A 122433-nucleotide genomic window follows, 5' to 3' on the forward strand; every position below is an offset into this window, starting at 1 on the left:
TGGTAAACAGCTGACAGTATTTCCTCCTGTTCACATTTGGGTATCTTGACTTGGATTTCTTGCTTGTATCATAAACTGAGGTCACAGGAATACATGCTAGCAAAGTAAAAGTTTCACGTCAATTGCTATTTGGAATATTTCAGATTTTAAATGTCCTTCTTTTGTGTGTAAAACTACTGTCAAATAATGTGATAAATTGCCAGTGCTTAAGAATCATCTCAGAGGTACTGAGCTGTCACTGTCTCAGCTTTCAGAAAGATTCTTAAAAACCTTAATAATCCATGATTCTTTTACCAAGATTTGTGTTCCCCTGGAAAATTTCAAGCTTTTCTTGAATTAATGTAGCCCACTTCTAAAGAGAACAATTTTTGCAAGATCTATCTGATCCATTTGTGAAGGGTCTGATTAATGTTTATAAATACCTAATGGGAGGTGAGAGGCAAATGGATGAGGCCAGGCTTTTAGCAGTATGTAGTGAGAGGACAAGGAGCAATGGCCTAAAATTTGAACAAAGGAAGTTCCATACAAACATGCAGAAGAACTTCTTTACAATAAGAGTGACGCAGCACAGGAACAGGTTTCCCAGAGAGGTTGTGGAGTCTTCTTCTATGGAGATATTCATGACATGTCTGGACACCTACCTGTGCGACCTATTGTAGGTTACCTGCTTTAGCAGGGCAGTTGGACTTGATGATCTCTTGAGGTCCCTTCCAACCCCTGTGATGCTGTGATTCTGTGGTTCTGCATTTTGAAGGAAATGTTGTGCAGCAGCAAAAAAATCAGTGGGAACTGAAAAGCTGCAGGTTGTGGAGGACAGATGGTCATTTTACTGAGCAGCAAACTGCTGAGTGGCTGCAAGTCAGAGGGCTTCTGAGGAATGCTGGGAGGCAAAATCACATGTATCTTGAGACATTTACGAAGAGTTGTGTTATTTTTGCAGTCCCAGTAAGCACCATTCAGTAAACTGAAAGATCAACATCCCACAGCAATAATGGCAAGCAAATCTGGAAAAGTATTGCTTGGGAGCCTCCCCCAACAACTGAAAATATATGTTTGTTTCATTTTTACCAATTCATGGCAGTAATAGTGCTGGTATAACGTGACAGAAGAAAAATTCACAGCCAAAGTAATGAAAATTCTATCAATTAAACTTGGCAACTTGATGGATAAAAAAAATCATAGCCATACACCCTTCAACATCTGTCACAGATGCTAGGAAGATTTCAAGACTCTAGACCAGTTAGTACCAAAAAAGTTCTTGAATAGTGATCTGAAACATCAAAATGAATGTAGTCTTTAAAAATATCTTCAGAAGATGTTATAACAATATCAAAGTTCAAAATTTATTTTCAAGACAACCACAAAGCTATATCCCTCATTCAAGAGAGCTCCTAAAAGCACATGCTTATGAAATAAAATTCTAATAATCACTTCCACACTAAGTGAAAGTGGAAGCAATTGATTCCACTAAGTGTGGAAGTGCCTAAGTTCTCCAGAAATTTCAAATGACTATGCTGGTTTTCATGACAGAAAACAGTACAAATAAATAATAGGCAAGTCAACACTAAATATTAGCCTATTCTGCTTTATAGCTGATTTCTATACAGCTAGAATATTAATGGTTACTAAAAATTATACACTTGCACCATTTCAGAAAAGTTTCTAAACATTTTTGTCATTTTTATACTCTTTACTCAAAGTAAAAACACTTTACTATGTTCTTCTAAGGAGAAAAATATATATATGAAGACATTTAGCTTCTTTCTAAAACATTTCAAGATCTCAGCATGAAATTACATTTCTAACACAAGACGTAGCCATTGCTCAAGTGAAACAGTGCAATGAAGAATTCAGACAAGAAGCATCTGAAATCGTAAAGCATCTCAGGAAATACCTAAGATTATTCACTGTGCCAGCTTGAAAACCCTAATGAGAAGGAACCGCCGGAGGAGTTATTCGGTCCTTTCAAGGATACTCCCCAGACATGATCCTCCTCAGGAAGCTATCTCCAGCAGTTATGTAAAACATGCAAAAAAATAAAAATAAAAATAAAATAAAAAATAGACGCAGTGATAGCTGTTTGAGAGAGTCACAACCAAGGAAACAGAAAATCATCTATGAGAAGTGGAAGTCCTTGACCTTGTTTGCAATTTCCAAGAAGCAAGGCACAGTACAAAAAGGGTATTCAAGTTATTGAGGAAATTTATTGTTAAAAAAGATTATTAAGCATTCCTGAAAAAATAGATGGATGTCAGCCATGGATGAATGCCTATGTATTCCAGCCATAGCCATGACTGTAGCCACTATAGCCAAGACTACATTACTCAGTCCTACTAAAATCCAGTTAAGTTTTAAAAAAATGGGGGAAGGGTGCATTCTGGTTTTGAGAAATGTGCAGTGGTGTGGTATATCAGTAACAGCGAAGAGAGAGCAAAGTAGGACAAGTAGGTCATGGATTGCCAGTTGTCCATTGCTGCTGAGAAAGGGAAAGAGACCCATCTACCAGAATTATTGTAGAAGTCCCCAAAAAACTCCAAGGAAAACCAAGTACAAGAGGGAGGTCCACTGTACTGGAATGAAATATGAATCTTCTGACCATTTCTGTGTACCAACTATTCTAGTCAGAAGTGTGTTTCTGTTTATTGGAGTTTGTTAATCAACACTGGGACACTTTATCTCCATGAACCCTTATACCCCTTTCTCATAATATACATTAATCTTAAATTCGAGAGTTTGAACCTGAAGGCCAGAAGTTGCAGAGCATTTGCATAGCCAAGAAAGAAGAGTCGTCTTTACATTTTTGAAGATAATCGCTGACAAGCTGTGTAGCAGGAACAGGTTCTAGACAGGGACTCCACGGTACTAAATGTACCAAATAAAGCACAGTGGTTTGCAGTTTTTATAGAAACACCTGGTAAGTTTCCCAACAGGAAACTCTCATCAGATTGGACTAATACCAATAAACATGTTATTAATTTAGAGCTTGGTAAGTTAGCTCACACAGCACTTTGCCATACCAGAAATTGATCGAAATAAACAAAAGATAGTTTGAGTACTTGCACACAGTCATTTCTGTCAGTACTGTTCTGAGAAACTAGATTCTCTTATTTTTTAACTGGGAAAGTTAGCAATTGCAGGTAAGGTACACAATAATATCAACTTGCTCCTAGAGATAATTGATGTAGCTACAGCAATGCAGGCAGTTACTTTGGAAAGCAGGTCTAGAAAAAAAAAAAAAAAAAGCCGTCCTGTTCCCCATCCCTTTCTTATCATACAGGAGCCTTGCAAAGATGATTTATCATTCTGTGGTGAGTGGACTGGCTCGAAGAACTGCAGGGAGGAGGAAGAGTAGTTCCTCCCATCTGGGCACCATCCTTATTTCCGTATCTCCAAGCAGCAGCAGAAACAGACAGACCAGATTGACACGTTTTTCCACCAGCTGCCTCTTCCTTTCTTGTACAGAGATTTTCTCAGCTTCAGCCAACCTCCCCCACACCTCCCAGGTCTATTTCTTGGAGTAGTAAAATTCATTGTTTCCTTCAAGGCTTAAGCTGTCTCTATTGCATATATTCAAGGTGGAGAATTGCTGTATGGGGTGAGTCTAGGTTCTAGGATGTCACTGTGAGATAACCCTAAGGAAAATATTTGTGTCCCCAGAACAAAGATAATCATCCTTCTTATGAAACTTAGAAAGTGTGGGATAGATGAGTGGACGGTGAGGTGGACTGAGAACTGGCTGACTGGCAGAACTCAGAGGGTTGTGATCAGCGGCACAGATTCTGGTTGGAGGCCTGTAACTAGCGGTGTTCTCCAGGAGTCAGTGATGGATCTGGTCTTGTTCAACATCTTCATCGGTGACCTGGATGAGGAAGATACAGTCCACTCTCAGCAAATTTGCTGATGATACAAAGCTGGGAGGAGTGGTTGACACACTGAAAGGCTGTGCTACCATTCAATAAGACCAAGACAGACTGGAGAGTTGGGCAAGGAAGAATCTGATGAGATTTAATAAGAGCAAGTGTAGTCTTGCATCTGGGGAGGAATAACCGCATGCATCAGTACAGGTTAGGGGATGACCTGCTAGAGAGGAGCTCTGAGAAGGACCTGGGTGTTCTGGTGGACAGCAGGTTGGCCATGAGCCAGCAGTGTGCCCTTGTGGCCAAGAAGGCTAATGGTATCCTGGGGTGCATTAAAAAGAGCATGGCCATAAGGTGCAGGGAGGTGATTCTCCCCCTGTACTCTGCCCTGGTGAGGACACATCTGGAGCACTGTGTCCACTTCTGGGCTCCTCAGTTCAAAAAAGACAGCAATCTCCAAGAAGGAATTCAGTGGAGGGACACAAAGATGATTAAGGGCCTGGAGCATCTTCCATACAAGGAAAGGCTGAGTAACCTGGGTCTGCTCAGCCTGGGGAAAAGACTGGGAGGGGATCTGATTAATGTTTATAAATATCTAAAGGGAGGTGGAAGGCAAATGGATGAGGCCAGGCTCTTCTCAGTGGTGTGTAGTGATAGAACAGGGAGCAATGGCCTAAAACTTGAACACAGGAAGTTCCATACAGCTATGCGGAAGAACTTCTTTACGGAAGGGGTGACAGAGCTCTGGAACAGGTTTCCCAGAGAGATTGTGGAGTCTCCTATGGAGATATTCAAGACCCATCTGGATGCCTAGCTGTGAGACCCAGTGTAGGATACCTGCTTTAGTGGGGGGGTTGGTCTCAATGATCTCTTGAGGTCCCTTCCAACCCCTGTCTGTGAATCTTGTGTTTTGAAGTTTAAAATCAGTGTTCTTGCTATTATATCTAGCATGTAAAAGTGATGATGCAGCATAGTCTAACATGGGAGACAGTATAATATGCCCTTCTCTAAAATCTCAGCTCACATTGTCCCAGTCTGCCTAAGAATATGTTCAAACTTTCCATTTAGTTTCACATTTCTACTTGAAGACATAGCTTTTATGTTCTTTTCAATATTTGTCAACGGTTTACGGGCGTTAGGCCCGATTCCGTGACAAAGGGGACGGGGGACCCAAGGGCCCACATCCCGGGAAAAGGGGAAAGGGGAAAAGGGTAGGGAGATGGCCCTGAGAGCAAAGAACAGCGGCAACAATCTGAGGAGAAACAAACTAATTTACTAAATAAAATATCGGAATGCAAAACAACACACTATAATACAATATAATTACAATTTAAGATGATAAATCCAATACAGAGAGAGAGAATGTCCCAAAATCAAGGTAGGCCTTACTCTACTACCAACGATAAGACGGCTGGAGAGCGAGGTGCTGCCAAGACGAGAGACGGAGGAAAAAGGGACGAGGTCTCGTGATCTGCAAGTTTTTATACTGTGAGCTTCTATCTTTTCCCTCCGGCTGGAAAATGGTAACAAAGGAGCAAAGTACCGTGGGGACTGTAGTAGTCCTTCTCTTCTGAGAACTAGGTATGTCCACTACATGATGTTATGATGTGGAATACCAATAACCAAAAATCACAAAACCATGACAATATTGCTTCTAAAACTTACCCTAACCATCAACTTTATTTGTAAATGTATTTAATACAGATGTTCTTGTGTGCCTGTTTTCAGTACTTCTCCTAACATGTGAAACAATTAGGCTTGGGGATTTTAGAACTGCCTTTTCAGACTACATACTGAAATTGCTTATCCATTCTATTCTTTCTTTGTGTATTTTTAGTTTAACAGTATTTTTATTTTGTAGCAATGAATATTTAACTTTTTCCTTTGAAGTGTTAGTAAGCTTCAGACTGCTCTGTTTTGAAGTCTGGTAAAACATTCTGATTTCAGCTGTCAAAAAAATCCTTTTTTTGTTTTTGACATCAGACATCCTTGGTTTTAACCTTCACTGCACTGGAGAGACAGAGATCCATCAACTTAAAAAAGGCCAAAAATTGTGAACACTGAACTAAAGCCCCAGAGGCAAATTGGGTGAAGGAGAATGTTTTGCAGCCTCCAGAGAGGAAGAGGGAGAGAGTTTTTATCAGTTTGGGGTTGGGGGAAGGGTGGTGACTGTGGCTTGAAGTATGGATGTAGTTGTACATACTCTTCATATCATTAGACTGTAAACTCTGTGATGTAAACTCAGGAGGACCTACACAATGCATCCTCCCAAGAATTTACTAGTAAATAAACTTTATCTTCATCATTGTCCCTGACAGGGAGAGGCCCCATGCTGAGTTCATCTAAGCAAGCCACCAAGGAGGATGTGGAGAGCCCAAAACCAAGATGATGATAGCATCTTAAATGCTACTGCTGCTGCTGCATTGGAGATCTCTAGTGGAATACATGCTGCAAAACAGCCTCCTAACTTCCCTCAGTTTCCAGAACACAATTACATTCTGGTATTCTCAAGCTGTGACTAACCACCAGGGCTAAGACTATAATTTTACATTGTGCTCTTAAGAGATAGAAGTAGAGGAAAAGAGGCAGTACGCCAAACAACAACAACAACAAAGGTGACATGCATTTTGACTGCATGTATACACTTAGGAAGAAACAAGATAACAAAAGATTCCTGCTTATCCAATCCTTTGTGGAGGCAAAAAAACCTGTCAGAGTCAATGACATCTAATTCTAAATACCTTGTAATGTTTCAATTGTCTAACAATAGACACCAAAATATTAGGCTTGCTTGTCATTCTGAGAAGATAAGTGATGTACAGGAAAGTTGGCATGTCTCACAGCATCCTCTTTTACAAAGTTTATTATGCTTTTGACCTAACTCCAGTGAAGCCCTTAACATTGTAAGGCAGCAGAGAAATAAGGTGCAAAGACAGCTAGGCTTCAGCTATGTTAGCAGATAGGCAAGTTGGATGGCCAGCGTGTAATTTAATTTTACTTATCATAGAATCATAGAATGACTTGGGTTGGAAGGGACCTCAAAGATCATCAGGTTCCAACCTTCCTGCTACAAGCAGTGCTGCCAGCTGCTAGATCAAGTGCTAGATCACATACTAGATCAGATTGCCCAGGGCCCACCGAACCTGGCCTTAAACATCTCCAAGGATGGGGCATCCACAACCTGTTCCAGCACCTCACTGCTCTCTCAGTAAAAAACCTCCCCCTGACATCTAATCTAAATCTCCCTTCCTTTAGTTTAAAACCATTCCCCTTTGTCCTATCACTATCTACCCAAGTATAAAGTTGACTTCCCTCATGTTCATAAGCTTCCTTTAAACACTGGAAGGCTGCAATGAGGGCTCCCTGCAGCCTTCTCTTTTCCAGTCTGAACAAGCCCCATTCCTTCATCCTGTCTTCATAGGAGAGGTGCTCCAGCCCTTGGCTCATCCTCGTGGCCCCCCTCTGGACCCTCTCCAAAAGCTCCACATCATTCCTATGTTGGCAATCCCAGACTTGGACACAGTACTCCATCTGGGGGCTCATGAGAGCAGAATAGAGAGGGACAATCACACCCCTCACCCTTCTGGCCACTCCTCTTCTGATGCAGCCCAGAATAATATTGGCCTTCCAGGCTGCAAGCGCACACTACTGGCTCATGTTAAGTTTTTCATTAGCCAGAACCTCGAAGTCCTCCTTAGCAGGGCTACTATCAAGGAGTTCTTCTCCCAGTTGTATACATATCTGGGATTACTTTGACACAAGTGCAAAACTTTGCGCTTTGCTTTGTTGAATTTCATTAGGTTCACAAGGGCCCACCTTTTAAGTTTATCAAGGTCCTTCTGGGTGGCATCCCTTCCTTCTGCTGTATTCAACTGCACCACTCAGCTTGGTGTCATCAGCAGACTTGCTGAGAGTACACTCAATCCCATCATCTATGTCATTGATAAAGATGTTAAAGAGTACCAGACCCAAGACGGACCCCTGGGGGACACTGCTCTTTACCGGCTTCCACCTGGACGTGGAGCCATTGACCACAGCCCTCTGGATGTGACCTTCCAACCAATTCCTTATCCACTAAACTTTCCACCCTTAAAATCCATATCTCTCCAATTTAGAGATAAGGATGTGGTGGAGGACCATGTCAAAGGCCTTGCAGAAGTCCAGGTAGATTATATCATTTGCCTTCCCTTTGTCCACATAAACAGGGCTTCTGAGGGAGCCAAAACTCATTCTCCATCTTCTTTCCTTTCTCACCGCTGTTTGGCCACAACAGAGGCTCTGAGATAGAACTACTGGCTGTCTAGAAGAATTACGTCCCTTATTTTAGGTTCAGTCCAGTTCTTGCTTGGCCTTGAATTGCTTCACTTCCTGGATGTCATGTCATTAAATTAGGGGACAAAATACATAGGAAAGGAGACAATACATAAAACAACAAGGTGTTATGTGCAATTATCGTACATCCGTATGCTTGTGAAGAAACAAGACAACAAAATGTTCTCGTTCATGAGACAAGCATGCAAAGCTGGGTAGAGGATACATACAACCATATGCTTTGTAAGTTGTGTCAACAGAATTTCTGGTTGCTTTTTTAAAGCAAAACATGTAATTATACGTTTGAGTAGGTTGCTAATCAATTAGATGTCGTCAGTGTAAGGAGCCAGCTTCTGTTTTCTGTGAGCCATTAGAGGCCCAACTATTCATCACAAATGACTATGTGCCTGGTGCTACCATTGAACTTAAAGGCACTGAGTGGATATTGGGTCTTTTGTTGTTTAAAGCTGAGCAGAAATATCGTATGAAACAGTGCATAAGGGACAAAGCCATTGCTGCACTGTGGTTATCTTTGCTTACTCTCTTCATAACGTGAGACAAGGAATTTCCCTGAATTCCTGTTTGAACAGTTTCATTCTTACATTACTCACTCTCCGGGTCTGTATACATTGTCATCAATTAATTAAATAATTGGAGAACAGAGGGAGGGAAGACAGAGAGTTATGAGTAAATTTTCATACAATAGAAGGAGGTTTCAGCCCACTACCTGTGTTTCATATCACTGCCTACACAATGTTCTATTTTTTTATTAAAGGCTTAACAAGAGAAGGAAAGCAGACAGAAATAAGCTAATAAATTCCCTTACCTTAATAACTGGTTTAAAGTCTCAGAGACAACCTTAAAAAGTAAAACAATGCAGGAATTTCTGAAGCAAAGTTCCATTCGCAGATAATAAGGCTCACCCAAATTCATTTGTTCCTATGGTGAAAAACATAGAATAATATTAAGATTGCCTAATTTGGTGCCATTGATAAACATGAGGAGCAGTTAAGAAGGCTGAGCTGAATAAAGAGAATCGTAATATTTGCTCTTCAGCATGATGTTACCCTGAACACAGCAACATTCAGATTAAATTTATATTTTGTATCATAAAGTCTTTCCAATTATCAGAGCAGTCACTAAAGTTATCTCCTAATTCTCATTAAAAACCAAACTTGAAAAGGAGATCTAAAAAGATGGGGCAAAGTCCTTCTGCTGTTTTTACCAGTTGGCTCATGCTAGATAAAAAAGATAAAAAGATAACAGACATTTATCTTCTTGAGTGCCTGTTTATTACCAAGTACAATACTGGCTTACAGAGCCATCTTACTTTATGATCACTTTCCTGTTCTGTGCTCCTGGTAGAGGAGTCTAAGCAAAATTTCATGCTCATGCCTCTATTTAGCATCTCTTTGGAAAACTCAGCACTTCTAAGGGAGGTGACAACCTCATGCTGTATCAGGAATCTCAGTGCCTAATTTCAGCACTAGGCAAGGCAAGCCCTCCTTGTGCCCTAGAGTGGCTAATTTAAGTGGTCAGAGCCTGCCTTTTGAATCTGGTTTAGATCAACAACAACATACTGAGGTAACGAGGCACTTCTCCATTATTCTCGATGAATTACACACACAATTTTATGTTTCCTTCATACTTCTTTTGTTCACATTGGACTCCCCTTTGAACCCTGTTGAAAGCAATTCATGACCACGTAATTTGAGGCTGTAGGAAAAATCTTAAGCCTAAAAAATGTTTTCTGAAATCTTTGTTACTTTCTTTAAAGCGGACATCTATGTTTTGATCTGACACACATCATTAAGGCATGACGTACAATATTTCAGGAAGGGAGGGGAAAGTTTTGCTAAAAGCCAAAAAGACTATCTGAGGAACAAGAGGTAACTGAGCAAGCTAAGTATACATAATGGCACAGTAGGATCGCATGAATGAGGAGATAAACCATGTTGTTCAAACAGAAGATCTTTAGATTTGTTTTTAGGTACCTTATTCTATAGGCAAGTAATAGAAATGCAGTAGTACATAGGATATCAAAAGGATCCCATTCTTTCTCTCTAGGTTAAATGTGTCTGGATATAGTATGCTATCACAGTTCCTGGTAGAAATTCATCCAACTTGTTGGGGTTTCCATAATGTTCATATCTACCACTGCAGTTATTTTTTTCAGAAGACCAAACAGAAACTTCCTCGATATAATTTATGACCATCCTTTATTTTCTGACAGTATTGGTTTTACACTCCCACACCTCATTTTCTTTTTACTAGATTTTCTGAACTAGGAAAGAAATCTGTTCGGGGGTTTTGTTTGTTTGTTTGTTTGTTTTTGTAACTGTGACCATTATGTATGTTCATTTTTTTCCTTAATGCTTAATATAACATTTTTTTTCTTTTTTAATTAAACACTGTAACCCTTCTGTATCATGGAACACTACATCTAATCTTTCAAAACTATTACAAGTAGCAATTTTCATGATCATACTTCAGATTGTATGTATTACCTAAGACAAAAACATTAGAATAATTTCAAAATATCAGATAAAAAGATAAATGTATTTATTGTAAATACTGAGGTGGATTTCTATATACTTGTTATATTTACTTGGTGTTTACTTATGAAGTGGTAAGATGAATGTATACAACTTTTTTTGGCTAGAATGTCCCTTGCATTTTCAATCATAAAATGTATAATAACGAGAAAGAAGGCTATTTCTCCACTTTTGCATCCAGAAGGAGCTTCTGTACCTGGCTCTAACAGGCTTTTCTAAGGAGACCACGGAACTAAGCACTGTCTCATACAAATTCTCCTCTTGTATTTCAGCAGTGTAATGCCATCTCCATGAAGAACTCTCCTTGACTATGTTGACTTGGATTTTACAGTTCCTTTCAGGTATGTCAGTTATGACATATCTTCTGTCTAAGACAGGCATCTTATTTAGAATACATCTCTATGTCCTCTTCCCTCTCCTTCTCTTAGTACATATGGAGAACTGAGTATATATGGAGAATTTTCCTACCCCCCGAGTTTTGCCTCTATTTTTTTCCCATCTAATTTCAATACATGCCCATAATGATTCAGAACTTGGCCTGCAGTAAAACAGATGTTTTTCTATAGTATAACATCTATGCAGTCAGACACAAAATAGGCAATTTTGTTTGCCTATGAATTTTATATATAGTTCCTTAGCTGCTAGACAAAACAGTTCAGCTTTGTTTTTGTTGTTTTGTTTGTTTGTTTGTAAGGTTGATTTTTATTTATTTATTATTTTTTTATTTTGAAAACTCTGACTTTTGAACTAACATTTTAACACTCAGCCCACTGGCCAATGAAGCAGGTAGGAATTAATTCAGAGGTGGATTTCACTCATAGCTGTTAATTAGATTAAACCTCTGACATAAAAATATCCTTTCAAAAGTGAGACTTAGATGGATGGTTGAACTATCCAATTAATCTTCTAAAGTGAAATTAAATGTGTTGTCTATGTAGACTAGAAAAAGACACACACAAAAGAGCACTTGTCAGAACAAAGATGCATGTAGTTATTTCCATAGGGGCTGTACCTGTCTTCCGTTGTTTTTGTTCATTATTTCCTCATTTTATGATCATAGATCAACCACTGATTTTTTTTAATGAAATATGTTTTTATTATTATTATCTTCCATCTTATCACTCCCATTCTTTATTGAAAATTATTACTAGTTTTGGACATTTTCCAAATTTTTTGTCAGTTCTGGAATCTTTATTGGACCTTTCATGAGATCATCATGTTCTTTTTGGCCAGCAGGCAAGTAGGCCATGAAGCTTATCAGGATCTCTCTGATTGCTGCTGATGTCTCTGACAGCCTGAGTGATTGCCACTAATCGCTGCAACCCACCACTAGTAATGAGTGAAAAGTATTCACTCACTGGAGTCTGACAAGGTTCCTAACATCAAATTCTTTACACAGTGTTTTCCTAAAATGAGAATATGACCTTTGGAGCTCTTGGAGTCTCTCTGGCCATTGATGACATCATTATTTGTTTAATTACTCTGAGAAAATCAGTTCATCCTTAGCTTATGCGGTAAACAAATCTTCATCTTTCATGAGAGAAGGACACTATCAAAATTCTCCCTGGAGAAATGCTGAATTTAGAGCAGTGAAAAAATAAAACAACTGGAAGTTTCTGATACAAAATATGCACTCCTGCTGAGAACCATGTACTGAAGAACCTTTGTGAGAATGACTGTCAGAGCACTGAAGGTGAGGATAAAGAAGATTTTACCATTCATGCTGATAATTTTCAGCAGTAAAAGATGAGGCCTCTATACTACTGCATATGTGAGCAGAAACTGAACTCTGAAGTGCCTATTATTTTTCACTGCCTATGAAAGGATAGAAAATGATTCATTCAGATGTAGACTGAACTAATGTCAACTGATACCAGGCAGACATTTGAAACTTCTGAAGGGGGGAGATACATGCAATGGAAATAACAATCTTCCCTTTCCTAAGAAGGAGATATTGTCTGTGTTTAATCAGCATGAATGTAGATTCCTTTGATCAAGCACTGTTTATACTAAAGCACAAAGTATGTTTAACTTTTAATCAAAACAGCATCCTGGCCATTCTTAGCCATTAATATTATATGATTAATCAAGGACAGTTGTTCTCCTTGGAAGGGATACCGGGAAGTTGGCAAGAGAAGAACTGTCCAGCTTTGGTGACCATCTATGGGTAAGAGGAGTAAGGGGAACACTATCCAAATGACAACCAACAGTCAAGCAAGACCCCCATACAACTCCATGCAAGCACAGACAGCTGGGGAAAGTAACCAAAAGGGGATGGAGTATCATACTTGCTTATCTTTTTTGAATATGTAGGTGGCAGGTGTTTCTTCTGTATTAGATAGGCAAAGTATATGTGAATTTAATTTATAAATACAGTGAAGAAACTTGCACTATTGAGCTTGATTGGTGGAAACTTTCACCAGCATCCAGGACTAAATAAAAAGCACTATCTGTCCTGATCATGTGGGAACTAGCTCATTGCTCACCAGATAATGAAACCACTTCACAGACAACAAAAAATATGTTAGAATATTTTAACAGCAATGGTAGCAAGTGGTTTTATTTAGCATTCATTATTCTAATGAATTATCTGTAAAAAACACATAACACTGAAGTAAAATAAATTCTTACTGAATACCTCTACACAAATGTGCTCTTTTAAAACAACAGAAAATAATCTACAAACATTTTGTTTTCACAGATTCAAAATTGTGCAAATGGGATGTTCAAAATAGCATCTTGGACTATCAGATTGTGATAAAGCAGAAGGATCTTCCAGTCCTTTCTTGCACAGTGTCACATAAACAGAAATGTCCCTGGAGAATGTGACAACCATTCCCAAAGCTCACACATGTCAGAGAAATATCCTCTTCTGTCTTTGGGTATGTCTCTTGAGAGTCTTTTAAAAGTTGCATCTCTTCCTCCTGCTTTTACTGTTCTCTCACAACTAATTACATTTCTAACTTCGGCCACTGTGACTTCTCTAATATACCAAAAGAAAAAAAAAGAAGGAAAAAGATAGAGCTGCCTACACTTTAGGTCTCTATTCACAATGATGCAGCATCTGATTGTTATTTGGTGTTCTCCCAAAAACTCTCTTCAGCCTAAGCTCATGAAAGCGAGAAGACATTTTCACCATTTTTCTTTACTACATGGGATCATATATTCGAGGAGGATGCCAAGTAAGTGGCTAATCAGAAACCTGAGCAAAAGAAATGCTAGGTGGAGATATGGATACAATCAAAGAGCAGAAGAAAATAAATAATTTCAACAGAGTAGCTGGGAGTAAAGACAGACCAGCAAGCTCATGATTGCTTGTTTGTATCTGAAGGCAGCACTTACTTTTCCAGGTGTTAACTTCTAGCATATCCTACAAATTACGGCATCTTATTGGTATGAAACTGGTAGGCAAATTGTGTGAAAGGGAAATTGACTGGTGGAGCTGTCATCCCTTCAAGAGAGGCACTGGGAGGACACTCAGCAAGTAGCAGCGGATCCTCTACCATCTTGCCATCAGGCAGAAGGAGGGAACCTAAGAGACAGGGAATATTAGAAATAGATCCCTGTTTGGGGTGGCAAGTGAACCCCCTCACACTTTATCTCACCTTCCCATGTGCCCTCACATAATAGGTGTGAGGCTCTGGGACCTGAAGGACAAGTAATTGAGGATGTTGAAGAAAGTCCATGCGGACGGTCCATGGTGAAGGTGTGCTGGCTGTCTCGGATCACCTCCATGTCTTGCATATGCCTTAACATAGATTCCAGGAGGATCTATTCCATGATCTTCCCAGGCACAGAGGTGAAGCTCACTGGTCTGTAGCTTCCCAGGTCTTCCTTTCTATCCTTCTTAGAAATGGAAGTGATGTTTCCCTCTTTCCAGTCACCAGAGAATTTGTCTGACAGCCATGAATTTTCAAATACAATGGACAGTGGCTTGGCAACCACATCAGGCAGTCTCCGTCTGGGAGGATAGAGGAAAAAACTCCCTGTGCTCCTGATCCCTTCAACAACTTTCTAAGGAATGTAAATGTTATTTTGACATTTCAGAGTATCCTTGTTGCGGACTCATTCAACCCTATATGAAAGAGTAGTAATGGGTAGTATTCCTCTAACTTTATCGGGCTTGGTAGCATCGTTGTGATATCGCAAATGAGGGCTCCTGGAAGGCAGCAAACCTCTCTAGGGAGATTTTCCATACAGAGAAGAATCTCCAGTTATTAACAATCTTCACACTTTTTTGGTAGCACTGGTTCTAGTACAGGTGGTTGTTTGGACCAGCTTTGCACAATTGCCCTTTTCTGGGTCTTGACTGTTGCCCATGCCCCCTCATTTTTCCAGCCCCAGAGCCTCATATCTGTTGCGTATAGTCACTTCGGTGGCAAAGGGAAGACTCCTCCTTCAGCAGGCATTAGGGTCCAGTCTCTCTTGTCTTATGAGTCAGTCAAGTCCATCAGCTCAGCACTGTAAGTTTTCTTATCTTCCCCTTGCAGGGAAGTTAAGGCAGTGTTGTCACTCAGACCATGTCAGCACATGATACCATGCATCAATCTCTCACTCAAATTTCTGAATACTACACTGCCTGGTGAACTCTTGGCAACTTGCTCCAGATGTTAATCTAGTTGAGCACACTTGCACTCATGACACCTACCTCTTCCTTCAGGCCCTAGAGGGACTTCCAGATTGTGGAGTTGCCTACAGCTGGGGATCTGCACTATTCTTTCAGTTCTCAGGAGGTCACTGTGTGTGTAGGCATCTGCCTGGGGAGGATGTGGTCCCTCTGTGTTCCTCGCACGTGAATATCCGCACAGATTGTGCTTTAAAATAAATAGGATTCAGCAGCCATCTGAAGAGAAATGCATTCTTGAAAGTGTTTGCCAGTTATTGACTAATTTGCTCTAACATTTGATCATACTAATGAAATCACAAGCCAAATAGTGCGTCTAATGTACTACTATTCTACAAGTAGTACTAATTCTAGGCATTTTAGCACATGGGGAGAGACAAAAGATGGCTATTGGAAAGATTAAAAAATGCAGGGAGATAAAGTGTCTTGGCAGCCAGCACCCTGACATAAAGGAGAAAACAATTCAATATTATTATGTTAGTATCACATGACATGTGCTAGAAAGTACATGTACTGATCCAAAATTTGCATCAGATCTCTAGTGTAAGTGGTTCTTCCCATTGTAAACAAAACTCCTATCTATCTCTGGTGTATGAGTTTTGTGCATGTTGTGGGCAAATAAACCATCTCGGTCTCACTCTAAGTTGGGAACACAGGAACTCTAACTCATGCTCTAACTTCGGAAGCATAGGAAGGTGTAATGCAGAATAAGGCTTTGAGAACTAAAATCTGGAAAGGCTGACCATGGGCTAGCTTGCAAACCTCTTGTCCAACTTAAGAACATTTGTCTTTTCATTGCCAAGCCAAATCCACAAATTTTTCAGGGAAAGTCATGAACAGACACAGTTCTTCACTAGAGCAGTTCTAATGGTCCCATTACAGTATAATTGCCAGGCATTCTTGAATGTACGAATATAGCTGTTGCCTATAAATTCAACACGTAACTGAGTGTAGGGGGCAAACACTGAGTAAGAAGACTTATTTCTTTCAATACCACAAGATGATCCAACAGAGCTGGTCATCTGAAAAGGCAAACGGCATTGCTAAGCCATTTGCAGGGAGTCGTTTAACTGCAGACTGAAAACCTGAACAGAATATAGGGCTGAACTGGTATGAGGAATCAGATTCCAGCTGCTGGAATCCAGCCCTGCAGTGTCTGCATGTCAGAGGGATTTAAAAACTGAGCAGGCGCAAATGAAATCTAAGACCCAAGAAGAGCACTACACTGAAGCATTAATCACGACTGCTCAGCTATCAGAACTGTGACAGCTATGTGACCCTCCACTTCCTTGGAACTGGAATCACAGAAGGCAGCACATGGCATCCATCCAAACCAGAGATGACTTTCCATCAAGGTGACTCTCGATCAGCAGAGAACATGCAGATAAGTAAACAGCCTGATGAATTTGTGTGAAGCATCAGTAAAACAGCTTACCAGCTGCACAACACTAACTTTAAAATAAGGGATGGGTGCTACAAAGACTTCTGGAGGGAATTTTATTCTGCATCACATGAAAGTACTTCCACAACAAATTTAATAATAAATGTAAAACCATAAAATTAATTGCAAAAGGAAGCAGAACATTTGGAACATGGGACTATAACATGGGATAACTCAAGTTATTCCACAGAATACAATAAACAGCTACAGCCTGTTCAGAATCTGTGGTGAGAAAAATGAGCAAATGAGAAAATACAGTCACTGTCCAAAGAACCTGCAGTTTCTGTTCTGCAGTTCAGTACAGATAGATTTAGTTAAAGTCAACTTTGAGACAGAATAAAGGCTGGCACGAGATGAAATTAAGGAGTCATTTGCACAAAGCATCTTTAGATGCCAAACGAACAAGTCCTCAGGAGACTAGGAAATAATTTTACTTAAAGTTACAACTTTCAGAATAAAACTGGAAGGATAATATTTAATTTCGGAAGTGAAACTGTGGTTTTGAGTAACAAAAATTTCACTCTTAAAGGCATAAACTAATGTGCTGCCTAATGGAGGCATTCCCCATCTGAATACGCTATTCTCTAATTAAAAGTGAGGTTTGCACTTTCTTTTGCTCATTTGATGTTGAATGCCCTAGAGGATGGAGATCCACTCCCAACTTTGATCTGTTACGGAACACGATTAGACAGTATTGGCATTCATAGAATGTCTGGCTAGTCTTGCAGGCTCTTCCATTTCCTTTGCACCTATGTCCTGACCTCATTTCTTATGAGACCTGAGGGATTTTTTTCCCATTGACTTATTGCATGTAGGTGGAGTTTTCAACATATTTGTTTAGGATCTCCTTTCCCAAATATCCAGGGAGGCTGAGCTGTACTCATTACATTCAGGAGAGTAGTAAAAACATTTTGTTTTTGTTTTTCCTTTCCTCTCTAAGAACAGAACATTTCTGGGGTGGAGGCCCAGCTCAGGAAGAAATGCTCAGCCCTTAAGTAATTCTTTAAGGGGAGTGGGAGCTGAGAAGAATGAGATAATTTCTATTTTCCCTTGAATTCTTCCCAGGACAATACACATTTTTCTAGGGGAAGTGTCATCTCGAGTTGCATTAATTAGAACACTGCTTTATAAGCAGCATAAAAGAATACAAAAACCAATTTTTACAGTCTCCAAAGAGAGAAGAAATCCAGTACTTCCTTTATGTGCTACATGTGTTGGGATGAGGCGCATAATGCTGCTATTAAACATTAGGTCAGGATATCATTATAACTTTGGGCAACTTGGCTGAAGATGTTTGAAAGTTAAGCTGATCTGACCACAGAAGAAAATGAGAATGTATAGGGCTCAATCGGGCTGAAATAGTTGCAAGCTACAAAGATAATGAGACACGGCTTATGTTGTCTGGAGAGGTAACATTTCTTACAGAAGTTATACTGAGCAGGAGGTAGAGCTTTTACAGAATAACTTCAGTATTATAGGCTGACTTTCCTAGGAAATCTCCCTGTCTCGCCTTACCACAGTTTGCTGCTACGCTCCGTTATTTGAATTCATCAGGTCTAATGCAAGGTTACAGTGAAATGCATCCAAAAAAAAATATTCCTCTGTATCACCATCCTCTCTAAAAGCCTGCCAACATAAGAATCTAATTTATTTAATATCATGGCCTGGGGGAAACAAATATCATTCAGATGTCAACTTCAGTAATGCTGTGCTTGATGCACTTCAGGATACAGCTGGCCTTCCTGGCTGCCTGGGCACACTGTTGACTCATGTTCAACTTACTGTCAACCAAGATCCCCAAATCTCTTTCAGCAGGGCTGCTCTCCAACGTCTCATCCCCCAGTCTATAAGTATAGTCAGGGTTGTCCCTTCCCAGGTGCAGAATCCAGCACTTATTCTTGTGAGGAGGAATACCAGGAGGCAGGGAAAAAAATGCATTTTTGCCTTTTTCATATTTTTTCATTCATGCTAGTTTGATAACAAAAGGAAAGGTTAAAATGTTTGTTATTCAAGGAGTTCCACATGTCAAATTAGAATTGTGTCTGTTCTTACTCTTGCTTCATTTCCAAGGCACTGTGGGATTTGTCAGATCATAATATGTAGCTCTGCTGGGAATTGGAACTGTTCAGAGTGGGATGTTGACAAAAGATCTCTCCATTGTTTTAAGATTTTTTTAAATGTTCTGTGTTGACTGTTCACCCTGTACTAGAAGCTAAATCACGGACATGGCGTGGTCTGGAATTAGGGCATTGGCTTCAAAGAGCAGTTTGGGGTTCTTTACATCTTTTCACTGGTGAGCCAAATCCATATGGCAACTTTCAAATTTTTGGAATGACTGCTTCTTTACTTGAACATAGTAGCTTAGCCACATGTCTGCTGTCACAAATTTGGCGCAGATTCACTAAGTACAGAGCATATGTTCAGGTAAAGTATTTGTAAACACATGAGAATAATGTGAGTCTTATCTGGACTGATACTCAGCCGTCTGGCCGCTACTTGGAACACACAATGTCACATATTCCATTGCATCAGCATGTGTGGCAAATATAGAACTGAGGATAATGAGTGTACTGAAGCCAGCACAGTTCATGTATCTCATAATGAGCCTGAGACTTTCACATAAAGGTAAACAAATTATTGGTAATGTCAATATTTTGGAAAAAAAATCTGTCAGGATTAAAAATTGAACAGCTCATTATTATTTTTAAATATGTTTTTATTAAAATGCTTAATGTCATTTCTTTCCTTCTTCTACTTCTACTTTTTTTTTTTTTTTTTTTTGCCTCTGTAACCAATGAATATGAACAACCACATCATTACTTTTTCCTACTATTATAGAACTAAGGGACAAGTTTCCCTTTTCTGTCCTGTCCTGCTATTTGGCATTATTTCCTAGAAAGGAGATGAAAATTAGGAAAAAGAAATTCTTAGATTTCATTTACTTATTTATATCCTGCAACAAGGAAAGAGAAAAACAAATGAACAAAAAATCCAAATTTTCAATTTTTTTTATGTTTTCCCTTCCCTTCCTTGCCCTGCCCTGCCCTGCCCTCCCCTGCCCTCTTATTTTTTTGATTGAAACAAGAGAATAAACAGCAGGATTTATCAATAAATGGAAACTGAAGCAAACATAGATGATTACAGGCACCATGATGGTAAAAATCTTACCTTTTATATAATGGAATATTTAAATCACTCTGATATTGTGCCCATTCACAATGGGTACATAATCAGAGTAATATTAAGGAAGACAGCACGGCCTGGAGTAAAGACTAAAGAGGTCATCCAACTGTAGGCTTCCACTAAGAAAAGGAGGATCTAACAGAGCCAGACTCTCCTGAGAAGTGGAAAAGAAGTAACACTCGTTCCAACAAAGGCAATTCTAACCAGAGGGATAGAAAAAATTCTTCACACTGGAATAAGCTACCTGGATAAGCTGTGAAATTTTCATCTTTGGATATTTTATAACTTAACAATTCAGACCCTGATATGTTTTAACTTTGATATTAGTTCTGCTTTGATCTGAGAGGTGAACTAGAGACCTCTAGATCTCCCTTCCAACCTCAGCTTTTACCTTAAATTATGACAGGCTCTATGGCATCAAAACATACCGGAATTCCTCTTTCTTGTGAAATCTCTATTTTTTTTTAATATTAAATAATGTAAATTAAAACAAAACAAAATAAAAAATTGACTTGTGTGTCTGGAGTAAGGGGGATTAAGAAAAGATAAGCCATCCTTGCTGGTGAGTGATATCTTTCAGGTAGAACCTGGCTTTTGTGACAGGGTATTCTGTTCTGACTCCTCCAGCATAGATATCTGAAGTGTAAACAAATATACATCCCATAAGATTTCAACCATAAATTCAGCAGATTCCCTTTTAACACTGTGCATATCCACACATATAACTGCTGTTCATCCAGAACAGAGCAGGAGACTGACCTGGGAACTTTCATAGAATCATAGAATCATCAACGTTGGAAAAGACTTCTAAGATCATCCAGTCCAACCATCTGCCTATCACCATTATTTCCCACTAAACCATGTCCCTTAGTACATCTAAATGTTTCTTGAACACCTCCAGGGACGATGACTCCACCACCTCCCCGGGCAGTTCATTCCAGCACTTGACCACTCTCTTGAATAAGAAGTATTTCCTAACATCCAACCCGAACCTCCCCTGGCACAACTTGAAGCCATTCCCTCTTGTCCTTTTGCTAGTTACATGGGAGAAGAGGCCAACCCCCACTTCACCACAACCTCCTTTCAGGCAGTTGTAGAGAGAGATGAGATCACCCTCAAGCCTCCTCTTCTCCAGACTAAATAATCTCACTTCCCTCAGCTGCTCCTCATTAGATTTATGCTCCAGATCCCTCACCAGCTTTGTTGCCCTTCTTTGGACACGCTCCAGGGCCTAAATGTCTTTCTTGTAGTGAGGGGCCTAAAACTACACACAGTGCTCGAGGTGCAGCCTCACCTGTGCTGAGCATGGAGGGATGATCACTTCCCTGCTCCTGCAGGCAGCGCTATTTCTGATACAAGCCAGGAGATGCCATTCTTGGCCCCCTGGCCACACTGCTGGCTGAACTTTATCTGCAGCCACAAATTTCAAAGTATTCCCCTATTAAGAGGAAGTCCAGAGAGGATTTTCTGATGAAATTGCTTTATTTCACACACATAAAACAAATATACAGAGGGTAGCAGCATGGCAAATATCAAAATACTCATCTTTCCATTAAATTTTATGTCCAAGTTTTTAAAAGCTGTGTGCCCAAAGGAGCATTTCTGGATTCCCAATAGAAAATTAAGGAAGGCTGATCTCTGACTACCCTTGAGTCAACTCAACTGAATACACCACATATGTGCATTGATAGAACCAAAGGCAGCAGCACTATAGGAAAAATCAGGTATCTGTTACATAGCAGTTCTTGTGAGTCTGAGAGATGAAAAGCTCACATAAGCATTAATATCCTGAGATGTCTGGTATATCATTGCTTATCACAGTCAAGCAATATGGGTATGTCTACATCACACATTGCAGATGACAAACCAAACTAAGCATACCATAGTGAAACACAGCCCTATGTGGAGATAGTACCTCAGATCCACGAACATTTAAGTCCCATGACTGTGGCCACATGCCAAAGGTAATAAACCTTAATTCTTAACAGGTTTTAAAAGCTCTGGCTTTGTACAATGTTAATGTAGCTTACATGGATCTAAGCAAATAGCAGAGCTGACTGGGAGTGTGTAAGGAGTATCCATACTTGCTTTGATGTGTCAGTACTATCTGTCATTCAAGAAGGTATCTTTGCACGCAAGTAGTTAGAAAAGTCCAGGTGGATTTGCCAACATTCTGGGTGTAGAGGAATTTTTTTCCTCCACTAACAAGGACAACATGTAACAGAGTAATCAAACAACTGAAAGAGATGAAGAGCTTCCTTTGATTGTAACAGGTATTGTACTGAAGATTTTCAGGCTTCCTCTATTTAGGAGTATAATGAAGGAAATATATTGAAAGTTTCTATATTTAGAGAATTCTATTCTTACTAAAACTTCCTCTTTTTTTGTCAGTGTCATTCTTCCAAATGTTATCAGGGAAAGGGGAAAACATTAGTTGTACTGAAATGTGGAGAAGATGAACAGACTTCAGGTCGTGAATGCAAAGAAATAAAATAAAGGAAAAAAGAAACAAAATACCAAAAAACCTTTGGGGGTGTGCTGTAAGCTATTGCTATAAGCTATTTCTCTTTCTTTGACTAAGAAGATCATAGAGGTTTTTTGTGTTTTTGTTTAGTGCTTTTTTTCTGAATAAACTGGAAATTAAAAAAAAAAAAAACCTAAGTCAAGTGAAAGAGTATACAATGAGTACAATCCACATTTACAAAACAAATATCCCAAACCAGCACACCTTCAATTTAAATTCCAAAATCAAAATTTGGAATTTCAATCTAGAATTACATAACTTTGGAATAACTTTGGAACTGATCATCTGAAAGAGCCTTTCAGAAAGTCTCATAATTTCTAATAGTACCTGCAAAACGCCTGTAGTGTGCAGTCTATGTATCAGCACCATCTAGAGTGCATCACTAGAAACAACTCCGGTAATATCAAGTTAATATTCTTTACAAAGTGTGAGTGTATTTCAGAGGAACTGTTTCCAGATGTACTCTTTTTCAGTGAGTTCAATTTCAACCATGCTTGATTTATACAACCGAAGAGAGACACGGAGACAATATTTTTATTATTGCAACTAGAAAAAAAAGTTATTGCAGCACATTTTAGATTCATCTGAATCTATAAGCCAATGCCTATTGCTTCTGGCTTGATCATTAGCTGAAAGTTCATCAGTTAGAATATAGGGAGTGATAACAATGATGATGATGATGATAATGTCCAAAGCTGATCAGAATCCTATTCATTCTCCTAAATCTGCTTTAATTCTTCAGATAAATAGAAGCGGATTGTTGTAGTTTTCAGTAAACTACTTAGTTAAGAGTTAGAAGGTATAGGTGAGCAAATCAGATGGGTAAAATGTTAAAGGTATTGTATGTTTATGAAGTAATAGTTTTTATCTTTATTGATGTTGTGTTTGCAGCCTGCTTCTATCAAATACCTAATTATATAAAATCAATTCCTATATAGTCATAACAGCAACAGAAGATGGTAGGAAATGTATGCTATGAAGATCACACCTGGTTTTCCACTGCTTTCCATCTAGGCAAAATGATGTAAAGCTTTCTTTGTTATATATTTACATTCATTTCTTCCCACTATAACTGGATAGGCTCTAGTCTACCATTGAACAATTTCAGTTAAATACTGTAAAAATTTAAAATTAACAGTTATACCAGTATATGCCTTATATACTGGTTTATGAGGCAACTGAACAAGTCTACAAAGAGTCTATATAATTTACCAAATAAAAATCTCATATCAGTACACATTTAATAGAGGCACCAAAATCAAAGAGAAATGGTTGAGAAATGCTTTATCGATTACTTTTTAAAACACTGAAGTCCATGGGAGCAGAGTACTTGCCAGTGGTTCTGGTAAACAGACACCTGGCACAGATATAATAGTTTGGGGGCTGCTTATTTTCATTTTTTAAACAAACAAGTTGTTAGTACAGCTGCATAAAGGTCTTATTTTGGTCTACCTTAAAGAATAAACAAAGTAGGAACACAAGCTTAACAAAACAAAGCAATCTTATCCTTTATAGATGGATATGCAAAAATTCAACTGCTGGCAAGTACCAGTAATTCCTTTCTGGCAAAGCAGTGCAGGGTACTGAAAACAGGCTTCCTGCTCCACTGACTGAGCAACATATACTGAACAATCACAACTTCAGATCTTTACTGCATTATGTGGTCTTTTTTAAGTAGGAGATGACACTCACTAATAAATGGGACCAGAACAGCAGAGTGCCTGTCTTTTCTCAGAAGGCAGCACTCCCCCACTCCCATGGATCACAGCTCATTAGGAACATTGCTCATCTTCATTCCTCTCCCTCCCACCTTCATCGCCCAGTACTAGTTCCCTTGCTGGTACATCTGGGGTCCTGCTAGGGGAAAGTTACTTTACTCTTGGATAGGATGAGTGAAATACTTTTCTTCTGGTCCTCTTCCTCATTTTTCTTCTGTTCTGAAAATGTATTTAGTATCAGTCAAACCAACCTGTATGCTTATACTTCCCTTAAACATTATTTCCAGGCTAAATCTTGTGAAGTCAGAGCATCGCTAACTATTACTAGTCAATAACTGTAAAAATAATAAATTTCATACAAACGTGTGTATTTAATATAACTGAAATACTGTATATAAAGTGAATAAAATTGCAATTAATTTGAGTACTGCACACCATCAATGAGATTAATTTTATTGTAATTCTTAATCCGAAGAGAAGAGACCAGAGAGGAAGTATTTTCAATCTTTTATTCTTGACAGTAGTTCTGCTGTTACCCACTATAGCCAGGTGTGGATTACAATAGAGTATATTTTCTCCATATACTACTGACAACACATGCATCCACCATATTACAGAATGAAAATTTTTCCCTTGCACTATTCCCAACTTCTTCTTTTTTATTTCAAGATATTCTGCATTTTTATTTGAAATGTGTGAGGCTGTATCCTGTCCAAACAACGACAGAGAACCATCCAGACCTTGTTTTTATTTTTGAATAGATCATTTTGAATCTATGACATCACAGCAGTACGTTTTATGTCTCTATGTAAATCCTTGACTGTAGTGTCTTCAGATCACATGACGTGGAAAGGGACAACTTGATTTGAAAGCTGAACACAGGGGTCAAATGGGATTTTTAGATTTTCTCAAAGAACAGGCTATTTCCCTTCTGAAATAAAAGCAACTGGTCTACCTAGAAGTAAATCAGCTGGGACAAAGAAAGGATTGTGAACACCTCACGATGGGCGGTGGAGCCAGTTCTGAGAGCAAGGAGTCGGCCAGGAGATCCAGAGAACTGGAAAAGAAACTCCAGGAAGATGCAGAGAGAGAAGCCAGGACAGTCAAACTACTGCTGCTGGGTAAATAAAATAAAAATTGTCAATAATATTCTTCCATTGATGTGTTATTTTGCTCTACAATTACATTTCAGAACAGTGAATTTCTCTGAATTTACTAATTTACTGGAAGAAAATTGTCCTGTAACACATGTACAACATGCTTACTGGTTGTAGATATGTATGAAGCCAACAACTAAGACACAAGGAATGAGCTGAAAATGATCATTTTGTTACAGAAGGAGGGTTGAATCTATATGTCTTTAAGGTCCCTTCCAACCTAAGCCATTCTATGATTCTATGTATTTAATTTAGCATTTTAAGAATCTTTGAGAATGGAAAGATTTGAGAAACAAGAAGTTGCTGTCAGAATAAATGTTCTGATGCTTACTTATGCAGAATGTAATATAGACTTCTTGCATGATACTATACACATTCATTTACAAGAGGATTAAGTGATACAAACGGTTAAACAGAAAATCCTCAGGTGTCACCACTTATTGAAATTGTTTGTATTCCAAACTGTTCCACTGCATTTTTCACAGAAGCCCTTAGGAGGTTTTTTTTGTTGTTGTTTTTTGTTGTTGTTGTTGTTGTTGTTGTTTTATGTATAAAAATGGAGATAGTAGAACGAAAGGTAGTAAAATGAAATAATATTATTAAAAAATTATTTAATATGAAAAATATTGCCCCTGCTGAGTCAATCTTGAGTTAGTCAAAAACAGTCATATTTAAACTTACATAAAGTTTCAATAATTTTGTTCTATTATTAAGAAAAGTAATTGGAAGCCCATTTATTCCAGCATCCTGCCTCTGACCAACATTAATCCATGAAGAAAATGCAATAAATCCCTAAGAGGAATTTAGAGAATAAAGAGAAATTTGTAAGATAAGCAGCTTGATGATATATTTTGATCTTCAAACCTTGATTTCTTGGCAGTCATACTGTAGGCTGTCTTACATTGGACACAAACTAAATTGCTTCTAGAAAATATGTATGTATTCAGTATTAAGAACATTAACATAGAAAGTTTTCCTATATATATTATCTTTTTTGACATCATTAATATCTCAGCATTAAAATTCTTTCAGTAAAATGCTTTGAGATCAATTGCAAGCTATACAAAAAAGACTTCAATTTAATTCAAGTTTGACATTTTTCAGTCTCTATTCAAATTCTACTCATGAAACAAAACAATCATCTGAACTTGATACATTTTTACTGAAGTTGTCTCCATAGTATGTATTTCTATGTTATCGACTTTTATTCATAACACACAGAATAAAAATTCAAATTTGTGTATGGGTGATATTTTGGAAGGCTTTTCTTCTGGGGAACTGTTAGGATGTAGATCACTTGATGAATAAATAGATAGACAGATAAACAGATAGTTAGATACATAAAAAGATAGACAAACAGAATTAACAACCTGCATTTACTTGGTCTTAAAAAAAATTGAGATGAATAAAACTTAGGCCTGCTTTGAATCTAGTACAAAGTTAGAGTGAAAGTTTCTGTTGAACAGCTGCTGAAGCAATGTGTATAAGAGGCACCACATCAATTTTTTCTATAGCCAACTGGTGAAATGGGCAGCAAGCTATCTGGCCTTATCACTAGAGCTTTAAGCTAGATTTGATGATGAATAGCCCAGCTGAAGTGCCTCTACAGTAATGCACACAGCATGGGAAATAAGCAAGAGGAGATGGAAATCGTGTTGCCAATTAGAAAACTGTGACCTAATTGCTATCATGGAAACGTGGTGGGACAAATGACATAACTGGAATACTGAGGTCTACAAGATTTTTAGAAGGGATAGGCAGGGCAGGAGAGGTGGGGGAGTTGCCCTCTGTGTTAAGATGGGGATAGATTGCAAAGAACTGCCTCTGAGAAACAGCCATGAGCAGGCTGAGAGCTTGTTTTATGTCATTTTATACAAATTAAATGACAAACAAAAACTAAAGACAATACATTTGTTTATAGCACATTCCATGATCTCAGCAAAAACATTCTCTATACAGAGCTGATAATTTGCTGTTTATAAAACACACACAGGGAGAGGAAGCAAAAGAAATACAACGTCCATTTCTCATGTTCTTGAGAAGCTGCCTAGGATCCAGGAGGGCTAAGCCCTCTGTGCTAAATGCTACTGTGCTATCAAGGCCATCCTTGACAGAAATTTACTCTCTGCATATTTATACTTCAAAAATCATATCAGAACTCTAAGATTAAAGTTTTACTTCTTTTGTATCAGGAAACAGATATGATCAAGCCTTGTTCCACATTGCGTGAAGTTTACGTACTTTGTAGGCCAGCCTGTAATTTGTGTGTAAAGCGTAAAGCACGCCACAACAGCTGGTACTCAGTATCAGATATCAACAGCAACATTTCACAGAAATAAGAGCTCACTTGTAGTTTAGATAACGATTACAACGTTGAAGTTGATTACAACTTTGAAGTTTATTAGTCCAAGGTAGTTTCCAGTGGTGAGTGCTGGTCACTCCCATCTCACTTTGAAATACTGGTTTTCAGAGTATTTAATCTATCTCAGGGTGAAAAAAATTCAAGTGATTTTTTTTTTTTAGTTTTAGAAACAAATATTTGTCTCAATTGAATATCAGAGGTCTCCAATAGTGAGTTTGAACACAGAGTTTCACAGTGTAGGCAGTTAAAATGAAACAAATCCTTCTCAGTTACCATAGTTCTGAGGACAGGTTAAAATTACTGCTATGAGTATCTTTTCTGAAAGCAAAGACTTCGAGAACAATAATCTTGTTGACTGGAAGACACTGGTTTATTTATTTTTGCTTTTTTGGGATAAGTGGGGAAGACATTTAAGGACTTCATTCCCTCAAGAGAGAAGAGGGCTAATGAATAACTTAGATCTCTTTTCCAGTTTGTTTCTCCAGTGGAGAAATTTGCTCAGTTTGGTAAGAGGACCAGAAAGATATAATTTTCAGAGCTCTAAGCACCACAGACAAGGCTCAGGCAGAGGTGAGACATGTTCTGATCTTAATCAAGGATTTTTTTTCCCCGTTTTTTTGCCATTTTACATGAAATTCAGTGGCTTTTGTGACAAATTTCGTACATAATATTCAGGCCGTAGTGCTTTTTATTTTCTTACCTTTCCTTCTGGAAAATTTCCTAAATCAAACCTTTGTTATCACATAAATAATAACTGTAAAGAGATAACGGCTGTTTCTTTCAAGACAGAAAAGAAGCGTAATATATTTTAAAATACTTATTTAACAGCTCAACAGATGTTAATCTTGAAAGGGATTTGTACTCTCCATGGTATCCACAAGTATTCAAACAAACCTTAGCATAGTCATTAATGATCTGCACAATGGCACAGAGTGTACCCTCAGCAAATTTTTTTTATGACACAAAAAACAAGAGGAGTGGCTGATATGCTGGAGGGTTGTACTATCATCCAGAGGGACCTTGACATGGTGAATAAATGTGTTGATAGGAACCTCACAAAGTTCATGAACAAGAAGTGTAAAGTCCTGCATCTGGGGAGAAACAACTTCAGGCATCAGGACATGCTGGGGACGTCAGATGGAAACCAGCTCTCCAGAAAAGGACCTGGAGTGTTCAAGTTGAACATGAGCCAGCAGTGCACCCTTGCTGCTAAGAAGGCTAACCATATCCTGGACTTTGTTAGGCAGGGTATTGGCAGCAGGCCGAGGCTGGTGATGCTTCCCCTCTATTCAACATTGGTGCTGTGTCCAGTTCTAGGCTTTCCAGTATAAGAGGGACATGGGCATACTGGAAAGAATGCAGTGTAGGGCCACTAGGATGACAAAGGGACTGGAGAATCTCTCCTGTGAGAAAAGGCTGAGGAAGCTAGCTAGGACTGCGCAGCCTGGAGGAGATTCAGAGGGATCTCATCCATGTCCATACATATCTGAAGGGAGGGGGCAAAGAGGACAGAGCCAGGCTCTTTTCAGAGGTGCCCAGTGGCAGGACAAGAGACAATGGGCACAAACAGTAACAAAGAACATTCTATCTGAACACCAGGAAGTACTTCATTACTGTGCAGGTGACAGAGCACTGCCACAGCTGCCCAGAGGCTGTGGAGTCATCTCCTTGGAGATCTCCAAAAGCCTCCAGGACATGGCCCTAGGCACCCTGCTCTGGGTGCTCCTGCTTGGGCAGAGGCTGGAGCAGATCGACCCAGAGGTCCTTCACACCTCAATCAGACTGTGATTCCGTGAAATTCTGCTTAGGAAAGTAGTGTAGTCAAGATGCAGCTGAGGTCTTGGTTTCGGCTCTACTTTGAATTCAAGCAAATATCCCTGACTTTCAAGGCACTTCCAGTTTTTTTCTCTGTTCCTGCTCTATCTATATACTTTTCTGGTCTGCACTGTAGAGGCTGAGCCTTCCCAGAGCAGAGGAAAAATTCATGTCATGCTGCTGGGAGAGGTTCTGCAGCAGCTCCATGCTTTCATTCATACCACAATGCACTTCTTTTTGAGTCTTCCCTGAAGCCTCAGTGAGTCCAGAAGCACAAATCAGCATCTGACTTGGGAGATCAAGTTCCAAACATCCCAGCCAAGAAGAGAGGCAGTTACCGGCTGCCAGACTGCTAATTGTCAGGAACAGTGCTGAAGGTGGATGTAGCACACCCCGGGGCACAGTGAATATCTTTTGGCTCCCAAGAGCCAGAATTTCAGGCACTGCTTGAGATATCTGTGCCCTAATTTTCTGTATTTTTATCCGTCCCAAGGAAACCTGGCAAGCAAATAGAGATATAGAAATCAAAGGTAAATTTGGAAACAACTAGAAGTATGTGAAATGCAAAATACAGGCTATGGCATGTTATTGGTGGTTCCTGTCAGGCAGAGCTATAAATCTTCAGAGTTATTCAAAAGCCAATTAAACTATATTAAATATTAATTAAATAAACTTAAACAAGCTTTAAGACAAGACTGACTTCAGCCTAAGCTCTAATATTTTATGTAGAAAATTTGGGCTAGATTACAATTTCCCTCTACACTGCAACCTAAAGGAAAGCTACCCTATGCTTCCCCTGAAGTCTTGCAAGGGCTACCACAATGCCTTTGCTGTCGTTTGCATGAGGAGAAGATCCTGCAGTGGTTGGAAATCCAGCTCTGGCCCTTCTCTCCCATCCTGAGGAGCGAGCTGTACAGGAAGGGGAAGGAAGAGAGGAAGCAGGTGCAAAGTAAATTGTTTCTGACCCATCTCCTGGGGTACAAATGCTGCTACAGCTAAAGAATACTCCAGAGCAAAGCCGATGCCTGTGAGTCATTTGTTATTTCAGAGAGCTGGAGCACCTCCCCTACAAGGACAGGCTGAGAGAGCTGGGGTTGTTCAGTCTGGAGAAGAGAAGGCTCCAGGCGGACCTTATAGATGCTTTCCAGTACCTGAAGGGAGACTACAGGAAAGCTAGGGAGGGACTTTTTATAAGGCCATGTAGCGACAGGACGAGGGGAAATTGTTTTAAATTGGAAGAAGGCAGATTTAGACTAGATTTTAGGAAGAAATTATTTACTGTGAGGGTGGTGAGACACTGAAACAGGTTGTGCAGTGAGGTTGTGGGCGTCCCCTCCCTGGAAGCATTCAAGGCCAGGCAGGATGGGGTTGTGAGCAACCTGGAGGGAAGTGTCCCTGCCTATAGCAGGGGCCTTGCAACTAGATGCTCTTAAAGGTCCTTTCCAATCCCAACCATACTATGACTCTCTGTTTCTATGAAATTAGAGATGAACAGAGGTAGAGAATTGCTTCCATAAGATATAAATTATGCTGCCTACTCTATTTTAAACTTGTCTTCCAGATCCGGAAGAGAGCTTCTTTTCTACATTATACTTCGTGACATCTTTCCATGAGATGAGTGTAGGAATTCCTAGAACTGCTCACTTGTTTCTCTACAGAAAGTGCAGCAAATGCTGTCTCACTGATAGGATTTTACTAAGTTCTTCAGAGTGTAATTGAAGAGATAAAAAATTATCTATAGCAAATTTGCATTTTGTTCAAATTGTGGCAGATGGCAGCATCAGATCATTTTGCATAGGCTTGGTGTTTTTCTCTCACACTTTCTGCTGTTCCCATTGTGGGCATTAGAAAATGTTTTGCATATGGTTTCCTGTCTTGAGTAAATTAATTAAATTAATCTCTGTGATTTAAATGTTACTAGATTTACAAAATCTGTTTGGGAAATCTGTAACTCATTTGTTCCATTCATTGAGGAGTCCCTAATTACAGCTGCTATGCCTCAGGTATTTGTCAAATGTATTCAACACTGTCCAATGAGGTAAATGATTACTTGCAAAAAGGAGAGCAATTATGAATCCTGTCTGAAGGAGTCATGTGCAAAATTAAATCCTCTCTTCATGTGCTTTTAAAATCTAGCTCTTGTTTGGCAGGTGTGGTGTTCTTCACCCATTTCACTGACAGATATTAAAATCAGTTGAACTCACACTGATTTCCAATGGAAAGGTTTCTCTTGTGCTTACTAACTCTGCATGAGATGGGAAGGCCAAATTAATCAGAATAATCTAACCAAAAGTTAGTCCCCCTTCTGAAAAATGGCTGTGCAACCAAGTGCCTGCATTTCCCCGACAACAGTGGAGTTTTACTGTGGAATCATTCCCAAGCTGTATCTGCTACATGGCTCTGTAGGTTTCCCCCTTGCAGCATTAGAACATGGGATAGAGACAATGTTGCAGTCTCAAGACATTTGCTCATGTGCTTCCTCTACACCATGACATAGACCGCACAGATACTTCACTTTTCCAGTTGTTTAAACACACTAGAGGGTTTGGCTTATAAAGTCATGAAACACATTAGATGAGAAGCTGCATATCATGTAATGAATGACACACTGTCAGGAGCTGTAGCTTTTTCCATTTCTTTTTGCCCATATACCCAGCTGATGGGGATGAAATCAAAATACAATCCTTATCTTACTTCTTTAATGATTGAAGAGACTATTTTTTTGTCTTAAATGACTGCATGTTCCTTTCTTTTCAAATATTCCTTTACTTTTTCAGAATTAGTACTTTCTCCACGATTTCATCATTTTTAATCACTGGAGAGGGTTATAGTTATAGTTAATGAAATGGGGATCTGGAACATCTGTATGTTCATAGACATAAAATTCTGTTCTAGAGTGGTATTTTTAATACTTGCTACTCATTTATGTATCAATCATATCTTCTTAATATTCCCCATCTGCAGGTGCTGGAGAGTCAGGAAAGAGCACTATTGTAAAGCAAATGAAGTAAGTACATGAATATTCATATCAGTTGTTGAATTTGGTATTTGTAGCATAAGTTATCTAGCTAATGCCTTAATACAATATTAACGCTTATTTGAATAATATGCAAGGAAACATCATTAAAATCAAGTTCTCATTCAGCGACATAAAGAGAAAGTGACTAAGACACACAGCTGGATTGGTAATCAAATCTATCTGCCCAAATCATGCACATCTTCTTGCTGAAGAGCAGGGAAGCTTCAGAATTGTCTTTGGTAGGAGTTACAACACTGTGGTGAGATCATAGAGATATAAGACAACAGTCCACAACAGATCCACCTAACCTCGTATCCTGTCTCCTCCAGTATTACTGGAGGATGTTTCCAGAAGATTATCAAACCAAACATGGAAGCACACTGTAATACTTTCACTGAATACCATGCCAGTATCTGGTGATCTGAGTCAGGCAGCATCCTGAAGCAGAACCAGAGATGGTATCATTGTGTTTGAAAGCTCTCAGTTACTTCACGTCCAGTTTCTCCTGAATCTCTTTTGAACCAATGTAAACATCTGCAATATTCAATAGCAAGTAGTTCCACAGTTTAATTTCACATGATGTCAATCGTCTCCTTTTGTTCAATTTTAATTTAGTCCTTATTAATTTCATTTGATTTCACTGTATTGCAAGTGAAAATACTGAAGTATTCACATTATATAAAAATAGTGCTAAGTCATAGTTTTTCCAAACTGAATTCTGTAGAACACTGTTGGTTTCCATGTTATTATTCCTGATCCTGCCAATGGCCAGAATGATTGTTCTCAGTTCTTTCACAGTTCATATGAGTAAATATTTAGTTGTCAACCCATACAGTGAGCTGCTACCCACTATCTAGCAGGAATAAGAACAGTTGAGAGCACTGCTTTTAGTAATGACAGGGTAATCATACAGTAACCAAAAGGGAGGAAAACAGACTGTACAAACTCAAATACAGAAATCCCGGTTCAAAGTTGGATTATCTGGTATAAAAAATCTTGTGACTGCATAAATCTACCAAAAGAATATCTGTTGTTGATATTTGTTCAACTTGTACATGACGCCACACAGACTGATGTCAATAGTGTTATTTCTCCACAAATGTTCAGCAAGTGTCAATGAATGTCAATGAGGGCTATTTTTTCCGCATGAAGGAATTCAGTTCCACACCTTTGCTTCATATACGCTTCCATGTCAGATGCCATTTTGTCAGAGTGCCCCTCTGCTGCCATCTGTCACAGCGCAAAACACTGCAAATACGAATATTGGTGGAAAGATTCAACCTCTACTGCTGTACCACCAAAATTTGCCTCTGACATCATGAGTCAACATCATAAAATAGGAGGTATTACTTTCCTAGCAGCCCTTGTACAGAAAAAAAATTACATACACAGTGTAACTATTAAATCATGGCCCCACTCTCTTCCTGTGTAAGAAAAAAAAATGTTTTTCTAAAGCAGAAATATTGTTTCCACTTTAAGTTTTCCTAAATACTTTGTTTTCCTCAATGTTTAATATCTTCCCCAACATATTTTTAAAAGTGAAGTAAAAAATGTCATATCATAAAACCAATTTGCTACTATTTAAGCACCTCATTTTCTAATTGTACTGATTTAAGACCATGCATCCAATAGTTTCCTAATTACTTTTTGTTCCAGTTCAGTGGTGGATAACTTCATTTTTGTTTAGAGTTGCAGTTAGGAAACACTCACTATGCAAAAAACCATTGAAACATATTGGGCTGAAAAATTCACGGAGTAGGAGAGGATTGAAGATGTTCCTCTGAATCGAACACTTTAATAAAGCAGAAAACCCTAAACAGCTTCAAAAAGAGGGCAGAAAATAACAAAGCTAAGTTATCTTAAAGATTTGTGCATGTATGAGCTGCCAACCTGAGCAAAAATATGAGCTATTTTTCAAGAAAAATGTTGATGAAAATTATCACTTTTCACACAAAATGTCAACTTTCTGTCATAAACATTTTTTTTTCTAAAAAGGGAAAATTTCCAGTTTTAAATAAGTCGATTTTTTGGTGAAGTATGACATTTTCCAGAGAAGACTGCTAAGTGCTTGCAAAGGAAGTAATTTCTGAAAAAACAAATTTGCACTAAAATCAGGTTTATTTTACTCTGATTCATATAATTTTCTAATTCGTAATCATTATTCTTTCCAGAGTGAAGATTTCAATCAAAGTTAAATCATTTCACTTAGCTTTGCACAGTATCTTCTGATGCTCCAAATATAAATATGTTACAAGGCCCTAAAAAATCTGGGATGGTTATGAAACAAAACTAAAAAGAGAAATAAAAATGCTTTTCTGGAGCTCCTCATTTCTGACTCTCTCATTTCCAATGTGTGAGATAGCTTTTTTAAAACCAAATTGAGTATTTCTGCGCTTTGCCTTGAATTTACAGTGCAAATATACTTTGTAAGACTCAGAATTATAACAGTCCAGTAAACAAAAAGCAGGAAACAAAATATCTGGTAATTCATCAAGCCTGTTGAGACTGAACCAATGCCACCTATCTGGTAAGAAACCCACCTTGTGTGAAGAAAAAATAATAAATGTGGAGATTGAAATCTAAGAATTCTATGTCCCATAGGAACATAATCTAGATATTATGACTAGCAAAACACTTCACAGATTCAGCATCCTCAATGCATTTTTTATAGGTTGTTTATTTTTTTCAAGGAAGATTTTCCGTTCAATAGAAAGCTCCTTTTGGCTATACAAGATGTCACCTTGTTTTAAAATCCTTTCTAAAGAATGATGGATGTTTAATAAATACAGCAAAATTCACTACTGATTTAACAGGCTGGCTAACATATCTTCTGCCAGAGGACATAAATATATATACATTGAAAAAAAAATAGCACATAAAAAGCCTTGAGCGAAAACAAGTTTTTGTTCTGTAATTACATATTCTTGTTTTATTTCAGGATCTTACATGTTCTTCCTCTCTTTGTTCTTCAAAGGAAAGCATGAAAACAACATATAAAATAGTCATTTGGGGACTGCATCAAGGTCTTGCCTTCACTCTTATCCTGGATTTTTGCAGCCGCAGGCAAAACACTCATCTTCCCCACACATCCTGTTCAGGGTGCTACTGTGAGAGGCTGAAAGCAGTCAAACCAAGCTCATGTGCTTCATGAGTTTTCAGCTGCTTTGTATTTTGTTATAGAAAAGTACCTGCTTTCACAGGTAGCAAGTGGAAAGGCGGGGAAAGTTTGCTTAAATACAGCATTCCATATTTTGTGATGGCTGTTCAATGAGAGTTCAAATAATTTTGATTTTAAGGTGATCTAGCCCATTAAAGGAGGCCACCTACAGCAGTGGGGAGCTCTGGGCTACATGGTGCTTTGTACACAGGCTGTGGCTTAGGCCACCCCCATTTCACTGCACCACCATTCAGCTCCAAGTGAATAAATCTTTCCTCCCAGTGAGACTTCCTATGTCATTCAAATCACCATGTTGACACTGGGGTATATGGACAACTCATGTGCTGGCAAAAGCACAGTGAGATTCCCTTGAATCTTGCAGATTCATGTGAATTCATAGAGAAAAAAAACATTCAAAATAAAAAGGCTTCAAAATAAGGTATATAGATTTGCCCGTGCAAAAAGTGGTTGGGGAAGCAGAGAAACCAGTGTCTCCTACAGTGCTATAAATGCAAATATGGAACTTTTGAATTCCATTACATACATGACTAGTTAAGATTCCTGAACATTCAATTGTGATCTGGAATGTGCGTGTGCAAGTGAACTACTTTCTGACAGCACTGACCTTTCCCCTTGCAGGGAAAGTGTCCCCAAGGCACACACCTGTAGTCGTTCTGGGCTAGACTGTCAGATCCTTTCACATCACCCCTTCCTGCTTGTATAGGCATGCTAAGTCTGTATCTCTGGCAAGAAAGGAGGAAAGAAAATGGTCATTTGATAACCTGGCCTTCATCTCTGAACACCTTTGGTGAGGAAGAACAATCTAGCAGCAGGCAAAAGAGCTTGCTGTCTGATCATTGAGAGTACACTACACCAAAACAAATGAAGGTTGTATCCTTTACACAACTAGTGGAAAATTGTCTTTTTTTTTTCCATCAAGGCACAATTTGCACACTGATTTTGGAGAATTTTAACCCCACACCATTGTTCAGTTAGGGAAGATTATGAAATTACAATTTCTCTCTCAGAATCATATAAATTGAATTTGACAGTTAAAGTTCCTTAACCTTTACAATATAGGGCAAATACTCTTGAATAATGCCCATCTTCCCAAAGATATTATTATAAATAATAATATTATTTCATGAACTGGAAGTTGTAATCAATGTACAAAGAAGCATATATTTTTTTTTCTTGAGAAAATATCTTGCAGTGCAGAAATGTAATTACATTTTTTCCCCCTCAGATAAGATTTGGGTTAAAAACAATAGTGACTAAACAAGCAATGTGAGAGCCCAAGTCTAATACTGCAAATTCTAATAGGAAAATATTTGAGATCTAAGTCCAGCTATGCATCTTGCTTTGAATCCACAGGAATGGGCTGGGGATCTGTACTGGAGACATACAGCATTATTCACTAAAATTGGGAAGTCAAAACCTAGCTTTGTGTCATTACAGAAACCACTGTTAACCCATTCCACCAGAATAGGCAGATTAACCTTTAATTAATGCTTCTCCATGAGCCAGATGGATTCAGTTCTTTTTCATACAGAACAAAAAAAAAATATCTGATCCAACCTTTCTCGTTTTTCCTTTTTAATGCAACCTGTACAATTTTTGTTTGTTTGTTTTCACTCCAGGATCATCCATAAAGATGGTTTCACATACCAAGAACGCATGGAGTTCAGACCTATCATTTACAGTAACACAGTGCAGTCTATACTGTCTATCGTGAAAGCAATGACTAAGTTAGGGATCAGTTACGAAAACCCAGCTAGAACTGTGAGTATACAGCTTTCTCTTTAAGTAGGCATTAAAATACATTATTTTGAAAGTAACAGTAGATTCTAATAGAATGAAGCAAAATAGTTCATTATTCGTTTTATTGTAATATAACAGGAAAGCAAGAGAGTTCAGTATTTGCTTTATGGTAGTGAAAACTAAGTACTGTTTGTGTTATGAATTCAACAGGATGTCCTTATGTTAAAATACATAAGAAAGAAAAAAAGAACCTTTTCTTGGCCTACTTAGGCACTTATTTATTGATGCTGGGAAATGTGATAAATATTTCCCTTTTAAGAATAAAATCTTGGGCTCAACCAAGTCAGGAAATGTCATCTAGACCTGTTGGGAATACTTCTGTCATGCTCCTGGGGCAGAGACCTCACAGTGTACAGAAGCAACACCACACATTGACACTGCAGGGAAGTGAAGTTTGACTTTCCTGGTGTGGTTTGCAGTCCTATACACAAGAACATGCATTCCAGATTGTCCAACCTCTTTAAAGGAGCTTGTAGCACTGATTTCAGCACCTTGTGGACTTTATCAAGAGACTTTAAATAAGATTCATGAAGTCATCAGGAAGTAGTTTTGATCAGAAGTTTGTTTAGGGAGGCAAAAAAAATGCGGAAACTCAATTCCCTCTTTTGTGCCCTAGAGCAAAGGCTAGCAATACCATACTTATGTTCAGTATGTATGTTCCAAATCAGAAAACTTTGGGCTGCTTTTGACAAGTAAACTGACAATGCCTACTTATTTACAGTAAGAAGACCTGCAATCTTCTGTCAATCTTGAAGAATTTTCAGGGAAAGCACTAAAAGGAAAACACTTACCTTTATTCTTAGTGCAATGATTAGTATGATGTTTGTAATTCAGATCTTGCTGAGAATTTATCAGAGGTCTGTCAGAATATCAATTGGTTCCAATTTCAGAAAATTCTGCACATTCCCTAGAGATTCATCTTAGAAAGAATTACATCTGCTTATCTGAAAGGAGCTCTCCTTGTTCCAGAAGCCCGTATCTCATTACAATGACATATGGTAGTTTGACCTAAAAACTGATAAACAAATGATTCAGAGGTTACTAATGGACATACAGTCATTTGACAAAATTAAAAAAAAATTCTTTTTCTTGTATTTTTTTAAGAGTTCATGTCCACAAATCATGCAAACAGTGTAAAAGTACCCCAAACCAGTATACAGAATATAGGCTCATGTGAATATGCTTCATTATGGCCCAGTCTCAATTCTAATAAATACATGTAATAGACACTGCATGAGGATACATCTGCCAGTCTACATGGCCTAAGTCAGCTGAACCCTATAAAACTTACACTTGAAGTCTATACTTGAGATAAGTTCTCTCTGTACTCCATAATTCAGCCTATTTCTCTATTTCTTCCAAACTTTCTGAGAAGTTCATACATGTTCACTCATCATTTTTCCCACTTGCAGCCCTGAAGGCCAATGGTATCCTGCATTCCATCAGAAGAGGGGTAACCAGCAGTGTGGGGGAGGTGACTGTCCCCCTCTATTCTGCCCTTGTGAGGCCCCAGATGGAGTACTATATCCAAGTCTGGGGCCTCAATCACAGGAAGGATGTGGGGCTTTTGAAGAAGCTCTAGAGGAGGGCCATGAAGATGATCCAAAGGCTGGAGCACCTCCCCTACGAAGATAGGCTGAAGGAACTGGCCTTGTTCAGCCTGGAAAAGAGAAGGCTGCAGGGAGAACTCATTGCAGCCTTCCAATATTTAAAGGGAGTTTATAAACATCAGGGAACTTTTTACACAGGTAGCTAGTGATAGGACAAGGCAGAATGGTTTTAAGCTAAAGGAAGGGAGATTTAGATTAGAAGTCAGGGAAGTTTTTTTACTGAGAGAGTGGTGAGGTGCTCGAGCAGGTTGTCCAGAGAGGTTGTGGATGCCCCATTCCTGGAGGTGTTCAAGGCCAAGCTGGATGGGGCCCTGGGCAATCTAATCTAGTACTTGATCTAGCAGCTGGCAACCCTGCCTGTGGCAGGGGGGGTGGAATTCAATGATCCTTGAGGTCCCTTCCAACTCAAACCATTCTATGATTCTATGATCTATAAAATACAAATGTAGGGAATACAACATAACAAATTAATTTTTAAGCCACAGGAACCATAAAACTATTGAAAAATTGAGGCTGGACATGACCTTCTTACGTCACTCTGTTCCTTTCTGCAAAAATGAGTACTAAGTAGATTAGGCTATTCAGTGTCTTTCTGGATGGGTTTTCAGTATCTTTGAGGATGAGGGTCTCACATGGCAGCCTCTCTGGGCCCCTGCTCTAGAATTTGACCAGTTTTGCTGGATTTCAAATGGTTCCTCTCAGTTCATGTTTCCTGTCTGCTTCGTGCTCCATTATGTCTACTGCCTCCAGTTTTGTATTCTCTGCAAACTTTCTGAGAGTGCATTCCATCCCACCATCTAGGCCCTTAATAAAGAGGGAACTTAGGTCAGGATAATCCCAGATATGTGTGCAGACTGAGAAGAACTTGAGAGCAGCCATGTGGAGAAGGCCTCGGGGCTCCTGGTGGACAAAAGGCCGGACATAAGCCAGCAGTGTGTACATGCAGCACAGAAGGCCAACTGTATCCTGGGCTGAATCAACTAAGAGGTGGCCAGCAGGGCAAAGGAAGTGATTGTCCTCTGCTCTGCCCTTGTGAGGCCCCATCTGGAGTAGTGCATCCAGGCCTGAGGTCCCCAGCTCAAGAAAGATGTGGAGTTGTTGAAGTGAGTCCAGAGGAGAACCAGAAAGATGATCAGAGGGCTGGAACACATATGAAGAAAGGTTGAGGGATCAGGGCTTGTTCAGCTTGGAGAAAAGAAGGCTCTGGGGAGTCCTCATGGTGGCCTTCCAGTACTTAAAGGGGGCTTATAAACAGGAGGTGGAATGACTTTTTACACCATTTTACACTGAAAGGACAAGTGGGGATGGTTTTAAACTGAAAGAGAGATTTAGATTAGATATTAGGAGGATATTCTTTACTCAGAGGGTGGTTAGGCACTGGAATAGTTTGTCCAGAGAAGTTGTAAGTCAGACTTGGTACTGCTGATCACCATTATTTGAGCCCTAAATCTAATAAATTTTCCAACACCATTCTTGATCATTTCTTCAGTTCAATGTGGTTATAAGAGCATTGTGAGCAAAGATGTCAAAGGCCTCACTAAAACCAATACACGCAACATCCTCTGCTTCTCTTCTTCACAAACTAAATTTCACTGTAGAAGGCAAAGTTAGTTACATGAAATTTGCTCTTGGTAAATCCATGCTGGCTGTTCAAAGACAAAGTGTCTAAACTACATCAAAGCATAAGTGACTGAAAAACAGGAGAAAGTTTTGAATTTACACTTTAGTTCCATAATAGACAAGTGCTTGGTCAGTGTCCTTAGGGTTGGCTGGGCCTTCCTTACTTCATCCTCTTTTTCTAGGATTTTCTTTTCATGAAAAAAAAATAGCTAGTTACAGATATTAACTATTTATTATTAAACTAGAAAGCTTTTTGTCCAGTGTCCAAGTTGAGAATTTCCCGGAATTACTTGTTCATTTATGGAGAAGTCATTGTTTCATGAGTTGACCATGGAGCAGCTTCTCAGAAATGAACATATATCAAGTATCAGCTGCTCGTAGGAGACTACTGCGATCCACATTGTAAGCAGCAATATAAAGATTCAGTTTTCAAGAAGAAAATTAAAACATGAAAGGAAGCCCAAAGCTAGTTTCACTAATACCTATAGTCATTGCTGTGAAAAGAGATATACAACTTTTTTTTCTTATGCATGCATTTACTTTACCAAAATTGAAGTTAGAAGAATCACTGCAAGCAGATCCTATAAAGCGTCTTCCAAAAACTCGATGCCAGTTTCATAGCAACTATTTCCAAGGGATTTCACAGATTGGAGAACCAATCATTGATTTTATTTATTTATTTATTTATTTATTTTTGTTAAATAGGCACAGTTCATTTCTGAACATCATACAAAACAAATGCAGAAAGTACAGATATTGTCTGTTTATCACTTACAGCACAGTAAGTCCACCCTTATTTTCAGTGACACTGGCAGGATAGGCCTCCAGTCAACTACACTTGTATAAAGCATTTGCAGTGCCTTGTTTCTTTTCCCCCAGAATCACAGAAGAGCAATCTGGCTTTAAGCTTTAAGACTCTGGAAATTTCAGTCACATTTTCTGAACATTACCCCATCTTCCAAACACAAAGCTAGCTTGCTTTTTCTGTAAAATTGTTACACATACATAAGTTTGAACTGTTTACATATAAAGCTTGACTTCAGCTGGACTTCGTTCTTGCTGAGTTCTGGTCCAGAATTATCTGACTAAAGCCATTTAGGCACTGACTGAGCTTATCTTGAGCCCTGAAAGCAGTGAGTTACCATGTTCCAGGACTGCCTGTAAAAACCACTCTGTGATACTGAAAGTGCCTAAACAAGCAGTTTTGAACAGCACCTGATCTGGGGAGAGAGGCTTGGTTATTTTTTTGCTTATTTTTTTAATTTGTTTTCTCAGGGTTTTTGTTTGCTTCATTTCTTTGTTTTGCCTTGTTTTTTTTTTCCCCCATTGCAATCTATTTTTGAATTTAAATCATATTGTCTAAGTAGCAGAGACAAACAAAACATTATATAAACCAGAGGTATGATAAACTCTGTCTGCTGCTATCTTCCTTTTTGACGTAAGAAACAAAATCCATGGTTGCCACCTTTTGCATAATAACCAATGAGCTCAAGGCTTCTCATTATACACTACTCAACCAACAGTTCCAGCATTGCAGGAGAACAGTTGTAAACATTAAATGATATGTGATATCATCACTGTGAGAACTTGCCAATTGTCATCTTGAAACTGAACATGTGTGCACTCCAGACAGCAGCCCTGAAGACAAATGAGTTTGCATACAGAAGAAGTGATGAGTCAGGACTGCTGACCACAGCACTGACCTGTAGGATGGGGCTGCAGAATGCAGCTGCAGAATGGAGCTGTTTGTTTGTGGGGTTTTTGAAAGTACAAGGACAATTGTACTGTTCTCTTTTTTTCTTTTAAACAAAACTAAGTTTCTATTTTTCCACCATACATCTGCATGTTAACTTAATTTCACCAATATTTTACAAAACCTTCTATCTTTTTCTTTTGATCAGTCTCTGGTTTTCACAACATTTCTACAAACTGCAATTTCTAGTGAAATGTAAAAAATACATCACATTCCTAAAATAATTTCTTATAAATTATTGAGAAGATGTTTTCCACTTTTGAATAGAACACACTCCCTGACAAAATAGGGTCTGTCAGAATTCATTTCTACTTTTGCAGCTGTTGACTGCAAGTTGCTTCAGTTGTCTAATTTATGGCTGGGAAGGAATTACGCTCTATAATTGCCCACTGCTTGACCCTATTTTAATCATACTTTTTTTTATTTATAGTGCATTACTATGTCATTAACTACTGAAAAGAAATATTTGTAATGTAACAGATTACTTGAAGACTTTTTGGAATGACTTGGCAAAAGGAAGAGTTTAGAGAATACATATATAAAATATTTGGAATTTTTCAGGTTTCTTCTTCTCCTAGGGAGAAAAAAAATAAATCCATCAAACAAACAAAACAAAACAAATAAAAAAGGCATTCACTATTTATATTTCCTTTGCCTCCTTTCTCATTCTGTATTAGAACTAGAAATTCTTTCTCCCAAATATATTCATAATTACATTAACTATATATTTCTGCCCTAGTATAGTCTTAATATGCTTACCCTTTTACATTTAGTTTTAGATAATTTGCTATTCTGTCTTAAAAAGAAAAGCCTTCCTTTAAAGTTGGACCTTTTGTGAACACCTACAGAGAGATGAAATTGAGCCCTTGTATGAATAAAAGAAAACAGTAAAAAGCAAAAAACTCCGTATCCCAATTTGAGTCTAACTTTTTCACTACCTAATGTAAAGCGAGCTTGTAAAAGGATGTTTGCATGCACAGGTGAGTACAGCTACATGGAAAATACTATGAAAATGAGAAATTTCCCCGACACTGCAATTCACTGTAAACCAAGCATATCCCGAAGGAGGGTACAGTATGTTTGCAGAATATTTACTGAAATTTCTTCTTAGGAAGATGAAAAGAAACTCTGTGACATGGAAACAAATCTGCATGATGGCGACATGTCTTCTGAGCTGGTTGAACTCATCAAACAACTGTGGAAAGACGGTGGGATCCAGGCATGCTTTGCAAGGGCATCAGAGTATGAGCTCAACGACTCAGCAGCCTAGTAAGTGACACAACCTGCACGTGCTGGGCATCTAGCTATTAGTGCAACAGCACAGGATCCTTGCACTTAGAACTCTTCCACAAGTGTATAGTAATCTATGAAAATGATTGCTTATTAACCTGAGAAAGAATGAGGCTTTTGCTGATTTGTTAATAGTGTATCAGAGACATTCAACTGAGGAAAGCAAGCAAAACCAAATAACTCAATGATGTGAGTCTTCTTAACTTTTTGTTTTTAAAAATGTCTATTGCCTCTAGGTAATTCTAGTATTGACCAAATGGAGGAAAAAGTGAACTGAAACAGCCTAGGTTTTACCTAAAGTTGTACTTTAATACATTCAAGATTTCAAGCAGCTAAACATAAGTCCAGCAAAAACCATACATTTCCTTTAAAGGAATCTGGCTGCATGCCCTGGTGGTCCCTGGGCTGTTAGCATGTCAGTATCCATCTTGGTCTATGATGCCTGATGGCTTCAGCTCCCTTTTTGAAACCTAGGAGGTGGCAGGTGCATAAACAGAGACTAGTGCTGCTCAGCTCAGACTTCATGACTTCCCCAGGATCCAGCTGGTGATCAGTAATCCTCTATGGAGCTAGATGACTGCACAGATGATTGCACGATGATTGTCAGACAACTGTCAGATGATTGTCCTGAAGTGCAGAAATCTGACCCTGGACCTAGAGAAGAGGGCTGTTCCAGCTCAGATCCGTTCAATGAGAGCTGCAGCTTGAGCCTTTGCTGCTCCTGCAGCTCCTCCTGCTGGAGGAGGGCACCTGCACAGGGAAACTGCCCGAGGTGTGAGGTGCCACTTCCACTTGGCAAAAAAAAAAGCATGGTCAGAGTTCTGGTTAGTAATAACTCGCCAATTTTAGAGAATAGAAGGGATATATATATATATATTAAAAAAATCTTAGGTATTCATATTTTCAGACCATTTCAGCAGGACATCTATACACGGAAAACGTTGTTTGTGTGAATTTGAGCCTGATTTGGCATTATTTTATGTCAGGTCTCTCTCTGGCCTTGTATTTTAACAGTAATAATTGACAGAAGTGCAGAGCAATCTTCTGTTTCTTTTTCTGTAGCTTCTGATAAGGCGTAGTGCAGTTACCAGCACTAAAAAACTATAACAAGTCAGTAATCATAACTAAAAGTAAAAACACTTCTTGAAATAGAAAAACTAATGCAGAAAAAGGAGAATGATTACCTGTTTAACAGCTAACATTTTAGTGTGTGCATTGTGACCGGTAGATTAGGGTAGTCTAAAGTAACAGATACCAGTATTTAAAGGAGCCAATAAATACTGTAAAGGACAAAATAATTATTTATTGCCACAGTTATATTTAAAAACAGCATATGGATATGTGTTGTCTCTTCTTTGAAATATTTTAATATCCCACATGCCTAACGTTTTTGAAAATCCAGTCTTTGGCCCTGCGCCATTAAAGCCAACTTACTTTTTGCCCTCGCTGCTGGGCTTCTTATGATCAGTTTAATCAACCATCTAACACTACATTTTAATTTGTTTTAAAACCAAAAGCCCATTTCTCAACAGAGTAACGATTTATACTCTATAAACTCTGACTTTCTGAAGTTCTCTTCTCTGAGTCTATGTTAATGAATTTTTTTATATGTATTTTCTCTGTGTGTTTTAATCGGAAAAAATAATGAGATGTGAATAATGTAAAATTCCCTTTTTATCAAATTTGGCTGGAGTTTCTTCCTTGGACTCATCTGGAACTGATCTTGTTTTAAGAAGGAGTGTTGGGTAAGGAAAGGGCAAAATCAGGACCACAGATTTTGACCTTAAATGTCATTGAATAACTATATGACACTTCCTACTTGCTCAGGCACTTGCTTCTCAGAACAGGATTCATGACTCCTATATTAAGACAAGGAAAGATCAGGCATTTAGACTAATCTACTGGCCAGCTCTCCATTCTGCCATTGGAGAGTTGGCCAGAAGTGCCCTGCTGGGGCTGTTTACAGTGGTAGGAAGAATCTAAAGATGTCTCTTGCTCTATTAATTACATAATTAACTTGCAATTGCACTTGGATCAGCTGAATCTTTATGACCACGCACCACCAGATCTTTATAATAAAAAATCTATATTATAAATATTTATAATAAATATAATTATAATAAACATAATAATTATAGTAAGTATATTTATTATAAAACAAAGAGGAGGCTTTGTTTTTGTTTTTACTTACAGATATATGAAATATTGCAGACAAGAATGATGAGCTGTGAGGTTTGCTTTGGTAGTTTTCTGGTTAAGATGAACAGCAAAATTTCATGCTGGGCAGACTGTACTGTAGAAGAAAAAAAAGTATTAAGTCTAACAAACATTACAGAGTCTGTGTTTTCTTTGCCAGAGACAAGACACATACTACAGAAAGAAAGGTGCCAAGTGAGACAGTGAAAGAGCTTGAAAGTGTTTCAACTGTTGTATGTGGTTTCTTGCTTTTATTTTAGTTCGTTATTTGAGTGTTAGTAGCTAGAAAAGTTAGTAGTCAGGAAACTACTCACATACCACTTCTTCTTCTCCTTTTGTCAAATAAAAACCAGCTTGCATTACTTCCTAGATCAGTCAGTAAGATTCGCAGACTCTGTTCAGTCATTTGTAGAAAGTTTCTTCTCCCTGGAAGAGAAAGGAGAAAGGTTGGGGGAGAGCCAAGAACTGGCTTGAAAGATCTGATTCAGATTCTCATTTCATGCCAATTTTATCTGTGTATACCGGACACAAAACCAGATAATCCACTCTTTTCCAGGGATCTGTGAGACTGTTAACCTCATGGATTCTCAGCTTAGTTGAAACGTCTGTTTTTGATTACAAAATATTTATTTTTAAGTGTCATGAACCCTCCTCTTGTAAACTTGTCAAACAAACCTCTAATGAGGGGGAAACTAGCCCCTAACTGTGAATTACTCTAAACTCTCCTGCCTTCTCTTTCACTTGGGAAGGAAGAAAGATATCATTACAAGAGAATGGTTTGACATGCTACAATATTCCTAGTCAGTCTGTTACAAAGATGCAGTGTTCCTTCCCCTGTGGTGCTAATTTCCATTTGCTGAAACCAAATGGACAAAATTCCTTTTCTGACAAGGTATTTTTAGCATCCCTGAGGAAAACATGGATTTTCCTGAATGTCAATACTCAGAAAGATGTTTATTATATACAACTAAATTAATGACATTTAATGTATGTAATACTTTAAAAATCTAGACTGTGGATAAAGATTGTTTAAAAAACAATAGTATTTTATTTAAGTGTGTAATTTATGGAAAATATTTAGAAGGAGCTCAGTATGAATGGACTAGTGAATATGTCGTGTTCAATTAACCTTTTGAATTCACCAGTCACCATCTCTTTTTACTCTCCTTAGTTACCTCAATGATTTGGATAGGTTAGCAATGCCTGACTACGTGCCTAGTGAGCAAGATGTTTTGCACTCCCGAGTGAAAACAACTGGGATTATTGAGTCTCAGTTTTCCTTCAAGGATTTGAACTTCAGGTACGAAAGACACATTTGTGAGGCTTGTGTGGTTTTACCTTTACAAGGTAATTTTTATTCAAAGACATTGATTGTATTGTTACTAATCAAATTGTGATATTCTTGAATCTTCTATTTGTAAGTGCCAAAGAAGATATTTTAGTATTGGCACTCCAACTTTGAGTATATAATGGACTGTTATTAGGAGATCTCAGAATATCAGGTTCTAAAGGACGTTTTACATATGTAAGTGTTTACCAAGCATTATTTGTCTTCTGCCATTTGAATAATTGCTTGTGACATTTATGAAATTTGCCTAACTAAAAGTCCTTAACAGCATGCAAAATATTTGATGACAACTAATTTGCATGCATTCTCAACCTTCCACTCTCTTCTTTTGGAAACAGAAATAACTGCTCTTAACAATTGAATACATTACTGTTGGCAAAAAAATAATGTGTCCCATGGGAAATTTCAGTATTAACATGCATGCTGTCCTTCTCTTTTAAGATGAAAAGCAAAATGTTCAGAAAACAAAATTCCTCAAAAATAATGCCTCTAAGAGATTTGACTGAAAAAAAATTGACATTTTCAGATAGTCAGGATTTAATTACACTTGGTGAACAAACTAAAAACATAATTCCATGTTAAAATATATTTGAATGAATTATGATCATTTCCGTGTTCAATAACACCACTTTTCTCTATGGATTGAATTCCATTTAATTCTTAGTTTAAAGGCCGTAGTGCATATTAAGGAATGCAGCCTAGACAAGAAGATCTCTGTAGAGACAGTTGTAGGAAGTATCAGGATTACATTTTTTACATTTTTCAAAGGGCTTACTTTTTCCTTCTGTGGCAATTAAACACCTCCCAAGCCATCTACCCTCACCACACAGATGCTTTGAAGTAACTGAGATTATACATACAAATGAGACCCTTAAAATAGATGCCCAACAAAGAAATTATTATCACCTATAAATAGGTCACCTCTGGAAATTTCCATCATATAGTCATAGAATATGACAAGTGGAAGGGACCTAGAACAATCATCAACTTTACGCAGGACTACCCAAAAATCATACTCTATGTCTGAGAGCATTGCCCAAACGCTCCCTGAACTCTGGCAGATTGGGGCCATGCCCACTGCCCTAGAGAGCCTGTTCCATGTCCTCACGTGAAGAACCTTCTCCTAATTCAGCACTTACTCCCAAATGCTGTAGTGTAATGTCCTAAACATACCATTCTTTTTTCTCTGATTAACGTATTTCAGACTGCTTGGTACACTGGAAATCTGAGCATCGTCACAGTTGCAACCATAGTTTATGCAAGATAAAAAAACTAAATCAGGATGGAGAACAAAATTATCAGTCTGCAAACCCTCTATGACATGAATGCTACTAGTCATAATAAAGTATTAGAATTATCTCTAGGTACAGATGAAATGTAGCACAACTGAAAATAAGATTCCTATCTGAATGTCTGTAACCAAGGAAGAGGTTCCTAATTACATTGAAAACGACAAAAAAAGTCTATATTTAGCATCTTTTTTTGCATTGCAATAGTGTTATGTGAGTAAATTAATTGATAGTTTTGTGACTTGAATAATATGGAGTGAAGTCACTACAAAACAATCTGAGAGTTTTGTTCATCTACAGGGATGAAGAGCAGCAATAAATCCACCTTAACCAGCCAGTTTCAGCTACTTTGCATTGCCAGAGCAATGCAAAACAGCTGGGAGATCCTGATGACTGCACTTAGTTTGATAAGTGCCATAGAAACATCTATAAAGGGAGGGACACTTCAATGTTCAGAATGAGCTTTAGTTGATGTACTTAAGGGAGGCTTGGGGTCACAAACCAAACATGGAAAAAAAGAAATCATGAACAGATGCCTTGTTCACTGAAGTTTTTACCCTCTTCTGAACTGAATGAGGCAGAAAATACTTTGTGCTGTACAAGTCTGAATATCCCAGTATTACAGTTCCACAAGAAACATGACTTTTTATTTGCTATCTTCTTAGTCATTATGTTGTTGTTTTAACATAATTTAGCTTTCCCGTTGTCTTTAATTTCTTCATTAATTGACTTCGATTTCCAGAAGTGAGAACACACTGAAATATTTTTAAAAGGAGATCTATCTCCAAAGGTCCTCTCCTGCTGTAGTATCCATTGAAGAGCTAGGAAGATTCTCACTGAAATCAGGCAACCTTTATTTTAGCCTTCAGGTCTCACTGTACATACTGCCGACACAAATGAACACACAACTAGTCTCATACCTAGACTGGTTAGATTTTCCATGAGTAGTGCTAGGAAAATACAGAGCCAAGCAAGCTGAGCTTAGTACAATAAAAACTGTCCATAAACATTGCCTCTGGTCTTGATCTTTTACTATTTTAACTTGACTTCTCATGAATATTCATAGGCCATATGCTAAAAGCTTGCAGGAAGTGAGTACAGATTTGTATGATAATGTATGCTCGTACAACTTCACTGAAGATTCAGTTTTGTAGTTTCTTTTTTTTCCTATCTCCCTGATTTCAGAGTTGCGTACCACAAACCAAGGAAGACACATAATGGCAGATGATTTAGGGGCACCATTCAGAACCAAAAGTCAAGATGGTTCATTTATGTTGATCTCACTTAGGTTCCTGAACTCAGGGAAGATGTGGTTGGAAGAATGCCACTGTTGTTAACAAAGTCTTGTTCCACAACAGCTTCCTGATTTCCTAATAATTCACATTTGTAGGCACACAAAGATCAAGGAGATGAAATGTACTACAAATATAATTTTCTTTAATTGCTCCTCAGCGAACCAAGTCATTCATCACTAGAATTGGAATTCATTTCTTCTAAGAAGGATAAAATAATGATAAACAATAAACTTTGTTTCAATCAGATGTACTGCTGATGGTGAAGAAAAGAGGAAAGTTGTGTTGCAAAAAAAAAGGTGTTTCAGTAACAAATTTCCCTTGCTCTGTTTACTACTGACTTGACTTTCTCATATAGAATCAATTTCCACTGCTAGAAAAAAATGAATTGTGTTTAATTTTAGATACTGCAGGAATGTAAAACGTAAGACCCAGTACAGTTTCTTAAAGGTTTCTTAAAGATAATGCAAGAGAGATTAGGTTTTACAGTTTAAGTTAAACAACACACTGAACAGGGAAAAATCGTCATGCACACAAGGAATCAGACTTCTAACATATTCTTTCTCCTTGTCAATGCACTTGAAAAATGCTCATTTTGTTCGGAGAAAAATAGTGAAGAGAGAGACCAATTCCTTATAATTGTAAAACTGCAAATATAAGTGGTAATTTTAAAAAATAGTGCTAAGAAAAACAATAGTAATTCCGACAAAAGGTCCATCTATATTAGGCACTAAACTTTATTGTATTGAAGCTCAAAACTAGGTATGCTCAGTTAGTTTTGGAACCCATACAAAAAGTCCATAAAAGGTTTATATGACTCTACCCGAAGGCAGTAATTTCTGTCAAAAGCTGAAGGAAAATAATGCAGAGAAGGACAACTCTGCATTCTCCTCTCTACAAATGAATGAATTTATGTTCCCCATGAATTACGGCTTAAACAGCAACTAAATGAGATGGATAAGGGAGAGATCTCTACACATAAACACAGACTGCTGGTTATACAGTACCTAAATGATCACACAAGGACAATGAATAGATGACTAAATAGAAAATTACACCAGCCAATGAAGCACAACTGGTGGATCAAATAGTGGCTGGCTTCCAATCACAAGCCTTACTGATGAGTGCGTCAGTTCATTACAAGCAATACTATAAACACATGATCATTGCTCTAAGAGTCTTTTGTGAGTGTTTCAGGTATGAATTCTGTCCTGAAAAATCCTTGCCTGCAGGGCTAAGTCCTACCCTCAGCTCTTGTGAAGAGTCCCACTTCCTCAACAGAGTGCTGAAAATATCTGCTTTGTGCAGATATTTAAACCTTTACATATAAAGTCATAAATAATACATAGTTCTCCTTGACCTGTTGAGATGGAAATAGATCAATAAATGTCTGCTCTGTCAAAATGGATGTTTGATTGTCATTCCTCTCTAGTAGCACTCTGCACATTTTCAGTGTGACTACATCCTTATTAGTTAGTGCTTCACACTGTACATATTTTTTTTTCTGCACAGGATGTTTGATGTGGGTGGACAGCGATCAGAGAGAAAAAAGTGGATTCATTGCTTTGAGGGAGTTACCTGCATCATATTCTGTGCTGCACTCAGTGCCTATGACATGGTTCTGGTGGAAGATAAAAAAGTGGTGAGTCAGAAGAAACAAACAATCCTTTTTGCTGCTTAGTTTTAATGCACTCTCTGATGGCTTATCAGAACTGTTCCCATTCCCTTATGACAATTTAAAGGCTATTATGCTGTACGGGTTCTTGTCAGTGAAGAGTATTACAGAAAAAATGACATATGGGGTAAGATTTGTCGGTCTCTCATGTTCACCTTTTGCATCACAACAGAACAGAATGCATGAAAGCCTTCAGCTGTTCAACAGCATCTGCAACCACAGGTGCTTTGCAACCACTTCCATTGTGCTGTTTCTAAACAAAAAAGACCTCTTCCAAGAGAAAATAGCAAAAGTTCATCTGAATATCTGCTTTCCTGAATACGATGGTAAGTTTGGGGTTTTCAGAAGAAAATACATTCAAACGATTGAGATTTCTATTCAGGTCACCTACAGATAACCATTTAAAGGCTAAGCATCCTGCCTGGACATCTAGACTTCATCTCATAAGAAAGGAAAGGGAAAGACACTGGAATTCATCTCACATACTCAGGGTACTTAGGTTGGGGTCAGCTGTCTCTGGAGATGCTTATTTCTCTCCACTGCAAGTAGAGGAATCTGAGGCAACTAGAAGTTTCAGATGGCAGAAGTCTTGTATGATGAAAACAACTCACATTTCAGTAGAAGCCAGTGGTTTATCACTCACACACTTAAACCAGGTCTTTTTTGTCCCCATTTGGGAAACCATTTCTGTAAAGGAATTCTGCCTCTTTTTGTATGTCACAATGGCATCTACTGGAAAAAGAGAATGACAGCTGTTCCAAACTAATGCAAGAGAATACATGAAGCTATGTCAGAATGTTACAGAACAAAAACAAATGCTACCAGCATTTTAGCATTAACTTCCCGTACTTCGATAGAGAGTGCCTGAAATAAAGCATATTTCAATAAATTTTATTAATGGAAGATAGGTTGTGTGGACTTCCTGGCAAACAGCTGCTTCACTTCTTTTTTGAAATCCATCAACATAGTGACCCAAAATTGCCCACTGCTTCACTGGGAGAATCAAACACTGTGCTCAAATCTGTGGAGCAATGCCACTTTACCTTCATAGACTCGCAGGAGTCAGCAAGGCCTCTATGCTACAGCCTGCTTCTAGATGTCTCATCCTTCTGTGGACCTACACTGAGTCCCAGAACCAGTGTTTAAACCTGCAGTTGCTCTAACAAAGTACTGCCCAACAGCAGCAAATTATGTACCTAATTCTCTGCTCACTTGTGAGCATTTCAGTTAAAAAAATGAGGATTTTTGGTTAGGAATTGCAATTTAAATTTGTATGGGCAGTACAGATACAAATTTATCATATCGAATGCCTAATTCCAACATCACAAAAACAAACAAACAAAAAAGTTGCTATGTGTCTTCTGTGTCTCTTTCTGTCATTTCCACTAGGACTAAATACATTTGAAGATGCTGGGAATTATATCAAGAAACAATTCCTAGACTTGAACATAAGGAAAGAAGATAAGGAGATATACTGTCACCTGACCTGTGCCACAGACACCCAGAATGTCAAGTTTGTTTTTGATGCAGTCACAGATATAATAATCAAAGAAAATTTGAAAGACTGTGGCCTTTTCTAGCTGTTCATTCCCTGACTTGTAGCCCAGTCCCAGGTCGGTCTACTTTCCTCTCTTCATCCTGCTTGCTGACTGAAATAAAACACCATAGGAATGAAACAGTATCAATTAGGCTTTTGTTAGTTGTGAACTGAAGCCCTAGGTATAGCTTGAGCATTGCAAAACTACACTGACTTTCTGTGCGTCATAAGAAGACTGAAAAACATGCACCTCCTCCACAGAGATGCTAACCACTGATAAATCCCACATGAATCAAAGGGACATTCCTATTTCAATCAATATGTTTTGTAGGTAATCAGTAGCTCTCAGGAAATTCATACTTCAGTGTCCTGTGTTTTCCAGTGAGAGGGCTTAAAAGGATAATACAAAACAGCTATTAAATAACTGACATGTTTAAAGCTTTAAAAAAGAAGGTCATAACATTAAAATACTATCAGTAGATAATTTCCATTCACTACTCATGTTTTCATGTTACATTAACAACAAAAAATGACATAAATGACATTCCATTAACTTAACAGAACCAAACACCCAGACTTATCTGGCGTATGACAAAGAGCAGTGCAAATCTGAATGTTTAATAACAGTGTTTTGATAGAACTGCCGAGGGACACACACCTAAAAACTACACATATGTGAAATTCGTAAATGCTGCCATCCAGTTGTTGGGGGACAGGAAAGTAAGATGGAGGCAGATAGCAGGTAAGTTTCTAGAATTCCTGAGATAAAAAAAATATTACAGTAACTGTCAGTTTCTGCGTATGCCATAAAGGCAAGTTGAAACATTTTTTAACAATTAAATACTTGCCTTTAAAAAAAAAACAAAAGTATTTAGTAGTCCTGCAGCTGAGCACCTTTCCAGTGGCACTTGATTGCAGTAGTCATTTCCACCAGAGCAGAGCAGATGAGATGCCACCATCCCTGGGGCAAAGCACATTCGCAAGACTTCAATGCAGAGATCTGTTATCTATGCAAATCACTTGCTAATGAAGAACTGCTCCCATGTAGCTCCTCCTAATTTATTATGATTGTAACTAGAAAAAAAAAATTAATTATGGTAAACAAACCGGCATTCTTTCTAAATATATTAAACATATTTTTGGAATTTTGACTCGGAGCCACACTCACTTTTGAAATATGATAAATTATGTTTAGAAAAAAAAAAACCCACACCTTTCATTTAAGAGTCATTATTAGGCTTTGGTGCATGGAGTAGCACCTTGACAGACACTTGCCAAGCTAAAGGGCAGTCTTTCTATGCTTGATTTTGAAAATCATGCACAAAGTCTAAGCTAGAGTTGTGCAAAGAGCTGTCCTAAACCAGCACACGACTAAGATACAATTTGTACTGTCTGGATTTCTATTACTGCTTGATCTGTAATGCTTCACTTGATTAATTCCTTGTTTGTACTGAAAATGATGGATTTCCAGTGGTAGGGTTTCTGGTTTCATTTCCAGCAATAAATCTCATTTTAAATGAATAATTTGAACTGTGGTGGCATCAACATTAATTTCTGGAGGTCCTAATGGAATAATAAAGGTCAAGATCTCTAAGAAACAAACCCATGAGCAAACACATCTCTCAAACATTTTCTTCAAGCAAATGCCTTAGAATCAGATGGACCTTACAGTGCAGCCTGAAAGATGATACAGCTGTATAGATTGGGTATCCAGCGTCACACATTAAGAAGGTAGGCTGACCAGTGGTAGAAACAAAATACTTAGACACATGGTGATTGGTGTGACCTGTTTATTTTTCAATCCTTAACTTGAGTTTCTGGCAAACCAGTGATACGTGAGCATGATACTCTGTGGTCCTCCAAGAGAAATGACTGTGGATGCAAACTCACGGACACGTTTCTCCATACCTCAGAAAGAGGTTTATTTCAAGCCCAGCCACCCCTGGGCCACAGATCTCCCAGTAATGCCAGTGATCCTAGACACAGCACAGCTGGGGAGCGCTCTTGGCTGGACTGTGTATCCCACTCCATACACTGGGGCCAGATCAATCAAAACAGGTGGCTAACCCTCAAATAATCATTTCATTCTCACTTTTAAGGGCATTATTTATGCCGTTGACAACTGCTGCGGCACATTGATTCTCACTTTGTCAAGGAGGCGGGGACAACTGACAACCGACACTGGGGGAATGCGGTCACCAGACAGGCTCAGGGATTCCTGCATCTGCTCAAGTGTAAGTTTAGAGAATCCAATTAAAAAAAAAAAAAAAAAGTCAAAGATGTGTATTAGTTGATTGTACCAGCGGAGCCCAAGGTGCTCTAATTGTGAACAGATCAGCTCGAGCTCCGTGCGGGTCACAGCCGAGCCTCCCCAGGGAACGGGCTGAGCTGGGACGGCTTCAATGCAACTTCCGCCCAGCACTGGTGCCGCGCAGCCGGGTGGAACGGCCGCCATGGCGGCCCCCTCCACAGCCTCTCGCCTCGCCCGCAGACGTGAGCGGAGTCAGGCGCAGCAGCCAGGGGGTGCCACAACACCGCTGCGGCACCGCGGGAGAGCGGGAGGGCCCAGGCTGCCGGCCCCTGTGGTTCTGCTTGTCCGGCAGCGTCTCTGCTTTATTCCGACTCGATCCTTTCTTGGCTCAGGCCGGCAGAGAAAGTGGGGCGAGAAGGCGCTCAGTGCCCTGATGGCAGTTTTTGTCTTTATTTTCATTTTTATGGAGAGGCCTGTGAACTAAACCACTGAAGAAAAGGACAATAGCACATCTGCTTGTGACAGCTCTTACAGTGCGGGTGCAGCCTGGTACACTTGTACTTTCTGGGACTGGGTCATCCCAGCAGAGACCTGGCATGCTCACTGGCTGGTGTATGCTCTAAGTGCCCAAGTCCACTAAGTATCTCCAAATTCACTTGGTCTCCAGGCACCTGAGTTCAGGCAATGACATGTAGTTAGCAATGCCAGATCTGCCCTGATAGGCACTAACCTGGCTGTCAGCCCATGGTGACCCGAACTCTGTCTGAATTCCGAGGCAAGATCAATACATGAGATAGAAGGGCAACTGCAGTAAACACGCTGTATTTTGGAGGGAAGAGGAAGAGGGAAAACTGTTATTTACCATGTGCTTTTTCTGTTTTAGCAGATTAGTAGTACACCGAGTTCTAGGCTGTTCCTAGATGAAAGATGCTTTACTCATCCTCTCTCTCTCTCTTTTTTTTTTTTTTCCTAAAAATGCATTATTATGAATAAGGGAAATAAATCATTGAGACCAGATGGAATCATGAAACGTGACTTCTGTCCAGAGAAGCTGTGGATGCTCCATCCCTGATGGTGTTCAAGGGCAGGTTGGGTGGGGCCCTGAGCAATCTGATCTAGTGCCTGATTTAGTGGTTGGCAACCCTGCCTGAAGCAGGGGGTTGTAACTAGATGATCTTTGAAGTACCTTGCAACCCAAGCCATTCTATGACTGTGATTCTGCAATTCTCTCTCCCTTCCATAGAAAAGATAGCCAAAGTTGTCCAGAAGATACTCCCAATGAGTCTAAACTTTCCATAGAAAAGACACTAAATAGAAAACATCATTCCCAAACTCAAAACCATACTGCAGTTCTTGCCATAGGTAGAACCTGGGCTTGTGATCCTGTGCTTTCCAAAACACTAGTTGTAACTCTGGTCTCGGTCCTACCAAAATGTAAATGTGGACATGAGACAGGAACCAACAAAGAGTTAAGATAACATTTTTGATGAAAATGAGACTAATCTCTTTCCCCACACCAAATGACCTACAAGATGCAGCAGGAAACTGGGCTTCTCAGCCTGTACTTTCCCAGGTTCTAACCCCATTCCTAGCTTAAACCTATCCTAGCTGGAAATCGGGCCTGGTCCTTGAGATGTGAATAGCAGAAGATGAAGTAGTATGTCCTTGAGATGTGAATAGCAGAAGATGAAGTAGTATTCTAATCTGTTTGTCCTTTCCATTTTTGTCAGAGTTCTCATTGATTCATTGAGAATTTAGATTTCTCAAAACTGTTCCTGTCCAAACTCTAAACTTATCTTCAGCTCTCACCCTAAATTTCAGTGTAAATACTGTGTATTTCAGAGATGCAAACTTAATCATTAAATGTTAAAAAAAAAAATCCCTTGAAATTTCTGCTGCTCCACCTTAGAGTGTCCTGTGTAGCTCCATATAAATACAATATCGCTGTTGCTGATAACAAGCCACAGGCTTTGTATTAAGTTAACACAGTCCTGAGTGCTTGTCAGGTTTTATGTAGACTAGTCTCAGCCAGCTTGTAGTTTTGTTTCAGCTTGTTTACCTCTAATAGCAATTGTCTAATGACCAGGTGTCTATTCCCTTATTTGTTTTCATTTTTCTTATCTTTGTATAATTGATGTAATGCCTATAGCTAAAAGTCCTTGTATAAATAGGAGTAGCAATTAATTATGCTATGTAGAATGACCCCTGAACCTCTAGATTAATGACAGAGCACTATGAAGGTATAGCATGATAGAGGCCCCAGGGCTCTCAATTACTCATAAGAAAAGATACTGCAAACCTAGGAACTGGGCATACAGTACAGTTAGATATAATATAAGAGTTGCAAATTACAGAAGAAAAATCAGGGTGGATACACATTAACAAACATATAAAAATGCATGCAAGTGGTCCCTAGGGTGAGGAGGAAACACTTAACATCAATATCATGTTTTTCCTAGCAAAGAGGAAAAATCCCCTACCATGGAAATCATACTACTCCCAACAATATCTCAGGATGACAACTTTTTATCACATCTCTTACTCCAGAAATAAAGATATCAGCATTGTTAGATGGAGAGGTAAATGTAGCAAATGGAGCAGTGGAGTGGTAAATGCAACATCAAAGAAAAAGCATTAGATCTAGGAGGGGGGTGTTATTGCAGCTTTTAAATGTAGCATTGCTCATGAGATTTAATTTTTAAAGAAATTTTTAAACTTTATTCGGGTTAATAGCATTAACTATTTACTGTATCTTGGTTATACAGTCAAGCCTTTAAATGAGATTAACAATAAAATCTTGGCTTCAGGTATAAGATACAGTCCTCTCTTTGCCCATGACAAGATTTCAAGCACAGTGTATATGACATATTCAAATACTCTGGGGTAGTAGTGATACCAGATTAGTTATATGAGCCCTGTCCTGTTTTTCAGGTGAATCTCTAGTAATACATATGCCTTCCAATGGGATCAAATAAGAAGAGATTCACTGTGTTGGACACTACACCTCTTTGGAACTGTCTTTGAGCTTCTTGTTTCAGGAACGACATTTCTGATTCTGTTTAATTCTCGTTCCTAAGTTTCTTTGGCATTCATTGTGTGCATAGAGTCTTCCAGGTGATAGAAAAAAAAAGACTTCTTGCATAGAATATTTATTATTTTTGCTTACTTTTCAGACTCTTCTATGGACAACATTAACCTACTGAAGGAGAACTCAGAAAATCCTAGACTTAACTGCATTGCCTTTAAATTGTTTTTACTTGGTACCATTATTACAATAGTTTACGTGTGGCTTTGATAGTCCATGAATATTTGAATGATTCACTTTAATTTGAAACTGGCATCCAAAACTTAACAATCTTTTGTGTCCAGAAAGCTGCTTTGTTTTCTTTAGAACAATAAAACTAGCTCATTGAGCTGTGTGAGATCATTTTGTTCATGCATTGAGCTCACATTGACATTAAGTCCATCTGTCATATAAATGGCATGATGCACTAGGCATCAGCCTTAAATATTGCTAAGAGGACTTCTATATTGGCAAGGTCACAAGGTCACTATTTTATGTCTGATTGATTACTAACCATTACCCCAACCATTTCAATAAATAGATTAGATCTTGACTACCTGTAACTTTTCTGAAATTCAGAAGTTTAAAGTGTAATGTCCACGAGGGCAGTTTCATGACCACTGAACTGTGATATGGATCACTTCAGTGACAAGATATCTCTACATGAATTGACTTCCCTTGCCTATGTTTCCGTCAGTCTTCTTCCTCTTTTCTCTTTAATGACACTTTCTGTTTCCTCCCTCTAATCCTAGGAAGCATCTAGAAGGATAAAGAGATCCAAATATGGCCTCTTCAAACATAACAGGAAAAAAAAGTCTCAACTCTTCCCTTGAGAGCTGTGAATAGGCACCATCTTAGAGAAGGAAGCAAATCACCCTGTAACGTACTTGTTTTTGCATTGTTTTATCTTTGAAGATGAAACACTTCCCAAGGCCCTGATTCAGCAAAATTCATCACTCACTAAGAGTGTGAAAAGAACCATTTAAGCAAAAGAAACCGCTCTTCTGTTGAGCTGTTCTGCTGGGGCCAAAATGGCCAGAGAGGCCACTCAAAAAACACTCGAAGAATATTCTTCTCCCTGGGGATCAAAAGGAATTTTTCTACATTGGCCCTAGGAGCAAACAACTAGTGTCAAAAGGTCATGTTCCTTCTCAACTCTGAGTCAGCCAATCATTCTAATAAATTGAATTAAGGACTCTGAAGTCCATTCCTTTGTCCACTGGGACATGTAAATCTTATTAGTGTCAATGAAGGTTGCAAGCCTCTCAGAGAAGATAATATATTCTCCTTATAATGTATAATCTATAAGATACATGACATGTCCTGAACCCACTTCTAAAACATTGTAGAAAACCTTCCATAAATTCAGCCTTTTTCTAGAACGTTTTAAAAGCATAAGGAGTGGCATATATATCACAGGATAGCGAGACTCTGATTATGAACATTGCGAAAGCTTCTTAGTCTTGCTACAGCCCATTAAAAACAAATCATAAATTCTGAGGAAGTACATGGAAAGATCATCTGAGACCTTAGACCCAAGAATGCACACATGCTGAGCATGCAACGAGCAAAACCTCAAACTGTGTGCACCCAGGGGTGCAAATTCTGTCCACACAGGAGCAAAAAGCTGTAGGATTAAATTATACAGCCAGAAGAGATGTTCTTAGGGAATTTTTCTCAAAAGGTACAAAACTAATTCACTGCCTAGCAGCACTTTTCAGTGGCTGTTTTTGTGATAGCAGGATGTATAGAGAGGAATGATAAGGCTTCATATCCTGATTGGTTTACAAAGGGAAATTATGTATTGGAGCTGAGAATATTTTCACAGTTTGTGTGTGTTTATTGTAGTTGTGATAAAGAGCTGCAGCTTAAGGGGAAATCATGTTTGTTCCATTTATAAAGATACATTTGTAAAGGGGTACCTTTTAATGTCAGAGCTCACCATGAGTTAGAAGTTAGTGGGTTGCTTAATGTCAGTAATATGATGTACTATAGGTGATTTTTTTTCTTTGTGCTTAGTTGGATCTGATAACATTTTTTGCCTTTATTGTGCTATTATGGAAAAGCCAATACAAATCTTGTTTAGTAGTTCTGTTTAAAAAAGATATTCACTATGTATTGTATTAGTAATAGAACAGCATTTAGAGTTAGTATATATGAAGAATTTCCATTGATTTTTTTAAGTATATCTGTATGACGATGTCTAAGTTTATTTACAACTGTCTTTCCTTGGTTTTATTTTATATGGAATCAATAATAACTGTCTTAAATAATGCATTCAGTTGATTAATCTAACGTGCTTCAACTCAGTGTTTAGAATAGAGAACAGTTCTTCCACTGGAGGAAAAAAAAAGCCATTAGTTAAATAGAGTCTGTAAGTAGTACCTACATGAAAGTAAAATGAAAGCTAGGTCTTAATAAAATACTTTATGCCTTTTCTTCGGAATAAGCAGACTATCATTTACTTTAAAGTTCATTTATAGCCAGTGTTTTTCATATTATAAGTAATTTGAAATTCTAAATAAATCGTCTGAAAAGGCACAGGAGGCGGAGAAAATATGTGTGTAATGTTTTGGGGGCTTCAGAGGACATTTTTTTTCCGTTTCAAAACCATCTTTATTTTTGTAATTTCACATATCATAACTTTAAAAACTTCAAAGCTCTGACAAAACATTTTGGTGTGTTGAATTAAAATATTTTGATAAATCCTATCTATTTCCCTTTTCATGTGTGAAGACTTTCTGGCACTTGTTAGAAAAACAGAAACAAAGATTAATGTTGAAAGTCTCAACATGTTCACTGATGAGGAATGCCCATTCTCTGCACAGCTCTTATCCACAGCATTCACTTTCTCAGAGATAGTTTGCATCAGTAGGACACATTCAGAAATGTTTTATTAACAGTGCCTTTGCACCAGCAGAGAGCAGTAGTACCCCCATCAGCAAGGGCTAGACCTGGCAGGATCACTATTTTTTGTTCAGTTTCGGTACACAATGGGGCCTGTGGGCACTGACTCACAGGTGACATCCAGAAGGCTCTTCAAGATCAGGTCTGCATGCTTTATCCCAGTACTCCCATCTCAGAATCTGCACAAGCAATAGTACGCAATATTTTGCTGTCCTTAGTTATGTTTTTCTTTAGGTTGCCAGGAACGGAGGAATTCTGCCCACGATATTTGCTTACAGTTATCATTCCCGAGTTCACAAGTTGAAGGGAGCTGCTCCTTCCCCCTTTCAGTATTTAATGTGGAGTTGCTTTTAACTGCTGTTTACTGAACAGTTTATTCCATTTTCTTCCATAAAACAATGTTTACATACATACACCTGATGTTTGTATTATAACAAGATTTGCACCTTTTAAAAAGGCTGCTCATGCAAACAGAAACCTCCTGGTTCCACCAGGCCCCAGCAAATGCCTGTTTACATTATCTCAGTGATCTGTAACAACAGAGCACCCAACTGAGCTTCCACAGATTTACAAGTGCAATGAATCCTTGAGGTTAAGATATCAAACATCCACTTGCTAATTGTGACATTAATCTCACACTGTCTGCTGGTGAGATGTTAATGCTGTGCTGGAGCCACGTTGCCATTTAAAGTCATTTCATTCTGTAGTGCAAGTCATGTAGTTCTGGCTGCTGGTACAGATCCAGAAGATGGATTGGGAAGGAGTAGGAGGCAGCAAGCAAAATGCAAACAGACTCACTTGTTTTAAAGTTTAGTATATTCAAAGATTGCCTCTGATTTTGGATTTCTCAGTTAAGCACCCAAAATAAGGTGGCAGTTCTCATTGCAGCATCACGTAGCTCAGACTGCCATTTCCAGACCTGAGAAATGCCTCTGTGCCATAGAGCAAAGTGAGTTAGGTGCAAACAAGCAGTTCTTGGGGCAAAATTCACTCTGAGTAGAACAGTGAGGTTCCCAGCAAAAAGATGGGGAAGTTCCGCAAGTCAGTGTGAGGTTCAAATAGGCAGCATGTTGTAAAGTTGCTCAGTGCAGTCAGTAGGAAATGCTGTAAGGAAGGTTTGACGATAGGGACATTGTCTTTTCTAGACGTAAGGGAGAACCCAGACACTTCTCTGTAAGAAAATCTATCAGCCAAAAGCCAGATCTTGCTAGCTACTTCCCTTTGTGAAGATGAACTTAAGCACTTTACTAGAAGTACTCAGCACCTTACAGAATTGGATCCTCAAAGTGTAAAGGATTTGTGAAAATCAGAAGTGCCAAAAATCAGAATGTGCCTCAGTGTTTCTATTTTCTTGGTGCAAATGGAATGCCAAAATCAAATAATAACTACTTAATGACAAAGAACAGCAATGTATCATGGAATTTACATGCACAATCAAAATGAGACAAAAATATGCACACTGTGTAGTTATAAAGAGAATACTGAGAGAAAGAATTGCAGAGAATGCATTTCTGAGGTGATGGAACATGTGGTAGCTTTAGAGTTTATTGCAAGAAGATTTCCATAGCCAAAAAAAAAAAGTTTACATATGCTTTTTACTAAAAGATTGTATATCAAATTCTGACAGACATGAGGCCAAGACAGAGAAGTCAGAAGAGCTGCGGCCCATTCCAGGGAAGCAGATGCTTTCAGCTGGAAATGAATGAGAGCTGTCATGATGGAAAAAATGTTAGCCAAGAAAAAGCTTTCACTTAGCATCTTGTAAAAAGTTCTGCCTGTTCTGCCTCTCTCTGAGTAGTTTGTTAGGAAGTGGATCTTTCCTGCTCAAGCTGCAGCAACCACAGGTCAGATACTTTTTTAGCTTGAACAGTAATAGATTGATCTTCTTAACCACACCATTTAGCTTCTGTCTCCTCGAAGTTTTCAGTAATTGAAAGGAGCTTACAAGCAGGAGGAGGACCACCTTTTTACACGGTCTGACAGAGATAGGACAAGGGGGAATGGCTTTAAACTAAAAGAGGGGAGATCTAGGTTAGATGTTAGGAAGAAGAGGGTGGTGAGGTGCAGGAACTGGCTGACCAGAGATGTTATGGATGACCCATCCCTGGAGGGATTCAAGGCCGGGCTGGATGGGACCCTGGGCAGCCGGATCTAGTGGTTGGTAACCCTGCCCATAGCAGGGGATTTAGAACTAGATGGTCTTTGGGATCCCCTCCCACCTAAGCCAGTCTGTGATTCTGTGTGATTCCATGAGGTTTCAGTGCTATATAGCATTGTGCAATGCAGAAGAATATTCTTAATGTAATCAGTGCTTTGAAATGACGTTGATAATACCTGTTTAATCTGGCAGACTGAAACAGAGGGTTCCTCATGAATGGGAAAGGTGAGGCATAGCTAATCCTGAGTTTTCCTTTCCTGGGTTCATTGGCTTCACTTGGCTTCACTTTCTTCCTCTAAAGAAAGCGATTTGCAGTGATGCAAAGATTTCTGCTCTTTGGAATTTTTGTTTGATGGGGGGAAAAAAATGTAGTGGAACCAGAGAAAATCTTGCCTTCTCCTGGACAAGCCTGAATCCAATCTCCATTTCATGTTTTCAAAGCACTGGGCAAGTGGACAAGTGTTTGCCAGGGAACATTTTGTATACCTGAAGAGAGCTCTAGGTGAGCAACACTAGCTGCCCACCAATAAAAAGAAGCTCAAGCAGAATCTTAGGCTGTTTTTTTTTCCCCTCATATCTAGGGCTAAGCAACTCTAATGCTTTTGAACCTTCTGGAAAGGGTTGTTATTTCTTTTGCCATTTTCCAAATTCCCTAGGGGCGAGATGACCTGAATAATCTTGCTGAAGTTGATTAAAGCTTGGCACTGACTGCACAGATTGTCTCGTGAAACTACCCTGCAAACTTTGACCTCTTAGCAGAGTATCTGGATAGAAGAGAGGTGAAGATGTTGAGCCAGCTCTGTTGGGAAGAAAAATGGCTAAAGGAAACTTGGCCCACAGGATGAAGCATGGCCACCTGATATAAGTCAGAGCAAAGTGGTATGCCAAAATGTGCATGTGTGCATACACACAGGCATCGTTATATGAAAAATATGAAAAATTTATGGGTTGCTTTTGATATTTTCCACTTCATAGGGCCCTCCTGAGGGTTAAAATCCCCAACCCCTCCATCTGGATATAATAGATATTTTCTCCCAAACAGTTCTTTACTGCAACATACGATTTTCTGCAGCTACAGAAATCACAGCACAGTCAGGGAGCTAGCCCAGCAAAATGAACAACTTCAAACTCATAATGATTTGAAGGTTTTTTCTAACTATAGCTAAGTGTTTCTTGTGCTTCTAGTAAGTTATAATAGAGTCGAAGTTTATATCTCTAAATTGTGGGCATTGTTGAAGGGACAAAGCTGTCTTTTGCTTCAAAATTTTCTACTTAAGGGTATGGTCTTCAGCTTTAAAGAACAACACAGATTCATGTTTATCCACTAGCTCCCTGAAGACTAGGATCTCATATGAATTTGGCCTGTTATGAGATGTTTATGAGTTTGTCTAGCTGCCATTACAAAAATAGTTTTGTGTGCTTCAGATAATTGTATAGAGTACGAAAAATGTGAGGTTGTCCCTCACGGAGTACTACTACCCATCAGTCTATGGGAGATGGGATCTGACTGCCGGAGGGTGTAGAAGTGGTAAGGGCTATCTTTAGCACTGGAAACCAATAGCCTTCTGAGACATCAAGATGATACAGTTTTCCCTCCTTCTTCCCTTCCAGTTCCCTGTTATTATCCATCTAACATTGGCTGTCCACATCATGACAGAGACTTGGTGGCTGAACAGACATCCTCTGGTAAATTCATTTTCCCTTCAGCCACAAAGAAGCAGCATGGGGACAATTGTAAACGTGATGACTGAAGAAAGAGCTCTGGTGGCCGTGTGAGGAGGGCCTCATCCTCAGGAGGCTGTGCTACAGAGCAGTCTGTCAGCTGCCCTGTGCAAACTGCCACAGGAGAACACTTCCTTGTTACCCACAGGGTCCCAAATTGCTCCCTCAGCTGCCCTCTGCTAGCTGGCTTTAAATAACTGTTTCTGTTACATTTATACTGATCAGGGTTAGATAAAACAACAAGAGCAGACAAATTTCTTCCCCATGGATCCCATCCGTTCTAGCTTGGGGACAAGGTGAGTCATGCTGGAAAATACTTAGAAAAATGATCTTGATGTAGAGTAACCTGCAGATAAAAGAAAGGAAAGCAGTGTCCGCCGCACACTCTCTCTCCATGCTGGGGAAGTACGGTACTTTTACCATTACTACTTTAAAGAATGGGAGACTGTCTAGAAGTTCACTGAGCTGTCTTTCCTTTAGTGATTCCTTTTTAACCCACAGTGCTGAAGTCAGTGCCTCTCACTGATACAGGATTTTAGTTTAGACTTCAGGAACTAAATGAGAGGGATTTCTTGGGTAACCGCCAGCCTCTGAGCAGCCAGCTGGGATGATCCCGTGTCACAGAGCACTGGTCAGGGCCTGTACTCATACTGCAGTGCCCACACCTGCTGAAGCCGAGCTTTTAAATACAAACAGAAATGACCATTTGTGAGTAGCCTCATAGGAAACCTGGCACATTTCATCTTCCCTGTCAACTGCCTCCGAAAAGCTTTGGTGTTATAGGTATGAGTATGGATGAACAGGAATTACTGCAGTATATCAGTAGTACCAGTCTGTAGCTTCGTGGAGCTGAGCAATATATCTTTGCAGCAAAAGACTGGTGTATCATTTGTCCAAAGGCAAGACGAAGGCATATGCTTTCACTGGAGCCTCAGTAGTTGAGGAAAAGATTTTAAAAGTGCTTCCCTATCTTCCATGCCGGTGGAAGGATGGAGACTGACACCTCCTCTTGAAAGTTATTTTCTCTGAATGTACAAACATTACCAGCAGCTTCGGATATGAGGAAGCAATGAAAGCCCAGGCCAGTACACACTGCAGTAAACCAGAAACCCTGGTACAAATCCAGCAGTTCTGGAGGTACCATATATACCAGTAAGGGTATGGAAGCTGGCTGTAAATGATAGACAGGCAGTGTGAGCTGGAAGTGCTTTTGACTGACACCAGTAATCAGTGCTATTCCTGTTGCTGATTATACCCAGCACTGCCATTACCAAAGGCAGAGTCTGTCAAAAATGTTCTCAGATTCCTGATTTAGACTATTGCAGCTGGAGACATTTTAAGCAACCAATGCATTTCTTTCTAAAGATGAGCTGGGAGAATGAAAGTTAGATTTCAAAAGAATGTCAGGATTTCAATGGTTGACTTGATTCTGATAAGAATCAGTGTTCCAGACTTTTCCTTGAAGATAAATCTCAGAAGCAGGCAAACAACATGGATGCAGTCATTATCATGTTTACTTTTAGCAAAATTGAAATATTTTCGCACTGACTTTTTAACTTATGGTGTTTGGGTAGTGAACATAAAAAGCCTTAGGAACTAAACAGAAATCAAAATGTCTTGCTCTGAAACTGTCCAAATAAAATGTCTGACCACAACTGGAATTTTTTCTTCAGAAAAACTCTAGAGAGGTCAATCTGATTTTAAAATGTGTTTTAGATCCAGTTGGAAGCACATTCAAATGCAAAATCAGTCCATCAAAATTGCTCTCAGCAGTTCTACTTGGGATACAAAAGTTCATCTAATTGGCATCCACCAGGATGCTTATTTGCTCATTCAAGATGAGAGACCAATTTACAAAGCAAAATTACATCCTCTGAGTAGAATAGGAACCCTGACATGAGGCTCAGCTTTTCAATAAGTATTTTCAATGCAAATAAGTTTTCAAAGGACTCTTCTGAAAATAAAATAAAAAAAAAAATAAAGAGAAAAAGAAGTGAACAAGATTCTTCCCATCTCATTCTCGAAGTATATTGTACAACAGTTTGAATTACTAGTATGAAGAATAAAGATAAAATAAATATTCTTAAAATTCTAAAGATCTTTACACATTACCTCTCTACCTCTCTCTATACTCAGTGAAAATGCAAATGAAGCACTGTCAGAAGGCTCGTTCATTTTGAAACATGAATGAAGGTGAGAGGACACAAGTCTGCTTTCCTGGTCAATAGCTGAACAGGAGCTGACTGATTTGAAACTTTAAAGTCCTGTCAAGACAACATAACTTACAATTTGAGCATCTTTTCATGAGATTTAAATCATATAAAGCAAAACTAAAGCATCTATCACACAGTGACTTGTGATTATTTTCTGACTTAGAGCAGGTCTGTCTTTCCACAGTAACTGTATGACAAAAGCATATAGAAGATAGACACAGTAATGCAAGCAGTATCTTACATTTAACTACCCTTTGCAATATAAATAAAGCAGACAATGGATGATCTTCTGGGAGGAGTTACCCCGTTTATCAAAAGCACTTCTTGAGTTGCTACTGCATACTTAAACTTGTCGCTATACTTAAAGAACTATTCATTATATAAACATCCTATTAATACCACAGTCATCAACTTGTTCTCCTTGTCACAGAGAGACCCAGTGCAGTACACAAACAGAACAGAAAAAAGACTGGAGAATGAGGTGCTGTATCTGTGATAAATTGCCATGCTCTCCTTCTTGGCATTCTGACAGTTTCAGGAGACCCCATTCTAGCTCAGATAATGTTCATATTTTGCTGATGGAGGAAAAAAGGAGGTAGTATTTCCTTGCTTGGAAGGCATTCAGATTCTGTGGTGACAGGCATAATAGAAATGCCTACATGGATTAGAACAAGAAAAAGAGAGAAAGACTGCAGAAACAGAGCTCTGCAGATGATCGTAACCTAATAGGAATATTAGATCACCGCAATTTTTTCTTTCTGTTACTATGGCTGATCTGCCAGACTCTTTCTCAGAGCAGAAGTTTTTAGGATGTGATACACTATTTTGCCGCAGTCAGAAGAACTGAACCTTATGATCTGAATCACTGAGAAGGTGCCCTGGGAAGGTGGGCAGATAACCACCCCTCACACCTTGAGGCATGGTGACGAATGCACAGCTATAAAGCCTGAGTTGATTGCTGATGTCATTTTACAGCCAGACTGTAGAAAGTAAAATGTGAAACTAACCTTGCATCCAAATATTTCAAGTCTATTCATAGCTTTATTTTCATGCAATTCAGTAGGAGATTCTTCTGTTGCTGTACGTTCCTTAAGCAGGATGTACTGTGTTCAGGTCTGCTTCCATTTCTCATCCTGACTCTGCTATGGGCACAGAGCAGACCCTGCTGGCTCCTCTCCTTTGTCTGTGCTCCTTGCAGCACAGCATGCGGGCTGCCCCTGCCCAGGCTTCAGTGAGGTGCCATTCCCTGTACACCATGGTGTAAATCCCAAATGATTCCAGTGGATTTAGGAGATTTATTTCGGAATGGCACTGAATTTGCTGGTAGAGTGATGTCCTCCTTGGCCTCTGACATAAAAAATAGCAGTAAATAAGTAGATTTATGAAGAAAATTCAAGCAGGTGGCAAGAGTGATCCCACTGATTTTCATGGGATGACCCACATGTGTAAAGATCAAAAAATTGGCATTTGCAGGAATAATCTCTGATGTGTTTGTATCATAGTAACACAGAGGTTAAACTGCATAACTTTGCATTTGCAAGATAGAAGGTAGCTGACACTGTTTGTGTTATCATTTCAAAGCAATAAATGCAGGGCATATAATAAAAACAGCTGTACAAATTAAGAAAATATCGTAGATGATGTTCTTTGAAATCCTTTAAACATTTTTTATAAACCACATTTAGAAAATATACTGCTTCCTAGCAACCAAATTCCTTACAAGCTTCTGCAGATCTCAAGGTCTGACCTCTGTCTTTCCATTTCAGTTATCAGAATTTCAGTCTTCTGATGTCCCAAAGGCCTCTATGTTTTTGTGGGCACCAAGGGCTCTTTGTAAATTATTCTCTCTTTTTCTCAAGAAATTTGAAAGCTTTTTGTGGGCGAAGGAATTTTTAATCTGTTTGTCTGCTTTTTTTAAATCTTTTTGAAACTTTAGAAAATAACAATGGAAACAAAAAGAGAGATCTATCTCTACTTTAGTTCAGTACATTTCAAAAGATAAATCCTCTGTTAGGTGATTATTTTTATCCTTAACACATAAAAGTGTTGTAATCCTGTGTCAGAATTCTGGGAAACCATTTTTTCCAAAATAACTTCTGTATAAAGAATGGGATCTTGGCTGCTGAAAGAACATGATGAATAAGGGAAAGTACATCATAATGGAATTTTTTTCACATTTGTCTTTTCCATGACCTCCAAACTATACACACAAACACAAGCACCCAGAAAAGTACATGTTACAGATGGCAAAGTAAGAACTGCTGTCTCATCTGCTGTATGAGAAGAAGGGAAAAATAGTTAGTCCTCAGGAACGCCCTCAAAACTAGCAAGGGATTAACTGAAAATAAAAGTGGAACATTCAAATGATGTAAAGGATGTAAAGACATACAAGGTGTGTTAGAGATCTAACATCACATAGCAGACATAGAATAAGAGAATCATGGAATCATTTGAGTTGGAAGGGACCCTTAAAGGTCACTTAGTCCAACTCGCCTGCAACAAACAGAACACCTACAGCTAGATCAAGTTGCTCAGAGCTCTGTCCAATCTGGCCTTGAATGTCTACAGGGATGGGGTATCCATCACCTCTCTGGGCAACCTGTTCCAGTGCCTCACTGCCCTTGTAAAAAACTTTCTCCTTACGTTCAATCTAAATCTCCCCTTTTTTACTTTGAAACCATTTCTCCCTGTCCTATCACAACAGACCCTTCCAAAAAGTCTGTCACCTTCCTTCTTACAGCCCACCCCTTAGATACTGACAGGCCGCTCTCAGGTCTCCCCACAGCCTTCTCTTCTCCAGGCTGAACAGCCCCAGCTCTCTCAGCCTGTTCTTACAGGGGAGGTGTTCCATCCCTCAGATCATTTTTGTGGCCACATCACAGTGGAACAGGTGAAAGGTAGAAGTGCGTCACCTGTATTCTGAACTGTCAAAACACACAACATTTCTCAGCTGGTAAAATTCCCCTTTGCATGATTAATTAGGTGACACTCATCAGCAAGTGAAAACAGCTTTAGGAGCTCAGATTTGCTTTTTCTTTTGTGTTCAGAAGATGGATGGGGGGAACATAGTCATCTGCAATTGCATGTAAAAATGCATCTCACAATTTAAAATATTTAAGAATTTTTGTAAAAAAAAAATTATCCTTATATATGATATAAAAAAAAAATAACCCAAAACAATCTGTCTAAGAGATTATATATATATATATTACATATATATTATATGTTGTTCTCTTTTAACAGGAGAGCACTTCAGCTCCAGATATGAAAGTTTGGAAGAAAGTGTGCTGTTGACTGTATTAATCCTATTATTGTCCTCAGCCACTGGTTTTTTGAGCTTATCTCAAGAATAAATTCTCAATATTGGAGAGAGGCTTCTAGTTTAAATCAGGCCTGATCTGACTCAGAATAGCCATTCTACTTCCCAGCCCAAAGCCTGGTAAAGTCAATGGAAAGAGTACTGTTACATTCATCACTTTGTAGACCAACTTCCCACAAGAATCAGTGAATCCACTTTCCTTTCTACAAGCCCCAAATCAACAAATTAAGCTTTGGCTATTGATTTCAGGTTCTACAGTATTCCATGCCTCAGGCTCTTGTACTGTGCTGGTGAAAACTCTGTTGGTTAATGCCTGTGCTGTTCGAGTCATGCTATTCCCATTCCTGCTGATCCAAGACACAATGTTTCTAGCCATGGAGTTGATCTCATGGTGAGTCAAAACACAGCAGGAGCAAAGCCTAATGCCAGATGATACCTGCGGTGTTTGTCTAGATGGTTATGACTGTCATACTTTTCATGACATTTTACATATGTATTGCATGTCAAACTTCCCCGATGCATTGAATACTTCTTACTTTATCTGAGAAGATTAAAAACGTGTTTTCATACAAAAGATTTTACTTGCTGTGCACTTTTATAAGGTAAACAACAGTCTTACATAAAGTTTATTACCTTTCGTAGTATGTTTCCCAGAATCCAGTGCTCTCATCTCTTTTTTGACTCAGTTGTAGAGTTCACCATAATGAATTTTTTCACATTCATTTTTTCCATGACTTCCAAGCTACTATATCAAAAACATAAAACAGGCTAGAGTGAATATACAGCTAAGTTCCAAACTAGTTTCTGCCAGCAATTACTTTTAACGTGCACCACTGCATAAAAGCTGTCTTTTACTACCTGTTTCACTTGGAAAGCCTTCTTTTAACTCTTTTCAGAGTGATTAGTGGATGCTGATTAAGAACAATACTATTGCATATTAAAATGATAACACAGGACCTCAATTTAAATTTAAATTGGATTCCCAAAGGTGAATTCACTTTACTATCTGATATATCTAGATATCTAGATATATCTGTATCTCAGGGTACAGGGGCCTGCATGCTTTATTTCTCATTGACAGAACTAAGCTTTTTAGTTAATGCTTTTATTCCCCTTAGTAGATGAAAAGAAAGGAAAAAAATGAAGCACAGAGTTCACTCGAATATCTACAATGACATGAATGGTGCCTCAGGGGACAGAGACCATAGTTCTAGTGACGTTCACTTAAGGTCCACATCTATATTATATTCTTTGACTGAAAAGTCTTTCATCAGTCTGACTTAGTGATATCTTCCTTCCAGATGTATTTTAATCCAAAGTATTTAACATTTTCTCTTAATCATTGAAAAGTTACTTCTATTTAATAGCTACTGGCATATCATTTTTGCTCTTTAACATATCAATATCAGAACCTATGTGAGAATTTTTATTAAAGGCATGAATACATAGTTTTCAGCCTCTTCTGGAATTTGAAGCTCCTGTATATGAGCCACTAGGAACAAAGTATACCAAAACAGCATGTAAAAGGCCATCTGAAAAGCTTAAATTCCTCTTTCAGGGCAGGAGTACAGCTGCTTTATCATCCTTCATCTATTTCACCCAGAGGATAAGAGACAAGCAAACTAAACTGTTCTCAGTTTTTGTGTGCTCGGCTACTATTATTACAAGAAAAGAGTACTTAGCTCTCATCTGACGGCTTTCTAGCAGCAACTCACTAACTAGTTCCCAGCTTAATAAAACCCTGTGAAAGTAGTTATTTGCACAGTCCTGCACCTAGACTACAGTTCTGGAGAGAAAGGGACTTACCTCCTAACTATGTCTCTTGTGTCGTCTAATTCTGTCAACCACCAGGTTCTGACTACATCTCCACCAGTCAAGCATTGTGGAAATGCCTTGTCCTGAAGGTACCATTTGTCCACACAATCAGAAGGCAGTGAGAAGTAAATAAGAGGTATAGAAATTATCAGCTTTTTGGCTTGTTGCATATTCTGCTGAACTTCCAAATACTTTCTGTGGTTCTCCGCTTCTGTTATCTTTTACCAGGTGTCATTCAAAAGTAAGTCAATTTCCTAGTGACCCTAGTAGTAGAGGACATCACTATGATTGTGCTGTTCAGCCATAAATCTATAACTCCTCCTGTCCATCACTACATCCATCTGATCTATCAAATGTATTGTGGCAACTAAAGACATAAAGGTTCCTAATCATTTTGATATATCTACTTGTTCTGAGGCTTACCTCCGGAGTGAACCTCTTCTCCCAAACACCTTTCAATAATCATCACCCAGCTCCGATGTCTATTGGAAGATAGCTCCAAGGGCAATGTACTGGCAAACTGGATAGGGCAATATTACTAATTCTGTGGTTTCCAAAGGAGTACAGAGTACAAAAAGCAGTATTATGATCCAGCATAAATACATCAGATAAATTTGATAGACTTTGTTCTAATTTTTGCAACATAGACATTAAGGACTTCTCACTGATACCAGCAATTATTTTTTCTTTACTGAAAAGAAGTAACCACATCAATGGCTGGGAAGAAGTGTGAGCAAATCAGTCATCTCCTTGTGATTTTTCCTCCAACCAAATCAGGAGAGCAATGTTGCAGGACTGCTTTGAAGACTATAGAAATCAGAGAAGGTGGGGATAGCGAACTTTGATAGAAATCTTCAAGTTTGACGAAGTTAACTAGTCAGGCTTCTGAAGAAATGTTGTCCACCTAAGCACCCTAATATCTTTTTCTTTAGGATTAGGAAGGATTGGGTCATATCATATAGATTATTCATATACATTCAAGTTTTTCCTGGAAGAGAAGCAACTGCTCTTCTGAAGAAGGTCAGTGATACTGCATGCAGGTACAATCAAGAAAACTGTTAGGAAGATCTCCTGCCATCAGTAAATCAAGGCAAACAGAGAGATACCAGCTAAAGCTAAAGTAGGTCACCTCTGCAGCACAGTGACATCCAGATCAATTATTCTTTACACAACCCTAGAAGTTAACTCTTTCATCCATCACAGCACTTCTCTTCCTCCTTTTTGTTTAAAGTTGTTAGGGAACCAAGGCAGGATGATCAGGCTGGTTTCTCACTACAAGAAAGACACTGAGGCCCTGGAGCATGTCCAGAGGAGGGCAAAGAAGCTGTGAAGGCTCTGGAGCACAAGTTGTATGGGGAGTGGCTGAGGGCACTGGGATGATTCAGTCTGGCTCAAGGGAAAACCTTATCACTCTCTACAATTCCCTGAAAGGAGGTTGAGATGAGGTTGGGGTTGGCCTCTTCTCACCAGGTAACACTGATAGAATGAGAGGTGATGGTCTGAAGTTACACCAGGGGAGGTATGGGTTGGATATTAGGAAGAATTCTTCTCCAAAAGAGTGTTATTGGAACAGGCTGCTGAGAGAGGTGGTGGAATCACCGTCCCTAGAGGTGTTCAAGAAGAGGGTAGATGTAGCACTGAGGGACGTGGGTTAGTGGACATTTTGGAAAGGGTTGATGGTTGGACTGATGACTGTTACAACCTTAACAATTCTACAATTCTGTAGTTCTATTCTCAACAACTATGGGAAAACAAGGAGGCTGAGCATTATGAGGTGAATTATTGCATGCAGATAAAGTGAACACAAAATCAGTAGCTCTTCCGTTGGAGAAGTTGTGTTGCTTTTGTTACCTACATTATCGATCCAATTTATCTTGAAAGCTGCACAGAAAGAGATGAAACACTAATTTTAGAGATTTTAAAATTCCCTTTAATTCCATTCCTTTTATTTCTACATGAGAACTTGATGGTAGCAGAAAAGCAAAATAGAGCTTTAAACGAACCTTTGTTTATAGGCCTGCTAATCAGCATGACTCATGCAAAATTTATCCCTCTAGTTAATCTTATTTCTTGATGGCTAACATGTTTACATTTCAAGGTAGCATGCCATTTTAATGGAAAGGGGTATTGCTTCCTTACATTTCCTGACATTAGTAATAATAAGCATTTCTCCTCAGCCTCCTGTAGCATTGCCCTTAATTGCTGTCGGGCTTTCACTTTGCATTCAAGAGAATGTTCATATCTATAGTTCAGCAAAGACTTGCAGATTTTTAATCAATTGAAGAGAGTTGTTTCAATTCACAGCTTTTTCGTAGTCATCCATCTTCCCCTTTAGCCCATAAGAAATATCCAATTTTTTCTATATAATGCTATATGAAATTACCTATCAGCAAGCAGACCTATCACATAACATTAATTATTTATTTGTTTGTTTGTTTATGTATTGGTATTTCACAAAACTGTACAGGAGGAATATGTTTTCACTCACTATATAACTTAAATCTCTCTAGAGACATCTAAAGTTTGGGAAGAATTTCAGATTCAATTCAATTGTACTGAGCAGAATGTATCCAATTAATTCAGACTTCTATCAAGCAGTATCATCCTCCAAATGAAGCTCTTTCTCATTTCACCTCCTTTTCTTCAATATCTAGTATTGATAATGTTTTTAGAGAGGAAAAATCAACAAGGTGTGAAAGAAACTCTATACAGATGGGTCGATTTCTAGTATGCTGTTGATAAAAACAGAATTTAATATGATCTTGAGTAGAATGTATGCTCACAAAAGCCTCTCAGCCTTTAAAAGCCCAGATTTGAAGGACTCTGAATTGATAGAAAGTATAAAATTAAGTGTCAGTGCTAACCTTCACTCAGGTACACTTCAGGCTTCCAAAACCGGAGAGATAAACCTGAATGCACCAATTCAATTGTGGCTGGTATTGAACATTATGCTTAGTATCTACTTTGCAAGAGAGAGGAAGGCACATAAAGCTTTATTTTCTTCTTGTCCTCAGAATCAGGCTCATTATTTATATTACAAAATCATTGATGTATCTGAATCAATAAGACAGACTGTAAAAGAAGATCAAGAATCTTGATATACCCATATAACAGGTTAATCTAATTTTTACACTTCCCTCCTATCTCATCTAAAGGAAGGGTCATTATAAGGTACAAGGAGGGGCAGAGAGGAAATGAGGTTATGCACACTTAGCTAATTCACAGCACTACACTTTCCACTAGGGACTGTAACCAATAGATGCACTTAAGAGCACTGTCTAGGGTGCAGTAACTAGGTCACAAGCCAATGCTGGGCAAAGAACCTGGAAGCTGCAACTTACTGCTTACAGTTCTTGCTGATGAAGTAAAAATTTGATCCATTATATTCAACGATGAATTATGTATATTTTTGGTATCAATACATATTGGAAAATTTAGCAATGAAACATGATTAATTAAATTAAATAAGTCTTAAATAGCACCCTCTAGCTCATTTCTCTGTGCTGTTAACATGTTTTTTTGTACAACATATTCTGTTGGTTGATCTAATAATTTTTCCTGAATTAATTCCAGTAACATGCTTATGTACTTATTCAAGGTACATGACCTTTCCACAATTCAGATAAACCAAAGAAAGTATGATAAGATTGATTATAGATTTTACAGTAATGCTTACACATAATGTAATGCTTTACATAATGCTTACACACCTAAATTAGCAGCTATATTGAGTACTGAATATCCACACTCTTCATACCGTCCCACATACATAAGGATGACAACAAATGGCAGTCAAGTGAAATCTCCTTTCTTCATTTTGCCCTCCTAGGTTGGAGCACTCAGCTGGAGTAGGAGAGCAATTGGGGTTCCCTTTTCATTTTGCACAAACAAAATGGTCCATGATCTGGTCGTCAAATTAGAGACAGCTGTCAGTTAGCAGCAATAATGTAGACAGCTTATTTTCAAAAAATGGTATTCTAAATATACCTTTCAAGGTCTTGGACTGTGCAGAGTAATTCTATTAACATGTAGAATACATCTTCATACTGTTTTGAAAGCTTTTTCATTGTGACAGTGGCATCTCTCAAGGCTATTTTGGGCTAACTGGAGATAATGGTAGTGTTTGTTTTAGATCTCTGGCTTTCTTCCAGAATTGCTTGTTATGAATCCTTTTATTTGGATATCTCCAATAAAGATTATATGAATATGACAGAAGGTCTTCAAACAGAACATAGCAATTATAGATGTCCAAATCCTATTATAATGAGCTATCTGTATCCTTGCTACAAACAGATGTGCTTTTTTGCACTTCAGCAAGGCGTAAGTCTTGTAGTAGTCCACAAAAAGTGATCTTAGCCTTAGTGAGCAAGAGAGTTTTAAGATTCAAAATTAATGTAATACAGAATGCTGAAATTCTTACAGCATGGTTCAGGTTCATGCATCATTGAATAGATTGTTTAGGACAGATATTTTTCATGTGTAAACTGTAGTTGCCATAGGAACTGTTAATTTGGATTTCAGTACTGTGTTATAGTTTAAAATATTTTAAAATCTACAGGTATTGGGGGAGTGAGTTCAACTCCCTTGAGAAACATGTTCCATTTTGAAGATATTTGTGCAGAGATAAGGATTACCTGTTTGCAGTTGGAAAGTTACTGCTAGGGAAAAACATAGAGAATATTAATAGGTCTTTCATATCAGATGTTTGGTATTCATGAATGTCAAAGAATATGATATGTGATTGATCCCAACTCCAGGTACTGTGATGAGCTTCTTTTCTTGTACCAACTCAAATAGGCCAGCAATGTCTATCTTCTTATCCATTTTGAAATCTGGGCTCCAAAAATACCCAAATCTCAAAAAGAAGTGTCATTACCATTACTACATTTGACTTCCTTTGTTGAGAAAAAATATACATTATAATAAAGTTTATTAGAAAACTTAGAACAAGTCTTGTTGGATATATTACAAAAGGGACATTGGAAAGAAGAGTGCTGAAACATTTGTAGTCAGCTTATCTGCTTATACCAAATTTCACTGTAATTTGTGAGTTTAGGAGTATATCTATTACGTAGAGAAACCTGTTGTGATCCTAAGTTGTATACATTGAAGTTGGATGTAAGACAGCTACCTGAACTCCACATACATTTCCCTACAACTGAGTTATTGTCTTTTTAACCACTGTTATCTTGTGATAGAGAGGTATTGCTGTGCAGAGATTTTGGACATCAACCTCTTTGTTAGGGCAGTGCACTTGAGTAGAGCAACAGTAGGTCCAACCTCCCTCAAACAGCTGTTTCTCTGATGCAGCTACACAGATGACAGCAGGATACAATTTTTTAAAAGTAGATTCTCCCCACCAGAACTTGTTCTTAGAATTATGCTGACTGGAAATCACACCTACCATTTCATGTTGGTTTGATTCATCAACAGTGAAATATGTGCACAAATGAAGTGAACTCAGTCTCTTCTCTGGGCATCTGCAGAGAAACCAAACTTCTTCCAGTGAGAGTATGTGGAAATTAAATGCTTTTATCAGGACTGAACTCACTTTTGGCCCTCCTCTGCTCCCACCATAGCTGTAAGAAAGCATTTTAATATATTTAGTACTTAAATATGGTACCTGTTTAAGGTTCACTGTGTCCTTTCCCATCCCTCAACTTCTCAGCTTTCCAAGCTGCCAAATCTATACATACAGAAGAAAAGATTGCATGCACAATAGAGACACTTAAAAAAATAAATCTGTATCCAGCAGAGCTCACTTCTGGCAGTCAGCCCCAGGGGACAGCTAGAGGAAGGTGAAGGTGCCGATTTGTTTGAGATCTCTACTGATAAATCTTTCCAGCTCTCTTCTCCTCCACAGGTTATATTGAGACTTAAGGAAAATAAAACTGGGGATTTACCTGAAGTTACAACATCCTTTTTAAGCTTACATATAAAGCTATTAAAATAATTTCTATAAAGCTTTTAATCCAATATTTTAAGTCCCTAATTAGTCACTTGAATCCCCTGAACAAAGCACTAGGATTAGAACTCATATATCCTGAAGACACAACAAAACCAGCAACTCTCTTCTGCTAAAAGCCTAATCCAAATACCACTGCAGTGAATCAAAACATTAACACTACTTACGGAGGCTGTATTTTCTGTCACCAATGACCTTTCAAGCTCCACATCATCTCACTTTACTCTTCTGATTTGGGTAAGCTCGTCTTTCCTGTTCCTTAAGGATGGCACAAGACCAACTCACTCTGGTGAGGTTTTATTCCCCTCTAGTGTATCAGAGAAGCTGAACAACCAGAGCCTAATAACTTCTCTAAATGGGAGACTGTCACTCAGGTTCAGAGATTACAGCTATTTTATTATGGCTGTCTAGCTATGGTTGATCTAAAAAATACTTGGAAATAACTACCTTGCTTCAATTCATGTTTTCCTGTAATCAGGAAAAGTAGACACATTTCCAGTGAGATTTCATTCTTAATGGTTTGGCTCATCTACCTCTCTCCAGCAGGAAGTACATCTTGGTTTGGATTGTCTGAACATCCTTGTATCTTCTGCAGTTAAGCTCTTGTTTCCCCCCATTACTCATCCTACCTCCAATACAAGGGGTGGCTGGAGGATATTCCTGTTCTGCTTTTACATGCTGAGAAAGTCAGGAATGACAAAATACAACCATCTCCTTTTTCATATTATAAATATGAATTATATATATAATATTTCAATATTATTCTTCCTTTGTTAGCAGGCCAAGAATTCCTACATGTGAAACAGAACAATAACCCCACTGTCACAACTGCTACTTAAATAAGCTCTGTTCTTCCAGTCCTGACATATGGGTGATCAGTATATAGACTGTTTTCCATGCAGTCTGTCCCCTTTCTTTAAGCACTTTTCTCTGGATAAAATAGATGCACTTCACCAGTATTCAGACAGCATCCAATTTACGCTCTGTAGGCAATTATAGCAAGTACAAGACAAAGGACAAATTTGAACTAGATCATGTTAAACGCTACTTAACATTTGAAGATTCATCCACCCAATTTATCTCCTGGGAACATTCACTGTGTTTAAGGATTCCCTAAAGAATCTCTCTGGTTGAATTAACTTAGGAAAAAGCTATCTTCAGGCTAACGGTCAATCAACCAGTCATGGATTTCTCAGTGACATCAGAATTTGATTGCAGTTCTCAGGACACTAAACGGAAAGGTCATTGCAAAACGTCATCTTTTTCAAGCTGTTATTTCACCTTAGATTTGAATTCCTCATTTGAAACCTAGGAAGCATTCTCCACTGCATGAAAAATGCACTTGAGTCACAGTGGCCCATTTTGTTGATACAGAGCTTGTTGAAGACCTATGAAAAAGTTGTCACTAAGAAATGGAATTTTATTAAAACATACTAATTTCAGTAGGCTAACAGCATTCGCTTTGATTGTAGGGGTCAGACACTGCTCTGAATTAAGATCATCAGTGCCAGGGGATTGTCCCAGCAAGCAAGATGTGAATTATTTTCTAATCTCTTGTGAGAACTGCTCCATTTAGCACTAATTATTAAATATTAATTAGGTAATGGAGTATTACTCTGTAATCTCTAGGGCACTTTTTACACTATGCAAAATAAAACCTAGAAGTATTTTTTATCAAATGACCTAAACCTTGGGAGAGTCCCTTCGTACAGAGAGGTGGCAGGGTTTCTGATAGCTGGCTCCCCAGACAACTTGCAAAGCCTCCCACAAAAAGCTGTGGATGTGTTCTGCCCAGCCTGGAGATGATGATTCACATGCAGCTGGAAGCCAGCATGTGAGATGCATAACAAAAACTCAAATAAAATTTTTGTTTTATTTACAGTCAGAGGCTGGAAACCATCTCCCTATCTATCCTTTCTCAGATAAAAATCGCACTGCCATTTTTCCAAGTAAAGCATGTAGCTTCAGGCCAGAAATAACATTGGCAGTGATCACTTCCTTCCACTGCTCCCCTACGATGCTTTATGGGAGAGTGGGTGACAAACAGGTACTGGTGCCTCCACTCTGTGAGGATGCTTTTCATTATGTGTCAAGAAAGACGTCAGAAGCAATAGGATTCATCTCATTAAATGCAGGTATCCCCAGCATAGAACCTGTCACTTAGACCATTTGGCTCACAGAGTGAAACGGGCACTTTTGTAGCACCCTAATAAAGATCAAATAGGTCAGATGACTCATTATAAAAGAGTCCGTTTTTCTTCTTTGTCTTTAACAAGAGCTCCAGGAATGACTAGTTCATATGGGAGCAGCTGTACTGAAGAAAGATAGAGTAAGGGGACATTAATCAGACCCCTCTTCAAAATAATTTCTATTGGCTCATTCTTTTCTCCTTTCCCATCAGATATCTATGCTTATCCAGGCTCAGTTTGAACCAGTGACTTAGGAAAATATAGTTACTGAAGAGACCTTTATTGTGCGAACATTTTGAAGAAAGAACGTGGAAAAAAAAATGTGCAAGCCCTCATCTTCCTTCATTCCTCCGTTCTCAAACATGGGAGGAAAAGTTGCTGAGGCAGAAGGAACAGTAAAGCTGACTGGCAGAGCTCAGAGTGTTGTCATCAGCGGCACAGAGTCTGCTTGGAGGTCTGTAATTAGCAGTGTTCCCCAGGGGTCAGAGCTGGATCTGATCTTGTTCAACATCTTCATCAATGACATGGATGAAGGGATAGAGTCTATGCTCAGCAAGTTTGCTGATGATACAAAGCTGAGAGGAGTGGCTGACACACCAGAAGGCTGTGCACCATTCAACAAGACCTGGACAGACTGGAGAGATGAGCAGGGACAATCCTGATGAGATTTAACAAGAGCAAGAGTAGAGTCTTGCATCTGGGGAAGAATAACTGCATGCATCAGTACAGGGTAGGGGATGACCTGCTGGAGAGGAGCTCTGTGGAGAAGGACTTGGGTGTTCTGGTGGGCAGCAGGATGGCCATGAGCCATCAGTGTGCCCTTGTGACCAAGAAGCCCAGTGGTATCTTGGGGGGCATTAAATAGACCATGATTGAGGGAGGTGGTGAGGCCACATTTAGACTACTGTGTCCAGTTTTGGGCTCCCCAGTTCAAAAAAGACAGGGATCTCCTAGAAGGAGTGCAGCAGAGTGCCACAAAGATTATAAAGGGCCTGGAGTACCTCCCATATGAGGAAAGGCTGAATGATCTGAGTCTGTTCAGTCTGGGGAAAAGAAGACTCAGATGTTATCTGGTAAATGTTTATAAATACCTAAAGGGAGGAGGGAGGCAAATGGATGAGGCCAGGTTCTTCTCAGTGGTGCATAGCAATAGGACAAGGAGTAATGGCCTGAAACTTGAACATAGGAAGTTCCATACTAATGTGCAGAAGAACTGTAAGGGTGACAGAGCACTGGAACAGGCTGCCCAGAGAGGTTGTGGAGTCTCCTTCTATGGAGATATTCAAGGCTCATCTGGGCACCTACCCATGCGACCCATTGTAGGGTACCTGCTTCAGCAGGGCAGTTGGACTTGATGATCTCTTGAGGTCCCTTCCAATGCCTGTGATTCTTCGATTCTGTAAAGCCGGGGCAACAGCAGTAATTGGCAGAAAGCTGCACTTGGGGGGTTCTGAGAAATTACTTTGTGAGTGAAATTGGAAGCTGGCAGGACCACATCTGGTTCTGCTGTCTGAATTCTGGCTCATGGCATTTTGCAGACCTCTGGCAATGGCTGGAGCGGGGCAGCAGGAGGTCTGTCTGGGCTCACGTGATATCAGCAAGTTAGGGTGCTGAGTATGATTCTCTGAAGCTTTGTCACACAGGCCAGCACTTTAATGAGGAACTGATATTTGAGATTTGGTTCTTACCCCATTAGGGTATAATAGAAATCTGTATCACACCAAACAAACTGGGGAAGGAAGCTTTATAAAACAGGAAGGATCATGAAATGTCTAGGCAGGTCTTAATACATCTGGCACTCTGCAGGTTCTTTTAATGTCCACATCATCTTCTAGGAGCAATAAGTTTCAAAGCATAAATTTAAATTTGAAATCTGCTAAAGCAGATTTTCTGCCTCTAAAGGTTTATCTTATTTATGTCAAAAGGCTTGGAGGCTAGTTTTACTTCCGTTCTGTGAGTCTGCTGCTAATCTACTGCCATAGGTGGTCTAGCTGGTTACAACAAAGTATTCCAGTTCTTTCTCAAGGCATACCCATTAAAGCCAGCTTTATCTTTAAAAATGATTCAATAAGTCTATGTAATACTGCCAGTATATCAAATTCTGAAAGCAACATTTCCATAGCAAAAGTCCCGGGTTGCCCCAGTAACAAAACCATGAGGTACAAACAGTAACAACTGAATTTTGGCTAACTTTCTCAGCCACTGTGAAATGCAACATAATTTTCAACTGAGACTGATAAGCCATATGAAGAATCAGATATTTTGTGTGTCGAACCATCCATGTTTGTACAAGTACATTGTTAGAGGTTTAGCATCACTCTAAGGCACTAAGTCTGAATCTCAAGTAAACTGAAAGTCTCAGTACTGTCAGTACTCAGACGTCAGTGAAAAAGACTTTGTCCTTCGCTGATGCATGTAAATGCCTAACTGAAGGCTTCAGCACAGATACATTTACCACATCTAGTTTTATAAACACACCTGTTGCAATTGTATTTCAAGTCAGCTCGTAAAGAGTCTTGAAAGAGGCCAGGTCTGTGTGTGAAGCATGTGTTATATATTACAGGATAGACTTAATATTTAAATCATAGCCTGGAAAATTCTGAGGTCTTAATCTTAAGAATCTGAACTCATAACATTTGACAGTGGTGCTATATGCCTTTGAAATACTGAAGAGCACCAGCCTTTGTACAGTCTAGATCATTGGATCCTATCTTGATGAGCACTGACCGCCTCTTCATCCACAAAAGTCCTTTCCAGAAAACGGAATCTTCTCTCTGACTTTGTCAGGGATTTGAAGAGCCATAGTAATTTTGATGGATGTATCTCAGGATTTTGAGTAAAATAAACCTGTCCTCTATCTTTTTCTTCCCAGCTTTACCCTCATTATGTTTGATACAAAAAAAAATATATATTTTTTTATATAAGCTCTGGTTAGAACAGTGTTGGGAATGGAGATGCTCCCTGCATTATGACTGCTTTCATACAGTGCAGTGAAAGAAAGCGCCTTTCTCCATGCCATGACATATTAGTTTTTATCTCTTCGTGTGCTATACAGAACAGGTGAAAGTAACAGTAGTAACCTGCTCCACAAGTGAAGGTCCCATTCTGCCATCATGAGTGTCATGTTTTCTCTTCTTTCCTGGAGTGACATGGCTGTGTTGTTTCAGTACTGAATTGGTCATTGCTGTCATTTACCTAAAAAAAACAACAAAATCAGAACTGTAAGAACTTGATGACATGCTTCCCTGCTTGGGAAGTGTCTTTCTGTGAAAGATGGGAGCCCACTCTCACAGTGATTCATACCCACCTTCATATTTGTGTTTGCATTCCTGAGGCAGTATCTGAAAGCTGTAATCTGAAAATGGACACTGCGGAAGATGACAAAGATCTCTGTGGGGTTAAAATTATCATCCTCTAAACTTTAGAACCATCATGTTTCATTTCTAACCTACAGTGCCAGCTCGCCGCCTGGAGACATGAATATTTTACACTTACAATTGAATCACTTCCTCTGCACTGTGTTGACATAATATTCCATCTCTTTTTAGACTTGGTATTAGCAACAGTAATGGAATCATTAATTAATATTCCCAAATAAGATTTGATTTATACTTTTTCACTTTTGGAACAAAAAAAGATAGTTTTTCAATATCATTATCGTATCATTAATCTCATATCTGTATAATTTACTACATTATTAATTTACTACATTATTAATAACTACAACTATTAATTTACTACATTATTAATAACATACTATCTTCTTAGTATGTTCTTTCCTTTTCAGTAGGAAACCACAGATACAGGGTGAGACTGTGAAGTAAAAAATGCACTGCTTTGGAAGCAAATCTTAGGAGGAAACTACTCCCTTAAGGGGCTGCAGGGTGAGTTGCAGCAAAGGAAAAGATGTAGGCAATACGCCATGAATCACACAGTTTTTATGAAAATAGTGCAGGGAAAGATGGAATTAGATTTGAGGTCAAGCGGTTCTCTCCTCTCCCCACACCTATGAATTAGTCTGCAGTAGGTTAAAATGGTCTGAAGGGTTGCCCAAAAGCCATCAAGGAACATCAGATTCATAGCTAGCACCTTATGCTGGAACATTTGTGGTGTTTAAAGATTGGCAATATCTAAAGAAGTCTAAAGTGTGATATCTGCAACTTTTCACTTTTCCTGTCTCATTCATTTCTAAGAGAAGGAAGGAATAAAAGCTATTTAGAGACTTCTGCTCTTTTTGGTGTGCAGGACTGCAGAGTTCCATGCAGACACCAGAGGCTGCTGGCGCCGAGCAACCTGCCTTAGCCACTGGCTTTCCAGGCACAAGCAGGGCCAGGGGGTCCAGATGGCCACCCAGGTGAGGAGAGACCTGCCTCGGCCTGCCTGGGAGGGGCATGGCTCACATGTGCCTTCCTAAGGGGCTATGGCATTGGCGGCAAGCGTCTGCCTCTGCCAGTGCAGCCTTGCTCCAGCACATGGGCACTGAGCATCAGTGACTTCTGCCCTCACCTTTCTCAGGAGAGTTTCTTACTTACCAGCAACCATAAAAAGCAAACCCTGCCAGGAGTTCGTGGCAGCTTGCATGGTTTGAGGGTGGGCAAGTGAAACATACTCTAACTGTGGGCCTTGCAGCTGAAGGGAGTGAGGAGGCCACCTCTGTGGTTTTGCTGTAGTGATGGCTGCCAGCAAGGCCAGTGCTGATAGGACTCGGCCAAGTGTGCATGTGCACGTGGCATCAGAAATGCAGCCAAAGGGTCAAAGCTGTAACTCCATTAAATTTAAGACATAGGAATGTGAGATGGCAAATGCTTTGTGAACACTGCTTGTGGCCAAAGCCAATCCTCTGAACCCAGAGCCTAGCTCCTTCCCCATGCTACATGCATCTGATAATGATTAAATATCCCCGAAATTCACATAAAGTACACTTCAGTGAACTCCATCCCTGTAGCTTTGCCAGGACAGTGAAACTGCACATCAGCCCCTCAGTGACGGAGCCTGCTGTTTCCCTTCATTTGTACTTAATTACAGAGAGTTCTCTTCAGATTATTCCCTTAGATGTATTACAGGAACAGAGGAGGCCAAAGTGTATTTTGCTATGGGAGTATTTCTGCAGCTCATACTATTAGCTTAAACTCCTTCAGCTGCAATCAAATTATGTGCAGAGTGAGTTGGAATGCAAAAGTTTTGAGTCAGTATTTCTCACATTTATTGGTTGCAAAGAAAGAGTGAATATCCATAAGATTTAAACCACAAAAATGTGTTCAGGCATTAGACACTAAGCACCAGAAACAGCAACAACAATAACCTGAGATCATGAATGAAGATAATAATTCAAATGTATTAGCACTTAAAGCAAGTAAAAAACGCAAGTAAAGTAGTAACTAACAGTGAGTGGCTTTTCATGTTTGCCAGAAGACACTTGTTGTGCAGTGTGTGATTTTTATGAGTAAAGCCTGGACGTCTCCTATGCTCTCAAGGACCTTGTCTAAAACATCACAAGCTTTTGTTCTGATTCCACAAGTACTGGCAACAATGCGTATAAATCGGATTTGCTGGAGAGAGTTACTGATTTATAGTTCTGTAGCTGAACAAAACTGTTTCAGGAGCTTCGTAGCCCCAGTTCTTGTGACTCGTATTGCAGGGTATGTGACTTTTCTTTTTCAGTAATGAAGGTGTCCTGGCTGTCAGGTACAAAGAGGAAGGCCCAAAACCTCAGAAGACATCAAAATTCATGGCAGAATAAAAAGAGGGAGAGCAAAGACAAAAGTTGGCAAAAAGAAAGGCATGTATGATTATGCAAACACCTAATTTACAGATCTGGAAGGAGGATCAGACCTACCCCAGTCTCCCATGATCGTAGGAGTAGTACTGCTATCATGTGGAGTTACCAGTATGCATGCATATGATTAAACTATATATTTGGACATCATCTTCTCTGTACCTGCCTTTAATACACGCATACACCCCTCCGGACCAAAGCAGTTTTTTTGATGTAGTTAGGGCCCTCTCATCCTCCAGCTGCTGCAGAGACCCGAGGAACATTTTGAGAGAGGGAAGCAAGCTGTGCATCTGAAGTGTTTTGAAGTATGAAGTTTCTTACCCAGTCGTACCTGTATTTGAGTGCTCCCACCCACCTGTCTGTTTGCACAGCTGCACTGTCAGGCACCTTGACCATGTAAGCAAACACTATACTGTACAATCACAGCCAAATCAATCCCCAACCAAATGCATTCAGTGTAGTTTTCCAAAGAATTTGCAAGCCTCATAGTACCCTCTGCACTTCAGAGGGCAACAGATCTCACCAAAGCCCATATCTATGTTTAGTCTCATAGCCTTTGGGAAACCATCATGCATGCCATTTCCTGCATGTTCACTGCTTGAATGACTCTTTTTCTTTATAAGCAATGAAAGCAAAGGTTAAGAAATGAATATTTGTAGCTAACGTATCTGTTTTCTTTTCATGCTTTTGCCAGTTTGCCTGCTTGCTGTTACAGCACAGTATAATGTTTTCTGGTGCTGTGTACCAAACAATAGCTGCAGGGACACAAGCTCTTTTACAGAGACTTATTTTTTCAATAGCTTTAAATATGAGAAGCCAAAACAACCCCTTAAAAACTAAATCTCTTTTGCTTCAGGCACTGGCCTCGTAAGAGGTAAATGAGGTCAAGAAGATGATGTGGTGGGAGTTTAACAAGGCAGAACCTGGCAGCATAACTTGTTAGCCTGAATCACAGAGTGCTGCTGTATCCTTGGCCTGGATGCAAACTTTACATGAAAAAAATCAAGGGGGTTTGTCTACTAGAAAAAAAAGAAAAAGACTATTTAAAAATAGGTCAATGTGCAATGTGCACTTCATAATGCATAGTACCTGAAGTATTCCTCAGGGCTTGTCCATAACTGTGAAAGGAAGAAAGAACTGTATTGGGAAAAAGAGCTTATACTTGCTGCATTTCCTAGGATAAAGTCCTTCAGTTTAGCTTTATCCCTGTGTCACATGAGTACATAATGCTAAAAACGATGGAGATCCACTGAAAGGCCAGAACCACAGGAAACAGAAGGGACATGAAATCATTATTTTGAAAAAAAAATGGAGCCTATTTCTATTGCAGTCAACATGGAAAAATATCCACCTTGTATTACTGTGGTGAGAACAGTGAAGCTGTTCAGTAGGTGTTTAGATAGACATGAGGTTCACATATAAGAAAGTACAGGTAGAAATGTGAGACGAAGTGTAATTTCTCCATTTCCTATCATTGCAGTTCCTCTGCTGTGGGTAATCAGATAGCTATCATTTTTGTGCAGGCTGATGTTTGGGAAGGGGGGTTGTGCTCATACAAATGTGAATAATCACATTTTAAAAATCTGTTCGTTCTGAGAGCATATGCTGTCCAAATACCTTACATATGAGTCATGAGGATTACTAAGGACACAACTCAGGATGCCAAGTTAAATACAGAAAAGTTAGGAAGTGATAGAAAAGAGGTAAAAAACCCTAGGGTTTTTTTTTGTTTGGTTTGGTTTTTATGTTTATGCAATATAAATAATCTTAATGATAAAGTTCTATGCTATTTTTTCCACAAATATTCATATAATCATGGAGTCACAGAATAGTTTGGGTTGGAAGGGACCTTAAAAATCACCCAGTTCCAACTCCTCTGCCAGGGGCAGGGACAGCTCCCACTGGACCAGGTTATCAAATGCCCACGCAGCCTGACGCTGAACACCTCCATGGATGTGGCATTCACATCTTCTCTGGGCAACCTGTCTCAGTGCATCATCACCCTCATAGGGAAGAATTTCTTCTTATCTAAATTTCCTCCAAATTCCAAGATATTCGTGCCACAAGAGATCAAAATGCCCTTGTTATCTTTTATCATATCTCCATTTCTGCTCAGAGACGTGTTTCTCTTTTGCAGGTCAGTTTCTCAGCATTTCTGAGCTACATCTGCAGGAAGGAGGTTATAATTCTCACCATATGGAGTGATCCAGAATGGTCTACTGGAGAATCTGTGGCCTTGTTTTATAAACAATGAATCCACCTTTTCATGACAGTGGAACAGGTTTCCCATTCGCCTCTGCAACCCATGCATTTGCAGGGGCAGGATCCCAACACCTGCACAGTGTTATAGTACAAACGCAAAACCCTTCTACCCAAGGGTGGTGGGTTGCAGGCACAACTGGAGCACTCAAGAGCCACCACGAAGAGATCTAGCCTGCTTTCTGTAAAAGTGGCCGAGCCTTTCATTTTGAGCTTTATTCCCAGGAAAGATTGTTTTAAACATTTATTCACGGTATGTAAACAGTTGAACAGAAGCAGTTCTTCACGGCAGAACATGTGATTTCAGTTCAGCATAAACCTAAATAGCTGATTCCCAAAATAAGACATCCGCTAAGGCTTTTTGATACCAACTAGGGTATTTTTTTGCTTGCATGCTGTTACCATATAAATCCTAGGCCATATAAATGTTTAAAAGTGCTGTCTGCCAAAGGGAGGGCTTGCAAAAGTCTGCTGGCTGACAAGAGATATACCTAAATCTTCTCAATTTGTTTTATAGCTACTGTTAAAATGTGTAAGACTTTGTTCCGATGCAGTACATGGAAAACTACAATGCAGGCTTCTGACATAGCTTCTGAAGATTTACAACAAACAAATGTTTTGCCAAAGGTAATTCTTTTAGGAAAAGCTTTTGCAGGGAAAAAAAAGAAAAAAAGTAGACTTCTTATTTTCTGTGCTTCAAGAGGTCAAATATTTTTTTTCAAGGGGGAAGGTGCAAGCAGATAGTTTTAAATGCATCCTGTTTTACTGAAGTATGAGATATAAAACAAAAACAAGTACGTTAAGCACTGTGTATTTTATGGCTAGTTCAGAAGGAAAATATTATAAACTATGTATATTCCTTAAAAATATCATTCGTATTCCCGTTATCCACATGGGATGGCCTCTGTGTTGAAATAAGGCCGAAAACTGATCTGCCCTTTTCCCCCTACTTCTCAGCAAAGTGTGGTGTCAGTATTGCAAAAGAGAAAATGGTAAGAGAAAAGTTAAACGGTTCTCCCAACGTCACATTAAAAACGTGGTAGTGGAGTCAGAAACCGAATGAGCATTATCTGATTTCCTGAGCGCTTCAGGTACAAATGTATCCACTTTGCCCATATTTTGCTTTTTCTCCTCTTTTATGTTTGACACCTCAGGCAGCACATTTCCACAGCCTTTCTTTCTTAATCCTCAGGAGCTTTACAGAGTCACAATAACAGGACACACACTGTATCAAATATAAGTCCTGTACAAAATAACAATAGCTGTGCTCATGCAGAGCCCAGAGTTAGGTCAGAATAAATGAGCACCATGTCCAAGGCTCAGCTATCTTCTTCTATTTGATGTGAAATGTTCAGCTCTATGCTAATGGCTAATCAAATCTCAAAATTTGGAATACAAAGAATGAGAACACAATTAAAAAAAAAAAGACTTTGGTGTTTATTAGGGTTTTTTCTCCTCTTGTGGCTTTTCAGCAGACAGTCAGCTAACTGGATTTGTTAAAAGCAACAGTTCTCAAATAGCTCACAAGCTGCTAAGTATAAAGGAACTGGAAAGCTACTAGCCACATGAGACAAGTTGAAAGGGTGTCATTTTGAATCTTCTCTTTCTAACATAATGTGACAGAGAGCATGACAATCTCATTGACCTAGGTGTACAAGTGAAAGGAACAGAAGAACTGGCTTGTAATTCAACATGGCAATTAAGGATGTACTTAGCATCACTGCAGAATTGGGAATGCTTAGTTCAGGTACTTGAAGTCCTTTACAGCTGGGCTGCCCAAACTGTTCCTCTGGTTGTCAGTGAATACAACGAAGTGGAAAGGATAAAGTGCACTGCACACTCAAGTAGGTGAATTCCCCACATTGCCCAGTCCAGCATGGGGCATTCTCCAGTGTGAGACTCCAGGTGGAGCTTTGCCACACCAAGCAGAGAGCATTTGGCCTCTCGAACTTGGTAACACATTATGAGGTTGAGGGCCTGATCCAAGGGGACTCCTTGGAGTCCTTAACCAGCTCTCATATGATTCATAAACTTTGTGTGTTTCCTCAGCCAAAGGCAATCTGGGCACTGTAGGTTTAGTAGGTCTAGTCAAGAAATAGACAAAAGTCTCAGAAATGTCAGTGAAAAGTCATGTTTTATAGGACTGATCCTAGAGTTATCTTCCATGGTCTTGATTTGCTCCTTGAAATGAAAAATCCATAGTGCCAACTAACAGAATCATTATGTCAGACATTTGTAGGCTTATCACTTTCAAAGTGCTTCTTCATAAAACAAAGCTGCTCAGACAAAACCGTTTTGACCACTATTTCATCTTATGGTCTTCCACTTTGGCAGAGGAGATTTCTGTTAGGGTAGAGATGAGTGCCAGTCCTTCAGCTCCATGGGGCATTGCTACTTCAACTTATTATTTATGTATAATCACAGTTTCCCTGCATTAGCCTGTAATTGCAGCATAGAACATAAGACTGCATCCATTTCAACTTCCTATTTGTTTATTGTTAAGTTTTTGTTTCTAATTTTTCAGGTTCATTTGCTCTGAATAGAAAAGTAGCTGAAGTTTTCTGAAGTTCTGTGTGCATTTTAGGTTGAAATGGAAAAAAAGTGACTGATTTATCAAAAGATTTTTTCAGATCTCTAAGCAACACATGGCACATGGCTTCTTTGCTGCATACTTTTCCTCTCTTTTTAAAAAAAAATTGTCTGGGCTCATTTTAATAGAGGCAGACAAAGACCTTGTACTTTATATAGGGTGTTTCATCCTTGCAGTCTCAGAGCACTTTATAAATAGATAGACGACATCAAAGAAGGAAAAGAGTGCTCAAGGGCAGAAGCATCACACCATGACTCTTATTAAGATAGTAAACCATCCTTTGCTTAAAGGGACTATCCCTATATCTTTGTTTGTTAACGGAGTTATTGTCTCCTCCAGTTTAATTCATATGTCATGGGAATAAGAGAAGAGCTGAAGCAATCAATAAATCCTTTACACAGTAGAAGTAAATGATTTGACTTGATTAATCTGGTTTTCACTGTAGAATTCCATGTTGAGAGTCACTGAACAACAACAACAGCAAAAATAGCCAGAAATTTCTCAACTGAAAAAAAACCCAGTCTCTCATCCAAAGTCTACTCTGAAGTATAAATTATAAATGTGGCTTCATCACTGAGGCTTTGCAAACTATATGTCCAAACAGGATATCCTACCTGATATTCTCTCTCTGTTTAGCTATGCTGTTATGTAAAATTCATACCTCTAGATTTGATAACATTATCCCAGTTCAAGCAAAATTTAGTATTCCTCAGTAGTAAATTTATCACGTAATTTCTTTAACATTCAAAACATGCTTTTCTGAATAACTCTTCTGTCAAAAACCAAATTCCTTCCCCTAAGTGACAGGGTACTGTAGGTCACCGGCACATACACCCATTTAAAAAGTTGCAAATAAATCCTCAGAGATAAGATAGCAGAGGAGTGTTGATATGCACTTTGTAATTACTCTCATTGGAACGTGGTCTCAATCACAGCTTCACCATCTGCACTCCCATAGACATGTATTGTTTGGTTGGTATCCACAGGTAACTGTGACTGTGGTCCAACAAAAATGAACCTATCAAAATCAGTATAAAATCTGCTCAAGAAATAAACAAGGATCTTTCCATTTAAAAAGGGATTGTTAAAACTTAAAATAAAATAATAGGCTGTTATTGCTTAAAATTCAGCAATTCTGGTGTAGTGGGAATGGCAGCGTGAAGCGCTTGTTCTTCTCACGCAGTGGGAGGGTGCAGCCCTGGCCCTCTCACCAGGCAGGAGAGCATCCTGACCAGGAGCTGCAAGTGTGCGCAGCGCGAGGTGTGCAAGGTGGGAGGGGGCAGTTTCATCCATTGGACAAAACATGGTTATGAGCTCCTTTAGCTTTCAGAGCACTGTGTGGCATGGGCTAATGAAAATATTCCACTTTTTTGATCAAAATGGTGCTGTATTTTTGTGGCTGCCAGCTCAGTATTCTGTGGAGTTTCATTTACATTCACATTTTTTACAGCCGAAAAGGAAATGCCAGCTAGAACTAACCCGAAATTTGTCATTGTTTAATTTCAGTGCAGAACAATTTGATTAGAATCATCAAATTTCCCCCAAACCTGTGTTATGTTTGCTGTGCTGATGTTAAGAAAACACTGTGTAGAGACAGGACATGTGGGTAGAGAGAAGAGATTTCTGACTTGTACGCTTAGATCAAAGTCCTTATCAAGGGCTGACCTCAACATCTGCCAGACGTGCCATGTAAGAGGTCTCTCACAGCCTCCTCTGATGTACTGTGGAGAATGGATGCTCCTGCAGAGGGGAGATTTCCACCTCCATCTCAGGAGCTTAACACTCAGCAGCTCCTTCCCACAGCACGGGTTGCCTGTCCGGGGCTGTACAATCTTACTTTATTTTTTTTTAATTTCCTTCCTTGAAAATCATCTGACCGCAAACATTACATAAGGAGGTTTGTAAGAAGTCTGAGTAAATTTACCCTCAAGCCATTGCTTTAGCAAGAAAACAAATATTTGTGGCCACATCTGAAAAATGCATGACAGTCCTATAATCTTTTAGAAAGCCCAAATGGCACTCTGCTGAGCTTGGCCTCTTTGCTGCCTTTGCTAGCAGCTGACTGGGGCTGTCTCAGAGCAAATATTTGAGGCTTGGGAAGAACCCGTCGCTCTCCTCTGGCTTCCCGGCTGGCATGTTTGCTCTGAGGGAGTTTGCTGAGTGTAAGGGCAGCACACAAATGTCTCAGGATACGATCTCACTTGGGCTCTATGCAGGATCCAGCTACTGCTTCCCCAGATGGTTAAGAAAATGCATGTTTTTTCTTCTGCTGGATTTATCTAGCTGATATCTGGTTGCTAATTCTATTACAAAGATAAACAGAAATGTTCACGTCAAGGTGTTTGCTTAACTGTGAGACATGAGGAGCTCAAATACACAAGAGAAGAGAACAAAATGAAAGAAGGACAAGGTAAAAGTTATAGCAAAGCCACGACACTGGGTTTTATTAGCAACAATCTCAACTGAAAACAAGGAAACAAACAAACGTTGCATGATCCTGAACTCTAAACAGTGGCACCTATCAAAGGCTATGCAAGAAATACCAACTTCACATTGAGGTGCTCCAGTAAAAATTGGTGAAATCTAACCAATCACACAGTAGGACAAGAATTAATGGCCTGAAGTTGCACCAGGGGAGGTTCAGGTTGGATATTAGGAAAAATTCCTTCTCAAAGAGAGTGGTGAGGTATTGGAACTGGCTGCCCAGTGGTGGAGTCACTGTCCCTGGAGGTGTTCAAGAAAAGGGTAGCTGTGGTACTGAGGAATGTGGAGTAGAGCAGTCACAGGTACAGGCTGATGGTCAGACCAGATTATCTTATTGGTCTTTCCAACCTTAATGATACTATCACTGCCTGCTTAGTACTGCAGATTAATGACCTGGTCCATAAACCATGCAGGGTCTCATGTGGCACTGTGTGGATTAGCAAGGGTTCTTGGGTTTTTGTTTGTTTTTGATTTTAATAACCTCTATAGCATGTATTATGAGTATAATCATCTACTCCACCGCATCAAAAATTGTCTTGATTTACACTGACAAATTAAGTGTAAAGAGATTTTCCAATGGAAATACCAAATCATCTTTTTAATACAGAATGTATAACTATAGTTCAAATATAAAACTTGGTACAGCTCACTTCAGGACAGTTTACCAGTACACACTTAGCAGTATTAGTGTTAAAAATCAACAGGAAAAATGGGGAAATTTGTAACTGTAACTTGAAAGTACTCCCAAACCCTGATGGAGGCAGTCTTTCAAACATGGCATTATGCTCTAGGCCCATTTACAGACCTAACCTCTGGTGGTTCGGAGGGACTTAGGCCCACTAACAGGCACCAAGCTGCACAAATGGATTTAGAGAACAAAGGAGAGAGACTGTGCCTTTACTAATAAGAAAAAGTGCTGACTAAACCCACTAACTCAAGTCTTAGAATTCCACAAGCCTTTTGAACAAAGGTCTGTTTGTCTTCTTAGGGAGCAAATGGCAGAGGTTTCCAGACAGGTCTCAGCAGGATGCTGGGTCCATGCAGGTCAGTTGCATTAACAGTGAGTTGCACTGGAGCTATTCAGTGCACTCTTTCATGGGAATGTTTTCAGAAATCACTGTGATACAGACAGACCCTGAGTGCTAAAATCGCTGCTATTTTCAGTTGTCTTGGCTAACCTGTCCTTACAAGCTTATTGCATGTGCTGATAACTTTAGTAAACATTACTCAAACCAACAACAATATCATGGGGACTTACCATAACAGTGGCCCATTTTCTCATCTCATGATATAATTACATTTAGCACATGGGACTTAATCACCACAACTCAGCATCTTTTATCTATATGAGGGAAAGCACTTGTGTGTATAACCTCAGTCAGGTGAAGTAAGTCAAGGCTGAAAGCATCTCTCAGCTCCATTCTGCTCACCTGATCCAAACTGCAGTTCCACTAAATGAGTGGTAAGGCAATGATCAGGCTGCCCAGAGAGGTGGTATATGCCCCATCCCTGATATTCATGCTCAGGCTGGACGGGTCTCTGAGCACCCTGACCTAACTGTAGGTGACCCTGTTCACTGCAGGGAGTTGGACAAGATGGCATTTTAAGGTCTCTTAAAACTTCAATGATTCTATGATTCAAATCTATTCAGGAGAAGGAGAAAAAAAGAGCTGTGTCATGAAATCCTAGAGGGCTTGAGGAGTGTGAGGCTGTGAGCATGGGGATTTTGCTTCTAGGGACTCACTGGAGTAATTGCATCATTTTTCAATTCTGTACTTCATCACCAGATTCACTTGAGATTTGAAGTCTGGCCATCACTCAGCTCTTCTATTTTGCTCATCTCTCCTCATTCTGCAATGCTGGTTGCAGACTTACACTTAACAAGGGGAATTCTAAAGAGCCCATTAAAAATAGAGGGAAAAAAAGCAGAACTTGAAGTCTCATGACCTTAAACCAAATAATCTTGTGACAGTCAATGCGCCTAGAAAGAATAGTTTGTGGAAACATGTGATTAGGAGCAGAAAAAAATGAGGAAGAGCGGAAAAGAAGAAGAAAGAGAGAGAGGAGAACAGAGAGGCAGAAACCCATTAAGGCACAGGGGTAACCCGGCTGTCAGGACACCTGGGCTGGGATGTGAAGTCTGTGTTGTCTGCCTCATTCAGAAGGAAAAAAATAAAACAAATAAAACATCTCCCCACCAAGCACTAAGTAGAAGACATCCTCAGACTCCATTTAAGTTTAGTCTTTATATTCAACGAATTGAGCTCAGTGTCAGTACACTTAAAATGGGATGGAGTGGGAAGAGCAACTCTTTGCATGTAACAGTCATATAATTTTAATCCAGGTAATTCTGTTTTTTCAGTATTTGTGCTGACTATAATAAGATGGAGAGATGTGAGGGCAATGCTTTCGCCAAACCATCACAGTCTGTACCGTACACAGAACAGCAGATTTTGCATTTTCTCAGTGGAACAACTTCCATGAAATTAGCCCTGCTAATTGCAAGGATTCACCTTATCAGAGGAACATAGCTCGGAACGATGCCCAGCTTTCAGGCTGTAATCAAAGCAGGAGCAGCAGGTCTGTGATTTCTAGTTTCACTATAAACACTTTCAGTAATTCCATATTGAAACAGAAGACAAGGGTAGCAAATGTCCTTAATGTTTCATTGCTGGTTTTCTTCCTTAATTTTCAATTTCTGTCATTCACTGGGGTCCGTGCAGAAAGTAATCAAAATTTTGTGTGTTAGTATCCAGGGAAAATGCATTTCTTTATGAGGGCAAAAATCATTTAACGTCAAACTGTCTAATTTTATATTTACTACCTTGTGTTTACTGTAAGTTGTGAAGACCCCTTTCACAACTGAAATCATGTTTTTCACACATAGATCGCTAAGTTTGATACTGATATTGCTTCTTACCCATCTAATGTCTTCCAGAATTTATAACCTTTTTTTATCTTGCTGCAAGATTTTCTGTTTGTAATTTCAACGAGGCAAAAGATCTTTCATGCAGGGATTTCCTGCTTACTGATGTAGCTTCTGCAAGGGATTGCTTAATGGAAATGAATCTGAAAGTCTCAGTGCTGACCTTCGTTTGGGCTTGCTGGTCGGGCAGATGTGGGGCCTTGAATTCTAATGGATTAGGATAGCAAAGAGTTTGAAAGGAAAGCTTTTATTTTTGTGAAGAGATTCTCACAAACAGTTGAAATCCTAAAGCTGTTCCTCGTCAACTGGTGGAGCCTTACCTGCAAAGAGCGTGATTTGAGCTCAACTTCCCCTAAAATAGATCTGGCATTATCACTGCTATTTTTAATATTCCGCTAAGCTGCCAATAAGCAAAGTGGATCAACCCAATCATACTGAGCTATCTAACTAATAAAATAATTTAAAGTAGATTCTGGAGGTAGATAGAGAAAATACAGCATTTTTTTCCCTGGGGTGTGAATGAGAATGGCTGTAAGCTCCAGCACCAGGCAGCTGGCCGCTGAGGGCAGCTGGGAGCAGTGAGCCTGCAATGCTCCAGGAACGCCACCTCACTTAAAGCTTGAAGTGCTAGCCAAAAAGTCTCCAGGATTTGATGCACAAAGTGGCTGTACGTGTAATTGCTTGAAGGATATATTCAGTTTCTAAGAATGCATAACGTGATTTCCTTGAAGCACCTATTATTGCTTTTCATTGCCACACAAATCAAGTGAAAAATGGGGCCTCTGTTTCCAGTAATACCCATTTAATCATGCATACTTTTACAGTTTGTCCCATTACCCAGCTTTTATTCTTTACCTGCATACACAGTGCTATCAATTTATTTCCTAAAAGACCTTTTCTAAAAATGGAGTTGGAAGGTTTTGCAGTCTGTCAGCCCATGATTTTGCTTGTGTTTAAAATCTGACAGCTGTCTTTGCTCTCTTCACTATTATTTATCTTAACTTTTGAGCAGCCTGACAAGTACTGATGGCATACCTAGTTTAAAAATCTAAATTTTCATCTCTTTGCTGTTCTACCTTTTTGAATTTCTAGAAATTGTCATTCAAAGTCCTTATAAACATAATTCATCTATCTGAAATTATTTTAGCCTAGTGGTTTTTAAAAAAAATCTATCAAGAAATTAACTCTATGTAATGAACAAAGGATATATCCAAATTCTATTCAAATGGTGCAAGGCACTATCAAAGCAAATTGTCAGTAAGACTTGTGACTTAAGTCCCAAGCTTTGTAGACTCTCCACCAGTTCAGTCCATGAAAACTCAACTATACACACTGAAGCAATTTCAGACGTGGCAGTGGAAAATGTGGCCCATTATTTTAGGATATGTAAGTAAAATGAAAGACTACAGATCCTTTTATTTTCTTGTGCTTATATTGCCTCACTCTCTGACCATCCGTGTTGCAAAACATTGGTTGAAGGACAACAGGTAACAAGGCAGCAGAAGTATTACAGTGAAAGCAGAAAACAGTGGGAGATGGTTCATACAGAGGACTGTAATCAAATGTTGCGGTGCATTTCTCAGTCATGAGCTCATAGCAATGACCTTTTTCCTGACAGAGCAGAGTAAAGGTTAAGCATCAGCCATGCCGCAGCCGGCATGGGCTTTCAGTGCAAGGCAGTTGCTAAGCTCCCCACAACAGGCATCCCAGCGTACGAGCTCAGAAAGCAACGTGAATCATCCTGGAGTAATGATAGATGAAGAGACATAAGGAAGAAAACAAACAGTCAGAGCTCGGCAAGGCACTCTTATACTTGGGAAAGAAAAGAATCCACCCTCAGGTCTCTAAAAATAGCCACAGAAAAGTACTGCTTCAGATATAAACACTTTGCTTCCTAAAGCCTGCGCAAGAGGATGCAAGATGTCAAAAAGCACTCCAACTGTGAGAAGACAGAAATGTTTGACTTCATATATGATGAATCTCATAGCTACATTTGTAGCTATGAAATGTTCATAGCTATTACAAACTTATATCCAGGGCAGCTGGATGGCATCATTTACAATCCAGCTGAACAGAGGCTGATAAAATCTCTCTTTTCATAATGCCTTTTATGCTGAAGCCCAGCCTGTGGCTTAAGCTAAATCTGCTGTGAAGTTTTTGTAGGTTTTTTTTTTTTTCTGATAATACAAACTCGTTTGTAAGAGAGCTTGCTGATCAAGAAAACAATAAGCAGTTATCTCCCAGCAAGGGCTCAATCAGCTCAGAAAATCACAGCTGGCTTAAAAGGAGGGACATATAAGCAGGAGGTAAAGTTCAGTGCAGCAAAGCATATGAAGAGGTGAAGGGAACAGGATGAAACATCACAGGTGAATGTGTGGTACAAGGAGCCAGGGTTTGTTTTGCTAATCATAGCTAAAGCAGGACACCCTGAATACACCAGCTTAGTGCTGCTGCTGGGTTGCACATTTTTTGTATGTCGTACAATTCACTCCCTAGAAACAAAGAAATTCAGGACAATCAAATGTCAAGGGGGCATTGGGATTAATGGATCTGGCCAGGTTTCTGCAGAGTAATTGAGAAATATTTTTCCCCAGCTCTCAGCTGGGTTTTCACACTGAGTGGGAGCTTTTGGAAGCTGTGGAAGTCTTACAGGAGAGCTGAGAAAAGCAATATCCTATAGCAGAAAGGAAGAAGGCTTCACAAGTTTTGCAGCCCTCCTCTCCAGAGACAGCCTTTTAAGATCCAACAAAGGACAGAGATGGCTGAAAGAGTTTTAAAAAGTAATTTAAAGTAATATCATTAAAAATACATCTTTTGAAACCAGTGTCCAAAATCTGATGTGGATATTTTGCTGATAAGATATTCTTAATTGAAACAAAGCATCTGAGACAAGAATTTTTTTGGTACTTGAATATATTTCCTATTTTTTCTCCCATGGAAAAAGAATAATGAAGTCCCATAAACCTGTCAAAAATGTACTTTGTGAGAATCTCATCAGCAAAGGATTAGAGAAGAAAAGTGAAAAACAATCAGATAGAAGATATCAGGCTTACAGCGTAGAGGATCTAGTGCTCCTATTAAATAACGTCAGTACTCTTCTCAAGTACTGCCATCCATGGAAGAGGAATGATTATTTTCTCAGTTAAATATGGAATTATAATGAGCATTTTACAGATTAAGGAGGAAGGATCAGAATAAAATCCAGAGCTTAGATGTTAGACATGAATTTTTAGGGCTGTCCAAGAGCAGGAGTGACATTCAGCAATGTTCTCTGGGGATATAGACCTCAGAGAAAACAAATAAACACGTTGAAATGAGTTTGAAGGATGCTAGTGCCAAAACTGTTTGTTTGTTTGTGTCCCAAAGTCAGAGGATTTCTTGTAATAGTTCCTGCAGGTGGTGTGTAGATCCTGAAGGCATGAGAAAGGGCAAAATTGCTATGGCTCTAAATATAAACAACATATGCAGACTCAACCTTTCTGCTCACTAGGAATATCACAGAAATGTCCACAGTTTCTAAAACTATCTATATTCTTTGGGTCCATTCCCTCAAATTTAGCGCTGCTTTTACAGTCTTATTTAGGTGAAAATGCTAACCAAATTACTCACAATACCTGTGATTGTATAAAAGAAGGGCTGTTCTTAATCATAACTCTGTGCCACTGGTGAGGCATTAAGAATAGAAAGGAATTTCATTTCTATTCACTGCATCTAAGAAAGCTTGGAATGATTGCACCCATATATCCTCAGCAAAAGGCAGGCATCTACCCAATCTTTTTTAAAGGTTTTCTCTTCAGTGAAGGTTTCTAATAACCAAATGACAGTGGGAAACAAATTGTGCACAGTATTTCTTTGTATTTATAGAAAGCATTCCTTAGTGCCAACTTACATAAAACTATACATGTTAATCAAATACTAAAGACAGTGCTTTTCAAGCTAGAGTCTCTCTATCTCTACAAAAAAATATAAGTATTTGAAAAAACAACTCAGGACAGCAAGAGTATGCACGCTGATAAAGTTTATTATATTGCAAATATCTAGCAAGTCTGTATTTCCAGTGGGATACAGGAACTTGAAAAGGCAGAAAAAATACAGTGGTAGGAAATAAAGATTAAAGGAGTGCAGTTCTGAGACAAATTTGGCCCTTAGGTTGTATTCTTAACATCCTTGAGGATTAATACAGTTACAGAAGCAGTGGTATCTATCTTATCAACCTAAGGAGATATTTTAGTTCCATCCAAAATTTGACCCTGCTTTTCTATGCTCACCTTAGCATAGCCCACTGGCAATGCACCTTCAACAGGGAATACACGGTCATCTGGAAATAAGGAATCTGGGGTCATTTCAGCCATTCACCACCTTCACATAGCCACCCTTCTATTTTCTCCATAGTACACTTGGAAAGCCACCAATTATTAATTAGGATGGGAGCATTTTACAGCATTGTAAAATGGCTACAGAAAGATCAGAGCGAAAGACAACCAGATTTTTAGTGATGATAACTGATTACAAGAGGTTCTACAAGGAAAGCTGAGAATTACTGGCTGACTGATTTGGCTTGATGACTGCAGTATGTAGTCCTTAGAAGTCCAGCCACCTCATTACACAGGGATAACTATGTCCTTATTTGTACATATTTTGATGTAAAATTTACAGCGTAATTTGGCATCAAGACAGTAATTTGTCATTACAAGTTCAAAAAACTTCTCTCCAGTCAGTAGGAGCTTCATATTAATCATCAATTTGCCAGTGAGATACAAATGAAACAAAATACATGGCATCATTAAAAAAGTAAAAATCTCAGTGAATGGTGGAATTAATGTCGCTTAATTTCCTGCGTTGCTGTGCCTCCTGGTTGACCAGGTCAGGCAACAGATAAAACAATATAAACTTGAAAATACTTGGATTCTGATATTATCTGTACCCAGCTAGTTATGTTTATGAAACTTGTGGAAACACCTGAGACGCACATATTCCTACTTAATTTGGTTAATAGGAGATCCAGAGTGATTAGGAAGAAAGGAAAGGGGAAAAAATAGATCATACAAGCTGATTCCTCACACAATGGTGACTAATTAGAAAAGCAGATCAAAAACGTAAACCCAGAGTCTTAGTCCTCACCACCAAAGCTGTTGTTGACTGCCCTGTTTTCAAATACTTGCTAATAATAAGAACAGGATTTACAGTCCTCATGGGGTTACTTAGCATTTCCTAAACTTTGCTAAATCTGCCTTCTTCCTACAGAAGTTTGTTCAATACAATGTTTTCTAAGCTTTCTAACACTTTGAGAAGATTCCTAATTCCTCAGACAGTACTCAATAATCCCCTCTGCTGCCATGCATGGTCTTCTGATCATCAAGTGGGGAGAAAAAATAAAAAAACAGAATGAGACAAGAAAAGGGGAAAATGAAAGGTAGGTTGGAAAAAAAATACTGGTAAGAAGAATGGGGTGAAAGAGTGTACAGAAGAGTTACATTGTCTGGACTGTGTCAGAACTATCCGAAAATAAAGGGGGGAGAGTAACAGGAAAAATCAAGTAATTTCTAAGGGTATGCCTCTGTGAAAGTGGGAAATCAATTTAAAAATTAAAAATTCTCACTGTTCGGGGGCTTAGGTTTTCAGTACTCATATTTCCTCTAGAAGGATTTCTAATAGATCAGGAGTAAGTGATACGCTTCTGTTAAATACATACTGTGTACTTCATATTTCTTTGAGAAGCAGTAACAGAAGGTGAGGAAATTGAATGGCTGGGGCGCAGGCATAGTAGGTTGGGTTCAACAGGCAAAGCAGGGGCAGTGTCTGTAAATCTCTTTTAGATTGTTTACTTTGCTTACTTTGTTAGAGGTGTTCTGTGAATCTTCAGCAATTCATTAGTAGCACTGGTTTTAATTAAGATGCTAATAGAATTAAGGAAACTATTTTCTACATGTAAAATCTAATGCTATTATTAGATGAGTGGTCACATCTCCATTGATTTGTACCAGGATGATCCATCTGTAAATTCCCCAAGTTGTAGATCAATGAGGCACTATACTTACAGCACATATAAGAACTAAACAAAAATGTGTATTTACAGGCAGCACTCCAGAACATGACTATTTCAGATCATTGCCATGTTGTTATGCCATAATGTGACACTTAAGCCTACCTTGAAAATATTGCCCAAATATTATTTGCCTCTTTTAATGAGGCAAATATAGCAAGCAATGTGTAACACATAGGAGATTTGAAATTTTCTTAATATAATTTTTTAGTTTTACTTGTACTCACCAAATGCCAACTACATTCTAGTTTCAGGTCCATAAAACACACACCGCAGTTTGCAAAGACTGTGTGTTCATTTCAGCAACTCCAACTCAAGTTATATTGCAGACAAATGTGTGTTCTGCTAGATTTCCGTTCAGCCTCCACAGAGAGCACTGTACTATTTTGTGATCATGATACACTGGGACTAGATGGACTGAAACATCAAGACTATAACTATTTCAGAATATGAGATGAAATTCTATGCAGAGGGACTCATACAATGACCAAGAACCTTATCTTATTTAAGTTTATCCAGCTACACTCCAACTTTAAACCATTAATCTTTTCTTTTACTCATGGCAAAAAAAAAAATAGGCAACCAGCCAACAAAGGACTGTCTGTTTGTCACTATGACCAGTTAAAAATTCAGTAAGTATATCCAATTTCTAAATTTAAGGTCTTAGAAAGTACAAATAAATAAAAATAACGTACAGAAAATTGTATTTGTATAGCACCACCAGTCTTCTTTTTCTATTTTATCATCCCTAGCAAGTAAATACCTACTCAGTTATTGCAGCAAGTACACAGTGTTCTACCAAGTGACACTGGCATCTTAGAAATATTAAGGTAACCTAACAACAAAGCATACGTTAATAGGATATATTTCTATGTTTGGATACCAGCAACAGTATCTCTCTTCTTTTCTGTGAAAAATACCTTTGTTGAAAGAATATGTTTGCATATGTTCACATTATTATAACCCTAGTAACTGTGTAAATATGCAAGTGACCATTTGGTACCACTGAAAAGGTCTGCTTGGGAAAGATACTGGAGCACCAGTATCTGAGGGTGGGAGGGACTGGGGATGGAGAAAGGAGGATTTAGGCTTTCACAGAAGTTCTAGCCCACTTTGTGGTGCTGACCTCTGCTCTCTGGTCGACAGAGAGGGTTGGGGGGTGTTAGGAAAAGGTTCTGCACTAGAAGGGATCGGTTCTGGAACAGTGCCAATACAGAATCTAAATATGAATTTGAGTAACATATTCGAACAACTCTATGTGTTTAACTCAAAATCATGAACTATACTCCAGGAAATTCTTAGGTCTTTAGCGATTTATGTCTGTTAAAATACTGGTTGTTGAGTCTCAGGCCTCCTTTTGGTGAATATCAACATATCATTGGGATGAGGTTTTTCACTCAGAGGGTGGTGACGTGCTGAAACAGGTTGCCCAGAGGTTGTCGATGCCCCATCCCTGGAGGCATTCAAGGCCAGGCTGGATGTGGCTCTGGTCTAGTGGTTGGCAACTGCCCATGGCAGGGGGGGTTGAAACTCGATGATCTTTGATGTCCTTTTCAACGCTGGCCATTCTATGATTCTATGATTCTGACATTCCCAAAATTAATTATTCCTATTCTGTATCCTGTCACTTTTATACCACTTGCACCAATTATTTACACATTTTACACCTTTCTTGCATAGTGGAGGCCTAGTGATTTTCTAGGAGAGAAGCAAGAGATATTTCTTTGATTTTTTTCTGTATTTAAATAGTGAAATTTCTAAATGTAAAAAGAGTTCAAGTCCTACTCCAGCTTCCAGCTGCCAACTGGGGAATTTGTTGGTGCTAGGAGCTTCTATTTACCAAGGAGAATAACTATGGGCCTCCTGGACCTTCAAAACCAGTCAGCTCCATTTCAAAAAGAAAATGCACAAGCAACCATTTCCCATATAGGAATCCCTACACAGAAACTAGAATCAATCCAAAGCTTTGAAATTTTGCCCTTTTCCAACTGTGGCATAGGAGGTTGTCACGAAGCACGAACACTAGGCCTAGAATAACTAAGCAGCCTGGATCCTCCAGAGTCTGGGACTGTTTACCCAAGCCAGTATTTTCATCTGCTGTCACTCCACATCCTGAAGAAAGGACGTACTCATAAGGACAGTCATTTGTGGGGGAAAAATAATCTGTACTACATTCAGAAGTCAGTAATCAGTTACTGCTTACATATCCTAAGTGTCTCGCCACATATGGTAGTATGAGATGTATTATAATACAATTACTGCATCATTTGTCCTTTTTAGTTAACATTTACTTAACAATATTCCTTATCAGCATGAGAGGAAGAAAAGAGGGCAAGAAAAATGCAAGAATCTGCAAATTGCACCCTCTGTTCTATTAGCCAGCTTCTTCCCTACAAGCCTGTTGGCTTTGGCTCTGTTCCATATGTTCACCAATAGTCAGAGCTTGGGACATGCATTGAAACAGACAATTATAGCAATTATGAAAAATATGAAAATAAGCTAACATATTTATACAGGAAAAGACCCTGAAGCCATGATTTTCTGTGTAAAAATTGCACTTAACACTGATGGAAATACTAAATAAAGAGTCAGTTTTACCTTCCCTATATCAACGAGGAAGAAGTGATGCATTTTAGAACTGCACCATATAAAATGCTGGGGAGTGGGCAATATGACAACTAACATTCTAACAGCTCCTTAATATCTGAGTTCATTCATGAAGGATCAATAGTGGATGTGCTGATACATGATTAAACATGTTCCAGAAGTTAGTGAGAACTTCAGCTATTTCAGTTATTACTTCAGTTATTAAATAACTGCTGAGCTGTGGAGCACCATGTTTCCCCCCTTTAGCTCTTATTCACTTCATGTGCCTTATTTTGTACTTCATTTACAGCAATCTGTGTTATGTTTCACCATGCTTCTGGTGATATTTGTTTGCTGCTGGTGAAGTACTTAATGCTCCTGATTAGATCCCTGATACCATCACTGCCTATCAACACTAAAAATGTGACCAAAATAACCTGAAAATAACAAAATCTGAATAACTTCTGTTTATTATCACAGGAAGATTCCCTTCTTCAAACGAGACACGAATAGAGTGGAATGTGAAGGCATCCTGCAGTGCAGCAGCTGTGGTTAAATGCAGAAGGTGAGCTCCATCTCAGCATTGTGTTACTGCTGATGTGTGAACTCCACGTATCAGTGTCCCATCCTTCCTCCAGCTTAGATATCCCATTTTCCTTCTGACCCCACCAGAAAATTTTAACTCCTTGTACAAAGGTAAGATGCAGGACCTCAGTTTGCTCAGTGTCTAATGGCATTAATAATATTTGAGAGAAAGAAAATCAGAAATGTCATTCCTATTTACTGCACCAAAGTCAATAGCTCAAAGGCAGTGCTACCACTTGATTGTAACTATTGGAAATTGAAGGTGTTTTCTGTAGGCAAACATATTTTGACAGTGCTTATGTCTACCTTCATTTCCAAATTCAGTATAAAAGAAGCTAGATCAGTGTATAACCAGTGCAGGTTGTATATAAAATCCATCACTGTTTTATTTGGAAATAGAAATATAATCATTTTTTAAAAATCTGATTTACAAAAAATAAAAATTAAAAAAAAATATGTAACTCAGAAAGCTTGGGGTTTTTTTACATTTCTACTGAAAGCAAAATTCAGATATCGAACAGTCATTTTTCTTACATTCCATTCATTCACATGCACTTTTAAACTACCATTAAAAATAAATTATCCTTTTCCATTCTGCTTCCCAACAACCACCTGAAGTTGGCACATAGGGTGAAAGGAGCATCTTAATTGTTGTTGATTATCAAACAATTTATGACCAAATAAATCTGTAGGCAGTGCTAATTAAATAATCCACTGAGAGGTGAGAGTACATGAAGATTTGTAAGTTAATCTCATACCTGAGAGTGAGTGGTCAGTGACATTCTAAATCAAAGATTTCTCTCTAGTGAAAGCCAACTAAAAGCCCAAGGAAAGGATTTATTAACACATTTGTCATTAAACTCAGTGTTTTCTCAGTGCACTAGAATTACTGGAAAGTTCACGTGGCAAAACATGACAGAGGTCAAAGTCTCCCAGTTCTGTAAGCAAGGTGAGGGCTGTCCTCTTTCTCTAGACAAATGCCCTAGGAATTAGGTTTCCTGTGATGCTTCCTGCTGTCTCAGCCTTACAAACTCTTATAAATTACTGCTAAAATACTACTGAAATGACGGCAGAATTCATCACCGGTACAACAGTATTATTACAAGAAGATAGATATGTACATTCCCAAATTGTGAGCAGCTGGGGAATACAGCAGTCTGACACAGCTTCCATTACAGTGAGCGGCATTAGCTTTAATAACTAACCACACAAGGGGAAAAAATGAAGCAGTCTGATGAGATGATATAGTATTTGACAATAATTCCATTTTTAAGTTGTGACGAAACATGAAAATGCCAGTAAAGTTCAAGGACAAAATGATACAGAAGATCATAACTCTTACTTATTATACTAAACCTCAAACTGGTGCAAACCGCATATTTCTGGATTTCTCAGTTGTAAAATTATTGCATATTTCATTATCTCAGCATGTTCACTATTGCCATCATTCTTATTGAAATCTATTATGCTACTGTAGCTCCTTAATTGTGGAAATGGGCAACAGATTTGAGCGGAGCTGTTTGTACGTATGACAGTTTTTATATCTGTCCTATGGAAAAAAATGGAGGCACTGTCTGGAAATGCCCTTGACAGAAATTTGGCTCCTCTATTTCAGCATTTCCAGAAAGTGCCTCTAAGCAAAATATCAGCTTCTGCACAGCCCTGTTGGAATCGTTTTCTTCCATGTAGTGCTTTACCAATGCTTTAGGAAGCCACAGGGTCCCAGAGATGGGATTTGAAAGTGCAGAAGGTAGCTGGAGGCTAAGCAGAAAGCACAGGGCTGGGCTGGAGCAGGGGAATTGCTGCTGGGCTGCTCCTGGAAGGTGCAGGTTGAATGTGACACCACAGAGGGTGAATTCCTGTAAGTTCTCAGCCATAAAATGTAGTTGAGATGCGTCTGCAGCACAATCTAAAGCCAAGTGAAAACTGAGACTTTAAAGCAGGTCATGTTTTGAAATATAAGAGCATATCACACAATTTTAACCAAATTTCCTCTGTTTTGTGTATAAACAACAGCTGCTGAATAAACAGAGCCTTCTAAGAATTATTTGTTTCTTAGCCCCTCAGTTTAGAATTAATTCTTCTGGGAAAAAAAAATGTCACAGCCAACACATTTTTGCCCTATGATACTTATTTTGCAAAATGAAGACCAACAGTTACAGCTTCTAGAAGCAACGAGCACAGCAACTACTTAACAATTTGTTCTTGGCAGGATCTGACCATGTACCAATACCCTGCAGATTAATGTTTTTATAAAGGAAAAAAAAATGCAGCATTCAGCAGGGGAAGAGATTACTGCTGGCTGGAGCACAAAGCAGAACATTGCTTCCTCTGTTCACTTCTAGCACAGCATCTCTCACCAAGGCTCAGCTACCCCTCCTCTTTCATAAACCTGCACAACAAACACTCTGAGCTGTCTTGGAAAGCACTTTGGGGGAGGAATTTTGCATGTTTTCACTTGCAAAGAGGCTAAACGCGTAGGACTAAGAAGGCAAAGATGTGCAACCTCTGGTCACCTCAGCTTACTCAAACGTTCCTTTCAGGACTGTGGCCCTTTCCATGTGCTGATGTCAGAGGCAAAACAAGCACCAGAGAGATTTTTGCATTCTGCCTGCTTTGATGATGCATTTTGACTCCATATTCACGGCTATTCACAGAACAGACAAATGGAGGGACATAAGAAGGCAAACGCTGGGTCTGATCCAAAGCATCAGTGCTGTGGGACAACCTACAGCAGTAGCTCTCTGGCCGTAGCTCCTTCCCATTGGGCAGCAGCAAGGCCCAGCGCAAACCCTGTTACACATCAGGAGGATGTACAAAGTGTGAGAGACTTTGTCTCTGCACCGAGTCATGGGGCACAAGACAGAAAATCACAAGATTTAATCCATCACCATGCAGCACAGGCTGTTGACAAGCAGCAGCTCTAATAACTACCTCAATCCAGGGTTTTCATGCGGGAAACACTATTTAAAATAGTAAGCAATGAAACAGTAGGTTGAAAAAGTCTAATTCTACATATATTATCATACAGCATCACCTCCTGCTGCAGTGCTGCCTCAGCGAATAGCACTGAGCCTATGGATCCTCTGAGGAAATTGCATCGTAAATTCTTATATACACAGCAGGGTTAAGAATTTGTTAAAGATTTTTCATTAGTTTACATTTATACAGAGATTAAGAGGAAAAAGTCCCTTTCCAGCCTTACTTCAACTACATAGAGAGGGTAGCACAGACATTTTAATATATTTCTGAGTTTATTTTCATTTTAAACTTCACCCAGGGAGGTTTCCGTGACCCTGTCACTTCAGCCCTCCCTAAGGGACACTCCACTGGCCACTAACTCCTGCAATGGAACTCTGGTTTCGTGGAGATGAACCAAAGCAGTGTTAACCCCTCACTGACCAATGAACCAAGGAAATGTATTTGAGGCAGAGTTGTGTGGATGGATAAAGCACCTGGCAGGGAGTCATAGAATTATAGAATCATAGAATGGCCTGGGTTGAAAAGGACCTCAAAGATCATCGAGTTTCAACCCCCCTGCTGAGTCCAGGGTCCCCAACCACTGCCACGGGCTGCCCAGAGCCACGTCCAGCCTGTCCTTGAATGCCTCCAGGGACAGGGCATCCATAACCTCCTTGGGCAACCTGTTCCAGTGCGTCACCACCCTCTGAGTCCATAGAGAGACTGAAGTAGTTTAGGATAGAGAGGCTTTAACTGCATGACAGGGTAAAAAAATCCTAGCCAAGGCTTTCAGTCTGTTCACAGCCAGCTGGTTACAGGGAAATCAGGCTGTACCTTGGACTCACTAATGATGAGAAGAACAAGGGGTGGCTATTTCTGCCAGCTGCCTGTTTAGCACACACAGACTGGTCACTGCTCATTTTTCAGATGATGGTGTTTTCTGCTGAATATGCTTGATATTGATTAAATGGTTCCTTTTAATACAGATTTACAGGGGTGGTGTCAGGAATAAAAGCCACGAAGAGTACAACTGAGGATAGTTAACCTTGAAGGTGATTGTCCTCGCAGAGTGAAAAATACTTGACAGCATCTTCAAGAGGCTTTTTTTTTTATATCAGACATGATCACACCTGAAACTATGTTGAATTGAAATAAGCCACTCTTTTGAAAGAGCAACAGTATCATGTTTTTTTAAGCAGAGATTTATGTGACCTCTCTTCATGCTGTGCAAGAAAGGACTGTTAGTGGGCATGGTGGGGATGGGTTGATGGTTGAGTAGATGATCCTTGTGGTCTCTTCCAACCTTAATGATTCTGTGATTCTATAATGGCAAGGCTGGATTTGCAGTAGCCCTCAGGCCTAGTCCATGCCATAGTTTGTGTCATCCAGCAGTAAGAAATACCGAGAGATTCAATAATGAAGGGCTCTGGATGCCTTTGGGCCTTCTGGGAAAGTGCTCAGGATAAGCATTTTCATTGAAGCTCTCAGTATATTTTGGATGAACACAATGAAAACTCTGCTGGTCCATACCAAAGTGACAGCGATGCTTCTTGTTTTATTTTGGGCCAGTCTGTCCCTATATAAGATGTCAAGAAGGCACCGTTCTGCATAGCAGAATGATGTCTCTCCTAAAGACACCTTCTGATTTCTGATGTTTTCCACCTCTAACAGTGCCTGAAATTCCCTGAAAGACTTAGTCAAAAGAATATTAATGTTCCTGGCTCTACACAGCTATCAGAAACCCCACTGCCCTTGGAAAGAATAAGGGCAGATCTGTGCACATCTGTGGTAGTGCCATTGAAATCAGTTTGTGTTTTCCTTTTGTTTCATAGTATCACTAATTAAAAGGTCTGGGCTAAACTTAATGGATCTCTTCTTTCACCTGAAAATGCAAGGTCCAACTCTCTCAAGAAAAAAAGTATCAAGAAAAATTGCTTTACAACGGCATATTCAATACTTCTCCAATAAGCAAATTTCTTGCAGTTCGTGGTTTTCATTTCCTCACAGACATCTCAGCAGAACAGATCTTCTCAATCAAATGAATTTTTATCCCTGCTCCACCCTCCTATTAATTACAAATCATAACCAAGCACTGAAAAAGAAATCTAAATTGCTCTAATTAAAAAGAGGACAGAAAATCAAAGCAGCTGGAATGTTTCAGGTGCTGAAAAAGAAGGCTGCAAGGCAGGATTTTAATCCTGAGGAATTGATCTGGAGCACAGCTCGTGTGTGTTCCTGAGAACTGAGGTCCTTGCTGAGTAAAGGCATTTTGCTCCTGGCTTAGTGCATGTGACAGCCCTCCCGGGTCCCTAATGCTGTGCTTTGGATGTAGTGTTCCACACAGATTGAAGAAAGATGCCATCCCCTAAGACTGTTATTATAGATTGAAGGAGTTAATTGTTTCCAGCTTCCTGTTATTATCTAATGCATTACAAATACAGCTCTAATTAAAGTATTTATGACTCTATTGAACAAAGAACCACCTATCCCAAACTCCAGGCAAGCTCTGAGTGTACCATAAAGTACAAATATAATGCATTATAAAATGACCACAAGCAGACAGCTGCTAACTTCTCAATGCACCAAAGACAAAGAGCCATAAGAATAGCAAACCCCAGTTTGCACAGCGGATGGAGGAGGAACATTTAAGTACTTCAAGGCTTTGTGCAGTGGTGGCCAGCCAGCCTCTTCCCTACCAGCATGACTGAAACAGAAAGAAAAGCAACTTGGGCATTTGGAAAAATTGCAGAGGAGCTTATGTTTATATTCTAGGTGGACACAACATGGTACATGCTGAAAAATAGTCTTACATGTATGAATATTGAAGAGATGTGTCTAAGACATCCCTCTGAGATGCAGGGTGTATCCCATCAACCATGGCACAGGTGTGAAACTTGGTTGAGGGACTTTGCTAACCAAGGAGAGCAGATAAAGCTGCCTCTGTGCAAAGTGTAAATATACCTAACAAGAGAGCCTTTCCCTTCTGCTCTGCTGACACTGCTGCAGCCACTGGAGGTGCAGTAGTTATCATATGGAAACAGGAGATAAATTAATCTTCTGACCCACTTAACAGACGTAGAAAGATAGGCTTTATTTAGGGTTTTAAAGTTCTAAAATGAACATCCAACTCAAAGGCAGCCAGTGCAGCCAGTGGAGCAGGAGGTCATTCTCTCAGACAAGCACAGCTGAACTAGCAGAGATGAATGCTGCCGCTGCTGCAGCCTCAAAATGGGTTTCGTGCAAACATTATGAGGCTGCGTTCATCCCCATGCAGGCAGTGCAGGTGTATTCATGAGAGCTGCATGCTTTTGGGGATTGGCTGTTAGGACAGTTTTCCATTTTCCATGAGACACCATAGATGCAGGAAGCAAACAGGATCGTGTCGTGCATCCTTACGCATTATTATAAAGTGCACTGAAGTTAACTGAGAGGAAATAGAGATCCAAGTGCCTCTGTCCCACAGATCTGGGTATTCCTGTCCCACAGACCTCAACTCTCCTCAGCTCCAGCACAGCTGGCATAACACAGACAACAGTAACACAATCTGAACCACTGGGAATTTGTGTGGTTTTCTGGTTCTTCTTATTGTCCTGTGGCTCATTTCATCTACTTAAATAGCAATAAGTTTCAACCTGAGACAGAACAACAAGCAAAATTTAAGGGGAAAAGACAACTGAGAGAATAATTGTGTCTTAAATCTGTGATGCAGCCTCTATTACACCCACTACTTCTCTCAGCGTTTGTGCAGCAATACAATAAAATTGGCTATCTGTGTTTAAAAAAGTTTTTAAAAGTCCCTTCTTAATGCAGATAGAATGGCAATCTATCTATACAAATTGAGTGAACAACTGAAGAGTCTTCAGTTGATATTTGTAATAGGTATGCTCGTAGGGAAAAATTAACACAATTTTGAATGGAAAGATGAGTCACTTGTGGTAGCCTGAGGGCAGGAGGCATGGACACCATGTTAGAGCACACTTTATGCCCATGCAGTATTAATGCAATTGCCATGACAACCGTGACATCCTCTGAAATTATACACCTTTACAATTACAGAATGTCTTCTGAAGGAAAAACACGTCTGTAGCTAACAGGAAGGCTACTGTTCTCTAAAGTCTATTTTTATAAACATTCAAACGTTTCTTCAACAATTCTTCCCTCTACAAGCTATCAGGATACATTAAGTTCTCGTTTGCGTCTGACTGAAGTTTAACCATGGATGTCCTTTTTTCAACAGTGAAAAATAAACGTATACTTTAAATTTACACAATAATTGCTCAAAGCCAAGAAGTTGTAACAGAAAAACGAAAGAAAGCAACAAAAACAGAAAGTTGGGTCCTCCAGAAGGAGCACAATATTCAGTTCAGAATAGACTGTAACAAACTGGAGATAAACTGCTGTCCAAAGTGTGTCTTACACAATGGACTGGTTGGCGTATCAAAACCAGTCACGGCTACATCCCCCCACCTTGCTCTATCAGGGGCTAAGGCAAGATGCATCTTCTACATCCTGTATCTTCTACATCTGTCTATGGTGTCAGAATGTTTTCAGTGAATAAATAGTTTGAATCACACTGAGAATAACATGGGAAACTGTGTATTATCTATGGGCCTGAATAGCAGCCACAGAGTAATGGCTCAGTAAAGTAATATAAAGGCCACTAGACACCATGTCATGAGAATGTTATCCATTTCATAATGTATTTAGTAAGATCAGAATGGCATAAGCAGGCTTTAGCAACCACATCTCACTTCTAGCAAAATGCCTCATGTGGATTACATACGCTGCAGGCCTCTTCTTTTTATAGCCTCATTACAATTCCTTTCCAATTGAAACCAGGCTATGACTCAAGCGCCCGTTCCTCTGCTCACTTCAATATGAAGTGAAAGCATCCAGTCCCTTAGGTTTATTAGAAAGAAAACGAAGGTCTGTAGAGCAGGAAATAGTGAAAATAAATTGTAATGTCTTAAGTTCTCAGCAGAAGCAAGGGTGGAAATTCAGGAGATTTATTTTAGCAAAAAGTTGCAGATTAAGAGAAAAATAAAGAACAAATGAACAAACAGAGGACTCTCTGAACCATTAGACTCATTTAAAGCCATGTGCGGATGTCCAAATCCTTTCACAGGGTAAGAGATTGGTTTGAGACTTGTCACTAGTATCTATCCGCACCATGCCATGGTGGGACACACCTGGGGATGCCTTTATTCCCTTAATTCTCACCTGCCTAGCCAATTTTATAAACTGTTACAAGCATATTCAGAATGAAAACCACAGATGTCAATCAAGATACCCACTCTAATAAATTTTCAGAGTAGTCCTGCACCAATTTATCTTTCTTACAGTCCAAGCAGACTACAGAAGCACCAGTGATCCAGGGATGCTTTCCCTCCAAAGCAGAGGGGTCTGGCTACAGCACAGAAAGAGCTGGCAGGTCCTGACAGACAATAAAAAGTGAGGACACTGATCACAGCCATAGCCTCAGCATGGTGGTGTAACCCTAGTTACTAACGAGAACCATCCAGCATCCTTGTGCTATACTCAACTGAAACACTGGCTCTGTCATGTGCCTGTCTTGTGAGCAAAGTTAAAACTGAAAGAGATCAGCTCAGCACAGCTATGTGGCCCGGCTGGAGGAATAGAGAAAGCACTGCCTTTCAATTCATTCCTGGTGTCATCAAACTTACAACAGATGTGAATTTGGCACAGTGACACAAATTCCTGAATGTAACTGGAGTCTTCTCCTGACAGTGGCTGACTATTGCAATATTGGTTAAATGATGCTGCAGAGAGAGGGGCAGCCTTGGGGAGAGACACTCACCGAGTGCTCAGACCTCTGCTCGCTACAAATGGCAGGGCAGCATGGGTGATGAAATGTGTTCTGGGTATACAGGTCCTCATCAGTTTTAAACCTTCTGACAACAAATTATAAAAATAACTTACATGGAATGTACAACGGACCACATGTCTCTCTGTGCAGACCTCCTTCCCCAGGTCAAAATAAAGAAAGAAATACACCAATGTAACTACACCTGAGTATCCTTAGGGCAGATTTTATCCTTCACCTAGTTAAAATTTAGTATGTACGTACCTGTATTAAAATGACCTGCAAAGCATGTAGAACATTTTCCTTTGGAAAATAGGTCAGACCTCTGAGGAACACCGTGATTTTATTTGTCACACTGACTTCTATGACTGTGTGAGAAAGCATCCTTGACCCAACCATGGTAACAAACATTGGACCATTTGTTTCACAGCTGGATATACGTTTATGCACATTCACTAAAATGAGATGACTTCTGAAGTAGAGGAGAACAAACAATATTTTTAGGGCAAATTTCAGCCAAACCTGCTCAAACTGGCAGCAACACCTAAGGCAAATATCACAAAACCTTTAACTCCAGGTGGAGCAAACCAGTCTGAAGGACTGAGCGATCACAGAGAGCAACTCCCCAGCTCACTGCTCCCCAGCCAAGCTTCAGCCACAGAATTATTCATCTCTAAGTTACAATTTACTCTGGGACTTTGCTGCTGCTAATGATGATGATGATTATTATTATCATCATACCAAGAAATACTGCAAAGAACAAGATTAAGAGTACTTCAAAAGCATCCAACAAGCCACACCATCACCTTGAAAAAGTCCTGTGGTCTAAGCAGAAAGGAAAGCATCAGGAGATTACACACACACTGGTGTGTGAGAGCAGTGCAGCAATACATGTCAGCATGACTAGCGAGGATCCCAGCACACCAGTGGGCCAACTATTATAAATTAAGCCGATGGAACCCCTCTGATGTTCTGGAAAAAAAAAACATCCGGTGGGGTTTTTATTATTCCGAACTGCTGTTTCATATTTAATTATAAAAATCTTAAAGCAACACAAAAGCCTGCAGCAACAAAGGCAGTGCCTGCTGTGTGCCAGCTGTCTGCAGTGACAGAGCATGATGGATAGTCCCGGCCTCTGGGGGGTCTATGGACTAAAGCAGTCACTGAGCAACCAAAAATATCGCCTTCTTCACGCATTACAGTCTTTGTTGCAAGTGTACTGTCCCACTGTGCCCATTTCCATCGCTGGGAAATAATTATCACGGTGGGGACTGATCCTGCGTTCACTGACTCTAGTGGGAGGAAAAACGGGTTGCACATCATGAGAAAGACATGACAGGGTCGGAATTTTGATGCAAATGCATCTTTGGGAAAGGCTGAAGAGCAAACTGCACTGAGCCTCCAGCACCTCCCTTTTGCTGGGCAGCACCGTGGACCAGAGACTGATCTGTGGTGGATGATTTCTCTCAGAACTCAAATCCACCCCTGGTTTGTGTTTTGGGGCACAGAAAAAGATACCTAGAATAATATTTTTTGTCTTCTAGACAAAGTGAGTTTATTCCAACAAATAATCATCATTAAAGCAGCTATAAGTAGAGGAGAAAAAATGAAGAATGTAATACACAGAAGCACACTGCCAGAATCCCGGCGGCAGTAGTTAATATTTTAGAGGAAGATGGAAGAAATGTGCAATAATGTGAAATTAGCCAACAACCAAGTCAGGGGGGATTTTTGTTTCTGGCTTTCACTGCTGAAGATGGATTCCTCAGATGTTAGTCCCAAAGTTTGTTCCCCCCCCTCCTCAACCCCCACCCCCCACAAAACCCACACATTTTTGGTTTCGAGTTTCCTGTGCAGAAGGAGTCTGAGTGCAAAGGAGATGAAGAAGGGGGTCCAGCCCAGAATATCAGTGTATCACTCGGACATTATCCATTTCATTCCCTGACTCCCCTTCAGCTGTTCATCACATTTTCCGTCTGTTTCAAGAGAGGATCTCTCTGATTTTGGAAAATCAGACGTGCTAAAATCATGCTAAAAATATTTCAATTGCAGAATATGATGCTTCATAGAGCATCAGAAGGCCAGAAATAATTCACGGGGAAGCTTAAAAACTGCTCCCAGAACACTTCTGTACAAAATTACATGCTGAATCATAAAATCCCAAGGAGAGAGAGGACTTCCCAAAGATATTTACACCAAACTGAAACTTTTTGTATGTTAACATTTAGAAATTTGGAGAAAAATGAGAAAGAGGCATTTTAAAACATGCTTTCATAAATCATCCAGATTCCTGAGTGGATGTTTGTGATTTGATCATACTCTTAAGTATTCAGGTAAAAGCGAGAAATTTCAGGTAGTTTTAAAATGAACTGTGATGCTAGAGCAAACAGGTGACAATGGCACGCTGCTACGTCACCATATGTCTGTGCTGTGCCAGCATCACTGCTCCCTTCCACTAGCATCATCAAGGTGCCAAGGGGACACGTTGAAAGGGTGTTTTCTGCTCTGCCCCTGCCAGCCTGACTCATTGCTGCTCTGTAAAAACACCCAGCACTTGAGTTTGTGAGTAATGCACTAAATATTAACTTCTCTATATGCTCTAACATGGTCATTTCTCCATGTCTTTAGAGAAGGATGCATTTTTCATCTGATACAAAATCCAGAAGCAGACTGTAGCTACTGACAGCCACATGTATGCTGTAGCATCACTTCTCAAAGGCAGGAAGAGCATTGCTCCTCCCGAAGCAGGACAGTGTGAGAGTTTACAGAGGCACTGTAAATGGCAGATGCTCAAGGGCAGGCTGGATGGGGCTGTGGGCAACCTGATCTTGTGCCTGATTTAGTGGTAGGCAACCCTGCCCATGGCAAGGGGTTGGAACTACATGATCTTTGAGGTCCCTTCCAACCCAAGCAGTTCTATGATTCTATGATTTTTGACCATTAATCCACGACTCAGTGACAATGCCTCTCCATTGCCTACCTTTCACCGTGTGTTATTTTAAATGACAACACATGGACAATATTGCACTGCAAGAATCAGCACAATAAAGCATTTTCAGTCAAATTCTCAGCTGACAGGATGCAATGAATAAGCAATCACTTTAATGCAACCTGACCAAATTACCTAGCTGAGCAACTTGGTTCATCGAGTATTTCAGAGACCCACCACAATGAGCATGAGGTTTAAATTTGTAATTTTAAACCCTCAGAACCGTACAACCATTAAGGCTGGCGAAGACGACTAAGATCACCTAGCCCAAGTATCGAGCCATCCCCACCATGCCCACTAACCCCTGTCCCTCAGTGCCACATCTACCTTTTTCTTGAACACCTGCAGTGTTCAACAGTGACTCCACGACCTCCCTGTGCAGCCCGTTACAATGCATTACCTTGCTAAAACATCCTCCAGTAATGCCACAAAGGCAAACTTGCTTCCACCACAGGAAGCAAACTTGCTTCCACCATCATCACAACCACATCTAATTAGAGAACAAATGAGTTTAAACCAACAAGAAATAAAGCAGCGCACTGGCCCTCACTACCTGCATTAGGACTGTGCAGTGACTGCTTTCATTCAGCATGGTTTGCCTTCCTAGGTGGGAAGCTCCAAAATCTCCCCTCCAGACTTCCCAAGCACAGTTTGTACCCAGTTTTACAATTCCAGGCAGGTGCACAGAGCCAAGAGTCTCAGTGTTTGTTTCTGGTAACTGCTGCTCTCCATGCTGTAATTCAGCTCGAGCAGCCACACTAGGCTTCTGCAATTCATAATAAATTATAACAATGAAGTACTTGTTTATGACAATCATCTGTAAGAACTGCTGACAGAGCGGCAGGAAAAAAGCCTCTGTTGTGCCAGGCCCAGAGCGGAGGAGCTCAGAAGGAGCTGCAGACACATGGCTCCGGGTGCTGGCACCGCACCGTGCCCTGAGCCCCAACAGCCCCAGCAGGGACCAAAAGCAACCTGTTGTCACATAGCTTGATGTGTGTTGGGGATGCTCTACCCAATGGGCTGGATCAAACCCACCAAACTTTCCCCTCAACAAAACAGAGGATGAGGGCAGAAAATATTTCCTCTGTAATGCCACTCGTGTCATGGAAACCATTGCTTTGCAGTGGTCACTGATTTTCCAGGAACACGGACAACAGCAATATGATCAGACCTACAGGGCAAAATCTGTAGCTTGTAACGTACGCTCATTTTCAGTGCAGGTTCTCTGACCTCCAGCAAGGAGAGCAGTTCTATTCCACGCTGCAGCACTGAATAATGGCTTTAAATATCCTTTGTTCTAAAGGTGCGCGAAGCACTCAAAGCTGAAGGGAAGTCTGCCGTGAAGAATTAGAACAGATAAGAAAAAAAAAAGCCACCTCAATTTCCTGTGTTGCATTCAGTGGTGCAGAAGTTGTGCTGTCTTGCTTCTGCCATGCATTTGTGGTTGCTGTGAAATAAAATATTGACTGGAGAAAGTAGAAAGGAGAATCATTCATAAAAGCCTGAAATGTCAAAATTGGTAGGTATGCCCATTCCAGGAAATATCTGATCTAGAATACTCCAAAGAGCGCTTGATCTTTGCTTCTTTTCCCCCCTCACCCACAGGCATAAGCAGCTGAATGTCTGAGTTTAAAGAAACAAGAGATCAGCTGCACAAAGAGATGTTAACTTTAAAAGCTGTTTTATGTTTCTTATTGTTCATTGCCAGGCATGGCAAATATTTGTCTAGAGTATTTACTTCTACTTGGTTAAAGTGTAGAGCCAGATCCAACAACATACCCTACCTGCTTTATACCACCCCCAAGGCGAAAAGCAGACATCAACTGCTGAAATAAAAAACTTGCTCTGAGGAAATGCTCACTCTGTATCGGCAGAACGATGTAAACCAGCAAGAACACACCAGTCCGTGCAGCCATAAAAATCTGTCCCTGCCAGTAACAGACAGTTGCTTTCCCCAAAATGTCCAGCTGTAAGTGGAAAATGTCTTTTGGCTAATGACGAAATTTCCATTTTTCATGTAACATTGAGGTATGTCTTTAAGATGGCATATTTTAGTGGTTGTTCATGCTTTCCAAAGGTCACATATCACATTTCTTAATCTGTTATGATTGAGCTTAAACTCTGGGGGAATCATTCCTGGAATGGTTCTGTCTGTGCAGTCTCTCTCTAATTCCTGAAGCAAATCAAGTCCCAAGGAGAACTGAAGTCCCCAGCCACATCTATAAATGTTTCAAAAATGACTTCTGTGCTTATTTTCCTAATAGAAAATAAATAATTACTGTTGTCAAGTGTTGCTACATTCAAAGCATACGAAAGTCAATTCAAGTCTTCTGAATAATGTCGTTATGTTTAAAAACAAGCCTTAAAGTTGCTTATTGGAGAACAAAGGTGTTGCCATACATCTGTGTTTTCTGATGTAGCCATTGAACTCACTTACTATGAATAATATTATTTAATGATTCAAACATTTTTTGTTTTTGACTTTTCTTTCAATTACAGATACATGTCACAGAGATCGTGGAAGGCTATTTCCTCATTTTATCCTATCATCTCTCTTATTGCTACACAGTGTATCCCCAAGCATGTACACCGCAAATCTAGGAAGCACACACAAAATCTGGGCGCTCTTCATGTGTTTTCACTTATGGCTCTTTGCACTTTGTCTGAGATTGCACTGACCTGGACAGACCAAAAAGCGTTGGTAGGTACAAGAGCTGCCTACTGCCTTCCTTCGCTGCTGGGAAATTAAGATGAAAAGTTCTCAAAATTGTGGTTTAACATATTCATCTTAAAAACGCAACGCTTCATGGAGTTAGGTTGTAATTACTGGAATTTTGAGCTTGTTTATTGGAAATAAGAGATGCAAGTCATCCTACAGGTGGAGTCACACAGATATGGGCAACTTCAGGTTTTGGCTTTTTGCTCTGTATATTTGCTGTATTTAATAGGATTTTTGTATTTTGAGTAGGACAGCGGAAGTCCATCCTATCTGAACATATTATTTTTACCTATGAGTGCTGGCTTCATTCTAAATGGCATGTTCCCATGCCACCTATGTGGATGGTATAGGATGTACTGAAACAAGACAATCTTTCTCATTTTAACTGACAGTGATGTGTTGCCCTCGTGACTTTTTTCACTCTTCAGTTTCTCACTTGTATAAAGGAAGTAACTTTATTGATGTCCTTTAATAAAGCTCTTTAGATATATGGATACATTCAGTAACAAAAGACTTGTAACACATTTATTTACAAAGAATTTAAGGATGCCACTCCTATGAATCTTGATTACACACTTTCACTAAGGTAAAACACTTCACGGAAGTGCTAAAAAGCAGAATGTGAACATCTGGCTGAAGATTATTAATGCAGTGAGGACAAATCCTTCCTCTTATTGCCTCCTCTTAAATGTACGTATTGTCAAAGTGCTTGAACATCACTTTTTAGACAGTAAATATATATATATATGTATGTACATCAGTCAAAGAAGTAAACAAAAAAAGCCATGTGATTCTTTAGCACTGAAATTTAATCTCTCAGTGTGCCATTAGTCAGTTCAGTGCACAATCATCAACACATTCAAACAGACCTAACCAAGAAAACAGAACAAGCAAAAAAGCAACTGAAATTTGGGATATAGGCTAGAATTGAAAATCCTTCTCCTAACATAAAAATGCCACTGGCTGCTAATGTAACCTCTGTAATAGTCCCCGGGTTAGAATTTCACTTCAAACCACTATCAGGTGAGTCAAGGCACTTCAAAGGAAAAAGCTCTCAACTGCTAAAACCATTATTGTTGTTTTCTAACAGACAGGATCCTGAGCACCTTTAACTGAACAGATGTCCCACTTCCTTTATTAGGAAAACAGTGCTTTTTTTTTTTTTTTTTTTTTTTTTTTTTGTGCATTCTCTCTGCTATTCCTACATAGTAAATAAGAATTCCAAAAGCCCAAATCAAGTATGAACATGCATAACTTACATTATCATTAAACCTCATTAAATTAACTGGAAAAATGAATGGAGTAAGGATGTGCAAAACCATCATTTGATTAGCTGTATTGGCATAAGGAACACAATGTTGAATGCATGTGCTTTATCACTTGCTCTATCACTTCAGGAAAAAATGTGTATGAATATATATGCTTTTTTCCAAGATGACAGCCCTGCCTTCCTGACTACTCAGCCCGACAGCTAGCTGAGGTCACTTCATTCAAGAATAGGAGTGTGAAGCGAGAAAGAGACTACTTTTATTCTCAGGACGTAACCCACGGTCTAGGAAGGTGACATCATTTAGCAACTAAGACTGAAGTGCTTTCCTGTTACATAGCACACTTCCCTTAGAGATGCATTTTTACAGTCCGTGTTCACAGCCTTGCAGGAAGATGCTTATTTTTAGCAACATCCTTGAATGTTTTTACCAGTGAACAGATCTATAAGAAAACAGTATAACTGCTAAATCTCATTGATCCAACTGTTCTTTTGCAACCAAAGAACGAAGTTAAATAGACTAAGATGATGGATTTATGTAATGCAATCAAGCACCAAAGACTTGAGAGAGCAATATAATCATCTTATGTTCTTTTTTTTTATTACAATTTTCATTTTTAAAAAATGAATGCAAATAAATTAAGGTCACATCTTACTTTTCTAAACA

The 122433-nt window shown here is 39.2% G+C and overlaps 1 protein-coding gene and 2 long non-coding RNA genes across 4 annotated transcripts; 1 reads left to right on the top strand and 2 right to left on the bottom strand.

Moving 5' to 3' along the window:
• On the top strand, positions 24417-53217 carry GNAT3 (G protein subunit alpha transducin 3). Its single transcript, XM_021384673.1, has 8 exons — positions 24417-25334; positions 32512-32554; positions 37364-37505; positions 43639-43796; positions 47185-47313; positions 51455-51584; positions 51790-51943; positions 53007-53217. The coding sequence occupies exons 1-8, from the start codon at positions 25217-25219 to the stop codon at positions 53195-53197; spliced, it is 1065 nt and encodes a 354-aa protein (XP_021240348.1). The 5' UTR covers positions 24417-25216; the 3' UTR covers positions 53198-53217.
• On the bottom strand, positions 41437-78845 carry LOC110392430. Of its 2 annotated transcripts, XR_002434357.1 has the most exons (5): positions 78736-78845; positions 78008-78182; positions 46332-46439; positions 46009-46110; positions 41437-44608 (listed from the first exon to the last, which is right to left on the bottom strand). It is a non-coding gene; the product is annotated as an uncharacterized LOC110392430 (long non-coding RNA). The 2 variants fall into 2 exon arrangements; XR_002434358.1 differs by lacking the exons at positions 78008-78182; positions 78736-78845 and adding an exon at positions 46536-46599.
• Positions 54107-73352, bottom strand: LOC110392431. Its single transcript, XR_002434359.1, has 3 exons — positions 72595-73352; positions 71422-71533; positions 54107-54228 (listed from the first exon to the last, which is right to left on the bottom strand). It is a non-coding gene; the product is annotated as an uncharacterized LOC110392431 (long non-coding RNA).

Source organism: Numida meleagris, chromosome 1 (genome assembly GCF_002078875.1).
Source record: "Numida meleagris isolate 19003 breed g44 Domestic line chromosome 1, NumMel1.0, whole genome shotgun sequence".
NCBI classification, from domain to species: Eukaryota; Metazoa; Chordata; class Aves; order Galliformes; family Numididae; genus Numida; species Numida meleagris.

Excerpts from the sequence above, each read along its gene's own strand:
- GNAT3 (XM_021384673.1), top strand. The coding sequence starts at position 25,217 with ATGGGCGGTGGAGCCAGTTCTGAGAGCAAGGAGTCGGCCAGGAGATCC. Across the intron at positions 32,555-37,363 it reads ACTATTGTAAAGCAAATGAA|GATCATCCATAAAGATGGTT; the intron begins GTAAGTACATGA and ends TTTTCACTCCAG. Across the intron at positions 37,506-43,638 it reads ACGAAAACCCAGCTAGAACT|GAAGATGAAAAGAAACTCTG; the intron begins GTGAGTATACAG and ends ATTTCTTCTTAG.